General features: G+C 44.2%; 1 protein-coding gene across 1 annotated transcript; it reads left to right on the forward strand.

Annotated features, from left to right (window-relative positions):
• Positions 1-4,538: 4,538 nt before the first annotated feature.
• On the forward strand, positions 4,539-86,382 carry HSPA12B (heat shock protein family A (Hsp70) member 12B). The gene is made up of 13 exons (XM_077478111.1): positions 4,539-4,684; positions 13,817-13,862; positions 31,453-31,553; positions 32,547-32,671; positions 45,528-45,714; positions 51,475-51,579; positions 54,842-54,958; positions 57,395-57,575; positions 61,558-61,644; positions 66,087-66,191; positions 68,984-69,242; positions 76,716-76,819; positions 81,626-86,382. The coding sequence occupies exons 2-13, from the start codon at positions 13,820-13,822 to the stop codon at positions 82,258-82,260; spliced, it is 2,049 nt and encodes a 682-aa protein (XP_077334237.1). The 5' UTR covers positions 4,539-4,684; positions 13,817-13,819; the 3' UTR covers positions 82,261-86,382.
• The last annotated feature ends 26,118 nt before the right edge of the window (positions 86,383-112,500 follow it).

The following is a 112,500-nucleotide window of genomic DNA, read 5'->3' on the forward strand; positions in this document are numbered from 1 at the left end:
ATTACCCTCTTTGAAAAAAAGGCACCATGGCCTGATATCTACTTTTCTATGCCGGGGGTAGTTCTGTGCTCCAAATGTTCTGCAGATCTCACCACCCCTCTCCATGGGGGGGAACATCTACTTTCCAATACCCGGGGAGGGTTCTGTGCTCCAAATGTTCCTCAGAATCAGCCACCCTCTCCAACAAAAGGTACCATGGTGGTACTACTTAATTTACTCTCTTTGAAAAAAAAAAAAAGACACCATGGCCTGGTATCTACTTTCCTATACCTGGGGGGGGGGGGGGGGGGGGGTTCTGCGCTCCAAATGTTCTGCAGATCTCACCACCCTCTTCATGGGGGTAACATCTACTTTCCAATACCCAGGAGGGTTCTGTGCTCCAAATGTTCCTCATAATTGGTCTCCCTCTCCAACAAAAGGTACCATGGTGGTACTACTTCCATTACTCTCTTTGAAAAAAAAGGCTCCATGGCCTGATAACTACTTTTCTATGCCTGGGGGGTTCTGTGTGCCAATCGTTCTGCAGGATTTGCCACCCTCTCTCGACAAAAAGGTACTATGGGGGTACTATTTTCACTACCCTCTTTGAGAAAAACTGCATTATGGTCTGATATCAACTTTACTATACCTGGGGGGTTCTGTGCTCTAACCGTTCCACAGGATTCACCACCCTCTCCAACAAAAGGTACCATGGGGGTATCTACTTCTATACCTGGGGGGCTTCTGTGCTCCAGTTCAGTAGCTCTCGCCGGCCCTCTCCATGGGGGGGGGGATATCTACTTCCCTATAACTGGGGGGTTCTGTGTTCCAACCGTTCCACAGGATTCACCACCCTCTCCAACAAAAGGCACCATGGGGGTACTACATTCACTACCCTATTCGAAAAAAAGGGCACCATGACCTAATATCTACTTTACTATACCTGGGGGGGGTGGTCTGGGGGTCTGTGCCCCAATTGTTCTCCAGATTTCTCCACCCTCTGCATGGAGGGAATATCTACTTTCCTATACCTGGGGGGTTCTGTGCTCTAACCGTTCCACAGCATTCACCACCCTCTCCAACAAAAGGTACCATGGGGGTATTACTTTCACTACCCTCTTTGAAAAAAAAAAAGGCACTATGACCTGATATCTGCTTTTCTATACTTGGGATGTTCTGTGCTCCAATCATTATGCAAAATTCGCCACCCTCTCTGACAAAAAGGTAACACGGGGTACCATTATGGGTTTCTGCGTTCAAACTATTCTGCAGGGTGCACCACCATCCAAAATAAGGTGCCATAAAGAGATATCTGCTTGTCTATACCTGGAGGGGGGGTTCTGTACTCCAATCATTGGGCAGGGTTTCCACCCTCTCAGAGAAAAAGATACATTGTGGGGGCATCTATGTTTTCTATAGCTGGGGGTTGTCTGCTCCTGATTTTCTACTGGGTTTTGCCGCCCTCCAAAAGAAGGCGATTCCTAAAATTGAGTACTGTCCCTGGAAACTGAGGCGTCTGGTCACCCCATGCTATGAGAGGGTATCTGCTTCCTGTACCTGGCGGGGAGAAAACGGAGGGGGGGGGGTTCTTTGCTCAGTATGAGATACACCTTCAGAGATACGTTCCTTGTGATTGGTGGTAGCTGCTACCAACCACAAAGTGGCGTAAAAAACAAAAGATGGTGTACCTGATGGAGAGACCGGGTCCTATATGGAGGTAAAGTCTTTCTATGAGGCTCCGGACATAGACATGGGATGACCTCCATTCCAGGAGGCATCGGTTGTAGACAGATCTTAGGTGGGTTGAAGGATCTAGTCTGATCGGTCCCATCCCCTCCAAGATAAGAGCTCCATCTTTTCTCAGACTCCCCTTCACTTATGTTGGGGGGGGGGTGTTCAGCTTATTGGAGCTCCACTCAACGATTGCAGGATAGACTGAGCCTGGATGTCCTGGGAGGTCTCTGGTTGGTCCACTGTTGTCCACACACGATGCAACCTCAAGACAATTAGACAAATGTCAAGATTTTCTTATCTCTCTTGAATTCTTTTTTTTTTACAACCAAAATATTTCATTTGGACTTGAAAGCCGGCCGCACACTAAAGGGTCTATTTATAAATAAAATGCATAGCCATTCTTCCAACAATCCCGCATGTACAATCGTTCGGTGCTAATTGGGCAAAAACAAATGTTCTTTAGTCTATATTCTTTTTGAATGAATCTTCTTTTATTATGGAGATTAGTAAAATACCACACCATGGCCCCTAGATGGAGCTGAGGAGCTGAGGAAATACATACGTCTTTGTAACAAGTGATGGTTACATCTAACTGTACAATTTAAAAGGAAGGCCTCTACCCGTGCCACATCCAAATCTGTAATGGAAAAAAAAAGGGGGATTGCGGGGACTCACCCTGCTAGTGCCGGGCTTTAATGGCATCATATGAGATGGAGACAAATTCCATATAAAATATAAATGTTATTTTACATCATATTAAAATTCAAAAAATGTCAAGTGCATGGAAAAATATACAAACACGTCTAAATATGATACAAAGGGTCAGCCAACACCTTCTAATATACTTAATTGACAAAGCAATAAGCTTGAGGTGTATAAGTTGTTTGATCGTCCATGGACCAACGCGTTTTGCTAGCTGCATTGCTTCCTCAAGACCCCTTCATTAGTTATCATATTCTGCTACATATAACATAAATGCATATCAGTATTTATTAACATAGGTAGTATTTCATTAATGAATACATCGATCAATATATATCTATCTAGAGATATACAGTATATAGATATCTATATAGATATTAATATATTGAATATACAACTGCCAACACATATGAGCTGTGGCAAAGGGGTGTGCTTTAATGCCCACACACCACACATATACATCACTACGCTAACTGTGTGTTCTCAGCATAAAGACTGGGCTGTCAAAGACAAGTCTCAGATCATCTATTGTAGTATGTCCGCAGTCTCTGACCATCTCCTGCAATATATGCAGTCTCTGACCATCTCCTGTAGTATGTCTGCAGTCTCTGATCATCTCCTGTAGTATGTCCGCAGTCTCTGACCATCTCCTGCAATATATGCCAGTCTCTGACCTACTCCTGTAGTATGTCCGCAGTCTCTGACCATCTCCTGTAGTATGTCTGCAGTCTCTGACCATCTCCTGTAGTATGTCTGCAGTCTCTGACCATCTCCTGTAGTATGTCTGCAGTCTCTGACCATCTCCTGTACTATGTCTGCAGTCTCTGACCATCTCCTGTAGTATGTCCGCAGTCTCTGATCATCTCCTGTAGTATGTCTGCAGTCTCTGACCATCTCCTGTAGTATGTCTGCAGTCTCTGACCATCTCCTGTATCATGTCTGCAGTCTCTGACCATCTCCTGTATCATGTCTGCAGTCTCTGATCATCTCCTGTATCATGTCTGCAGTCTCTGATCATCTCCTGTAGTATGTCCGCAGTCTCTGACCATCTCCTGTAGTATGTCTGCAGTCTCTGACAATCTCCTGTAGTCTGTCTGCAGTCTCTGATCATCTCCTGTATCATGTCTGCAGTGTCTGACCATCTCCTGTAGTATGGTCTGCAGTCTCTGATCATCTCCTGTATCATGTCTGCAGTCTCTGATCATCTCCTGTATCATGTCTGCAGTCTCTGACCATCTCTTGTAATATGTCTGCAGTTTCTGATCATCTCCTGTAGTATGTCCGCAGTCTCTGACCATCTCCTGTAGTATGTCTAGAGTCTCTGACCATCTCCTGTATCATGTCTGCAGTCTCTGATCATCTCCTGTATCATGTCTGCAGTCTCTGATCATCTCCTGTATCATGTCTGCAGTCTCTGGCCATCTCCTGTAATATGTCCGCACTCTCTGACCATCTCCTTTAGTATGTCTGCAGTCTCTGACCATCTCTTGTAATATGTCTGCATTCTCTGATCATCTCCTATATCATGTCTGCAGTCTCTTATCATCTCCTGTATCATGTCTGCAGTCTCTGACCATCTCTTGTAATATGTCTGCAGTCTCTGATCATCTCCTGTATCATGTCTGCAGTCTCTGATTATCTCCTTATCATGTCTGCAGTGTCTGACCATCTCCTGTAGTATGTCTGCAGTCTCTGACCATCTGCTGTACCATGTCTGCAGTCTCTGACCATCTCCTGTATCGTGTCTGCAGTCTCTGACATCTCCTGTTGTATGTTTGAAGTCTCTCACTTACAGAATTTCATGTGTGGCCCTATAGTGATGTCAGGGCCACAGTTAAGGCCCCTTTATCAAAAAAGTTTACCACTTACTAAATGCACATCCACATAGGAAAGCCTTTCTACAAATGTAGCAAAAATGTAATCCATTGCGGAACACTCAAAAGGCACACTTCCACTATTGCTGCTCCTCTAAAAATAATTGGAAGGAAGTTTATAATAGTCAACTCCCCCCCCCCCCCTCATATTCCCCGACCACCACCCTCAGCCACAATATATAAGCGGTAATGTGGCGACAGAGGAAGGAAGGGGTGTACAGAGGCAGGAGAGGCGTTGGGCTCCGGACAGGAGCTGGAAGGGAGAGGCTGGGTGGTCCCGGGTCCCAGGTCTCTGCTTTATCAGATATAGAGAACCTTCAGATTCACCACAACACCCAATTACATTCCCTGGATGAGCTGAAATCCTCAAGGAGGGAACAGCAAAGGATTCGAAGGTATGGCGTATTTCTAATAATTGTCCATATTCAGCTATTATCAGACTTCCTATACATGAATGCTCCAACAGTGAGATCTCTGTGCAATAAGCCTTGCTTCCATCCCAAAATGTTGTATGTGTTTCCTGCAAAATCATTTTTGATCTTGGAGGGATGGTGGGAACCCATCATAATGGGCACAGCAGGTGTACAGACCTGTGAACTCAGCACAGGGATGGGTGGGAACCCCTCATAATGGGCACAGCAGGTGTACAGACCCGGGAACTCAGCACAGGGATAGTGGGAACCCCTCATAATGGGCACAGCAGGTGTACAGACCCGGGAACTCAGCACAGGATGGTGGGAGCCCCTATAATGGGCACAGCAGGCGTACAGACCCGGGAATTCAGCACAGGGATGGTGGGAGCCCCTCATAATAGGCACAGCAGGTGTACAGAACCGGGAACTCAGCCCAGGTATGGTGGGAGCCCCTCATAATGGGCACAGCAGGTGTACAGACCTGGGAACTCAGCACAAGGATGGTGGGAACCCGTCATAGTGGTGGAATCCATGGGTCACTTTCTACTTCAGTGCCCTTTTAATATAGAGGTGTACAAGAGGGTGGGGAGGGCTCTGAGTATACCCTTCCTCCCCCATATGAGTTATGCAGAGTGGGTGTATGGGGCTTTCCAGACTTGTCGGGATTAGGTTTGGAAACACTTTTATTTATTTTTTGTTAGTTTAGTAGTCCGTTATTTCACGTGGAGTGCACGGTGTCAGGTATCCTTACTCGGTAAAATGCTCCCTGTGGAAGTGGTGATGTAGAACATTCTGGGTGAGGTTGGGAAGATTCGAGGTCTTGAGAAATACAGGTGTTGGCGGGAGGCCTGGATAAAGGCGTGGAGGAATATCAGGACTCTGTAGCTGCTGCCTGTTGATCTCGGGGTGTGCGGCTTTCTTTGTATTCTTCTTTCACTCCCCTAGATTTTCAGATCCAATATAATTTTTGATAGAAGGCTACATGCATGGTGACGGTGACGTTCCTTAGTCTGGCTCTCCCGTAGGATTATGTTGTGCGCAATTTGGTTTGCACTGTTTATTTTGTTCTTGTTCTTTCTGGTTTGTATAGTCATATTCTATTATTTTGTAAATATGTTTTATTTATCTATTATGGTTTTATTGTATATAAGTTGTTGTTTTTAAGATTTTCAATAAACAAAATTAACCCTTCATAATGGGCACAGCGGGGTGTACAGGCCTGGGAATTCAGCACGGGATGGTGGGAACCCCTCATAATGGGCACAGCGGGTGTACAGACCCAGGAACTCAGTGAAGGGGGTGGTGGGAACCCATCCTAATGGGCACAGCAGGTGTGTAGACCCAGGAACTTAGCACAGGGATGGTGGGAGCCCCTCATAATGGGCACAGTGGGTGTACAGACCCAGGAACTCAGTGAAGGGTGGTGGGAACCCATCCTAATGGGCACAGCAGGTGTGTAGACCCAGGAACTTAGCACAGGGTGGTGGGAACCCCTCTAATGGGCACAGCGGGTGTACAGACCCAGGAACTCAGCACAGGGGTGGTGGGAACCCCTCCTAATGGGCACAGCAGGTGTACAGACCCGGGAACTCAGCACAGGGATGGTGGGAACCCCTCATAAGAGCACATCAGGTGTACAGACCAGGGAACTCAGCACAGGGATGGTGGGAAACCCCTCATAATGAGCACATCAGGTGTACAGACCATGGAACTCAGCACAGGGATGGTGGGAACCCCTTTTAATGGGCACAGAAGTTGCACGGACCTGGGAACTCAGCACAGAGATGGTGGGAACCCCTCATAATGGGCACATCAGAAGCAGGGACATGGGAACTCAATGTAGAGATCTCACCCAAGTTCTTCTTTATTGATAGAAGAGACTTTCCAGGGTCCAAACACAGAAATATAATTTTTGGGTGGACTGACTCTTTATTGTTACTTTTACATTTTCACATTCCATATTTCATATCTCATCTTTCATATACAGATTTGTGGATTCCTGGTAACACTAGCAATGCGGCCAGCATTATTGAAGAAAGGCTGCTGAGATAAAACCAGTCAGCCATATAATGCCTTGTTTTCAATCAGTTGGAGCAGACGTATGCCCTGTACACACGGTCGGACTTTCCGACGGAAAATGTGCGATCGGATCGTGTTGTCGGAAATTCCGATCCTGTGTGGGCTCCATCTGACTTTTTCCGTTTGAATGTCCGACACACAAAGTTTGAGATCTGGATCTAAAATTTTCCGACAACAAATTCGATCATTTAAAATCCGATCGTGTGTAGACAATTCCGACGGGCAAAGTGCCACGCATGCTCAGAATAAATTACCAGACGAAAGCTATTGGCTAATGGCCCGTTTATAGTCCCGTCGTAGGTGTTGTATGTCGCCGCGTTCTGAACGATCGGATTTTCCGACAACTTTGTGCGACCGTGTGTATGCAAGACGAGTTTGGCCCAAAATCCATCTGAAAAAAAGTGGATTTTATCGTTGGAATGTCTGACCCTGTGTATGGGGAATAAAAGGATTGCCATGTGAGAGAGAGAGAGAAATAGTATGGCGGAACCACTGGGCACCTAAGCAGAATGTAGAGGTTTCTACATAACTGAATGGGAGCCAAATGTATAAATGTGTCTTCTTCTTACATGTAGGTTGAGGAGAATCATGTTTAGCCGGTCACGTTTACACGTCTATTCTACATTAAAAAAAACGTTTAGAAGATGGAAAATGACCTATACGGGTGATTCTGGGGTCAGGGATGGGTGACGACGGGCTGAGTCATCTTTCGTCTGCTTGGGTCTCTTTGAAGCTCCAGTGGTAAAACCTTCATGCCGGAGTTCCATTTCTCAGCCCACATCAGCTAGTCTCCCTCCTAAAGTGAGATCCTATTCTAAGATTCTGCGCAGCAAGAAAAGTGAGACACCACGGCCTATGGGTTAGAACTGAGAACTCCAATAGGTTCTTTGACATTCACAGATTTTTATTTTTTTAAAGCTATAAAAAAAAAAAAAAATCTCATTGCAACATCACAGGTTATGGTCTCTCAAATATACTGATTTTCGACCGTCACTTTCTTTGGAGCAACATACACTTCTTCACGCATGCAGATATAGCTTAAAGTGGTTGTAAACCCTTACAAACCACTTTGGCCTACAGGTAAGCCTAGATTAAGGCTTACCTGTAGGTCAAAGCAATATCTCCTAAACCTATACAGTTTAGGAGATATTTACAAATAGACAGCGGCGTGCAGGCGCACTGAGCAGGCCGCAGAACGCGGCGATATGCCGCGCGTGTCGGCTCCCGTGCGCACGTCATCGTGGCTCCGGCGAATCACAGCACCGGAGCACCAAGACCCAGAAGTCACTCCGAGACACATGGCAGTGGTGAAGATGAAGATGGAGCTTTGGGGGCTTCGTTCTCAGGTAAGTTATTCATAATGAGCTAGTATGCTATGCATACTAGCTCATTATGCCTTTGCCTTGCAGGTTGCTTTTTCTTTTTTTTTTTTTTTAAATAGCCTTTACTTCCTCTTTAAATAATGAGAATAATCTCATGTAATAGATCTTTGCAGGTTTGTTTAAAGGATTGTGTTTTTAGGCATTTGTGTGCAGTGTTCACCTTAAACCAGGAATCTCAAACTGGCGGCCCTCCAGCTGTTGCAAAACTACAAGTCCCATGAGGCATTGCAAGGCTGACAGTTACAAGCATGACTCCCACAGGCAAAAGCATGATGGGACTTGTAGTTTTTGCGGCAGCTGGAGGGCCAAAAGTTTGAGACCCCTGCCTTAAACCAATGAAACACCAATACAAAGGCACCTGGAGTGATGGCTTTGTCTGGTGGATGGAGAACCAAGGAGTCCTTAGGCTGAGACTTTTCCACCAGGGGACTGTACCTTCTGAAACCAATCCTGATTAGGGTTGCCACCTGTCCAGGATTCACCCCAACAGTCCGGGTTTTGAATCATGTGTCCGGGTTTCAGTCTGCCTGAAACCCGGACACATTATTCAGACTGGGCTGAGGCTACCCAAATAACCAAGATAATCAGACACAAATTTAATGTCCGGAGGCAGGTTCGGCATCACTGGGGGGTGGGATGATGATGTCAGCAGGAGCAGTTTGGTTACAACCACTGTTCGCTGCAAAGTTACTACTCTTCTTGGGGCACCCAAAGGTGTCCCAGGTCTTTTATAATCCTACAGTGTATACCACAGAAAAAATTAATTGGCCCTGTGCCACTAAAGTGTTTGGGTTTGGCTTGAAAAAAAGGTGGCAACCCTACTCCTGATACAGAGGTGTTGCTAGGAGGTAAGGTCCTTTAGAAGGAGAGAGGGACCAGGAGGTAAGGTGCCATGAGACAGGAGTGGTGTCAGGAGATAGGATCCCCCTGAGGTCCCTCTCAAGCAGAGAGTGATCCTCAGGGAGACCATATCTCCTGGCACCACTCCTGTGTCGGAAGGTACAGTTGCCTTAGGAGACAGTAGTGCCCGGAGGTATGGTGCCATTAAACACAGGACTGTTCCCGGGAGGTACCATCCTCTTGAGAAACAGTGGTGCCTGATGGTACAGTAACATGGGCCAGGAGTGGTTCCAGGAGGTATGATCCCATTGAGATCCACCTCAGACCGATACTTCCCCACAAGGGGACTGTACCTCTTGGCACCACTCATGAAAGAGGTGTTACTGGGTGGTAAGGTCCTTTAGAAGGACAGTGATACCAGGAGATATGGTGCAACCAGGCAGTATAGGTGCCAGGAGATATGGCCCCCTTGAGGTCCCCCTCAAGCATAGACTGTTCCTCAAGAGGATTATACCTCCTGGCACCACTCCTGATACATCCTTTGGATCTTTATGTGCCAGACAAACCCATCACTCCAATGTTTGTGTTCCCCTAGTGTAAAGTGGATAATGCACACAAATAAACTACCCCCTCTGAGTGGTGCCAAGAGGTACAGTGTCAAGAAAAAGGAGTGGTGCCAGGAGGAATGATCCTCTTGAGGGACAGTGTTGCCAGAAGGTACGGCGCCCTGGGGCAAGAGTGGTTCCAAAAGGTATAGTCCCCTTGAAGTCTCTCTAAGGTTGAGGCTGTTGCTCAAGGGAACTGTACCTACTGGTACCATTCATGATGTAGGAGTGGTGTCAGGAGATGCAGGGAGGGACAGTTGTACCAGGAGGTAGGGATCCGTGGGACATGCAAAAAAAAATCTAATTTCCTAATAAATTTAAGCCAATATGCATTCTGCTACATATTTTTGGTAAAAAAAACAAAACAAAAAAAACCTCAATAAGCGTATATTGATTGGTTTGTGCAACAGTTATAGCGTCTACAAACTATGGCATATACACTGGAATTTGTATTTATTTATTTTGTATATACTAATAATGGTGGCAATCAGTGACGTATAGCGGGACTGCAATATTGCGGCAGACAATCTGGTACTAACTGACACTTTTGACACTTTGTGTGAACCAGTGACACTAATACAGTGATCAATGCTAAAAAAAAAAAAAAACACTTTAACTGTGCTAATGACACTGGCTGGAAAGGGATTAAACATCCAGGGTGATCAAAGGGTTAACCAGCGTGCCTAACCAGTGTTTATGTGTATACTGTGTACTGCTTTTACTAAGGGATGTACTGGATTGTATCCCCTGCTTTGCAGGGAAACAAAAGCCAACATATACCTGCTGCCAGGACAGAGCTCTGTCTTGTTTACAGCGGGTGCCGGTGGTCATCCATTGTCCGCCACCAGCTAATCAGCTTGTGCTGTGGCTAATCACAGCACAAGAGGTGTGTGCCCCCTACCCAGAAGTACCGGATCACCCAATCCTCAAACATACACACACATATATATAATTATAAAAAATATATATATATTTTAGCAGAGACCTTAGAGAATAAAATGGCGGTCGTTGCAATATTTTATGTCACACTGTATTTGCGCAGCGGTCTTTCAAATGCAATTCTTCTTTTTAAAAACAAAAAACACTTTAATGAATAAAAAAAAAAATAGTAAAGTTAGCTGAATTTGTTTTTATAATGTTAAAAGATGATGTTATGCCGAGTAAATAAATACCTAACATGTCACGCTTTAAAATTGCAATCGCTCATGGAATGGCAACAAACGACGGTACTTAAAAATCTCCACAGGCGATCCTCTAAAACATTCTTTATGGGTTACCTGTCTAGAGTTTCAGAGGAGGTCTAGTGCTAGAATTATTGCTGGTGAGCCTTGTTTCCCAGAAGGTGTGCGATTTGAACACTGTTTACATATGCGGACGTAACTCACATATTCGTTCGCTTCTGTGCGCAAGCACGGAGGGACGGGGGTGCTTTACTTTTTTTTATTATTATTTATGTTACTTTTTATCTTTTTTATTTTTACACTGTCCCTTTAATTTTATTGTTTTACTTTTATTCCTATTACAAGGAATGTAAACATAGAAATAAGCATTACAGGTCCTCTTTATTGAGAGATCTGGGGTCAAAAAGACCCCAGATCTCACATTCACCTTTAAAAGCCAAAAAAATTAAAAATCAGGGCTGACTAGTGCAAATATGTAGTAAATTGTTTAAAAATATATATATATATATATATATATATATATATATATATATGTGTGTGTGTGTGTGTGTGTGTATATGTATGTATGTATATATATATATATATATATATATATATATATATATGTGTGTGTGTATATATATATATATATATATATATATATATATATATATATATATATATATATATATATATATATAATTTTTAAAACAATTTTAACATATTTTTTTCTTTTTTTTTACAATTTTGTCACCAGAGTAGTATTATAGTGACAGCATACTGCTCTGAGAAAGTGATCAGGATTTTTTTTATTTTTATTTTTACACTATGGTTGCTTGCGATGATCCCTGTATAAGCAATCATTTTGACTTTGTGAAAGGCATCCATTCATGTGCCATTGTGTAATATTGTGATTGGCCACAGCTATCACATAGTACCATGCGATCACTGTGATTAATAACAAACATCACAATAGTACACAGTAAGTGACTATGAATGAAAGCCATTGGGGGTTATTTACTAAAGCTGGAGAGGGCAAAATCTGGTGCATCTGTACCCTGAAACCAATCAGCTTTCAGGTTTTATTGTCAAAGCTTAGTTGAATAAGCTAAAATTAGAAGCTGATTGGCTACCATGCACAGCTGCACCAGAATCTGAGCGCACCAGCTTTAATAAATCTCCCCCTTTATGTACAATTGATATTGTTCACAGCGATCACATGGTACCCGGGCTGGGTCGGTACAATGATCTGTGTTCTGCTACTTCTGGTGGTTGCAAAGGCATACATTCATGTGCCATTGTGTAATATTGTGATTGGCCACAGCTATCACATAGTACAGGTTCCTTGTAATTGGCCCTGTGCCATGCGATCACTGTGATTAATAACAAAAATCACAATTCATAGTTTCATAGTTAGTAAGGTTGAATAAAGACACCAGTCCATCCAGTTCAACCTGAGTGAGTGTCTACAATTGTCCCTATCCCTGTACATTGCACACTCACATTGGTCCCTACCCTCAATGAGCCCACAATCCAAGGTCCCCATTAATATACTAGGGCCAATTTTGGACAGAAGACAATTAACCTACCTGCATGTCTTTGGATTGTGGGAGGAAACTGGAGTACCCGGAGGGAGGAAACCCACGCAGGCACAGAGAGAACATGCAAACTCCAGGCAGGTAGTGTCGTGGTTGGGATTCGAACCAGTGACCAGCTGCATCAAATTCTGAGTGCACCGCCAGCAAGTCACAGATTGTGCCACTGTGCAGCAACGCCGAGTTGCCAGGGAAGGGCATTTGTGCAGGGAATTATCTTGAACCCTTAAAGCCTAACTGTAGGTTTCTTTTCACTTTATGAAGCTCATTTGGGCCAAGCTGGCCCAAACAAACTGTGATGTATACAGCTTTGTTCCGGCAGTGACATGGGGACTTCCCGCCCCGTTCCCAAAAAACAAAATCAGTTTGGGCTGAACGATGCTCAGGAAAGAATACAAGGCTTCTTCTAGTGCCACGTACACACGACCGGACTTTTAGACGGACTAGGTCTGACGGTCTTCCCGACGGACTTTCGGCAGAGGTCTGACGGACTTTCTGAACAAAACGGACTTGGCCACACATGACCAGACTAAGTCCGTTTGTTTTGATCGTGATGACGTAAGACAGGACTAAATAAGGAAGTTCAATAGCCAGTAGCCAATAGCTGCCCTTGCGTCGTATTGGGTCCGTCGGACCAGCACACAGACAAACGGTTTTCCCGATTTTTAGTCCGTCGAACAGATTTAAACCATGTTGTATTTCTAGGTCCGTCTGACTTTTGGGGGAAAATAAAATCCGCTGGAGCCCACACACAATCGAATTGTCTGCCGGACCAAGTCTGCCGGAAAGTCCGATCGTGTGTACGCGGCATAGATGGTAGAAATTGTGTTGCCTCTCCACCTCCAAAATCCAAAACGGAATGAGTGCCCAGAAAACAAATTTGTCTGAACAAAATGTAATTTGTGTATGGTCAGGATGATCAGAAGCTCTAAAGCCAATAAACATATCTAGGGGAGACGCAAAGGAGATCTGTAACATAGCGTGATCCTTTGTGCCTTCAGGAATGGACAACCTCCAAAGTGGGGCCACCTTGCCACCCTTGGGCCACCCATAGCGGCCACTTGGTTTGCAATGGGTATAGTTACATCACTGTACTGAAAATAAGATACACCTAAAATCTATCTGTTCAGCAACCTAATTAAAGAAGTATTATACCCAAAAGCAATCATTTACTATATTGCAACTTTCCACTTCTGAGATGGGATGGCCTTTTTGAGTATCCTCTATTGACAATGTATTATGCCAGAAGAAGTATATGTATTATAATCGTTGAGTAAACTGCAGACTTTAATGAGTATTTTAATTATTATGATTAAATTATTGTGTAATGATTATTATTTAATGATTAAATATATATTATTAATGATTAATAATGCTATTATTTAATAGTTAAATTGATTATAATTAATCTTTAATGACACTTGAAACAATCTTTACTGTCTTGTGTTTTTAGAACATGACGGCAATCCTGGACAACCGAATGCAAACGCTGAAAATAGGTGAGTGAAAATCTTACGTTAATAATAATAATAATAATAATAATAATAATAATAATAATAATACCAGTATTCCTGGTGATTATTGAGAGGAGGTTGCCAAGCAGAATCCAAATGGTGCCAATATTTCAATAACCACTCGTTAATTTACCTCATTCGTTATTGGGTGATCCAAGTGAACATGGGCAGACTTGCCTTACCCACTGATACCTCTCCAAGCTTCCCTGCCACTTCAGCCATCAAAAATACCTGGTGGTTCCATGTTTGGGGGAACATGTGGCCTCCTTCCACGTGAAGGTGCTCAGGTCGAGCAGCGAATTGCTAAGCCTGAGCGCTGTCACGCGGCTGAAAGAGAGATCTCACCGCCTCCCCTGAGAGTTCGACACTGGCAGACACTGGAGACTTTAGTGGTGGCTGCAATGGAGGAAGAAGCAATGGGGTGCAGAACCCCCCTAGCAGTGGTTGATAAGCCAGTTCTGCCACTAGGGGACCTACATGAATAGTGTCATCAGCTGGTGGGGGGGGGGGTTGTTGGAAACCTTCCCTGAGCTCTGGCTTGTACTGCATTGCCTGAAGATCTTTGGCAAGGGCACTCACAAATCAAAAGAGCTGTTGGGGGGGCTTCAGCATAGTGGTTCCAGGCCTGGTACCTCTGGTGCCATGCCACCAACCTGGTCAAATGCACCAGAAATACAGGTTTTCACAGCATGTGGTCCAGGCAGGACACCCTTTACCACTGCCAGGTGGGCCAACAGTTGTTCTTTCAATCACTACCAGTTCCCTGTCCGAGCCTATGTCCACATTTACTTCTTGTTCAACAGGTACAGGCCACTGAAATTACAAGGCTCAGTCTGTGCCTTGCTGGAACTTTTCTTTACTCCATACCAGTGAAAAACAGCATGGCATTTAGCAGTTCAAAGTAACTTACTCTTCAACAGTCCATTACTTCCATCTTCCACTTCCAAGATTCCATCAGACATGATTAGTTCTGTACAGCAATTTGCTCGCTCCAAGGTTCTCCTTCTTACAGAGTGCTTCAGCTTTCTGGGAAACCCACTAAGGGGGGAAAGACCATGACTTTCCCCCAAAGGAGAAAGCCCATGCAAGGTAGTCTACATAATTGAAGATGTAAGCCCTGGAACTCCAACAAGAGCCTAGACACTATCTATCCTCAGTTCTTGCTTCCTGCACTACAATCAACTAGAGGGGAAAAACTAATTGGCCCCCCCAGGCCCAACATGGACACCAAAGGGGGTCCTACAGGAGAATGCATGAGTATCAATAAGTTGGGGCACCCTTTGCATAGATGCACAGAGACCTTGTCTTGATAGCAGCACCAGAAGGATGTTCTGGCACTAGTTTCAGCCGGGGTGGGAGGGGGGTTGGAAACCTTCACTGTGCTATGGCTTGCATTGCACTGCCTGAGGATCTCTAGTGAGGGCACCACATAAGTACTTTTAAACAGAGTTGTTGGGGGCCTCAGCATAGTGGTTCCAGGCTGGGTCCATCTGAGGCGATGCCACCAACTTGGTCAAATGTAATAGGTTCACAGGTTTTCCTGGGGCAAAGTCCAGGCAGGAGACCCATCGCCACTGCTGGGTGGGCCAACACTTCTTCTTCCAAACACTACCATTACCAAAAGGGAAAGTCCAAGGTAATCGAAGATGCAGGCCTTGGAACTCCCACAAGAATCTAGAGACTAGTTCTTGCTTCCTGCATTACAACTGACTATAGTCCCCAGGGCTTCACCCCACTACTCTTTCATATTGACAACTAATGCCACGTACACCGAGTGGATTTTTAGTCGGAAAAATCTTGGATGGTTTCTAAGGCGGAATTCCTCTCAAGCTTGGCTTGCATACACACGGTCACACAAAAGTTTGCTGAACTTTCAACCGTCAAGAACGCAGTGACATACAACACTACGACGAGCCGAGAAAATTAAGTTCAATGCTTCTGAGCATGTGTCGAATTGTTTCCGAGCATGCGTAGGAATTTTGCGCGTTGGAATTGGTACAGACGATCGGAATTTCCGATTGGAACTTTTTCCAACCGAAAAATTGAGAACCTGCTCTCTATCTTTTGCTGGCTGGAATTCCGCTTGCAAAAGTCCAATGGAGCGTACACACGGTCCAAAAGCTCTCTTCGGACTTTTGCTGGCGGAGTTTCCGAGCGTGTGTACGCGGAATTAGGTGAAGAACCTTACAGAGGAAAAATGAAATGGCACCCCAGAACCGACATGGGCATCTGCAGGGGAATGCATGAGTATCAATGAGTTACGGGGCCCTTTTGGATAGATACTGTCATTTGACGGCAGAGCCAGAAGGGTGTTCTATTGTTATCCCAATTTTCCATCAAAAACCTGATGCCTGACGGAACCTTCTCTGGATATTTTCTGGTGCAGCAGGGGATCGGACAGTGAAGCAGCCCAGGAAAGAAAGTAAAGACTCTTTCCATTAAGCCCTTGTACACACGGTCGGAGATTCCAACAACCAGAACCGTCGGATTTTGTCCGTCGGATTTTGTCCGATGGATCTTGTCCGAAACTGTTGCATACACACGGTCGGACAAAGTTGTCGGAAAATCCGATCTTTCAGAACGTGATGACGTTATTGCGTTACAACGGGACTACCATCAGGCTAGTAGCCAATAGCTTTGATGTAGGAATTTGATCTGAGCATGCGTGGCACTTTGTCCGATCGGAATTCTCTACACATGATCGGAGTATGTCCGATCGGAGCATTTTGTCGGAAAATATTTCCGGCAAGTTGGAAAATTTGGTCTGACGGATATTCAGACGGAAACAGTCCAATGCAGACCACACACAGTCGGATTATCTGACAAAACGCTCCGATCGGACACATTCCGTTGGAATCTCTGATCGTGTGTACAAGGGCTTAGAGTGATCCAGTTACTTTGTCTAGTCCATTCAAAGTACAGGTCCTCTTTATTCCTGCAATGGCTGCAGTTTTTCAGCGCCATCAGGGCGTGCCATGCAATGTCCCCCGTCTTCCTATGTTAGAGGAAGTGTGTGAACAATTCTGTTGTCCTGTGCAGCCTTATTGTGTATAACAAAATGAAAGATCCATCTTGCACCGGTGACTTTTATAAAGACAGATGTTAGCTGTCAGGCAGCACTTCCTACCCTGCCAGTCCTTATTGGATGGGGGGGGAATGAGGAGAGCTGGGTGGGGGGCCGAGAAGCAATGGGTGGGGGGGCTGTGTTTACTTTGGAGGCTAAATAAAAAAAAGCTGGAGGGGGGGGGGGGGGGGGGATGCAGGGAGTTCAGATAACAGCCAGGGTAAGAGGAAACCTACACAAAGATATTTCCTCCCCATTCTACTTTCTCAGAGGATGTTTAGAATGGAACCAAAAAATCCTGGAAACGCCCAGTATGCAGAGTTATTGAAGGTTCTGCGTGAAAGCCTTGTAGGCTCCATCAAATCCTGCCTCACCTAAATACCAAAGCCGAGTGTGAGATGGCATAGAAATAAATTCCCCAAATTCTCCAAATAGTCTAAATTATGTTCTATGTAATAATCATCTCACTGAAGAGGGAGATAGCTGAAAATTGCAGTTTATTTCCCTGTCTTTTTACATGACCTTGCACACGTTACAAGTCAACCCTTGCTCTGCCCAACTTAAGTTTTGGCACTTTAATGCCCTGTAAACATGACCGGTTTTCCCGTTGGAATAAACTCTTATGCCGCGTATACACGACCGGACTTTTCAACATCAAAAGTCTGACGGAATGATTCCGGAAGACTATTCAATCGTGTGTGGGCTGCAGCGGACTTTTGATTCGCAAAAGTCTGACAGACTTTAGAGATGGAACATGTTTCAAATTTTTCCCGAAAGAACTCCGCCGGACCCAGTTCCTACCGAGAAATCCGCTCGTGTGTATGCTAGTACGACGGACAAAAAACAATGCCAGGGCAGCTATTGGCTACTGGCTATGAACTTCCTTATTCTAGTCCAGTCGTACGTCATCACGTTCAAATCCGTCGGACTTTGGTGTGATTGTGTGTGGCCAAGTCCGTTCATTCGTAAAGTCCGTCAGAACTCTGTCAGAACTCTGTCGAAAGTCTGTTGGACATAAGTCTGGTCGTGTGTACGCGGCATAAAGGTTTTTCTGACGGAATTCGGCTCAAGCTGACTTGCATACACACAGTCACACCAAATTCCGATGGTGAAGAAAGCGGTGACGTACGACGCCACTATAAAAAGGAAGTTCAATAGCCACTGCGTCGGAACAGCATACAGACAAGCATTTTTCCCACTAGAATTTTTTTCCAGTGAAAAAATTTAGAACATGTTCTCTATCTAAGTCCGTCTGAATTTTCGATGGGAAAAGTCTGATGGGGCATACACATGGTCGGAATATACGGTGAAAAGCTACAATCGTAATGTCCGACCGTGTGTACACGGCACAAGAGTCAGTCCACTCATTCTAGCTCTTAGAACTCTATTGGTGAGTTCCCAGATTTGTACACCAGCTGCACACCTTATGAGGGGTTCCCACCATCCCTGAGCTGAGTTCCCAGGTCTGTACACCTGCTATACCCATTATGGGGGGTCCCCACCATCCTTGTGCTTATTTTCTGGGTCTATAGACCTGTGTACCTGCACTGAGTTCCCAGGTCTGTGCACCTGCTGTGACCATTATAAGGGGTTCCCACCATCCCTGTGCTGATTTCTCAGGTCTGCATATCTGTTTTGCCCATTGTTAGAGGTTGCCACCATACCTCCACTATATTCCTGGGTCTGTATACCTGCTGTGCCCATTATGAGGGGATCCCACCATCCTTGTGCTTAGTGTCTTGGTCTCTACATCTCCTGTGCTCATTATGAGGGGTTCCCGCCACCCTTCCGCTCAATTCCCTGGTTTCAAACTTACTGTGCCCATTATGAGGGGTTCCCGCCACCCTTGCGCTCAACTCCCTGGTTTCACTTTTGCTGTGCCCATTATGAGGGTTCTCCACCATTCCTGTGTTAACTTCTAGGATCTGTACATCTGTTGTGCCCATTATGAGGGGTTCCCACCATCTTTGTGCTAAGTTTTGATCTGATCCAAAGGTCTGATACAATGCGGGAACCCACAAAGGAATCAAGGTGTGGGAACCACCACGATCCCTTTGCGAGCTCACACATCGCATCCAAATCGCAGGCAGTTCACACTGACATCTGCGAACCACTGCAGGTGTCAATATAAAGTTAAAGCGGAGGTCCACCCTAAAATGGACCTTCCGCTCATCGGATTCCTCCCCCCCTCCAGCGCCACAATTGGCACCTTTCAGGGGGGAGGGGGGTGTAGTTACCTGGATAATCCAGGTAACTGCACCCACTTCCGGGCTAGCTCTCTGCGGAAAGGGGCGTACATTACGCCCCTTTCCGCAAGTGCCCACCCCCTTCCGCAAGTGCCCCGCTGCCTGCTGGGAAACACACAGATCCCAGAGGCAGCGGGGACCGTCCTCATTGCGCAGCGTGGCTCGCGCATGCGCAGTAGGGAACCGGGAAATGAAGCCGAAAGGCTCCATTTCCTGATTCCCATACCCAAGATGGCGGCGGCAGCACTCGAGTGTCGATCTAGAGATCGGCTTCGGGTGCCGACATCGAGGGCGCGCTGGACAGGTAAGTGTCACTATTTTAAAAGTCAGCAGCTGCAGTATTTGTAGCTGCTGACTTTTAAAAAAAAAAAAAAAAAACGCGGAGTCCCGGCGGACTCCCGCTTTAATGACGCCCTCCAAATTGGTTCGCAGAACGCAGTGTGAACTGTGGTATCGGATCGCATGGGTCTGAACACCCATGCAACCTGATTCCAGTGTGGACCAACAAAAAAAAGGGTCCTGCGCCATTTCGGTGAAAATGTGATGCGATTTCAGGAATACAAACTGTATGGCTGAATTTGCATCGCATAGACATAGTATGGGATGTGCACAGCAATGCGGTGCGAATCACATTCAATGTCTGGCATCGCATAAGTGTGAACCCAGCCTTAAAGCAGACCTTCAGTCATTTTTTCAATGTTCCATCTATTAAATCCTCTGCCCTTGTTGTTTTAACTTTGGATAGTAATTTTTTTTTTCTGCCAGTAAATACCTTATACAGCCCACTTCCTGTTTCTTGTCTGGTCGTTAGCCTCGGCTTATGGCATCATGCACGGTTCTCTCTCTCCTTCTTGTGAGAGTTTACCAGGAGGGGGGGGGGAGTCATAAGAGGACCAATGAGAGCTGCAGAGCTGGAGGTGTACCTTTTGTGTGTCTGTGTAAATCCAAGTGAACAGGCAGCAGCTTCAGCTGCCCACATTTAAAATGGTTGCAGCCAGACTTAATGGAGGGAGATTTCTGCAGCATATTTGGCAAGTACAGAATTGCAGTATATACAGTTGTGCTCATAAGTTTACATACCCTGGCAGAATTTATTATTTCTTGGCCATTTTTCAGAGAATATGAATGATAACACAAAAACATTTCTTTCACTCATGGTTAGTGTTTGGCTGAAGCCATTTATTATCAGTCAATTGTGTTTACTCTTTTTAAATCATAATGATAACAGAAACTACCCAAATGACCCTGATCAAAAGTTTACATACCCTGGTGATTTTGGCCTGATAACATGCACACAAGTTGACACAAAGGGGTTTGAATGGCTATTAAAGGTAACCATCCTCACCTGTGATCTGTTTGCTTGTAATTAGTGTGTGTATAAAAGGTCAATGAGTTCTGGACTCCTGACAGACCCTTGCATCTTTCATCCAGTGCTGCACTGACGTTTCTGGATTCTGAACCATGGGGAAAGCAAAAGAATTGTCAAAGGATCTGTGGGAAAAGGTAGTTAAACTGTATAAAACAGGAAGGGGATATAAAAAGATATCCAAGGAATTGAGAATGCCAATCAGCAGTGTTCAAACTCTAATCAAAAAGTGGAAAATGAGGGGTTCTGTTGAAACCAAACCACGGTCAGGTAGACCAACTAAAATTTCAGCCACAACTGCCAGGAAAAATCTTCAGGATGCAAAGAAAAACCCACAAATAACTTCAGGTGAAATACAGGACTCTCTGAAAACATGCGGTGTGGCTGTTTCAAGATGCACAATAAGGAGGCACTTGAAGAAAGATGGGCTACATGGTCGAGTCGCCAGAAGAAAAACATTACTATGCAAATCCCACAAAGTATCCCCCTTACAATACACCAAATAGCACAGAGACAAGCTACAAACCTTCTGGCAAAAAGTCATTTGGAGTGATGAGACCACAACTGAGCTTTTTGGCCACAACCATAAACACTACATTTGGAGAGGATTCAACAAGGCCTATGATGAAAGGTCCACCATTCCTACTGTGAAACACGGAGGTGGATCGCTGATGTATCAGCCGGGAAGCTGTGCATGGGATGTACTTGGACATTCCAACATGACAATGACCCAAAACACAAGGCCAAGTTGACCTGTCATTGGCTACAGCAGAATAAAGTGAAGGTTCTGGAGTGGCCATCTCAGTCTCCTGACCTTGATATCATTGAGCCACTATGGGGAGATCTCACATATGCAGTTCATGCAAGACAGCCCAGGAATTTACAGGAACTGGAGGCTTTTTGCCAAGAGGAATGGGCAGCTTTACCATCTGAGAAGATAACAAATACCACAAAAGACTTCAAGCTGTCATTGATGTTAAAGGGGGCAATACACGGTATTAAGAACTGGGGTATGTAAACTTTTGATCAGGGTAATCTGGGTAGCTTCTGTTGTCATTATGATTTAAAAAGAATGAACACAGTTGATTGATATTTAATGGCTTCAGTCTAACACCAACCATGAGTGAAGTAAAAGTTTTTGTTATTATTCATATTCTCTGAAAAACGGCCAAGAAATCATAAATTCTGCCCGGTTATGTAAACTGTATAAAATAATATGGGAAGTGGTTGTAGGGAATCTTCAGAATGGCAAAGATGTTTTTATTACCGATTATGTGAGCAGACATCAGTTCCTCTTTAGCCCCCTTTCACACTTATACAACTTGTCCCACGATTTTGGACTGCAAAATCGCATGACAAGTCATTCTCCATGATTTTGAATGACAACCATTCATATTGGCACAACTTTAAGTCGTGCCAACTTCAAAGTAGTTCCTGCACTACTTTTTTTCTGAAGTCTGATCAAAGTCGGATTCCGTATTAACTGATCTGACTTTGGCAAGCAACTGCGTAAATGGGAACTCCACGCCAATTTTTTTTAAGAAAAAAAAACAGCATGGGTTCCCCCTTCATGAGCATACCGGGCCCTTCGGTCTGGTGTGGATTTTAAGGGGAACCCCCACGCCAAAAAAACGGCGTGGGGTCCCCCCCAAAATCCATACCAGACCCTTATCCGAGCACCAGCCTGGTCGGTCAGGAAAGGGGGTGGGGATGAGCGAGCACACTCCCCCTCCTGAGCCATACCAGGCCGCATGCCTTCAACAGGGGCCCTGCCCTCCCACCCCATAGCACCTTGCCCCCATGTTGATGAGGACAAGGGCCCCTTCCCGACAACCCTGGCCGTTGGTTGTCGGGGTCTGCGGGCGGGGGGCTTTGTGGAATGTGGGAGCCCCCTTTAATAAGGAGGCCCCCAGATCCCGGCTCTCCACCCTATGTGAATGAGTATGGGGTACATCGTACCCCTACCCTTTCACCTGGGGGAAAAAGTGTCAATAAAAAAAAACACACTACACAGGTTTTTAAAGTAATTTATTATGCAGCTCTGGACTTCGGTGGTCTCGTCCGACTTCTCTGCTCTCTTCTCCCGCTCTCTGGTGTCTTCTCCCGCTCTCTGTTGCCTTCTGCCAGGCTTCGCCGCTATCTTCTTCCAGCTCTTTTACTAGCGCTGGCCCGGTCTTCAAATGTTGGCACAATGCTTTCTCCCGCTGTAATGCAGTGTGCGCGGTGCGCAGCAATTTAGATAGGCATGGGGCGTGGTCACCGGTTGATGTCACATGGTGATCCCGCCCCCTTATGACATCACAGCCCGGGGCATAATGGGACTCTGACGTCATAAGGGGGTGGGGTCACCGGGTGACATCACCCGGTGACCACGCCCCATGCCTATATAAATCGTTGCGCACCGCTCACAATGTATTAAAGTGGGAGAGAGTGTCGTGTCAACATCAGAAGAAAGAAGAGAGAAAACGATGGACGATGGAGAAGACCGGGCCAACACTAGTAAAAGAGCTGAAAAAAGATAGCGGTGGAGCCCGGCAGAAGGCACTGGAGAGTGGGAGAAGACACCGGAGAGTGGGAGAAGAGAGCAGAGAAGTCGGAAGATGACCCCCGGAGCTGCCTAATAAATTACTTTAAAAACCTGTGTAGTGTGTTTTTTTTATTGACATATTCCCCCCCCCCCCCCAGGTGAATGGGTAGGGTTACGATGTACCCCATACTCATTCACATAGGGTGGAGGGCCGGGATCTGGGGGCCCCCTTAGTAAATTAGTAAGATTCCGATAAGCCCCCCCGCCCACAGACCCCGACAACCAACAGCCAGGGTTGTCGGGAAGGGGCCCTTGTCCTCATCAACATGGGGGCAAGGTGCTTTGTGGTGGGGGGGGCGCAGGACCCCCCTGCCCCAAGGCACCAACCTCCCCATGTTGAGGGCATGTGGCCTGGTATGGTTCAGGGGGGGGGGGGGGGCGCTCGCTCGTCCCAACCCCCTTTCCTGACCGGCCAGGCTGGTTCTCGGATTAGGGTCTGGTATGGATTTTGGGGGGGACCACGCAATTCCCCTTAAAATTCAGACCGAAGGGCCCGGTATGCTCATGAAGGGGGAACCCAAGCCGTTTTTTTTTTTTTTATTGGCGTAGAGTTCCCCTTAATATTTTGGTAACCAAAGTCACGTCCCTGCTCAGTGAAGTCCTACTTCAAGTCGTGGGGCAAAGTCGGATCCACAGTGGTATGACTGTCTTGTCAAAATTGCGGCAAAATCGCGTGACTTTAGAGTAGCACAAGTGTGAAAGGTGCCTTAAGAAGGATGATAGTTTCCTGCAGCTTTAGTGTCGGTTCACACTACAGTGACCTGGAAGTCAGCATGCAACTTCGAGGCAACTTCGAGGCAACTTCAGGGAATTCCTGGGTATTCTTCCTGTAATGTCGGATCCAAATCACATCAATTAAGATAAGGATCTGACTTGGAGGTAACTTCCATTGAAATCTATGGGTACAAGTCGGCTAGAAGTCGCCTTGAAGTAGTACACAAACCTTTTCTGTCTGTTTAAGTCGAAGCAACTTCAGTAGTGTACATTAAGACAGCTCTCATTCACTTCAATGGAATTTCTTATGTCTAGTGACTTGGGGCAACTTGTGGTCTGACAAGTCGGATCCCAGGTCGCTGTATTGTGAACCGGTACTAATGGTAATGAAAATGTTACAAATTACATACATACAAGTGTTCAGAAGATGTTTCCTAGATTTGTAACTTATGTAACTTTTTCTTTTATTGTATAACTTTGTAACTGATAATATATTCCCCCCCAAAATCCTGCAGTAGATTTGTTTCCTGCACCCTTCCATTGAACGGAGTCAGAGCCTTCCACCATGATCCTGGCACAGGTCTTCCCAGGCCTGGTCTATACGGATGTGGTTTGTTCGAGGAGCGCCACGCAGAAGGAATCCATTAGTGGTTTCTCTGACATCTTTACACGTCTCCCTATAAATAATCCCATTTGTCACAACGCAGTGATCTATCACTCTATATTATCTGGTGCAAATAATGTGAAATTGACCTGAACTCTTTAAAGTCAGGAGGAGGGAGGGAGAGGAGACTTATATAGCTGCCTGCCTGCTACTTTCCAGACTTAAAAACCATTAAAGCTGAAGTTTTACCTTCCCTGGTTCCTCTCCCCCCATCAACATGCTTTTTTTTTTATTGAATACCTTATTATAGACCCAGTAGTGGCCATGGTCATTTATTTTTTGGGTTGAGGCAAACAGTACTACTTGACCCCCCTGGTCAGCCGGCAGTCGATTGGTCGGGTGGGTCTGGTGCACATACTCCATCTATGGTGGGCAGCGCTTCTCCCGGGCTTCTCCCGGGCTTCACCAGCGGCTTCCCTTGCTCGGTGGCGGCTTTCCCTTTCCTCTGCTCTCCAGCGGCTTCCGTTTGCTCCCTCCTCCTCCTTAGCGGCCAGTTGGGACTCTTCTCTTTTCGGCCAATTGAAAAACAGGTCTCAGACCTGCTTCTGATTGGTCGGATTGAGGATCAGTATTTCAATAGTGATTATTCATTCGCTGTTGTAATGCCTGGGTAGGCTCCTGGCGCAATGCTCTATGCCACCCTATTTTGATGCGTATTAGAGCCTCTGGCTTTAATCACGTGCTTCGAAAAAACACCCCTCGCCACTGTAATTCACACGCCTGGGCATCCTAAAAGGGGGGTGGCGGTGTCCTGTCAAAATAGCGGCCGTGGATAGAGCATGGGGGTGGCGGCCATGGATAGAGGGTGCGGCGCTCCGGCGCCCCTAATGGACAGGCCGGCACTGTATAGACCAGGCATATGCAATTAGCGGACCTCCAGCTGTTGCAAAACTACAAGTCCCATCATGCCTCTGCCTCTGGACGTCATGCTTGTGGCTTTCGGAGTCTTGCTGTGCCTCATGGGACTTGTAGTTTTGCAACAGCTGGAGGTCCGCTAATTGCATATCCCTTGTATAGACCAATGATGGATCCACTAGGTCTCTGTGCTTCTCTATGCAATGCAGGCAGATCATGACTGGTGGGAGGAGCCAGCAGGGAATTGTAAATAGCTTCCTTTAAATATCACAGCACCCCTGCATCGGCACTCCTCCCACTGTCCCTCCGTCCCAGTGGGCTGGCTCTTGGGAGGAGTTATGCAAATATCTGAAGGGTGGGTGTCAGTCGGGGTCCCACATCTGACAAACACAGAAAAGTAGAGCTGAGCTACTCTGCTATTTTTTTTAACTGTGTTTTGCAGCCAGAGCCGGGACAAGGGGTGGGCAGGAGGGAAAGATGCCCTGGGCACAGAAGAGCAAGAGGCAAAGAACAGGCACAGGGTGGTTTGCCCATTCTATAATGGCATGTATTAACAGTGAGTGAGGGGGTGCAATTCTGGATCCTTGCCCTGGGCGCCGAAACGGCCCTGTCCTGGTACTGTTTGCAGCACTTTTTTTTTTTTGGCTTGCAAAAAAAAAATTGCGATTCGGCACTGCGTCGCTTTAACTGACAATTGCGCGGTCGTGCGACGTTGTACCCAAACAAAATTGATGTCCTTTTTTCCCACAAATAGAGATTTCTTTTGGTGGTATTTGATCACCTCTGTGGTTTTTATTTTTTGCGCTATGCGATCCAAATTCAGATGGCTCTTCAGAGGACACTTGCCAGGCGGTGAAGAGGCGTTGTATTGCCTCCCCCGTTGCCTGCTTTAACCCTATGAACCCTGCACTAGTGTGCCGCAACCAAGTGCATCGCAAGCAGTTGCACCGTGCTTGCAGAGCAGCCTCTATAACTTGAACAGGTTGTGCTTGACATGCTCTATTCCCACTTAAAGCGACAGGGGGGGTAAAACTCCCACCATGGCTGCAAAGCATAGAGGCCGTACATTGTGTACACTCCCAGCCCCTGCCTCTGCAGCTAATGGGGGAGCAGTTGGAGGGGGGGTTGTTTACAGGTCTATTTACCCGCCCCCCCCCCCACACACACACACACACACACACGCGAATGCACATTTTTTCATACAACACGCAATGGGCAGCCCATTGATGTGACACGCAACAAACATGCTAAAGAAGCTTCTGCACCTTTTTGGGCGTTAAGCTTCACTGGGTTCTTTGTTGCATGTTTTGCTGCACGAACGCATGCTTTTCCTTGTATTACCCAAAACAGGCAGATGTGAATGGAGTCCTGGCCCTTCAATGCCATGCCGTTTATAAACATCCCTTAGTAGACAAGGAGATAAAGCATCAGATTCCTTCTACACTATATTACCAAAAGTATTGGGACACCCGCCTTTACACGCACATAAACTTTAATGGTATCCCAGTCTTAGCCCCCGTACACACGGTCGGAGAATCCGTCGGAATGTGTCCTATCGGACCGTGTTGTCGGATAATCCGACTGTGTGTGGTCAGCATCGGACTGTTTCCGTCGGAATATCCATCGGACCAAATTTTCAAACTTGCTGGAAATATTTTCCGACAAACTGGTCCGATAGGACATACTCCGATCATGTGTAGAGAATTCCGATCGGACAAAGTGCCACGCATGCTCAGATCAAATTCCTACATCAAAGCTATTGGCTACTAGCCTGAACGTAGTCCCATCGTAACGAAATTATGTCATCACGTTCTGAAAGATCGGATTTTTCGACAACTTTGTCCGACCGTGTGTATGCAACAGTTTCAGACAAGATCCGACGGACAGAATCCGACGGACAAAATCGATTTGGTTGTCGAAATGTCCGACCGTGTACCTTGCTTTGTGCACTGGTGCGCAGTCATGTTGGAACAGGAAGGGGCCATCCCCAAACTGTTCCCACAAAGTTGGGAGCATGAAATTGTTCAAAATGTCTTGGTATGTTGATGCCTTAAGAGTTCCCTTCACTGGAACTAAGGGGCCAAGCCCAACCCCTGGAAAACAAGCCCCACACCATAATCTCCCCCTCCACCAAATTATTTGGACCAGAGCACAAAGCAAGGTCCATAAAGACATGGATGAGCGAGTTTGGGGTGGAGGAACTTGACTGGCCTGCACCTTAATCCGATAGAACACCTTTGAGATGAATTTGAGAGGAGACTGTGAGCCAGGCCTTCTTGTCCAACATCAGCACCTGACCTCACAAATGCGCTTCTGGAGGAATGGTCAAACATTCCCATAGACACACTCCTAAACCTTGTGGACGGCCTTCCCAGAAGAGTTGAAGCCAACTCAATATTGAACCCTACAGACCAAGCCCTTGTACACACGGTCGGACATTCTGACGGAAAATGTCAGATCAGACCGTGTTGTCGGATAATCCGACCGTGTGTGGGCTCCATTGGACTTTTTCCGTCGGAATGTACCACCAACAAAGTTTGAGAGCTGGATATAAAAAAATTTCCGACAACATGATCCGATCGGACTTTGTCCAATGGTTTGTAGAGAATTCCGATCGGACAAAGTGCCACGCATGCTCAGATCAAATTCCTAGACCAAAGCTATTGGCTACTAGCCTGAACGTAGTCCTGTCGTAACTAAATTATGTCATCACGTTACAAACAATCGCATTTTCAGACAACTTTGTCCGACCGTGTGTATGCAACACTAGTTTTGGACAAAATCCGTCGGACAAAATCTGATGGATTTTGTTGTCGGAGTCCGACCGTGTGTACAAGGGCTTTGACTGGCCAGGCCTTCTCGTCCCACATCAGCACCTGACCTCACAAATGCTCTTCTGGAAGAATGGTCAAACATTCCCATAGACACATCTCCTAAACCTTGTGGACGGCCTTCCCAGAAGAGTTGAAGGCAACTCAATATTGAACCCTACGGACTAAGACTTGGATGCCACGCTCATGTGCGTGTAAAGACAGGTGTCCCAATACTTTTGGTAATATAGCGTATCTGCTCACTTTTAAATATATTTTTTTCTTCTCCATCCAATCATCTGATTTCCATCCGTTCTATGTCTAGGACATATTTCCATTTTTATCACCTATCAGGTCAAAACATTCATTTGTCTGAATCCAGTTGATCTCCCGCCTCTCCAGTAATTGGCTGATTGGCTTTATTCTGGGATTTTAGGCGCTCCAGCTTTGTGACACGGCCTCCTATTTCCTAATTAAACGAGCGTCCTTTTTCATCGTTAAAATTCCTCTTTGAACTCGGTAATAATCCTTTTTTCCCTTTCTTTATAATGGCTGAAATGTAAATAAAATTTTGAACTTTCATGCTGAGCCAGACGGAAGCCTGATTTTCGGAAAATTAAGCCTCTTACGGGAGGCAGACGGCGGTTAACCCCTTCCTGGGGGGGCGCGTTGTGCGCACGTCGTCTTCAACAACAGCTTGATACTTGAACGGCTCTGTTTACGGTGGCCCCCTCATCTGATGACTGATATCGGGGGGCTGCCTCCGGGGTGGGCATGGAACAGTTTATAGGAGAAGGGGCCGGGAACGAAGAGGACGTCTGCTAAGTCCTTGGGGAAGGTTCTGGCCGCCTTTCATCGCAGGATTCGGAGTCTTTGCGCACATGTGTTATTAATCAAGGGGAGGGGGGGAGAAATTTCTGAAATCCCATGGCAGCGTAAGAGGGGGGCTTCGGATGAAATCATGGCACCACGCTCTGCGTCTCCGAGTCCTTTGTGCGGCAAAATTAAAACAGTCGCCGTTTGACACTGATTGAACTTGTCGGGAGGTTCAGGGTTTGAGGCTGAGCGTTGTTTGACCTTGAAATAGGAAAAGGAACCTTCGTCAAGGAGTTGAAGACTAAAGAGGATTTAAAGGGTATGTACACCCCAGACCATCCACTTGACTTATTTTCTACTTTTTATTCTGTTAAAGTTGAGCCTCCCTCAGATCCTCATGCATGGTCAGTATTGGGAGATACTTTACAGTCTGAGCCAGGGACACTTTAATCGGTCCATTAATGCCCAAATTGGTGTTTTGTGTGGGTTATTATGCGTAATTAGGGGAATTGGATTGGAGGTCAAACAGTTCCTGGGACAGGTCATCTTTAATACCCTAGTCATGAACCTGAGTAATAACTGTTATCTGATGTTTGTTGTCAGATGTTAAACTCATAGCTCCCAACTGTCCCTGATTTCGAGGGACTGTCCCTGATTTGGAGCAAAGTCCCTCTGTCCTTCTTTCTTCCTCATTTGTCCCTCATTTTGATCTGATCTTTATAGTTGTATGCTCTTTTTATCTTTCAAAAATTGTTTCTCAGTGCTAAACCTTTCATCCAATTTCTAAATTGCTGCATTTGTAAATTTCAAAAGCCAATAAAAAAGAATAGTAGTGGTAAAAAAATATAAAGCACTTGTGGGCTTAACTGATCTTTCCCCAGTCACCCCACTCCATTATGTCTAATCTGGGAAGCCCCAGTCACCCCAGTCCTTTATGTCTAATCTGGGAAGCCCCAGTCACCCCACTACTTTATGTCTAATCTGGGAAGCCCCAGTCACCACACTCCGTTATGTCTTATCTGGGGATCTGGGAACCCTCAGTCACCCTACTTCTTTTATGTCTAATCTGGGAACCCCCAACTGCCCTACTTTATTAAATCTAATCTGATGATTTGGGAACCCCCAGTCACCCCACTCCATTATGTCTAATCTGGGGATCTGGGAACCCTGGTTTATGGTGCAGTAGAGGAATACACAATGATGCCTACTGCAGGATCCATCTTACATAAACAAAGCCTGACCGGAAAAAAAAACTGCCTCTATTTAAATATTCACTGGAAAAAAAATATCCATTGGAAAATAAATCTGACTTGTCCTAGAAGTTGAATATGCCTGGAGATGTGGCAGGTACAGAGAGAGGAAGCTGCATGATCCCAACTTTAGGAAAGAGCACTCCCACTGACCCTTCAAGGTGTGGATCCTGGTTGCAGGAAATTACAGAGAAATGAATGTCAGTGAATTGAGTTGAGTTGCTGTCTTTTCCTGGATACCGTGAATCATTTCTTGACTTTTTTTTCCTGAAACTACTCTCAAAAACCTCAGATGATGTCCATTAACGGACGAAACGCGTCAGGGTAACGATACAAGGATGCACCACAAGAGAAGGTTAGAGGTACACATTCAGTTGTATGCCCGATGCAGTCCAGGGGGAAGGTGATCCAGTGGATTATTCTGTGGTGATAATCTGAATTTTCCTGATTTTGAATTATTGTTTGTGAGTGTATTCTTTGTTGTATTTAAATAAATTGGAGTGTTTTACGGTATCACACTATATATATATTTTTTGATTCTCCATTTACGTTACAATCATTGGGACGGTTGAAGTAACAGTCACAACCATGATCTAAGGGAGGATGATGGAAAGAGAGGACCCCGCTGAGTATATGTGAAGCGCTGATTTGACCTATATATTCCGGTAAGAGTTCTACCAAAAGGGGGTGTCTTTCCACCTGTCACTAAGAACCCCCCGTTTGTGGAAACCACGTGTGGAGGTGTGATAAGAAGAACGGTGGCGGTGATCAGTCTTTTCCAACACTAAAAGACTAGTCGTTCGAAATGTGTGGTTTTACTCTCCTGGAATGAACTGTGGCTTGTGCACACAGGCTACAGCGGTGCAGTGCCTCCTGTAGTGACATTGCGTTTGATCTTGGGAGAAGAGTAATAAAGGGGAAAGTAAAAATATCCTCATCCGGATTTTATAACAATATCGTAATGTGATTGCATAGTGTATGATATATGTGATGGTCATACAAATATCGCACATGTATACACATATTATTATTTGAATGTATTTACAGCAAAGGTTCACTGTTATATAGCGCTGCTTTCCAGTGTACCAGTGGAAAGCTGTGACTGTGTGGTCACAGATTGTCTCTTCTGGTATATGGTATAATAGTTACTCTCAAAAACAATTGTTAGAAAATCTTGACATTGTCCGACCTCTTCCTTTGCAGAGCCTGACATGGATCGCTCCTACACGCCATCGCCACCAAATTCACCGAGTCTCCACAATGACAGCTGTAATATTGCCCCGCTCACCCCATCACAGTCTCCGGTAAGTTGACAAAAAATTTTTACTGCACACTTATGCACACATATACACATTATATATTAACATGTAGGGACTCTGCCCTATGCTAGTGTGTCCCTCATTTAATGTACTATGTTTGTTGCTAGGCTGTGACCAGCCTGAGCATCGGTTTAGCTCTTTGGGATCTGCAGGTCTTTCTTAAACTCAGTGGATTGCTTCTGCCTGTTATTAAGGAGGTTCCAGTAATTAGCATGGGGAGGACAATCCCTCAGCTATGACTATGTGTTTGACCCAACCATTCCCAGAGGTCCTTGTTCAGAACTATAGTCTGGAAGATTATATATATTTAGGTCACTTTTACGGGTTGTTCTCTACCTCCTGGGATTTTGCCTGGAAGGATGTCTATTTGCATTCATATTGTGTTGTGCTAAGGTGTGTAAATATCTAGAAAAGATAAAAAGTCCCTCAAAAAACAGAATATTAGTCCAATCCACAGGTGAAAATAATCCACACTGTGACTCATTCAAAATTCCAAGTGTCTGAAAACGTTGGAGAAGATGTGTGTTTAGAGTGTCTCCCCACTTGCGCCGTTGGCTCAGCCTAGGGTGTGTGCCAAAGGCCCAAGGACGGGCCAGCTTGGCCCAAACCAACTATTTAAAGTGACCAGAAACATGCAATTCAGCCACCTGCTGGATTAGATATCTGGAGGTAGCTGGGCCTTCAAAGAATCTTCTTGCTACAAAGTGTTGAGAAGGAGCTAAATAGAAGCTACTGCTGGATATTGTAAGGGTAATGATTTTGCCCATCAATAAAGTTTTTTTTTGACCACTATCACAGGGGCAAGAGTAAGATTTACTAAAGAGAGATCCACTGCAACTTACGAAAGACCGTAACTGTTCCTACAGGGTCATAGATCCGTGTGGCTGCTCTCACAGCCGGGCAGATCTTTAATGCTATAGTAAAAATGCTCTTAAAAAAATCCTCCAATAAAGTCAGCTGGTTTGATTTCTCTTTCAGAGGAGCGAGTGCCGGAGTATACGAGCCCCTCAGTTCTACGTGGTGGTGGCCATTGACTTTGGGACAACATCCAGCGGCTATGCCTTCAGCTTTTGCAAAGACCCGGAAGCCATTCACATGATGAGGTGAGCTCTGAGACATTCTAAAAAAAATAGCGACGCTCATATGTGAAGTGTAATAACCTACAGAAACCAATCAGGAATAATCATTTACAGATCTGAGCACGATAAGCTAAAAATTTGATTGGATGCTGAGAGTCACTGATCACTTGTACAAAAGCCTGAATGTGAATCTGATATAGAGTTTATGAGATACCTAGGATAAAATTACACCTAGAAACAATAGAAAGTATGTATAAATACATCACACACTAGAGTAGCGTTGGTCAACTTTCTTGACCTAGAAGAGTCAAGTGCAGCTCCAGACATTGCCAAAGGGTCGTGCATAATATTCAACAATTGTAATAATACGGAAAGCTGTTAAAGTAGATGCGAAATGTGAGATGGCAGAGACTACAGGCATTCTATGAGAGATGCTCAGAAACTTCAGAAAAGGGACAGAAGAAGGGCAAAAACCAGCAATATTAGATGGTTAAAGACTAATGGACAGCAACAAGAGATTGCCATAGACTGCAGACAAGCAAAATGAGATGGACAAAGACGGAGACCACAACAAGAGATGGTCATAGACTGCAGACAAGTAACATGAGTTTGTCATATTATGGCACAGCAACAAGAGATGGTCAAAGACTATGGAATAGCAACAAGAGATGCTATAAGACTATGGGATAACAACAAGATATGGTCATAGACTAAAGACAAGGAACATGAGATGGCCAAAGACTAAGGGGCAGCAACAAGAGATGGTCATAGACTGAAGACAAGACACATGAGATGGCAAAAGACTAAGGGACAACAACAAGAGATAGTCAGAATGTAGACAAGCAACAAGAGATGGTCATAGACTGCAGACAAGCAACATGGGATTGTCATATACTATGAGACAGCAACAAGATATGGTCAAAGACTATGGAACAGTAACGAGAGATGGTCAAAGACTATGGGACAGCAACAAGAGATGGTCAAAGACTATGGGATAGCAACAAGAGATGGTCATAGACTGAAGACAAGCAACATGAGAAGGCAAAAGACTAAGGGACAACAACAAGAGATGGTCATAGGCTGCAGACAAGCAACAAGAGATGGTCATGGACTGCAGACAAGCAGCATGAGATGGCCATATACTATGGGACAGCAACAAGAGATTATCAAAGACTATGGGACAGAAACAAGGGATGGTCAAAGACTATGGGATAGCAACAAGAGATGGTCATGGACTGCAGACAAGCAACATGAGATTGTCATATACTATTGGACAGCAACTAAAGATGGTCATAGACTTAAGACAAGCAACATGAGATGGCAAAAGACTAAAGGACAACAACAAGAGATAGTCAGACTGCAGACAAGCAACATGAGATTGTCATATACTATGGGACAGCAACGAGAGATGATCAAAAACTATAGGACAGCAACGAGATATGATCAAAGACTATGGGACAGCAACAAGAGATGGTCAAAGACTATGGGACAGCAACGAGAGATGGTCAAAGACTATGGGACAGCAACGAGAAATGGTCAAAGACTATGGGACAGAAATGAGAGATGATCAAAGACTATGGGACAGCAACGAGAGATGGTCAAAGACTATGGGACAGCAATGAGAGATGATCAAAGACTATGGGACAGCAACAAGAGATGGTCAAAGACTGAAGACAAGCAACATGAGATGGTCAAAGACTAGGGGACAACAAAAGATGGTCATAGACTAAACATGAACTGAGATGAAAGAAGTGAGAAGTGAAGGAATTGCCCCCTTTGCCCCCAGAACAAGTGTCTCCACTGGAAGATTCCCCTTCTACTCCTCTTCAAATGGCAACTGAAAATTGTATATTTCCCTATGCTTTAGGCCAGGTGAGAATGGTCCTCAGGACCAACGGAGTGAATCTCTTTAGTGAGAACAGGGACAGCCATTAAAACACTAGAAAGTGCATAAGAGGTGCTGGAACTGTGAAACACCACATTGTATATATTCAAGTTCAAATATAAGCTTATCTAATGGTAAATTGTTTGCACCTCCAACGTGTCTTGTGGGAGTGTATATGGATTCAATAATAAAAATAGAGGTAGATGTTGCTGGAGCGTACTGTGTTTTGGGTTTACACAGAGATCATCAACAGCTGGTTGGATCAGCTCTGCTCCAATAGGAAGTGGGTGGAGTTACAGCCCCTGAACCGTGTCGGGTTTGTAACACTTTACCATTGGAATAAAGCTTGTATTTGTTTACGATGTGCATCTTCAACCTGACAGGGGTTCTATCTTCTCAACAATTTATCTAAATTTTATTTAAAAAATGTATAAACTTCAAGCTTGGAAAAGAAGGTCTACAGCAACAGCAGACCAAAGGTATCTATTATCATAAACTATACAGTATATCACATTCACATTTAGGCGATGGTTTCTTAACTACCAGCTGAGAACAGGAAGACAAGAGGACCGGTTGCATTAAACCAGGGATGACCACAACTGGTTGACTAAAAAACACTAGTGAGACAAATCTTAACCTCTGCTCTGGCATGCAGACAGATGTTCAGAATTTGACAAACACATCATAAATCTCTATGTCCATCTTGTCTTCTAGCGTGCTTCAGGCTGCTGGTGTCTACTATGTCCCATAAGTTGGTGGTCAGTGAGATGGAGAACGCCCTTCATGTTGGTGATCATTGGGAGAAAGAAAGTCCCTTACATTGGAGGACAGTGGGAGAAAGAATACTTCTCACATTAGTGGTCAGTGGGAGGAAGAATGTTTTTTAGTTTGGGGGTCAGTGGAAGAAAGAAGGCCTCTTACATTGGTGGTCAGTGGGAGGAAGAATATCCCTTACGTTGGTGATCAGTGGGAGGAAGAATATCCCTTACGTTGGTGATCAGTGGCAGGAAGAATGTCCCATGCGTTGGTGATCAGTGGGAGGAAGAAAGTCCCATACGTTGGTGATCAGTGGGAGGAAGAATGTCCCTTACGTTGGTGATCAGTGGGAGGAAGAATGTCCCTTACGTTGGTGATCAGTGGGAGGAAGAATGTCCCATAAGTTGGTGATCAGTGGGAGGAAGAATATCCCATGCATTGGTGGTCAGTGGGAGGAAGAATATCCCATACGTTGGTGATCAGTGGGAGGAAGAATGTCCCATGCGTTGGTGATCAGTGAGAGGAAGAAAGTCCCATACGTTGGTGATCAGTGGGAGGAAGAATGTCCCTTACGTTGGTGATCAGTGGGAGGAAGAATGTCCCTTACGTTGGTGATCAGTGGGAGGAAGAATGTCCCTTACGTTGGTGATCAGTGGGAGGAAGAATGTCCCATAAGTTGGTGATCAGTGGGAGGAAGAATATCCCATGCATTGGTGGTCAGTGGGAGGAAGAATATCCCATACGTTGGTGATCAGTGGCAGGAAGAATGTCCCATGCGTTGGTGATCAGTGGGAGGAAGAAAGTCCCATACGTTGGTGATCAGTGGGAGGAAGAATGTCCCTTACGTTGGTGATCAGTGGGAGGAAGAATGTCCCTTACGTTGGTGATCAGTGGGAGGAAGAATGTCCCATAAGTTGGTGATCAGTGGGAGGAAGAATATCCCATGCATTGGTGGTCAGTGGGAGGAAGAATATCCCATACGTTGGTGATCAGTGGGAGGAAGAATATCCCATGCATTGGTGGTCAGTGGGAGGAAGAATATCCCATACGTTGGTGATCAGTGGGAGGAAGAATATCCCATGCATTGGTGGTCAGTGGGAGGAAGAATATCCCATACGTTGGTGATCAGTGGGAGGAAGAATGTCCCATACGTTGGTGATCAGTGGGAGGAAGAATGTCCCATACGTTGGTGATCAGTGGGCGGAAGAATGTCCCATATGTTGGTGATCAGTGGGAGGAAGAAAGTCCCATACGTTGGTGATCAGTGGGAGGAAGAATGTCCCTTACGTTGGTGATCAGTGGGAGGAAGAATGTCCCTTACGTTGGTGATCAGTGGGAGGAAGAATGTCCCTTACGTTGGTGATCAGTGGGAGGAAGAATGTCCCATAAGTTGGTGATCAGTGGGAGGAAGAATATCCCATGCATTGGTGGTCAGTGGGAGGAAGAATATCCCATACGTTGGTGATCAGTGGGAGGAAGAATATCCCATGCATTGGTGGTCAGTGGGAGGAAGAATATCCCATACGTTGGTGATCAGTGGGAGGAAGAATGTCCCATATGTTGGTGATCAGTGGGAGGAAGAATGTCCCATACGGTGATCAGTGGGAGGAAGAATGTCCCATACGTTGGTGATCAGTGGGAGGAAGAATGTCCCATACGTTGGTGGTCAGTAGGAGGAAGAATGTCCCTTACGTTGCTGATCAGTGGGAGGAAGAATGTCCCATACGTTGGTGATCAGTGGGAGGAAGAATATCCCATACGTTGGTGATCAGTGGGAGGAAGAATGTCCCTTACGTTGCTGATCAGTGGGAGGAAGAATGTCCCATACATTGGTGATCAGTGGGAGGAAGAATGTCCCATACGTTGGTGATCAGTGGGAGGAAGAATGTCCCATACGGTGATCAGTGGGAGGAAGAATGTCCCATACGGTGATCAGTGGGAGGAAGAATGTCCCATACATTGGTGATCAGTGGGAGGAAGAATGTCCCATACGTTGGTGATCAGTAGGAGGAAGAATGTCCCATACGTTGGTGATCAGTGGGAGGAAGAATTTCCCATACATTGGTGATCAGTGGGAGGAAGAATATCCCATACGTTGGTGATCAGTGGGAGGAAGAATGTCCCATACGTTGGTGATCAGTGGGAGGAAGAATGTCCCATACGTTGCTGATCAGTGGGAGGAAGAATATCCCATACGTTGGTGGTCAGTGGGAGGAAGAATGTCCCCTTACATTGGTGATCAGTGGGAGGAAGAATGTCCCATACGTTGGTGATCAGTGGGAGGAAGAATGTCCCATACGGTGATCAGTGGGAGGAAGAATGTCCCATACGGTGATCAGTGGGAGGAAGAATGTCCCATACATTGGTGATCAGTGGGAGGAAGAATGTCCCATACGTTGGTGATCAGTAGGAGGAAGAATGTCCCATACGTTGGTGATCAGTGGGAGGAAGAATGTCCCATACATTGGTGATCAGTGGGAGGAAGAATGTCCCATACGGTGATCAGTGGGAGGAAGAATGTCCCATACATTGGTGATCAGTGGGAGGAAGAATGTCCCATACGTTGGTGATCAGTGGGAGGAAGAATGTCCCATACATTGGTGATCAGTGGGAGGAAGAATGTTCCATACGGTGATCAGTGGGAGGAAGAATGTCCCATACATTGGTGATCAGTGGGAGGAAGAATGTCCCTTACGTTGGTGGTCAGTGGGAGGAAGAATGTCCCATACGTTGGTGATCAGTGGGAGGAAGAATGTCCCCTTACATTGGTGATCAGTGGGAGGAAGAATGTCCCATACGTTGGTGATCAGTGGGAGGAAGAACGTCTCATATGTTGGTGATCAGTGGGAAGAAGAAGGTCCCATACGTTGGTGATCAGTGGGAGGAAGAATGTCTCATATGTTGGTGATCAGTGGGAGGAAGAATGTCTCATATGTTGGTGATCAGTGGGAGGAAGAATGTCCCATACGTTGGTGGTCAGTGGGAGGAAGAATATCCCATACGTTGGTGATCAGTGGGAGGAAGAATGTCTCATATGTTGGTGATCAGTGGGAGGAAGAATGTCCCATACGTTGGTGGTCAGTGGGAGGAAGAATATCCCATACGTTGGTGATCAGTGGGAGGAAGAATGTCCCCTTACATTGGTGATCAGTGGGAGGAAGAATATCCCATACGTTGGTGATCAGTGGGAGGAAGAATGTCCCCTTACATTGGTGATCAGTGGGAGGAAGAATGTCCCATACGTTGCTGATCAGTGGGAGGAAGAATATCCCATACGTTGGTGATCAGTGGGAGGAAGAATGCCCCTTACATTGGTGGTCAGTGGGAGGAAGAATGTCCCCTTACATTGGTGATCAGTGGGAGGAAGAATGTCCCATACGTTGGTGATCAGTGGGAGGAAGAATGTCCCATACGGTGATCAGTGGGAGGAAGAATGTCCCATACATTGGTGATCAGTGGGAGGAAGAATGTCCCATACGTTGGTGATCAGTAGGAGGAAGAATATCCCATACGTTGGTGATCAGTAGGAGGAAGAATATCCCATACGTTGGTGATCAGTGGGAGGAAGAATGTCCCCTTACATTGGTGATCAGTGGGAGGAAGAATGTCCCATACGTTGCTGATCAGTGGGAGGAAGAATATCCCATACGTTGGTGATCAGTGGGAGGAAGAATGTCCCTTACATTGGTGGTCAGTGGGAGGAAGAATGTCCCCTTACATTGGTGATCAGTGGGAGGAAGAATGTCCCATACGTTGGTGATCAGTGGGAGGAAGAATGTCCCATACGGTGATCAGTGGGAGGAAGAATGTCCCATACGGTGATCAGTGGGAGGAAGAATGTCCCATACATTGGTGATCAGTGGGAGGAAGAATGTCCCATACATTGGTGATCAGTAGGAGGAAGAATGTCCCATACGTTGGTGATCAGTGGGAGGAAGAATGTCCCATACATTGGTGATCAGTGGGAGGAAGAATGTCCCATACGGTGATCAGTGGGAGGAAGAATGTCCCATACATTGGTGATCAGTGGGAGGAAGAATGTCCCATACGTTGGTGATCAGTGGGAGGAAGAATGTCCCATACATTGGTGATCAGTGGGAGGAAGAATGTCCCATACGTTGGTGATCAGTGGGAGGAAGAATGTTCCATACGGTGATCAGTGGGAGGAAGAATGTCCCATACATTGGTGATCAGTGGGAGGAAGAATGTCCCTTACGTTGGTGGTCAGTGGGAGGAAGAATGTCCCATAAGTTGGTGGTCAGTGGGAGGAAGAAGGTCCCATAAGTTGGTGATCAGTGGGAGGAAGAATGTCCCATACATTGGTGATCAGTGGGAGGAAGAATGTCCCATACGTTGGTGATCAGTGGGAGGAAGAATGTCCCATACGTTGGTGATCAGTGGGAGGAAGAATGTCCCTTACATTGGTGATCAGTGGGAGGAAGAATGTCCCATACGTTGGTGATCAGTGGGAGGAAGAATGTCCCATACGTTGGTGATCAGTGGGAGGAAGAATGTCCCATACATTGGTGATCAGTGGGAGGAAGAATGTCCCATACGTTGGTGATCAGTGGGAGGAAGAACATCTCATATGTTGGTGATCAGTGGGAAGAAGAAGGTCCCATACGTTGGTGATCAGTGGGAGGAAGAATGTCCCATACGTTGGTGGTCAGTGGGAGGAAGAATGTCCCATAAGTTGGTGGTCAGTGGGAGGAAGAATGTCCCATAAGTTGGTGGTCAGTGGGATGGAGAATGTCCCATAAGTTGGTGGTCAGTGGGATGGAGAATGCCCTACACGTTGGTGGTCAATGGGAGAAAGAAAGGTCCTTTACGTCGGTAGACAGTGGGAGAAAGCATACTCCTCACATTGGCAGTCAGTGGGAGGAAGAATTCTGCTTACATTAGTGGTCAGTGGGAGGAGGGGTATTTCTTAGTTTTGGGGTCAGTGGAAGAAAGAATGCCTCTTACGTTGGTGGTCAGTGGAATGAAGAATGTCCCTATACATGGTGATCAGTGGGAGAAAGAATGTCCCTTACATTGGTGTTCAGTGCAAGGAAGATTGGCCCTTACGTTGGTGGTCAGTCAGTAGGATGAAGAATTCCCTTCACATTGTTGGTCAGTGGGAAGAATTATCCTTGCATTGATGGTCAGTTGGATGAAGAATGTCCCTCACATTGGTGGTCAATGGGAAGAATTCCCATCACATTGGTGATCAATGGTGCAAGGAAAAATCCCCTCTTTCACTGGACATAATGGGGGGTAAAGTGTCCTCTTACATTGGTGGTCAGTTGGGGGAAGAGTGCTGGTCACTGTGGGGGGGAGGATGCTCCCTTACATTGGTGGTCAGTGAGAGGAAAAATGTCTCCTTACTTGGTTGACCATAAGCAGAAAGAATACCCACAGCATGGGGGAAAAAAATATTTTCTTGAAAAGTCTAACATGCTTGGATGGACCTAGTATGTGCAGATTAATAATAGGAGCCTTATGTCATTGCAAAACGTCACCTTATTTCCCCTAATACATTTGTTTTCTAGGATCAATACTGCCATCTACTGGTCATAATGCAGTGTTACCTTGTTTAAGGTGTTTCAGAAAAAAAAAAAAACTGGCATTGTGGCCACTAGATGGAACTGATGATCCTAGGAAATCAGGAAAATGGTGAAAATTCATAATGAATGACGCATTTGCGTAGCAACATTTTTTTTTTGTAGACCCAGTGTGAATATTGGTTTGTATTGGAAGGGGAAAAGGCCCCCCCCCCAAAAAAAAATTCATCCCCTCTCAAAGCCCTGGCCGGTGCTGCTGGACTGTTCCAGGCTTAGCGGAGGCAGAAAAGAATTGCTGGAAACAAAATATTATTCATTCTCCATCTGCTTTCCAAGCCCGTGCACGTCCGGAGTGGAGTCCTCCAGGTTGAGGAGTCTGGTAGCAGCTCGGGGAATGTTGGAATTTGAGCTGCCCGTATCTCCATCCTCTCCATCACTCCACAGGATGCTTTTTTTTTTGGAAGTCCTGACACCGCCCAGCGCCGGGGAGCCACGCTAATCATGTGTGTGTGTGTGGAATGGGGACCCCCTTCCTGTGTGGATTGGGTTTCCAGACATTCATAGATCTTATCCAGCCAGGCCTGTAGATAGCTGTAGGCGCCGTCCTCCTCCTTCTAGTAGATGGAGTCATGGATCATGGCCACGGAACAGATAGACGAAACGCGTTCCCTGGTTCACATCAGCCACTCCGATTTACACAGATTCCATCCTCATCCAGACGGGTTTAATTAGAACCATGGAGGAGAGGGGATGATGTCACATCTCAGGTCGGAGTGGTGACTGGAAGCGATCAGTGTGGAGGTCCGGGAAGGGTCTCGTCTATCCAAGTCATGGAGGAGCTGCTTGGAGTTCTTCACATTCAGCTGGGAGGATGAGGAGGTTCCACCAGCACTCATTCCAATGTCAGCACCACCTCCAGTGACTTCTCTTTATATCCACGTTGGGCTACCCAGCTCCCTCCCTCTAAGTAGACGTAAACCCTAACCAAAGGATGTTACGGTGCTAACCTGTATCCAAAAATATTCACCGTTTTTGAATAAAATATTGTTTTCATCTCTTTTTTTTTTCCCCCCATTTGTGCATTTCAATGTTTCTAACTAATCTCCTGCGGGGCTCTTTGCAGCCACATCATGTCTGCATGTACTCCAGAGGTGCCTGCATGGCGTTATCCAGGGCAAGTCTCCTGGTGGTGACAACAGTAGACAATGACAGTGTTGTTGTGTGCTGAAGCCTGTGTGAGGGGGGTGACAATGCAGGAGCACAACTGGGAGACAGGAAGGAAGTGTTGTCACCGTCATGGCTGAAACACCAGGGATGATTATTATTATTAATAATCATAATAATAATAATAATAATAATAATAATAATAACATATAATGCTAATAATAAAAAAAATGCCAATAAATAATGGTATTATATTATTATTATTCATAAAAAATAATGCTAGAAATAATAATAATAATAATCATAATAATAATAGTATTATTATTATTATTATTATTATTATTATTAATAATAATAATAATAATAACAATAATGCTAATAATAACAGCAACAACAATAAATAATGCTAATAATAATATCATAAATAATGATAATAAATATTGCTATTAGTAGTAGTACCAGTATTTCATATTATTATTATTAATAGCATTATCGGCACTACTTATTATTATTAACATTATTTTTTATTATTATCATTAATATTATCATAATAATAATAATAATAATTATCATTAATAAAAAAATGCGAAAAAAAGTTAATAAATAATGGTATCATAATATTATTATTATTCATAAAAAATACTGCTAATACCAAAAATAATGCATAATAATATGAAATAATATTATTATGCATTATTAATAATAATCATAATAATAACATGAAATGCTAATAATAAAAAAAAAGATGCTAATAAACAGTGGTATTTTATTATTATTATTCATAATAAATAATGCTAGAAAAAATAATAATAATGCATAATAATATGAAATAATAATAATAGCAACAATAATACATAATGCTAATAATACAATAATAAATAACAATAATAAATAATGCTATTAGTAGTAGTACTAATATTTTATATTATTATTATTATTATTATTATTATTATTGTTATTAATAGCATTATCAGCATTACTTATTATTATCATTATGTTTTATTATTATCATTATTATTATTATCATAATAATAATCATTAATAAAAAAAAATGCGAATAAAAGCTAATTAAATAATGGTATCATAATATTATTATTATTATTCATAAAATAATAATGCTAATAATAATGCATAATAATATGAAATAATAATAATAATAATAATAATAACTAATATTTTATGCATTATTATGATTATTATTATTGATAATAATAATCATAATAACATATAATGCTGGTAATTAAAAATGTATGCTAATAAATAATGGTATTATATTATTATTCATAAAAAATAATGCTAGAAATAATAATAATGCATAATAATATGAAATAACAATATTAATAATAATAATATTAATAATAATGATGCTAATGATAATAGCAATTACAATAAATAATGATAATAATAAAATAATAAATAACGATGATAAATAATGCTATTAGATGCTATTAGACAATAGCATTGTCAGCATTACTTATTATTAGCATTATTATTTATTATTATCATTATAATAATAAAAATCCTTAATAAAAAAATAATGTGAAAAAAGGCTAATAAATAATGCTATCATAATATAATAATTTTTTATTATTATCATTATTATTATCATCATCATCATCATAATAATAATAATAATAATAATAATAATGGTTAATAAAAAGAAAAATAATGGGAAAAAAGATAATAAATAATGGTATCATAATATTATTATTATTATTCATAAAATAATAATGCTAATAATAATGCATAATAATATGAAATAATAATAATAATAATAATAATAACTAATATTTTATGCATTATTATGATTATTATTATTGATAATAATAATCATAATAACATATAATGCTGGTAATTAAAAATGTATGCTAATAAATAATGGTATTATATTATTATTCATAAAAAATAATGCTAGAAATAATAATAATGCATAATAATATGAAATAACAATATTAATAATAATAATATTAATAATAATGATGCTAATGATAATAGCAATTACAATAAATAATGATAATAATAAAATAATAAATAACGATGATAAATAATGCTATTAGATGCTATTAGACAATAGCATTGTCAGCATTACTTATTATTAGCATTATTATTTATTATTATCATTATAATAATAAAAATCCTTAATAAAAAAATAATGTGAAAAAAGGCTAATAAATAATGCTATCATAATATAATAATTTTTTATTATTATCATTATTATTATCATCATCATCATAATAATAATAATAATAATAATGGTTAATAAAAAGAAAAATAATGGGAAAAAAGATAATAAATAATGGTATCATATTATTATTATTATTATTCATAAAAAATGATGCGAATACTAATAATAATGCATAATATGAAATAATAATAATAATAATAATAATAATAATAATAACAATAATAATATTTAATATTATTATTCATTATTATTAGTATTAGCGTTATTTTTTTATGAATAATAATAGTATAATACCATTATTTATTAGCTTTTTTTGCATCATTTATTATTATTAGAGATAATGATTATTATTATGATAATAATAGTAAGGATAGTAATAAAAAATAATGATAATAATAAATAATGCTGCTAATGCTATTATTATTAATAATAATAATAATAATATGAAATACTAGTACTACTACTACTACTAATAGCATTATTTATCATCGTTATTTATTATTTTATTATTAGCATTATTTATTGTTGTTACTATTATTATTAGCATCAATACTATTATTATTATTATTATTATTATTATTATTATTAATATTATTATTATTTCATACTATTATGCATTATTATTATTAGCATTATTATTATTATTATTATTCATAAAAAATATTATAATAACATTATTTATTAGCATTTTTTATTATTATTTGCATTATAAATTATTATTATTACTACTACTAATAATAATACTAATAATAACAGCAACAATAAATAATACTAATAGTAAAATAATAAATAAAGATAATATAAAATAAAGCTATTATTATCAGTAGGAGTAGTAGTATTTCATTATTATTATCATAATTTTTTATTATGATGATATTATTATTAGTAATAATAATAAAAATAATGTAAATAAAGCTAATAATAATAATATTGCATAATAATAATAAAATACTACAGCGTCCCACGATTCCGTTTGCACGATTTTACGCCAGGTGAAAATTGCGGAAAAATCGATTTGGGTGCCATACAAAGTAAAGGGGATCGCCAGGGCATCCCACGATTTGCACTGTTTATGAATCGCGGGCAAAACAGAACACCATGGTGTGAATGGAGCCTAGGGTGTCCCGTATTGTAAAATACACCCCAATGATGGCAATAGCGGGGATCAATAAATGTAAAGGGGGTGTCGATATGCTTGTGTTTGGTCAGTTAGAAAAGTGTCTGTCCTTCCCCCAGACAGACGGCACCATATCTATTCCTGCCTTTTCCAGAAACCCCCATTCTTTTGCTCACAGTCGCCTCACCGGCATGGCGGCCTCTGACCAGCCTTGTCTTCTTCATCTCTAGGAAATGGGAAGGAGGTGACCCCGGGGTCGCCAACCAGAAGACGCCCACCAGCCTGCTCCTGACCCCCGACAAGACCTTCCACAGCTTCGGCTACACAGCCAGAGACTTCTACCACGATCTGGACCCAGAGGAGGCCCGAGACTGGCTGTACTTCGAGAAGTTCAAGATGAAGATCCACAGCACCAGCGTAAGAGCCGGCCGGGGGCCCGGGGGGGGTGGGGGGCAGGAGGGGTGGCTGCCCTGGGCGCAATGGTTTATTGCAGGGATTTTTGGGCACCCTTTGCCAGTTGCTTCTGTTATAAGGCTGCCAGGGGTAGTGACAGCGGCATCCTTGCTAACCCCAAGGGGAGGGGAGGGGGGTGGGTGAAGTTTGCCAACTTTGCACTGGATATTGGATAACCTGTCCCAGAACTCCAGCCGACCCAGGATCAGAGGGGAGGGGGAGGGGGGGTAGACTGACATAAAAGACCATCTCCTGTAATATGTCTGCAGTCTCTGATCATCTCCTATATTATGTCTGCAGTCTCTGATCATGTCCTGTAATATGTCTGCAGTCTCTGATCATCTCCTATATTATGTCTGCAGTCTCTGATCATGTCCTGTAATATGTCTGCAGTCTCCAATAATCTCTTGTAGTATGTCTGCAGTCTCTGATCATCTCCTGTATCATGTCTGCAGTCTCTGATCATCTCTTGTAGTATGTCTGCAGTCTCTGATCATCTCCTGTAGTATGTCTGCAGTCTCTGATCATCTCCTGTAATATGTCTGCAGTCTCTGATCATTTCCTATATCATATCTGCAGTCTTTGATCATCTCTTGTAGTATGTCTGCAGTCTCCGATCATCTCCTGTCTCTGATCATCTCCTGTAGTATGTCTGCAGTCCCTGATCATCTCCTGTAGTATGTCTGCAGTCTCTGATCATCTCCTGTACTATGTCTGCAGTCTCTGATCATCTCCTGTAGTATGTCTGCAGTCTCTGATCATCTCCTGTAGTATGTCTGCAGTCTCTGATCATCTCCTGTCTCTGATCATCTCCTGTAGTATGTCTGCAGTCTCTGATCATCTCCTGTAATATGTCTGCAGTCTCTGATCATCTCCTGTAGTATGTCTGCAGTCTCTGATCATCTCCTGTAGTATGTCTGTAGTCTCTGATCATCTCCTGTAATATGTCTGCAGTCTCTGATCATCTCCTATATTATGTCTGCAGTCTCTGATCATCTCCTGTAATATGTCTGCAGTCTCTGATCATTTCCTATATCATATCTGCAGTCTCTGATCATCTCTTGTAGTATGTCTGCAGTCTCTGATCATCTCCTGTCTCTGATCATCTCCTGTAGTATGTCTGCAGTCCCTGATCATCTCCTGTAGTATATCTGCAGTCTCTGATCATCTCCTGTAGTATGTCTGCAGTCCCTGATCATCTCCTGTACTATGTCTGCAGTCTCTGATCATCTCCTGTAGTGTGTCTGCAGTCTCTAAACATCTCCTGTAGTATGTCTGCAGTCTCTGATCATCTCCTGTCTCTGATCATCTCCTGTAATATGTCTGCAGTCTCTGATCATCTCCTGTATCATTTCTGCAGTCTCTGATCATCTCCTGTATCATTTCTGCAGTCTCTGATCATCTCTTGTAGACATGTGCAGAGTAAAATATTTTGTTTCGGAATTTAGTTTTCGTCCGAAAACTTAATTTATTTAGTTACTCCTGAAATTCGTTTTTATTTATTTAGTTTTTCGTTCAAAAATTGCATTCGTCCGAAAATCCACATGAATTACAGTCGAATCTGTCTTTGAAGGCTTATGGTGTCTGTCGAATGTATAAAGAAGATTCGACAGAGCTAGTATATAGCATACTTTAGAACCCCTGTTAAAGTCTATGGGACTCCAACGTTCACAATCTAAAGTGCTAATTTTAAAGACTAATTTGCAAGTTACTGTCCTAAAAAGTGTTTGGGGACCCGGGTCCTGCCCCAGGGGACATGTATCAATGCAAAAAAAAGTTTTGAAAACTGCAGTTTTTTCGGGAGCAGTGATTTTAATAATGATTAAAGTGAAACAATAAAAGTGTAATATTCCTTTAAATTTCGTAGAGGGGGGTTGTCTATAGTATGCCTGTGAAGGGGCGCATGTTTCCCGTGCTTAGAATTGTCCCTGCACAAAGTCTCATTTATGCAGGAAAAAAAGTCCTTTAAAATCACTCGCAGCTATAATGAATTGTCGGCTCCCGTAATACAGAGAACACTCATTGAAAGTCATTGATAAGAAAATAAATAAAAAAGTGTGTGGGTCCCCCAAATTCAATTACCAGGCCCTTCAGGTCTGGTATGGATATTAAGGGGAACCCCGCGTCAAATTTAAAAAGAAATTGACGTGGGGTTCCCCCTAAAAATCCATACCAGACCCTTTATCCGAGCACGCAACCTGGCAGGCCACAGGAAAAGAGGGGGGGGCAAGAAAGCGCCCCCCCTCCCTCCTGAACCGTACCAGGCCACATGCCCTAAACATTGGGAGGATGCTTTGGGGGTCTGTGACCCCTCAAAGCACCTTGTCCCCATGTTGATGAGGACAAGGGCCTGATCCCCACAACCCTGGCCAGTGGTTGTGGGGGTCTGCGGGCGGGGGGCTTATCAGAATCTGAAAGCCCCCTTTAACAAGGGGACCCCCAGATCCCGGCCCACCCCCCTGTTTGAAATGGTAAGGGGGTACAAAAGTACCCCTACCATTTCACAAAGAAAGTGTAAAAAATTGTTAAATAAGACAAACACACTTTTGAAAAATTCCTTTATTAAAAATAAAAAAAAAATTAAAAAAAGATTCCAGCGGTGGTAATCCACTCTTGCTATCCAGCGACGGACGGTCATCTCTCCAGCGATGTCTCATCTCATCCAGCGCAGCGAATCCATCCATCTTCTGTCTCCATGGAGGAGACACTTCAGGGATTCCGGTGGCCTGACGTTTCTTATATACGGAGGGCGGGGCCACCCGTCACCTGACCCCGCACCCCTCTGATGTAACACAGGCAGGTTTCTGTTACATCAGAGGGGGGTGGGGTCACCCATACGTCACAGGGAACCCCGGGTTTCCCCTTGCGTCAGAGGGGGGGCGGGGTCAGGTGACAGGTGGCCCCGCCCTCCGTATATAAGAAACGTCAGGCCACCGGAATCCCTGCAGTGTCTCCTCCATGGAGACAGAAGAAGGTTGGATTTGCTGTGCTGATTCAGATGAGCCATCGCTGGAGAGATGACTGTCCGTCGCTGGATAGCAAGAGTGGATTACCACCGCTGGAATCTTTTTTTTATTTATTTTTATTTTTAATAAAGGAATTTTTCAAAAGTGTGTTTGTCTTATTTAACTATTTTTTACACTTTCTTTGTGAAATGGTAGGCGTACTTTTGTACCCCCTTACCATTTCAAACAGGGGGGTGGGCCGGGATCTGGGGGTCCCCTTGTTAAAGGGGGCTTCCAGATTCTGATAAGCCCCCGCCCGCAGACCTTCACAACCACTGGCCAGGGTTGTGAGGATGAGGCCCTTGTCCTCATCAACATGGGGACAAGTTGCTTTGAGGGGTCTCAGACCCCCAAAGCATCCTCCCAAAGTTGAGGGTATGTGGCCTGGTACGGTTCAGGAGGGAGGGGGGGCCGCTCTCTCGTCCCCCCCTCTTTTCCTGCGGCCTCCCAGGTTGCGTGCTCGGATAAAGGGTCTGGTATGGATTTTTAGGGGGACCCCCACGTCAATGTTTCCCCTTAATATCCATACCAGACCTGAAGGGCCTGGTAGTTGAATTTGGGGGACCCCCACGCTTTTTTTTTTTAATTTATTTATTTATTTTTATATCAATGACTTTCAATGAGTGTTCTCTGTGTTACGGAGCCGACAATTCATAATAGCTGCGAGTGATTTTAAAGGACTTTTTTTCCTGCATAAATGACACTTTGTGCAGGGACAGTTCTAAGCACCAGAAACATGCGCCCCTTCACAGGCATACTATAGACACACCCCCCCCCCCCCCCCCCCTACGAAATTTAAAGGAATATTACACTTTTATTGTTTCACTTTAATCATTATTACAATCACTGCTCCCGAAAAAACGGCCGTTTTTAAAACTTTTTTTTGCATTGATCCATGTCCCCTGTGGCAGGACCCGGGTCCCCAAACACTTTTTAGGACAGTAACTTGCAGAATCTTTTTTCTCTGTCGAATATTTTCTCTATATAATCTTGGACTAATAATTTTCTCTATATAATCTAGGCACATTCGACCACAGGTTCTATAGACACAGATTGTTATTGTCAGAGTCACGTCGAATCTCCTATTCTATATCGAACTGTTGTAACAATGAAAAACGAAAATAAAGCATTTATTTATGTCGAATCTTTAGTTTTTCGGATTCTGTGCTTTCGTTATCGTTTGTCAAAACGAAAACGAAAATACCTGAAATTCGGACGAAAATGCATGCACATGTCTAATCTCCTGTACTATGTCTGCCGTCTCTGATCATCTCCTGTAGTATGTGTGCAGTCTCTGATCATCTCTTGTAGTATGTCTGCAGTCTCTGATCATCTCTTGTAGTATGTCTGCAGTCTCTGATCATCTCTTGTAGTATGTCTGCAGTCTCTGATCATCTCCTGTAGTATGTCTGCAGTCTCTGATCATCTCTTGTAGTATGTCTGCAGTCTCTGATCATCTCTTGTAGTATGTCTGCAGTCTCTGATCATCTCCTGTAGTATGTCTGCAGTCTCTGATCATCTCCTGTACTATGTCTGCAGTCTCTGATCATCTCCTGTAGTATGTCTGCAGTCGCTGATCATCTCCTGTAATATGTCTGCAGTCTCTGATCATCTCCTTTAGTATGTCTGCAGTCTCTGATCATCTCCTGTAGTATGTCTGCAGTCTCTGATCATCTCCTGTAGTATGTCTGCAGTCTCTGATCATCTCCTGTATCATGTCTGCAGTCTCTGATCATCTCCTGTAGTATGTCTGCAGTCTCTGATCATCTCCTGTACTATGTCTGCAGTCTCTGATCATCGCCGACCCAGGATCAGAGGGGAGGGGGAGGGGGGGTAGACTGACATAAAAGACCATCTCCTGTAGTATGTCTGCAGTCTCTGATCATCTCCTGTAGTATGTCTGCAGTCCCTGATCATCTCCTGTATCATGTCTGCAGTCTCTGATCATCTCCTGTAGTATGTCTGCAGTCTCTGATCATCTCCTGTACTATGTCTGCAGTCTCTGATCATCTCCTGTACTATGTCTGCAGTCTCTGATCATCTCTTGTACTATGTCTGCAGTCTCTGATCATCTCCTGTATCATTTCTGCAGTCTCTGATCATCTCCTGTAGTATGTCTGCAGTCTCTGATCATCTCCTGTAGTATGTCTGCAGTCTCTGATCATCTCCTGTAGTATGTCTGCAGTCTCTGATCATCTCCTGTAGTATGTCTGCAGTCCCTGATCATCTCCTGTATCATGTCTGCAGTCTCTGATCATCTCCTGTAGTATGTCTGCAGTCTCTGATCATCTCCTGTACTATGTCTGCAGTCTCTGATCATCTCCTGTACTATGTCTGCAGTCTCTGATCATCTCTTGTACTATGTCTGCAGTCTCTGATCATCTCCTGTATCATTTCTGCAGTCTCTGATCATCTCCTGTAGTATGTCTGCAGTCTCTGATCATCTCCTGTAGTATGTCTGCAGTCTCTGATCATCTCCTGTAGTATGTCTGCAGTCTCTGATCATCTCCTGTAGTATGTCTGCAGTCTCTGATCATCTCCTGTAGTATGTCTGCAGTCTCTGATCATCTCCTGTAGTATGTCTGCAGTCGCTGATCATCTCCTGTAGTATGTTTGCAGTCTCTGACCAGAAGCCTCGTATAGTAATAAAGTTGCCCAGTGCTGTACAGCCTCCCTCTCCTCAGTCTCCTCCGGTAGTAATGCAGATTTCCTCCCGCAGGACCTGACCATGAAGACGGAGCTGGAAGCTGTGAACGGGCGGAAGGTTCAGGCGCTGGAGGTCTTCGCACACGCCCTGCGATTCTTCAAGGAGCATGCCATAAAGGTAAGGAGGAGGCCACAAATGCCCGAGGTGATCGACTTCTGTCCCCCCAACCTCCCCATCACCCCGTGCTCAGGACCGACACATCGATCCCAAACAACCCAGACAATTATCCAAGGGTCTGAAATAAGAACTATCTGTGCCACCAGAATCTCTACTCTCTACTAATAGACATGTGTACTGCCGAAAAAATTTTTTTCTTTTTTTGTTTCTTTTTTTTTTTTTCGGATCATTCGTTATAATCAATATTCATTATTTCGAGTAAATTCGTAAATTCAGATAAATTCAAATTCGTTACTTTCACCAACAGACAAATTTGAAAAGAAATTCCAATATCTATAATTTAATAGTTTATAAATTTAAACTTATTTAACTCATTATTAATAAATAATAATAATAAAAATAAAAAAAACTATAATAATGGTTAATAAACTTAATAATTTAATTATAATAGAAATTATCCAAATGTTTTTCATTCTTTGTAATTTTTGGATTTTCGTATTTTTTGGGGGGGATTTTAGTTATTTCAAATTCTCGGATTTTCGTTCTTATTTTTGGATTTTTGTTCTTATTTTCGTATTTTTATCCTTTTTTTTCAGATTTAGTATTTTAGTTATTTAAAATTTTCGAATTTTCATTCTTATTTTTGGATTTTCATTTTTTGGGATTTTCATTTTTTGGGATTTTCATTTTTTTGGGGATTTTCGCTCTGATTTTCGAATTTCTGATTTCCATTGTTTTGAAGTTTTGGATTTTCATTCTTATTTTTGGATTTGTGTTCTTATTTTCAGATTTTCGTCTTTTTTTTGGATTTTGGTTAATTTAAATTTTCGGATTTTCATTCTTTTTTTAGGATTTTTGTTCTTTTATTTTGAAATTGGGATTTATGTTATTTAAAATTTTTATTCTTTTTTTTGGATTTTCGTTCTTATTTTTGGATTTGTGTTCTTATTTTCGGTTTTTCATCCTTTTTTTTTTTTTTTGGGGGAATTTTGGTTAATTCAAATTTTCAGATTCTCGTTCTTATTTTTGGATTTTTCTTCCTATTTTCGGATTTTCGTTCTTTTAGTTTGGATTTTCATTATTTAAAATTTTCATTCTTATTTTTGGATTTACCTTCCTATTTTCGGAGTGCCGTTCCTTTTTTTTCGGATTTTGGTTCATTTGAGTTTTTGCATTTTTGTTCTTTTTTTTCCGGATTTTCGTTCTTATTTTTGGAATTTTGTTCTTATTTTTGGATTTTCGGTCTTTTTTTCAGATTTTCCTTCTTTCTGACTTTTGAATTTCTGATTTTCATTGTTTCAAATTTTTGGATTTTTGTTCTTATTTTTGGAATTTTTGTTCTTATTTTTGGATTTTTCTTCTTATTTTTGGATTTTCAGTCTTTTTTTTCGGATTTTCCTTCTTTCTGATTTTCGAATATCTGATTTTCATTGTTTCGAATTTTTGGATTTGTTTTCTTATTTTTGGAATTTTGTTCTTATTTTTCATTCTTTTTTCGGATTTTCGTTTCTTTCGAATTTCGTTCTTTTTAGAAAATTAGTTTTTCGGAAAAATTTTCAAATGAACAAATATTTCCCGAATTTTGACGAAAAATGTAAAACGGAAACGGAACGAATGGTACGTGTCTATTAGCCAATCCATTACACGGTGTGACTGTTATATCTGACCCCAATCCTTCCCTTCGGGCTCCTCTCCTTGGACGGAAACGGCTGATTCTTCTTACACCGCACACTGTGAGCTTATCACAAGACGCATTAAAAACTGCAGCAAGTCAAAACCCGCCTCATTTCCTGGCTGGAGGACATGCAGAATCATCTAGCTCTTTCCTCCCCATCCTGACTGTCCCTGGTCCGCCGCCTTTATTAATTGGATTTCAATTCTTTCAATCATGGCATTTGCATAACTCCTTCCAAAAGCCAGAACATTGCTTGCATCAGGACTGAGGATTTGTCATCTCTATGACCTCCGGAGGCCCGAGCGCGACGTTATGACATCACAGGGCTGCAGATGTAAACAAAGCCGCGATCGCGGTTGGCAAGCATAAGATCGTGGATTTTTTTTTCTCTCAATCTCATGCTTCCCAGCCTGGAGGAGAGATTTGGGGGGGGGGGGGTCTTATTGACTCCGCATCTCTCCATAAAGAGGACCTGTCACAAACGATTCTCTGGCTGTCTCCTGTACTAGTCCTAGTGATAAAAAAAAATGTAAAAGAAAGTGTAAAAAAAAAAAAAAAAATGAAATAATAATTTAACACTCCCCTGTTTCCGGTAGCTCGCGCTCAGAAGCAAAGGCACAGGTAAGTCCCGCCCACATATATAAACGCTGTTTAAACCACACATGTGAGGTATCGCCGTGTGTGTTAGACCGCGAGCAACAGACCTCCTCTGTAACTCTAAACTGGTAACCTGTAAAAAAAAAATTGAAAGCGTCGCCTATGGAGATTTTTAAGTCCCGCACTTTGGTGCCATTCCACGAGCGTGCGTAATTTTTAAAGCGTGACCTGTTGGGTATCTATTTACTCGGCGTAACATCATCTTTCACATTATACAAAGAAATTGGGCTACCTGTTATTTTTTTAAATTGTGAAAGTTTTTTATTTTTTCCCCGAAAAAACGCGTTTGAAAAATTTTTGCGCAAATACCGTGCCAGATCAAAAGTTGCAACGACCGCCATTTTATTCCCTAGGGTGTCTGCAAATATATATATATATATATATATATATATATATATATAATATATATATATATATATATATATATATATATGATATGTATATATATATATATAAATATATAATATGTTTGGGGGTTCTGAGTATTTTTCTTGCAAAGAAAATAATGGTCTTTACATGTAGGGGAGAAGTGCCAGAATTGGCCTGGGTGGCAAGTGGTTAATGTCACTGGATCTAAAATAAGGTGTGTAAGGAAAATGGAAAGACTTAATTTATACCAACCTACCACAGACCAGAGAAATGTGAATTGTCCCTTATTAATATTATTATTATTGAATTATTATTATTATTATTAATATTATTAAAATATTATTCAATTATTAATTATATATTATTATTATTATTATTGTTAAAATATTATTCAATTATTAATTATATATTATTATTATTAGTATTATTATTAGTGTTAAAATATTATTAAATTATTAATTATATAATATTATTATTATTATTATTATTATTATTATTATTATTATTATTAATAATTTTCATTCGGTACCTGCAGATTGTTAACGATTGTCTTTGTCTCAGGAACTGCGGGATCAATGCCCCTCCCTGGATGAGAAGGAGGCCATCCGATGGGTCATCACCGTGCCCGCCATCTGGAAGCAGCCAGCCAAGCAGTTCATGAGGGAGGCCGCTTACCTGGTAACAATTCACTGCTGAATTCTAAGGGGTGACCCCCCCCCCCCCCCCAACTAGACACGTGTGATTCGTTTCGTTCCAAATTAGTTTTCTAACGAATTCCGACAAATTTGTTCATTCGGAAACATTCGAATTAACGAAAACCCATTTGACAAACTTTTCCTGAATATTCGTAAATTCGAACATTCGAAAAATTTGTAAATTTTAAAGAAATTGTAAATTCATCAATTCGAAAAAAAATGTGTAAATTAAAAAAAAAATTGTAAATGCGTCAATTCGAAAAAATGTGTCAATTCGAAAAAAATTGTAAATTCGTCAATTCAAAAAAATTTGAAAATTCATCAATTTGAAAAAAAAATGTAAATTCAAAAAAAATTCAGAAATTTGGAAAGTCAGAAAATTCAAAAATCTGACAACCTGAAACTCTGAAACAACAATAATTACAACAATAATTACTTAAATATTACTAACTTCCTAACTAACTAAATTGTAATTTCTTTTCAAATTTGGCTGTTGGTGAACGTAACAAATACAAATCTAAACAAATAGAACGGAACGAATAATATTTATTATTTATTATTAATAATTCATTCAGTTCCATTTGTTTAGATGCGGCATTCGTTATTTCGGATAATTCTTAACTTCGGATAAATTCGTATTCATTCACTAACAGGCCAAATTTTAAAGGAAATTCCAATATCAACAATAGTTAATAGTTTAATAATTAGTAAATTTGAAAAAAAAAACTTGTAAATTCATCAATTCGAAAATTCGTGAATTTGAAAAAGTTTGTAAAATCATCAATTCGAAAAAATATGGTAAATTCGAAAAAATTTGTAAATGCGTCAAGTCGAAAAAAATGTGTAAATTCATCAATTCAAAAAAGGAAATTCCAATATCTACAATAGTTAATAGATTAATAGTTGGTTATTTCAAATTTTTCGAATTTTCGTGTTTTCAAATTTACGAATTAGCGAATATTCGAATTTAAAAATAGAATAAAATTAGTTAAACGGGTTTTCGTTAATTCGGATGTTTGCGAATTAAGGAATTAGTTGAAGTTCGTTAAAAAATTTACGGTCGCAACACAAGTTTCGACGGATTCTGTTGTCGGAATGTCTGACCGTGTGTACAAAGGCTAAGAAGGTAGTGATCTTGTGTTTCTTCTAAGCAGGAACACGGATCTCTGCCTTCCAGGGGCGGACTGACCATTTGGCCACTCGGGCACTGCCCGAGGGCCCCATGCCACTAGGGGGGCCCCATCAGGGTTGCCAGCCTCAGTAAAACCAGGGACAGTATGTAAAAATCTGTGTTTTCTTTACATCTGTCTCTGAAATGTCCCTTACCGACATCCTTTTGATCTAAAAATCCTGAGATTAGAGCTGCCCCACCTCTCCAGTACCTTCTCAGCCAATAGAAACATGTCTGTGTATACTGTGTTATTGTATACTGTGTGTGTGTGTGTGTTTTTGTATACTGTGTGTACATGTATTTGTATACTGTGTGATTGTATACCGTGTGTGTATACTGTGTGGCCCCATAATATCTGATTGCCTGGGGGCCCCATAATCTCCTATTGCCCAGGGGCCCCATGAATTGTCAGTCCGCCCCTGCTGCCTTCCTACAGTACAAGCACATCCCCCACACAGTTAGGCACACAGTTAACCCTGTGATCGCCCCTGATGTTAACCCCTTTCCCTGCCAGTGTCATTAGTACAGTGGCAGTGCATTTTTTTTTTTTAGCACTGATCACTCGATTACTGTCCCTGGTCCCCAAAAAGTGTCAAAAGTGTCACTTAGTGTCCAATCTGTCCGCCGCGATGTTGCAGTCCCGCTAAAAACCGCTGATCTCCACCATTACAAGTAAAAAAATAAAAATAAAATTTCATAAACAAATCGCGTAGTTTGTAGATGCTATAACTTTTGCGCAAACCAATCAATATTCACTTATTGGGATATTTTTTTTTTACCATAAATATGTAGCAGAATACATATTGGCCTAAATTGATGAAAAAATTTTATTTTTTTTACTGGATATGTTTTATAGCAGAAAGTAAAAAATAAATAGTTTCTTTTTTTTTTAAATCCTCGCTCTTGTATTATTTGTAGCGCAAAAATAAAAAAACGCAGAGGTGATCAAACACTACCAAAAGAAAGTTCTATTTGTGGGAGAAATTCACATTTATTTTATATGTGTACAGCGTTGCACGACCGCACAATTGTCAGTTAAAGCGACACAATGCCATATCGCTAATTAAATATCCTGGTCATGAATGGGGGGGGGTAAAACTTTCCAGAGCTAAAGTGGTTAATACTTGATTCAGGCATGTCTCCATCACCCCCCCCCCCCCCCCCCCCCAGTGATCCAACTCTCAGACTGTACATTGTAACTTTGTTCTCTGTGTTGTACTCACTGACTCTATCCTCTGTCCTTTCTAGGCCGGTCTGGTGTCTCCAGAAAACCCGGAGCAGCTCCTGATCGCTCTGGAGCCGGAAGCCGCCTCTATCTACTGCAGGAAGCTCCGCCTACACCAGCTGATCGACCTCAGCAGCAAGTCCCTGTTCAACGGCGGCTTCCCCACTGACCGCACCCGCAGCATCGACTCCAGCTTCAGGATAGGTGAGCTCACCATCGGGCCGGTACCACGCGGCCGGGTCAGGACCACCCAGTATTTAGGTGTTCTGCCAGGTCAGGACCACCCAGTATTGAAGTGTTCTGCCGGGTCAGGACTGTCCCAGTATTGAAGGGTTCTGCTGGGCCAGGACCGCCCAGTATTGAAGTGTTCTGCCGGGTCAGGACTGTCCCAGTATTGAAGGGTTCTGCTGGGCCAGGACCACCCAGTATTGATGGGTTCTGCTGGGTCAGGACCACGCAGTATTGAAGGGTTCTGCTGGGTCAGGACCACTCAGTATTGAAGGGTTCTTCCGGGTCAGGACCACCCAGTATTGAAGTGTTCTGTCAGGCCAGGACCTCCCAGTATTGAAGTGTTCTGCTGGGTCAGGACCACCCAGTATTAAAGTGTTCTGCTGGGTCAGGACCACCCAGTATTGAAGTGTCCTGCCAGGTCAGGACCACCTAGTATTGAAGTGTTCTGCCGGGCCAGGACCACCCAGTATTGAAGTGTTCAGTCGGGTCAGGACCACCCAGTATTGACATGTTCAGCCGGGTCAGGACCGCCCAGTATTGAAGTGTTCTGACGGGTCAGGACCGCTCAGTATTGAAGTGTTCTGACGGGTCAGGACCGCCCAGTATTGAAGTGTTCTGCCGGGTCAGGAACACCCAGTATTGAGGTGTTCTGCCGGGTCAGGAACACCCAGTATTGAAGTGTTCTGCGGGGTCAGGACCACTCAGCATTGAAGTGTTCTGCGGGGTCAGAACCACCCAGTATTGAAGGGTTCTGTTGGGTCAGGACCACCCAGTATTGAAGTCTTCTGCTGGTTCAGGACCACCCAGTATTGATGGAGAAAATAAATGTAGAGTTGGTAATTAAGGGCCAGATAGGCTTCTCTAAAGAGATGAGTTTCCCGAGATTGTGTAAAAGTGGACAGAGAAGGAGATAGTTGAAAAGATTGGGGTAGAGAGTTCCAGAGAATGGGAGAGGCTCTGGAGAAGTCCTGGAGGCGAGCGTGGGAGGAGGAGACGGGGGAGCTATGCATTGACATGCCTCCTAATACCCAATCTGTCTGAACACTATGGTCACTAGACATGAGCAATTCGTTTCGTTCTGAATTCGTTTTTTTTAACAAATTTCGACAAATTTGTTAATTCGTAAATATCTGAACTAACGAAAAACCATTTCACAAATTTTTCCGAATATTTGAAAATGCGGAAATTCGAAAATCCAAAAATAAGAATGAAAACCTGAAAATTCAAAAGAACAAAAATCCGAAAATAAGAACGGAAACCCCGAAAATTCGAAAACCGGAAAATTTGAGAATCTATAATAATAACTAACTAATAATAACGTAACTATTAATAAACTATTAAATTATAGGTATTGGAATTTCCTTTCGAATTTGGCTGTTAGTGAACGACGTAACGAATACAAATTTATCCCAAGTTCGGAATTATCTTAAATAACGAATGGAACGTAACAAATTACTTTTTATTATTTTTATTATTATTATTATTTATTATTATTAATTTGTTCCATTCATTTAGATGCGGCATGAGTTATTTTGGATAATTCATAACTTCGGATAAATTCGTATTCATTCACTAACAGCCAAATTTGAAAGGAAATTCCAATACCTATAATTTAATAGTTATTATTAGCTAATTATTCGAAAATAAGAAAGAAAATCCAAAAATCTCAAAATGTGAAATAATAACTAATTTGTTTTTTCTTTTTTTTTTTTTTTTTTTTTTTTTTTTAGGAAATTCAGAATTCAGAATTAGTAAAATCGGAAATTCGGAATTTCGGGAACTCAAAGATTCGAGAAAGTTAAAATCCAAAATTCGTATTTCCGAATTCTCTAATCTTTGAATTTTCTGAAATTCCCAATTTCCAATTTTACGAATTCTGAATTTCCTAAAAAAAAAAAAAACGAATAAAACGAAAACTAACTAATTTTTCGGCAGTGCACCTGTCTAATGGTCACATGCTGACTAGGTTACCGTCCACAGGCAGCTTAACTCTCCAAAAAGACAAAGAAGTTGAATCCAACCCAATTTTATTTCACCTAATTGTAATACAGAGGAGGTTTCTCCAGTCTTTGGAAGCGTAAGAAGACAATGACTTTCCCAGGACCTGTCTCTGCAAAGTACCAACACTGGCTGAAGGAACATTAAAGAAATAGGGAGTGTCTAGCGAGTATTTAAAGTGTTACTAAACCCACAACAGTAAAATCAGTCTGTATATGCATGTTATACTCACTGTGGGACCTAAGGGGTTAATCCTGCGCATTGTGTAAAAAGGATGTTTGATCCTGTCTTCTCTGATCCTCCCCTTCTTACACAGTCCCCAATCCATCTCCAGATAGTACAGAGCTTTGGGGGCACTCTGCATATGCTCAGTTTGGAGTGTATTGCAAGAGAGTTTTTTGGGGGGAGGCGGGAGAGGCCTTAGCACTATCTTGAAGAACAGTGGTCTCATTCCCACATCTGTTGCCCCAAGAAGATGGGGAGGCTTTAGAACCATCTTGAAGAACAAGGGTATCATCCCCACATCTGTTGCCCCAAGAAGAAGGTGGGGGAGGCTTTAGCACCATCTTGGAAAACAGTGGTCTCATCCTCACATCTGTTGCCCCAAGAAGAAGATGGGGGAGGCTTTAGAACCATCTTGAGGAACAAGGGTCTCATCCCCACATCTTTTGCTCCAAGAAGGTGGTGGGGGAGGCTTTAGCACCATCTTGAAGAACAGTGGTCTCATCCCCACATCTGTTGCCCCAAGAAGAAGGTAGGGGAGGCTTTAGTACCATCTTGGAAAACAGTGGTCTCATCCTCACATCTGTTGCCCCAAGAAGAAGTTGGGGGAGGCTTTAGAGCCAACTTGAGGAACAAGGGACTCACCCCCACATCTGTTACCCCAAGAAGAAGGTGGGGGAAGCTTTAGCAACATCTTGGGGAGCAAGGGTCTCATCCCCACATCTGTTGCCCCAAGAAGAAGGTGGGAGAGGCTTTAGCACCACTTTGAAGAACAAGGGTCTCATTCCCGCATATGTTGCCCCAAGAAGAAGTTGGGGGAGGCTTTAGAGCCAACTTGAGGAACAAGGGACTCACCCCCACATCTGTTGCCCCAAGAAGAAGGTGGGGGATGCTTTAGCACCATCTTGGGGAACAGTGGTCTCATCCTCACATCTGTTGCCCCAAGAAGAAGGTGGGGGAGGCTTTAGCACCGCTTTGAAGAACAAGGGTCTCATTCCCACATCTATTGCCCCAAGAAGAAGGTGGGGGAGGCTTTAGCACCGCTTTGAAGAACAAGGGTCTCATTCCCACATATGTTTCCCCAAGAAGAAGTTGGTGGGGGGCTTTAGAGCCATCTTGAGGAACAAGGGTCTCCTCCCCACATCTGTTGCCCTAAGAATGTAGTGGGGGAGGCTTTAGCACCATCTTGAGGAACAAGGGTCTCATCCCCACATCTGTTGCCCCAAAGAAGAAGGTAGGGAAGGCTTTAGCACCATCTTGGAAAACAATGGTCTCATCCTCACATCTGTTGCCCGGAAAAGAAGATGGGGAAGGCTTTAGCACCATCTTGGGGAACAAGGTTCTCATCCCCACATCTATTTCCCCAAGGGACTCATCCCCACATCTGTTGCCCCAAGAAGAAGGTAGGGGAAGCTTTAGCACCATCTTGAGGAACAGTGGTCTTATCCTCACATCTGTTGCCCCAAGAAGAAGGTGGGGGAAGCTTTAGCACCATCTTGAGGAACAGTGGTCTTATCCTCACATCTGTTGCCCCAAGAAAAAGATGGATGTTACAGTATATGGGAATTCTCTTCCCAACAGTGACAATAAAAAAACAAGACAGAGGTTCTAATCCACATACTTTCCAAAAATGTAAATACAAGGTATGGCTGGAGCTGATTGTTATTAAAAAAAAAAAAAGTGTTATTGCTACAAATTCTAAAAATACATAAAAAAAAATTCTTCTTCTCCCCAGCGAGAGAGCAGCTGCGGAGATCTCGGCACAGTCGGACATTCCTGGTGGAGACGGGCATGGGGGAGCTGTGGTCGGAGATGCAGGCAGGTAGGAGTTTCATTTTTTTTTTTTCACTTTTGAAGCTTTCAGGATTTACTTTTGGAAATAAAGAACTTGAAGAGATCAAATGTTCTGCTGCCATCTAGTGGCCAACATTGGATAGTGAATGCTATCAAAGATGCCCTCTAGATGGCAGCAGATAGTACATGATGGGGGGAGGGGGGACAAAATATTGAAAATTGTATCAAATACTTACCGTAATTTGCCTTTTTTGGCACCATTTATGCCGCCATGTTGGCGCCAGGAAAAGACATTTTGAAAGAAAGGAGAAAACAGGTCAAAGCAATATTAAATCCAAATCCAAAATTGTAATATCTTGCAGCTTACCAACCATTCCATGTGGTGGCTGCATTTGTTTTCTTTCTTTAGGCTTTTTTTTCTTTTGTATTCACCTGGTGCTCTGGCCAGTAACACACCTCCTCTATTAGAGCGCCCCCACTCTGGATGAAGGAGCACTTTTGCACAGCAGCAGCAATGTGAATGTGGAGGGGAGGGGAGTGTTAGATGTATTATCAGATTTAAATATACTAACAAACTGAAGCCAAGCTCCAGCCAATACTATAGTGTGGTTACAGCAAACTGTTTTTTTTTTCCTTGTGGGTTTCATATGAATTAATAAAACTGATCATTGTAAGCACCCCCTGTCAGTGGTAAATGGTTTGTCTCATCCATGTAAACTGATACATTCTATATATCTATCTCTCTCTCTATAGAGATATATATATATATATATAGATAGATATATAGATAGATAGATAGATAGATAGATAGATAGATAGATAGATAGATAGATAGATAGATAGATACACACAATATATACACGATATTACCAAAAGTATTGGGACACCTGCCTTTACACGCACATGAACTGTAATGGCATCCCAGTCTTCGTCCATAGGGTTCAATATTGAGTTGGCTCACCCTTTGCAGCTATAACAGCTTCAACTCTTCTAGGAAGGCCGTCCACAAGGTTTAGTAGTGTGTCTATGGGAGTGTTTTACCATTCTTCCAGAAGCACAATTGTCAGGTCGGGCACTGATGTTGGACGAGAAGGCCTGGCTCGCAGTCTATGCTCTATTTTATCCCAAAGGTGTTCTATTGGGTTGAGGTCAGGTTTCTGTGCAGGCCAGTCAAGTTCCTCCACCCCAAACTCACTCATCCATGTCTTTATGGACATAATGAAACTGATAATGAAACTGACATGGCTCAGATAAAACATGGAGCTCGGAGTCCGCGGGGAGGGGAAATCAGACATCAATTTCTTTATGGCTTGTGATCCTCTGAGAAAATGTACTCTGATGTAAGAGGGGGATCTGATGTAAGAGGGGGATCTGATGGGTACCCTGATGTAAGGGGGACTCTGATGTAAGAGGGGGCTCTGATGTAAGAGGGGGCTCTGATGTAAGAGGGGGCTCTGAAGGGTACCCTGATGTAAGGAGGACTTTGATGTAAGAGGGGGCTCTGAAGGGTACCCTGATGTAAGGAGGACTTTGATGTAAGAGGGGGCTCTTGATGGGCACCCTGATGTAAGGGGGGCTCTTGATGGGCACCCTGATGTAAGGGGGGCTCTGATGTAAGAGGGGGCTTTGATGGGTACCCTAATGTAAGGGGGGCTCTGATGTAAGAGGGGGTTCTGATGGGTACCCTGATGTAAGGGGGACTTTGATGTAAGAGGGGGCTCTGAAGGGTACCCTGATGTAAGGAGGACTTTGATGTAAGAGGGGGCTCTTGATGGGCACCCTGATGTAAGGGGGGATCTGATGGGTACCCTGATGTAAGGGGGACTTTGATGTAAGAGGGGGCTCTGAAGGGTACCCTGATGTAAGGAGGACTTTGATGTAAGAGGGGGCTCTTGATGGGCACCCTGATGTAAGGGGGGCTCTGATGTAAGAGGGGGCTTTGATGGGTACCCTAATGTAAGGGGGGCTCTGATGTAAGAGGGGGTTCTGATGGGTACCCTGATGTAAGGGGGACTTTGATGTAAGAGGGGGCTCTGAAGGGTACCCTGATGTAAGGAGGACTTTGATGTAAGAGGGGGCTCTTGATGGGCACCCTGATGTAAGGGGGGCTCTGATGTAAGAGGGGGCTTTGATGGGTACCCTGATGTAAGGGGGGCTCTGATGTAAGAGGGGGTTCTGATGGGTACCCTGATGTAAGGGGGACTTTGATGTAAGAGGAGGCTCTGATGGGCACCCTGATGTAAGGGGGACTTTGATGTAAGAGAGGGCTCTGATGGGCGCCCTGATGTAAGGGGGACTTTGATGTACGAGAGGGGGTTCTGATGGTTACCCTGATGTAAGGGGGGCTCTGATGTAAGAGGGGGTTCTGATGGGTACCCTGATGTAAGGGGGACTTTGATGTAAGAGGGGGCTCTGATGGGTACCCTGATGTAAGGGGGTCTCTGATGTAAGAGGGGGCTCTGATGGGTACCCTGATGTAAGGGGGACTCTGATGTAAGAGGGGGTTCTGATGGGTACCCTGATGTAAGGGGGACATTGATGTTAGAGGGGGCTCTGATGTGTGCCCTGATGTAAGGGGGGCTCTGATGTAAGAGGGGGCTCTGATGGGTACCCTGATGTAAGGGGGACTCTGATGTAAGAGGGGGTTCTGATGGGTACCCTGATGTAAGGGGGACATTGATGTTAGAGGGGGCTCTGATGTGTGCCCTGATGTAAGGGGGGCTCTGATGTAAGAGGGGGCTCTGATGGGTACCCTGATGTAAGGGGGACTTTGATGTAAGAGGGGGCTCTGAAGGGTACCCTGATGTAAGGGGGACTTTGATGTAAGAGGGGGTTCTTATGGGTACCCTGATGTAAGGGGGACTCTGAAGTAAGAGGGGGTTTTGATGGGTACCCTGATATAAGGGGGACTTTGATGTAAGAGGGTGTTTTGATGGGTACCCTGATATAAGGGGGACTTTGATGTAAGAGGGTGTTTTGATGGGTACCCTGATGTAAGGGGGACTTTGATGTAAGAGGGGGTTCTTATGGGTACCCTGATGTAAGGGGGACTCTGATGTAAGAGGGGGTTCTGATGGGTACCCTGATGTAAGGGGGACTTTGATGTAAGAGGGGGCTCTGATGGGTACTCTGATGTAAGGGGGACTTTGATGTAAGAGGGGGCTCTGAAGGGTACCCTGATGTAGGGGGGACTTTGATGTAAGAGGGGGCTCTGATGGGTACCCTGGTGTAAGGGGGACTTTGATGTAAGTGGGGTCACTGATGGGTTCAGGTTTATGTGGAATTTCTCTGGTTTACTAGTCAGTTGTTATAACTCACACCATACCAAAACACTTCATGTAAAACGTATTAATTAATTTCACTTGTATTCACTGAATTTCTAAAAACAAATTTTTTTTTGGCCGGTGATGAAAAGTCTGGAGCCCCCCCCCCACTTTATAGACCTTTATAAAATACCCGTCTCTCTGGCATTGGCAGTTGGAGGAACCCCCCTGGCAGGTCGGATGAGGTTGGACGAGGAGAAGTTGGCCGTGTTCTCAGTCCTGTAAAGTGTTTTATGACTCCCGGGTGGGACGCGGTGAGGTCACTATTGGACTGTCGGTGGATGAGCGGGTGGAGCAGGATACTGAGCTGAGGGTTTCAGAGCTAAAATTAAAAGTTTGTATTTCCTGTGCAGGGGAGGGGATCGCGCTGTCCAGGTCCCCTCATGACCGGCACACTAGAGAGCATGGAGGACCTAAACACATTGCACAACGTTTAAAGTGACCTTGTTACCAGACCGTTCATTTCAACTAAAATCCTAAATCCTTGAACCCTCCAAACCCCCCCCCATCCCATCTTCAGAGCCACCATTCTTGACTAGACAAGAATGACATCTCTAGTGCTTTGAAGCCCCCTTCACAAATCCCAGCAAGCTTACTTCTCCTCCAGACCTCTACTGGAGCTCCAATAGACCAGCATGAAGTTTTGGAGAGTCTGTGGTCCCTTTTTAAGGTAACAGACAGAACCTTGAGAAAGGAGACCAAGGTGCCCTACAAACGTCAAGTTGGTCCAATGGGACTCCAGCAGAGGTCTGGAGTGGAACTTGGTGTGCTGGTTCCATCTCTCTAGTTCAGTGATTCTCAACCAGGGTTCCTCCAGTGGTTGCTAGGGGTTCCTTCACCATTGGGCAATTTCTGCCTCTCGGATAACTTCCCACTCACACCAGCTATCTGTAAGGAGGTAATTCTTCCCAATGGCCACAAATGTAAGGACCATTCTTCCCACTGACCATCACACTAATGTATCATGAGTTGTAGATTTCAAATTTTCAGCAGGGGTTCCCCGAGACCAGAGAAGTATTTCAAGGGTTCCTCTGTGTTGAAAAGGTTGAGAAAGGCTGATCTAGTTGGTCATGGTACCACCATTTGAGGAGTTATTGTAGGTTCTCTTTATCATCAGCCCAGACTTTTCTCTCTGTTTCCTGCCTAGGAGATCGCTACATTGTTGTGGACTGCGGTGGAGGTACGGTGGACCTCACAGTACATCAGATCGAGCAGCCAGAGGGGACATTGAAGGAGCTCTACAAAGCATCAGGTGAGACCGGTTTATAACAACAGAGGGAAGATGGGAGAATGTGGCTTCCTATAGCACAGGGATCTCCAAACTACGACCCTCCAGCTGTTGCGGAACTACACATCCCATGAGGCATTGTAAAACTCTGACATTCACAGACATGAATAGGCATGATGGGAATTGTAGTTCCTGAACAACTGGAGGGCCATAGTTTGGAGACCCCTGCTATAGCAGCTTCCACTGTCCAACCCACTCTGGAAAACTGGAACCCAGAGAGGCCACTAACAGAAACAAATCCATCAATCTTTTCACAAAATTGTAAGAACAGTCACCAACAGACATTTGTAATGAACCGAATCTCCACACATGGTTATAATAATGCAGTCTTAACTGTCAGCGATCACCGTTTTTGTCATTATTTACTTGTATTCTCTCCCCGCCCTGGCAGAATGGTTAGGCTGTAAGGCCTCCCATTGAGGATGTCTTCTGTCCTGCCTGTAAAAAAAAAGTTGAAATTGAAGTGCTACACTACTGCTAAGAGGTCCAAATACAACTTTATTCCATTGAAGATCAAGGTGTACAATTAAAAAAGTAGCCAATAAAAACAAATATATAATAATATTATATTATTAATTATTAATATATTATTAATATTATTAATATATTAATAACAATATATCATAATAATAACAACAATAATCATCACTAATATTGAAATCATACATTGTGGATGATAAGGTAACCTAATGAGAATAACAAAAAAAAAAAAAAATGTGTATGTGTATAAATTGAGCCATACATTATACAATATGATTGTGCAAATCGCAAAAATAATAAAATAAATAAATAATAATAATAGTATTATTTTCGCTAGTGAACCATAACCATATACTGTAACAAGCAACCTAACTATGTAACAAAAATCCCACCCAACGAACTAACTATATACAAAACATACAAAATGAGATACACTAATAAACAGGGCAATACCAGAGATGGACGGAGGAGGGAGGAACCAGGCCTGGGATCAGGAACAAGAGGAGCAGAAATAAGGCAGGAGAGTACAGGATGCAAGTTAAGAGCAAGATCTGGAGCGGAATAAAACGGCACACAGTAGCTGGCTAGCAAAGCAAAACACTGATGCAAAGTGTAATAATAGAGAAGGGCCTAAATACCCTCCCAGCAGCCAACATCAGGTGGAGACTGATTACTGGAAACTGCTTGGAGACACCCGCTGGTGGACACCAGAACTACAACCTATTCTTCTGAGAAGCACAGTGCCACCAGCGGGTGATCCAGGTTCGGACGCATTTATAGAACAGTCACATGACTAAACAATATCAGGATTATATGAGTAAAAAATGAATACTTTGTTCACAGACTGTTTCCCCTCTCCTCCAGTATCCTAGACAGTGTCAGTTATCAGTCTTGAGCTCAGGCAGCAGACAGGGCAGGGCTCCCCTAACCATGGGGGCCATGGGCACCTCTGACAGGGAGAGGATAAAGGTGAATAAATGCACACACTCATTCCTGAGAGGTATGGCTGCACTGTAATAACAGATTAAGGGTGAAGAATGAGATTCTTATCATTCTTGATTTTATCTTCTCACATCCCCCTACTTCCTGTCTATTATATAGAACAGGAAGTTAGGGGAAGTTGCCCCAGCATGGAGACAGGGAACAGCAAAAAACATATTTTCTAGACGAGCGAGGAAATTAACTATAGAAGGATGCTATCTGTGTTCCTATGATGGAAATTTCCCCTTACTAGCTGTGCAGGTGACAGTTGTCAGAACAGGAAGAGAAGAGAAATTTCCTTTGTAGGGACACAGATAGCATTTCAGATTTAAGAGAGAAACCCTAAAGGAGGAAAGAGATATTTCATTTAATTTAAAGCCAAACTTTAGCCAAATCGTTGTTCTGAATAGACCTCGTCAGGTCTCTGTTGCCACCTCACTTCCTCTCAGGACAGGAAGTAATATAAAATATCTCCAATGGGGACACAGACAAACAAAAAAGATGTTTTTAGTAGAATAGGGAAGAGCTTCCAACCAGTGGAGGAACCAGCAGGGTCACAAAGGTTCTGCCACCATGGGGGGCCCCAAGACAGCAGGAAGGGGGCCTTCTGAGGAGCATGTAAAAGGGCCCTGTGACGGGTGTCAAGGGTGGGTGGGAAAAACCCCGGCCCAGAGAGACAGGCCCCAGGCTTGGCGAGACGGGCCCTGGGACCAGAGGAAAAGGCCCTGGGAATGATGGAAAGGACCTTGGTCCAATGGAAAGTGCTCTGGCGGCTAGGGGGGCCCTTCATGGCTCCTTACACTGAAGCCCTGAAGGTTCTAGTTACGCCTCTTCTTCCAACTTTTGCTTTTACCTTCCTGTCCCCATGACAACTGCTCCTCCCAGTCCTTAGATAGGTGTCACATGGACAGGAAGTGAAGAAAATCTGTTCAATGGGGGGGTTACAGACAGAAGCTAAAACCTGACAGAGATTCCAACCCTTCCATTCAATATCCAAACTTAAAAAAACAAAATGTTTTGGATAGAGTTGGACTTGTATATCTAGTAAATATGGCCATGGGCTAAGCATGGCTGGATTTAGTCTATATCAGTGATGGTGAACCTCGGCACCCCAGATGTTTTGGAACTACATTTCCCATGATGCTCATGCACTCTGCAATGTAGTGGAGCATCATGGGAAATGTAGTTCCAAAACATCTGGGGTGCCAAGGTTCGCCATCACTGGTCTAGAGGTATTAGATATAGTTCTCTAAATAATGACCTCCTGGCCTTTTGGCCATGTTCTGTCCTTGAAGGGGGTCCATACGGATCTGTTGGGGTTGACCTCGCCTTTGAGAAGATGTTGTGCAAGATATTCAGCGAAGATTTCATCCAGACCTTCATGATGAAGCGCCCAGCTGCCTGGGTGGATCTGATGATCGCATTTGAGGCCCGGAAAAGGACAGCCGCCCCACAGAGGTCCAACCACTTGAACATCTCTCTCCCCTTCTCCTTCATCGACTTCTACCGCAGACACAAGGGGCATAACGTGGAGACGGCTCTCCGGAAGAGCAGGTAATTCAGAAAGATAAGCTTGTGTCATTTCAAAGGGTTGGCTCCAAAAAAACTTCTTTATTTAGTATGGAAAAGCTCAATGACTGATGAAAGGGGGGGGGGGGGGGTGTTTTATCCAGTCATAGCATGGCTGAACTCTTGGCTTTTCAGTTGGACTATTTTTGTCCCTAGAGGTATCAAGACACAAATCTACTATGTTGAGCGCCCTCTAGTGGACTCTTCATGGGAATATGTAGAAACTTGGATTGGTGACAACAGTAGCTTTCACTGCTGTGCAAGGGTGCAAGGGTCCTAAACAGCAGCAGTGGATCAAACCACGCCTCATTCCCCCCCAAACCTCAGAAAATATATTGTAGTTTAGCAGTTGAAGTTATGGCTTTCTGTGCAATTCAAGTTGATTACCACTAGGTGGTGCTCAGCTCACCTTTTAACAGGAAAGCATGCTTAAAAACTTCAGCTGCCTGATATTTCTGGATTTATTTACAGTTTAAATAATGAGCAATAAATATACATTTTGGAATTCTCTAAAACTCCTATATACATGCAGATCGGCCAGTAGAATAATGTGTAAACATGTTTGTGGCCGCCTGACCATCACATATGAGCTTATTTGACATTCCATTCAAAAACCATAACCATTAATTTGTAGTTTCCCCGAGCTTGATGGATATAACTTCCCATCGGGGAAGGCTATTAAAAAGAGTTTGAAAGGTATCTGAGGGAATTTTATTTCTGGCCTAAAAAAACATTTGTGAGGTCAGGTACTGATGTTGGATGAGAAGACCTGGCTCCAAGTTGGCATTTTAGTTCATCCGAAAAGTGTCCAGTGGGGATGAGGTCAGGGCTCTGTGTTCAGTAGGGTTGAGGTCAGGGCTCTGTGTCCAGTAGGGTTGAGGTCAGGGCTCTGTGTACAGTAGGGTTGAGGTCAGGGCTCTGTGTACAGTAGGGTTGAGGTCAGGGCTCCTGTGTTCAGTAGGGTTGAGGTCAGGGCTCTGTGTTCAGTAGGGTCGAGCTCAGGGCTCTCTGTCCAGTAGAGTTGAGGTCATGGCTCTATGTTCAGTAGAGGTGAGGTCAGGGCTCTGTGTTCAGTAGGGTTGAGGTCAGCGCTCTGTGTTCAGTAGGGTGGAGGTCAGGGCACTGTGTTCAGTAGGGTGGAGGTCAGGGCTCTGTGTTCAGTAGGGTTGAGGTCAGCGCTCTGTGTCCAGTAGGGTGGAGGTCATGGCTCTGTGTTCAGTAGGGTTGAGTTCAGGGCTCTATGTTCAGTGCGGTTTAGGTTAGGGCTCTGTGTCCAGTAGGGTGGAGGTCAGGGCTCTGTGTTCCTTCGGGTTGAGGTCAGGGCTCTGTGTCAAGTAGGGTTGAGGTCAGGGCTCTGTGTCCAGTAGGGTTGAGGTCAGGGCTCTGTGTTCAGTAGAGGTGAGGTCAGGGCTATGTGTTCAGTAGGGTTGAGGTCAGGGCTCTGTGTCCAGTAGGGTTGAGGTCAGGGCTCTGTGTCCAGTAGGGTTGAGGTCAGGGCTCTGTGTCCAGTAGGGTTGAGGTCAGGGCTCTGTGTCCAGTAGGGTTGAGGTCAGGGCTCTGTGTCCAGTAGGGTTGAGGTCAGGGCTCTGTGTCCAGTAGGGTTGAGGTCAGGGCTCTGTGTCCAGTAGGGTTGAGCTCAGGGCTCTGTGTCCAGTAGGGTTGAGCTCAGGGCTCTATGTTCAGTAGGGTTGAGGTTAGGGCTCTGTGTCCAGTAGGGTTGAGCTCAGGGCTCTATGTTCAGTGCGGTTTAGGTTAGGGCTCTGTGTCCAGTAGGGTGGAGGTCAGGGCTCTGTGTTCCTTCGGGTTGAGGTCAGGGCTCTGTGTCAAGTAGGGTTGAGGTCAGGGCTCTGTGTCCAGTAGGGTTGAGGTCAGGGCTCTGTGTTCAGTAGAGGTGAGGTCAGGGCTCTGTGTTCAGTAGGGTTGAGGTCAGGGCTCTGTGTCCAGTAGGGTTGAGGTCAGGGCTCTGTGTCCAGTAGGGTTGAGGTCAGGGCTCTGTGTCCAGTAGGGTTGAGGTCAGGGCTCTGTGTCCAGTAGGGTTGAGGTCAGGGCTCTGTGTCCAGTAGGGTTGAGGTCAGGGCTCTGTGTCCAGTAGGGTTGAGGTCAGGGCTCTGTGTCCAGTAGGGTTGAGCTCAGGGCTCTGTGTCCAGTAGGGTTGAGCTCAGGGCTCTATGTTCAGTAGGGTTGAGGTTAGGGCTCTGTGTCCAGTAGGGTTGAGCTCAGGGCTCTATGTTCAGTAGGGTTGAGATCAGGGTTCTGAGTTTGGTAGGTTCAAGATCAGGGTTCTGTGTTCACTAGGGTTGAGGTCAGGGCTCTTTGTCCAGTAGGATTGAGGTCAGGGCTCTGTGTTCAGTAGGGTTGAGGTCAGGGCTCTGTGTACAGTAGGGTTGAGGTCAGGGCTCTATGTTCAGTGGGGTTTAGGTCAGGGCTCTGTGTCCAGTAGGGTTGAGATCAGGGTTCTGCGTTTGGTAGGTTCAAGATCAGGGTTCTGTGTTCACTAGGGTTGAGGTCAGGGCTCTCTGTCCAGTAGGGTTGAAGTCAGGGCTCTGTGTTCAGTAGGGTTGAGGTCAGGGCTCTGTGTACAGTAGGGTTGAGGTCAGGGCTCTGTGTTTGGTAGGTTCAAGATCAGGGTTCTGTGTTCAATAGGGTCGAGGTCAGGGCTCTCTGTCCAGTAGGGTTGAGGTCAGGGCTCTGTGTTCAGTAGGGATGAGGTCAGGGCTCTTTTTTTCAGTAGGGCTGAGGTCAGATTTCTATGTTCAGTAGGATTGAGGTCATGGCTCTATGTCCAGTAGGGTTGATGTCAGGGCTATGTGTTCAGTAGAATTGAGGTAAGGGCTCCAAGTTGGCATTTTAGTTCATCCGAAAGCAGTTCAGTAGAGTTGAGATCCTGACTCTGTGTCCAGTAGGGCTGAGGTCAGGACTCTGAGGAATCAAGACACAAATCTACTATGTTGAGCGCCCTCCAGTAGGGTTGAGGTCAGGACTCTGTGTTCAGTAGGGTGAAGGTCAGGACTCTGTGTCCAGTAGGGTTGAGTCTCTGGTTAATCCCCACACACACTCAGGTGCTTGCCCAGCTCGCATGCTGTGTAACATAAGGAAATGATTCTGGACAGCTGTGCTTCTAAAAATCCTTTTATTGAAGCTTCATATGACAGATGGAGCAGGGGACAAAGAGGTAGACGTGTTTCGTGCAAGCATTAGCGCTTAGCCATTACCAATTGGAACTAGTCACCATGATCACCTATATACTGCTCTAATGTGTCATCATTAGGTTATTTGATTATCACAAATTAAAGATACTTCACTGAAAACACTTGAACTCAAACATTTGGAGAGCTGGTCATATAATTGGTGTGATGGTCAGATGTCCACAAACAGTTTGAAGTCAGCAATTTCACCAGCTCCTCTTTTTAATGCTGCATGCACAGTACGATGGCGCTCTTCCCTAATCAAGTATCTTGTTTGCCTCTGTGGAAATGTAGCCCTATCACATTGGTGAAGTGAACTATCCTCATAGAGTGCATCCCTTACAAAAATGTTTTACCTATAATGGCTGACGCCCAGCATCTCTTGTAAATAGATCGCTCTAATTATCGATCTACGGGTAATGAGTGTTCAGCTCCTACCTCTTCGGCAATCACTCAGTGCTGGCGGTGTGTCCACAGGGAGCGGTCGTTTTTCACTCTCACCGTGTCCGATGACCGCGCATCAATCCTGCAGTTGCTATTGACAAGGTGATTTCTGAGTCGTCTGTGATGACTTCACCATGGATTCAGGAGCCCATCTGTCACAGCGTTATATCCCATGGGCCCCGTAACCAGACTTAGAGCGGTTCTGTATGTGCGTATCACATATTTGTATTAATGGAAATGCTAATCAAATTCCATGTAAACAGGGCCTACACTTATAAGTGAAAAACCTACACAGTGCATCTCTGAAATCATTGCCTATTTCCTAGATTTTGATCTGCAATTACAGATAAATACCCGTTGATCTGGTGGAAATGAACTAAGCTCACAAGTCTTGTTGTGGGCTGGCATCACCAGGGGCGTACCTAGAGCATTTGGCACCCAGGGCCCATCCTATATCTGGCACCCCCCTAACTGTAAAATCACCCAAAAACAACACCTTCTGCCAAGATCATGGTTTTTGAATTCTGAATTCTTTTTTAAAAATGGCGCTGTCAGATGCCTAGTAAACTGGAAGTGACACTGTCGCTTCCGGGTTTCTACATCAAAGACCCGATCAAAGGCAGATCTGGCTTTGTTCGGGTCTCTGGCCAGCCGGCTGGTTGTTCAGGTCTCCGGGTGGGATGGGAGACCTGGGCGCAGCTGTGGGGGGATGGGGACACCCCCTCCAACTCCTTGTAATAACAGGTGACGCTGTTCATCCATGGCAGCCAGTGACAATAGATGGGACAGGACGGAGGTGTCAGTCACTCAGGTGTGAGCAGATCCCAGATCGTGCCACGGTCAGGGCATTAAACTGGCAGTAACGCACAAAACTATATGGCGTTAATCTGGCATTAACACACAGAAGTAAATGGCGTTAAACTGACAGTAACGCACAAAACTATATGATGTTAAACTGGCAGTAACGCACACATAACAATATGGTGTTAAACTGGCAGTAAGGCACACTGAACTATACAGCATTAAACTGGTAGTAACACACATATAACAATATGGTGTTAAACTGGCAGTAACGCACACAGAACTATATGGCGTTAAACTGGCAGTAATGAACACAGAACTATATGGTGTTAAACTGGCAATAATGCACACAGACGTAAATGGCATTAAACTGGCAGTAAAGCAATGTATATATGAATGACACGGTCTCACTACACTACAGTAAAACTATCTGAGATGTCCCTACTCTAGCTGCACACTATGCAAAGCTGAATGATGGTCCTCCTCATTACACTAAGGCCGCGTACACACGCGCGGACTGTTCGCCCAACTTTGTCCGTCCAACAGTTTCAGCAAACAGTCCGCTCAAAATTAGCATGGACGGACATGCCCACACACGACGAACGAACAGTTTGCTGAAACCGTGCGCGATGACGTGAACAGCACGTACGACGGGACGAAAAATACGACGTCCTATACACTGCATTATAGCTTTCGGCGTGAAAATCCTTTCTGAGCATGCGCGCAACTTTGTTTGACGAACAAGCCTACACACGAGCGGGCTGTTCGCTGAAACAAGGTTTCAGCGGACAGTTTTTCGGAATTTCCGAAAAACCTTGTCCGTCCAACTGTCCGCTGAAACTGTCCGCTGAAGCCCACACACGAGCGGACTGTCCGCCCAAACACTGTTCAGCGGACAAAGTTGGGCGAACAGTCCGCCCGTGTGTACGCGGCCTCACACTATACCTAGACTGACACTAAACTAATATTCTACACTGATAATTGACATTAAATAGCACAGTATAGCACACTAACTAACTAATAGCACTGGAAATAGAGCCCTGTTCTATCTCTCTCCATGCCGAAATCATACTGAAAATGCCTGCCATTGAAAGAATACTTTTATACTGTGGGGCGGGAATGAGCCATGATTGGATAAAGTCATGATGGCAGTGTCCAATCATGACTCTGACAGTGCTCTGAGCCCTGATTGTTTGAAGCTTTCACTGCTTCAGCCAATCAGGGCTTGCAATGCACTGTTTATTCATTCATGCATTGTGTTCGGTTCGGGGGGGCCAAACAAACCGGTCGGACTGACCCGTTTGTTCAGCTGTGCAACGAACCTCCGAACATCGAAAGTTGGGCCCGATCTTATGCTCGGGCTGAACCATTAGCTCATCCCTAGTTAGGAGGAGCTAGGTGGAGGTCTGTGGAATAGTGGATTGGTTACAAATGTGGGTGCCCGTCTGGTGGTACGGTGCTTCCCCTTTTGGTATTGATTGCCTCGATCTCTCGAGAAGGCAGAAAATAGTCAGTTTGGAACTGTCCTTGAGCTAGTGGGGACTCACTGGATCACTGTCAATTCTTTAAGCCTTCTTAATTTATGCGGTGGCCTCTTAGACACATTAGGACCTCTGAGTGAACCTGAAATCGGAATATTACAGATCTTGCCAGATGATGTACTAATACTGTGCATTCTAAGCAATTTGGGCTCCTCCGCTTTCCCATGATATGAGAGCCACTAGAACATGGGGTGTAGGGTATTTTTTTCATTTTCTTTGATTATATATATATATATATATATATCCTGTTTACAAGAATATATAGTATGTATGCAATCTTTGATATCTAAACATTTAATACATGACAAAGGATTCCAGGAGCACTATGGGTTATCTAAGGGTTGTCTGGAAGAGACATAAAACGTGGGGATGCAAAATCTCTAGGTAAAAGTAAATAAAAGATCATAAATAAATATATAAAAATAAAATATATAAAAAATAAATAAAATTAAGTTTAGTCAATAGGAAAGTAAGGTGTTTCTTGTGGGTTTAACAGGCACAATGGGCAGCAAGTTGACCTGTCCTTGTGCCAAGCACAGCCCCTAATTAGCTGGAATCATATTGAGGAACCCATAAACGTAAGTTTATACCAATAAAGTCATATGATCACAATGTTTCTGCTGACATAGCGTGGCGATCACATGGCTTTGTTGATAAAAAAAATGTTTATTGCCTGGTTTGTTAGCCAATAAAACCACTGATTACATCAGCAATTTTGCTTTGTCACCCGCTTCCTTGCTGGTTGGTTGCTTAAGCACTAGACACACAAGTACAGTAATCATTATCAATGACAATGTAGCCTCCTACGGATAGCTACTAAACTCTGTTCCTTGATACACCATCAATGCACCTCTTTAATAAATTCAGTCCAGGCAGCTAAATGGAACAACAAAGTTATTTTACTAAAGTAGTTGCAAGTAACACAGAAGCAGTTCTCCACCACGTCTCCAACACACATTCCTGAAAAAGTCCTCTAAGTGCCCTTGTTGCAGTGCCCCGTGAAGTAGACATAACTTAATTGATTAATAAAGTCCATTAAAAAGACTTTGCAAGAGTCCATTATTGGTAGTGAATTGGTAGCAATAGTCCATACCCCTTGGGACCCCCGACTAGGCTCCCACAAGGAGTGTTAGCTTAGATCTTAGCAGTTCAGTTGCCGCCAGAAAGCTCTTGATCTAGATTCAGTTCCCTTTTTATATGTTATGCCCAGCAGAGGGCGGTACTATTCAGAAAAGCCCAGGAAAGCCTGGCTAGCAGAGTTAACCCTTACCAACCTTACAGCACCACTTCTGCTGGGAAACCTCAACTAAACAGTGAAATTTGAACAGCAGAAAATACAGTTAACCCCCAAAAGTACTAAACACAACCAACACAGAAATACCTCGGTAAGCACCTGCTTACAAACCAGTCCTCCTAATTCCAGAATACAACAATTTCATGTTTAATCCCTGCCGTGCAATAATCAGATATTTGTGTCTTTGCCATAGCGTGAATTTCGTGACGTGGTCATCACAGGGGATGCTGCGAATGTCCTCCGAAGCTATGAACGAACTCTTCCAGCCCACCATCCAGCAGATCGTCCAGCACATAGGTATGGTCACACTGGAAGCTTTGTAGCAAAGGCATTGCAGGGTTCCTATTCCAATTTGTAGCTTGCTGCTACAGCTGACTAAAATGCAGGAAAGGGTGATGGGACAAACATAACCAAATGGCCCCTTTGACCATAGGAATGTTTCCTGTGGGTCAGAAAAAGTATGTCACACTAGGGGGGTCTCTTTTTTTTAAAAAGAAAAAAATAATAATAATAATTTGGTGAATGCCTCAGCATTCGCACAAACATCATGAATAATCCTCCTAATGTGTCTAATATGTGTATTTTCTGTAGTTATCAGCTTCATCTGGTGGCCATCATGTGAAATGTTCCTGATTTTGGTATTCCAGGAATATACTGCATTGTGACCACCAGATGGAGCTGTGATTGCGATATTTCAGGAATATACTACATTATGGCCACTAGATGGAGCTGTCAATCATAGGAAATACACGTATTAGATACATTACAGGGATTATTTCCAATGGCTGTACAAATGCTGAGGCATTAAGCAGTAAATGAATAGATCACAAGTGTGGTATGATACTGCAGAGATTTGTAGCCATGGTGGGGGATGGGTGTTGTCTTCAAGTGCAAGTACAGCCAAATCTGTATTTTTTCATATTGGGTAAAGTGGGAAATATTACACAAGGGAGAAGGGATCCCCCAAAGTGGGGTTTTTAGGCAGCAGAGTGAAAGAATTAGTCAATATTATATAAAAAAAGAGTCGTTTGTTAGTAGTACCAAAGGGCATAATATGATGGTTAAAAAATGAGCTCCAGTAGGAAAATTAAAACTAAACCAAATATACACTTGCAGACAGGAGTTTCATAGCATCATTAATAATGAAATGTCGACAAAATGAAAGTTTATACTGACGCGTTTCAAGCAGACGATCCTCTGAAGAAGGCCCTTGGTATATGGGTTGAAACGCGTCAGCCCTTATCTTTCATATTGTTGACATTCCATTATTAATGTTGCCCAGCCGCGCCTTTCTGCCGACGTATATGTACATGCGGCGGTCGGCAAGTGGTTAAAGACGGCCCTGCGGCTGCTCCTGCATTGTATGTGAGAACTATAGAGGTGCACCTGATGGACCTCAGAGAGCCAAAGAGAAGAGGCTTCAGGGACCCGGTCATGTGGAAGGAGGAGCCCACAGGAGCAAAGAATGAATGAATGAATGACTTGTATAGCGCTGCAAATGCGAACTGAATCGCCTCAAGGCACTTGATCCAACCTGCGTTGACTTCCTTCTTAAAAGAGGTGGGTCTTGAGTTTTTTCCTGAAGGCCCGATGATTTCCTTCCAAGCGGATGTTCGTGGGTGGAGCGTTCCATAGCCGTGGTCCTTGGACTGCGAATCTTGGTTCTCCCCTTGATTTGTACCGGGACTTGGGGATGAGGAGGAGGAGAATAAGGTAAGTAAATGTACTAGGCCTCAAAATTTTCTGGAAAGCCTTCCCAGAAGAGTGGAGGCCACTATAACTACAAAGGGGTTTCATGGCCATGGTTTTGGAATGGGATGTCCAACAAGTTCATATAGGTGTCCAAACTTTTGGCCATTGTATCTCCAGGGACAGTACCATGCGAATTCAGGGAGGTGGAGATTGAAGTTTCCAGGCTTAGGGTTTATAGACCTTTCCCATCCCCAGTCCAGTTTATCTACATGCTTCATGTGCCTTCTTGCAGTATTTGAACGGTTGGGATTTTTTTTTTTCTCTTTTGCCCGTCTTTCTTCTCTATTTTTTTCCATCAGCGGCCCAGACAGTCATTTTATCTGCCTGCACAGCATATAAATAGTGTTTTACTATTGTGTCCTGAGAGATATCCCAGCATGATTCATCACTGAGACATGATTCACCCGCAGGAGATGTAACAGATACGGATTATTTACAGACAGACGGTCTAAGCGATATTAATAATGTATGGGGCAACCCCGAGAACAGGAGAAAAACATCTGCAAGGATTATAGAACAGCTCCGATGGGATCTTCTGCAAGGCGAGAGCGCCAGTCCGTTCTGAAAAATAAAAGGGACAGTCCATCCAAAACTGATGTTTTCACGGTTGGGTAGAAGAAGCTGGGGGGAGTTAAAGGTTTCTCGGGGACACCATCGGGGACACCATCGGGGACACCATCGGGGACACCATTGATGAGATCTTGAGCTCTGCGCTTAGTTTTTAGGTCTGCAAACCATTATCAAGAGGGTCTTAATATCTGTTGAATTTTTCATTTATTTTATATTGTGAAAAAATATAACCAAAGATGGAAAAGAACCTTTGGAATTGGTGGGAAAAGAACCAGGGTCAAGAGTCTCTAAGCAATACTCTATGGGGTACCTTTTAAAAAAGCAGCAATATGACAGTACCACCGATTTCCGATGTCCGAAGCTGGTGGAGCCTAATAAAAATCAATAGGAGTCTTGCCAAATGAATGGGGGAATCTGTCAAAATCACATGACAATCATAGAGCTCTCTCTGCTGCACCAAGCAAAGAATATTCCATGGAGCACCACTGGCTCCCCACCACGACCCGCATTTCATGAATTGGCTGTAAAATGCATGCCATTGTGTGATATCCTGGGGGTGTATAACGGAGACTGGATAGTGATATCTGCTCTCCGTTATAAATTGCCCCCTATATAGGTACAAAGTATGTGGACACCTGACCATCACACCTATATGAACTTGTTGGGCATCTCATTTCAAAAGCATGGCCAGTAATATTGAGTTGCCCCTTTCCCCATACCTTTTGTAGCAATAGCAACTAGGGGCATGACTACAGGGGTTGAAATTGCGACCCAGCCCCATGCTCCAGGGGGTCCGTGTGGCCCTCCCTGTACACATGAATAGGAGGGGCAGAGAGAGTGGCCTCCTCACCCTCCCGCGGGCATTCAGCAGCTGCAGGAGGAAAATGGAGGGGATTGGTTCCATCACACCTATATGAACTTGTTGGGCATCTCATTTTGAAAGCATGGCCAGTAATATTGAGTTGCCCCTTTCCCCTATACATTTGTATCAATAACAACCAGAGGCACAACTACAGGGGTTGAAATTGCGACCCAGCTCCATGCTCCAGGGGGTCCGTGTGGCCCTCCCTGTACACATTGATAGGAGGGGCGCAGAGGTTGGCCTCCCGCGGGCATTCAGCAGCTGCAGGAGGAAAATGGAGGGGATTGGCTCCTCTATATGCCACACCCACCGCTCCTCCTATTCAGGTTTCTTGTCTCCTGCTGCCCCCAGGCCCCTGTGTGCTCCCCTGAACTTCCCCCCAGCGGTGCCGACTTCTCCCCTCCCCTCTCCCACCAGCTGCTGCAGGGGAGGTATCAGGATGGAGAGCAGGGAAGGGGCTGGTGAATATGTAATTTACCAGTCCCTTCCTTTTCTGAATAGACAGAGTCAGTGATCCGTACCGACCACTGACTCTGTTCATTTATATATGAAACGTAGTAAACTGTGTTTACCATGTTATGGTTTGTGAATGAACTGGAAGTTCCGTATAGAGCTTTTCCTGTCCATTCATTCCATGCTGCTGAGACTGCAGAGATGGAAATTGAGGGCTCTGTCTTTAATTTCCTTTCTCTGTCTCCAAGGTGAAGCAACAGAGGTCTCTGCAAACCTTTTCAGCAAATCCCTCCAACGGGGCTCCAAAAAAATTGCAAAAAAAGTAAAAAATGAATAATTGGTAAAAAACTAAATAACCAAAAAACAAACTGCTGACACCACCAGTGTTAGAACTACCAGGGTTGCAAAGGTGGCACTTGCGACTGGGCCCTGGCATTCCACTACTGTGGGGGGCCCAAGATGGCAGGATAGGGGCCCACTGCAGAACATGTGAAAGGGTCTCACTGCGGGATAATAGTAAAAGGCCCAGCAATGGGAGTAATGGGCCTCGGGTTCAGTGGGAAGGGCCCAGGGCTCAAAGGGAAGTGCCATTCATGGTTTATCGCTTCCTGAAGGTTCTAGTTACCCCTCTCTGATAACAACCATCATCCAACACAAGATTTTGGAGTGTATCTGGGGGAATCTGTGTCCCTTTAGCTAAAAGAGCATTTGTGAGGTCAGGTATTGATGTTGGATGAGAAGACCTGGATCTCAATTGATGTTCCAATTCATCCCAGATGTGTTCAGGTCAAGGCTCTTTGCAGGTCACTCACTCCTCAGGAAAGACTTTCCACAAGAATTTTGAGCGTGTCTGTGGGAAATTGTGCCTATGCAGCCAAAACAACGCTTGTGGGGTCAGGTAGTTGGACTAGAAGATCTGGCTCACAGCTGGTATTCCAATTCATCCCAGAGGCAGGGGCGGACTGACCATTCGGCCACTCGGGCACTGCCCGAGGGCCCCGGGCCACTAAGGGGGGCCCATCAGGGTTGCCAGCCTCACTAAAACCAGGGATAGTATGTAAAAATCAGTGTTTTATTTACATCTGTCTCTGAAATGTCCCTTACGGACATCGTTTTGGCCTAAAAATCCAGAGATTCTAGCTGCCCCACCTCTCCAGTACCTTCTCAACCAATAGAAACATGTCTGTGTATACTGTGTGATTGTATACTGTGTGTGTTTGTGTATACTGTGTGGCCCCATAATCTCTGATTGCCTGGGGGTCCCATAATCTCCTATTGCCCGGGGGCCCCATGAGTTGTCAGTCCGCCCCTGCCCAGAGGTGTTTAGTAGGGTTGAGGTCAGGGCTTTGTGCAGGAGACTCAATTTCCTTTACACCAAACTTTTCAAACCATGTATTTATCATAAGAGGGACAATCTGTTTGTATGTATGCGATCATTATGTCATTCTTATGCTTCATTCCTGCAGGTGACCTCATGAACAAGCCAGAGGTGAAAGGAATCAAGTACCTGTTCCTGGTGGGTGGTTTCGCAGAGTCAACAATGCTTCAGAATGCAGTCCAGACTGCTTTCAGCGAGATCTGCCGGGTCATCATCCCCCAAGACGTTGGTTTGACCATCCTCAAAGGCGCAGTCCTGTTTGGCCTAGACCCGACCATCGTGAGGGTGCGACGCTCACCACTAACCTACGGGGTCGGAGTCCTCAATAAGTACGTTGAGGGGAAGCATCCGAAGGAGAAACTCCTGGTGAAAGATGGGAAGAACTGGTGCACGGACATCTTCGACAAGTTTGTCTCCGTGGACCAATCAGTGGCCCTCGGTGACATCGTTCAGAGGAGCTACTGTCCGGCACGCCTCGGGCAACGCAAGATTATCATCAACATCTACTGCTCCTCCACCGATGACGTGGTCTACATCACCGACCCGGGAGTCAGGAAATGTGGCACCATCAACCTGGACTTACCAGACATCAACGACGCCAAAACATTTCGGCGAGAGATTAAAGCCAGTATGCAGTTTGGAGACACGGAGATCAAAGTCACCGCCATGGATGTGAAAACCTCAAAAATTGTCAGAGCCGCCATTGACTTCCTGTCCAACTGATGGACAAGGACCCATCACATTTGGACAATAACTCCAAGCACTTAATGATATAGTTCTGGACTGTGGAATTCATAAATGCAGCGTATGACTGTTTCCGACGTACACGCTTTTTTATTGTACTGTATGTGGCATTTTGGAAACACTACATGGATTGGCTCAGCCATCAATCAGTTCACCCAAAAACTGATCTTTCCATTGTGGAACTATGCTACCTGGTTGATCTGCCCAGGCCAGTCCACCGAAAACTGATTTTCTCATTATAGAATGATGCCACCTGGTTGATTCAACCAAGTCAGTCCACCCAAAACTGATATTTCTATTGCAGATTGATGCCACCTGGTTGATTTTCTGCTTTTTTTTTTAAAGACTCTGGTATTGAGATTTCTCTTTTTATACTTTATGGTGGAGCTGGAAAGCCAAGGGTAGGGTAATGCCACATACACACGACCGGAACTTTCCAGCAGACTAGGTCCGACAGTCTTCCTGATAGACCTTGGGTGGAGTTCCGATGGACTTTCCAAACTAACGGACTTGGCCACACATGAATGGACTAAGTCCGTTCGTTTTGACGTAAGACGGGACTAAAAAAGGAAGTTCAAAAGCCCGTAGCCAATAGCTTCCCTTGCGTCGTGTTTGGTCCATTGGACCAGCACACAGACTAATGGTTTTCCCGATAGGAATTGAGTCCATCGGACAGATTTGAAACATGTTCTATTTCTAGGTCAGTTTGATTTTTTTTTTTTTATGAAAAACAATCGGATTAGCCCACACACGATCAGATTGTCTGACGGACTGATCCCGTCGGACCTAGTCTGCCGGAAAGTCCGGTCATGTGTACGCGGCATAAGAGTGAGCAGGTGATGTTGAATTAGCGGCTGAAAAACACATATTAAGTTCTCTGAAATTTCATCAAAAGGACCCTCTAGTCCAGTGATGGGGAACCTTGGCACCCCAGATGTTCTGGAACTACATTGCCCATGATGCTCATGCACTCTGCAGTGTAGTTGAACATCATGGGAAATGTAACATCCGGGGGTGCCAAGGTTCACCATCACTGCTCTAGTCTATTTCATGATGCACACCTCCCAACTTTTTGAGATGGGAATGAGGGACACCTATCAGGAAAAGTATGCAGGCATAGGACACACCCCTGGCCACGCCCCCTTTAAAAGGAGAATTGCACAAAAAAACAAGATTGGTTAAACACACAAGTGCTTTTTTACCACTACTATTCCTTTATATTGGGTTTTGGAATTTACAAATGCAGCAATCAGATGAAAGGTTTAGCACTGGGAAACACTTTTTGATAGATAAATAGTGCATTTTATATACATCTATATAGATCAGACCGAAATGAGGGACAAATGCGGAGGAATGAGGGACAGAGGGACATTGCTCCAAATCAGGGACAGTCCCTCGGAATCAGGGACAGTTGGGAGCTATACATGATGTGGCGCAACAAAAATAGTTCCCCACGGTGACGTGGCATGGTCCACCTCGGAAGCCATCATTGTCTGACATTGCTTTGTGGATAAACAAAGCCATGTGATCACCATGTCAACACTAAGGTTGTGATCGGTGGCTTTCTTGGCAGTTGCTGTTTTAAAGAGGACAGGTTAAGGTTACACTCCCCCGCCACAAAGATACCAGCAAACCAAGCTTGCAGTATGGCATAGCAAGAGGGCACAAGCATACCTACTACTCTCCCTTTCCAGCACATACTTACTGTGAGAGTGGCAGCCTGGATTTCTTGTGTTCTAGCCAGGCTGGTAAAACATCAGCGAGGGGAAGGCTGAAGTCGTATTGATTCCTTTTGGTTTTGGATTGGATTCGGGAGAACGGGCTGCGTGATTATTTTTATACATTTTGGGAAAGGTGGTCTAAAATAAAACAGTGGGTTGGCCATTTTGGGACAATGCAAGGAGCTTGTTATTAGCACTTTGGATCTTCTGCCATCCACATAGATGGCAAATATAGATTTCTCTGGCCTACTCTTCAGTCTTGCAGTTGTACAGGCGCCTCTCCTGGACTGAAATTGGTTACTCCTGATTTTGCTGCACACTGTGAGCTTCGAACACCGTACATTAGAAACTTCAGTAACAGTGCATTCACTCATTGAACAGCCCAGGGGTCTGTCTTTTTGTTTTTTATGTAGTTTATTTGCCGGTAAAACTTGGGAGGGATTTAGGGGTGAGGTGAGATACAGTGGAACCTTGGATTATGAGCATAATCCGTTCCAGGAGAATGCTTGTAATCCAAAGCACTCACATATCAAAGCGACTTTCCCCATAGAAGTCAATGGAAACTAGGATAATTCATTCCGCATTGACTTCTATTGCGTGCAATACCGCATGTGGCCAGAGGTGGGGGGCGCCAGAGAGCCTCAGAAATACTCTGAGATGGCTCGGCTGAACTTGGAAAGGTTCAGAAACATGCAAACTGAATATTTCACAGTGTCACCACCGCCCCCGCACCTCTGGCCAAATGCGGTACTGCACACCTTAAATTCTGCTAGTTTTGCGAGACAACACTCACAAACCAGGTCAGAATAAAAAAAATAAAAGTTGCTCGTCTTTCAAAACGCTCGTTAACCGCGTTACTCGTAAACCAAGGTTCCACTGTACTCCAAGACGATTGACAAATAGCAGAACGAGGACAATCAAGGGCCTGATAAAAGCAAGCAAAGGGCCATATCTGGCCCCCGGGCCCACAGTTTTGGAGACCACTGCCGTATTGTTATAAATATAAGCAGCAGTGTTCTCAAATGTCAATGTATGCATTGACTTAACGCTATAGTCCCAGTTCTGTCCAGACAGTATGTTCACCTGCTAACTTGGCACAATTCACAGGCAGCTTAACTCTTCAATAGGACACAGAAGCTGGATCCAGAACAATTGTATTTCAGGTAATTTCAGTACAGAAGAAGTTTTTTTTTTTCCAGTCTTTGGGAGTGCAGGAATAAAATGTCCTAAACCTTGTCTCTACAAAGAACGAACACTGATAAAGGGAACATGGGAAGAGCAGGGAGGATCTAGTTAAGACTGAACTAACCAGCATTAATTAGGAGGGGAGGGCAGCGGGAAATATCAAATCACATAAGCAGGAGTTCCAGTCATAAAACAAATTTTACATTATTGAGCTATGCAATAAATACATATAAATATTTTTTTTTTTTACTCACCTTTTCAGGTCTGTTGCTAGGGGGTCCCTTGTAATCTGCCTCTTCCTCTCCCTGGCGCCTGACGTCGTTTCCCTCGGCGCCCGTGCTCGCTAGAGCTCCTGGGAGATGTCTGTCATCATTTCCCAGGAGTCAGTGGGCAGCGCCGAGGGCTTTGTTGCCTTCTGACATTGCACTTCCGACAACGCCGCCCGTTGTGACGGCAACTGCAGAAGTGAACGGCGGTGCGCCGTACATGCTGCGCATACGCAACGTAGACACGGCGCATGCGCAAGAACGGATGGTGCATGCTGGTCGCTCCAGCTGCACCAGAACCCGAAAGATTAGTGTTTGTGGGCTTCACATGCCCACAAGCAAGATGGTAATATATAAGGAATAAAAGAGATCTTTCTAAATGAAATCGGCAATTGAGCGCCGTTTAAAGGGGTGTTCCGGCCAATACGTTTTTTTTTTTTCTTAAAAGTCAGCAGCTACAAACACTGTAGCTGCTGACTTTTAATAAGGACACTCACCTGTCCAGCAATCCCGCGATGTCGGCCGTCCCGTCCATCGGATCGGCTGCCGGCGCCTCCATCTTAACGAAGGGAAACAGGCAGTGGAGCCTTGCGGCTTCACTGCCCCGTTTCCTACTGCGCATGCGCGAGTCGCGCGGCGCTTTGCGAGTGGCCCCTGTTTGTTTTCTGGAACACACACATGTCCCAGAAGGCAACGGGGCCTCTCACCGAAGAAGAGGAAGCGCCGCGGAATAGGAAGAGGCAGATTAGGAAGACTGCCTAGCAACAGGGGTTTCAAGTAAGTGAATTCTTTTTTTTTATGATTATTAATACATTTTTTTTTTTTTTGTGGGGTGGCCCTCTACTTTAAACAGAGACACTTGAGTGCTATTACCAACTTTTTAATCATTAAGATATTCATCCTAAAAAAATAAAATCATTTTTTTCACAGTTCCGGAAATCCACTTTAACTCTGCAGATGATGAATCTGGATACATTTTATTTCAGATAATTGCAGCACAGAGGATGTGTGTTTTTTTTTTTTTTTTAACCTTTTGAAGTGTAAGAAGACAATGACTGCCTAAAGCCCACCTCTGCAAAGAACTAACACTGAGAGAGGGAACATGGAAGAAACAGGGGAGGGTGCAGCTAGAACTGAACGGAGTAGTGCTAAACAGGAGGGGAGAACAGATGGAAATACTAAATGACATAAGTAAACAAACTGTAGTGGCCCTAAACCACCACTAGATGTCAGAATACCCAGAAGAATAGTAACTTGATACAACAGAGACCTCTGTGTTTTATTTAAATGTCAGATGCAGGCTTTAATGAGATCTACAGTGCCTTGCAAAAGTATTCGGCCCCCTTGAACTTTTCAGCCTTTTGCCACATTTCAGGCTTCAAACATAAAGATATAAAATTTTTATTTTTTGTGAAGAATCACCAACAAGTGGGACACAATTGTGAAGTGGAACGAAATCTATTGGATTTTTGAAACTTTTTTAACTAATAAAAAAATGAAAAGTGGGGCGTGCAAAATTATTTGGCCCCCTTGCGGGGGGGGGGGGGGCGAATACTTTGTAGAGCCACCTTTTGCTGTGATTACAGCTGCAAGTCGCTTGGGGTATGTCTCTATCAGTTTTGCACATTGAGAGACTGAAATTCTTGCCCATTCTTCCTTGCAAAACAGCTGGAGCTCAGTGAGGTTGGATGGAGAGCGTTTGTGAACAGCAGTTTTCAGCTCTTTCCACAGATTCTCGATTGGATTCAGGTCTGGACTTTGACTTGGCCATTCTAACACCTGGATACGTTTATTTGTGAACCATTCCTTTGTAGATTTTGCTGTATGTTTGGGATCATTGTCTTGTTGGAAGATAAATCTCCGTCCCAGTTTCAGGTCTTTTGCAGACTCCAACAGGTTTTCATCCAGAATGGTCCTGTATTTGGCTGCATCCATCTTCCCCCCAATTTTAGCCATCTTCCCTGTCCCTGCTGAAGAAAAGCAGGCCCAAACCATGATGCTGCCACCACCATATGTGACAGTGGGGATGGTGTGTTGAGGGTGATGAGCTGTGTTGCTTTTACGCCAAACATATCGTTTTGCATTGTGGGCAAAAAGTTGGATTTTGGTTTCATCTGACCAGAGCACCTTCTTCCACATGTTTGGTGTGTCTCCCAGGTGGCTTGTGGCAAACTTTAGACGAGACTTTTTATGGATATCTTTGAGAAATGGCTTTCTTCTTGCCACTCTTCCATAAAGGGCAGATTTGTGCAGTGTACGACTGATTGTTGTCCTATGGACAGACTCTCCCACCTCAGCTGTAGTTCTCTGCAGTTCATCCAGAGTGATCATGGGCCTCTTGGCTGCATCTCTGATCAGTCTTCTCCTTGTCTGAGCTGAAAGTTTAGAGGGACGGCCAGGTCTTGGTAGATTTGCAGTGGTCTGATACTCCTTCCATTTCAAAATGATCGCTTGCACAGTGCTCCTTGAGATGTTTAAAGCTTGGGAAATCTTTTTGTATCCAAATCCGGCTTTAAACTTCTCCACAACAGTATTACGGACCTGCCTGGTGTGTTCCTTGGTCTTCATGATGCTCTCTGCGCTTTCAACAGAACCCTGAGACTATCACAGAGCAGGTGCATTTATACAGAGACTTGATTACACACAGGCGGATTCTATTTATCACCATCAGTCATTTAGGACAACATTAGATCATTCAGAGATCCTCGCTGAACTTCTGGAGTGAGTTTGCTGCACTGAAAGTAAAGGGGCCAAATAATTTTGCACGCACCACTTTTCAGTTTTTTATTTGCTAAAAAAGTTTAAAATATCCAATAGATTTCGTTCCACTTCACAATTATGTCCCACTTGTTGGTGATTCTTCACAAAAAATGTAAATTTTATATCTTTATGTTTGAAGCCTGAAATGTGGCAAAAGGTTGAAAAGTTCAAGGGGGCCGAATACTTTCGCAAGGCACTGTATGTGCTGAGTAGGTAGAGGTCAGTGTTCACATGTCCGCCCTCCATTGCACAACTTCTCTATGTAGGACCGGATGTCTCCTGGTTGTGTACAGAGCGTCCCTCTGTGATAAAACAAAAAACAAAGCTAATATGTACAAACACAAGCCGGATAGAAAAAGCAATAATCGCCTTTTTCATGATGTCCCTCCACCATCAATGGAGCAGAGAGGCAAACATGAACATGCCATTGCTTATCACTTCCCACAGGGGGAGCCAGAGCTGTGTCCGGAGAATATCAGAGAATGTACCCAAAAGTTTATTTTTGTACTCGTATTCACATATTTCTGTGTTCTTATATTGTGTAGAATTGGTTCTCCTGTGTATGAAGTGTATGACTCAACCTCAATAAACCACTATGGAATGTACAGATGCCTCCAACATATACCGCGGTGTTGTCCAAGAATCTACACCATGTGGGAGGACTCTTCTCCTTCCTCTATAACTCTCCTCTCCTGAAAAACTCTGCTCTACTGGAGGACTCTGCTTCTTCCTCTATCTAACTCTCCTCTATTGAAATACTCTGCTCCGCTGGAGGACTCTGCTTCTTCCTCTATCTAACTCTCCTCTCCTGAAATACTCTGCTACTTCTTGAATAATTCTCCTCTCCTGAAATACTCTGCTCTCCTGGAGGGTTCTGCTCCTTCCTCTAACTCTCCTCTCCTGAAATACTCTGCACTGCTAGAGGACTCTGCTCCTCCTTTAACACTCCTCTCCTGTAATACTCTGCACTGCTGGAGGACTCTGCTCCTCCTTTAAAGCGGGAGTCCACCGGGACTCCGCGTTTTTTTTTTTTTTAAAAGCCAGCAGCTACAAATACTGCAGCTGCTGACTTTTAAAATAGTGACACTTACCCGCCCAGCGCGCCCGCGATGTCGGCAGCCGAAGCCGATCTCTAGGTCGTCTGTCGGGTGCTGCCGCCGCCATCTTGGGTATGGGAATCAGGAAATGGAGCCTTTCGGCTTCATTTCCCGGTTCCCTACTGCGCATGCGCGAGTCGCGCTGCACAATAAGGACGGTCCCCGCTGCCTCTGGGATCTGTGTGTTTCCCAGCAGGCAGCGGGGCACTTGCGGGAAGGGGCGGGCACTTGCGGAAAGGGGCGTAAGTTACGCCCCTTTCCGCAGAGAGCTATCCCGGAAGTGGGTGCAGTTACCTGGATTATCCAGGTAACTGCACCCCCCTCCCCCCTGAAAGGTGCCGATTGTGGCACCGGAGGGGGTGGGGGGGTTCCGATGAGCGGAAGGTCCACTTTAGGGTGGACCTCCGCTTTAACACTCCTCTCCTGCAATACTCTGCACTGTTGAAGGGCTCTGCTCCTTCCTCTATAACTCTCCTCTCCTGAAATACTCTGCTCTCCTGGAGGACTCTCCCCCTTCCTCTATCTAACTCTCCTCTCTTGAAATACTCTGCACAGCTGGAGGACTCTTCTCCTTCCTCTATATAACTCTCCTCTCCTGAAATACTCTGCTCTCCTGGAGGACTCTGCTCCTTCCTCTATAACTCTCTTCTGAAATACTCTGCACTGCTGGAGGGCTCTGCTCCTTCCTCTATAACTCTCCTCTCCTGAAATACTCTGCTACTTCTTGAATAACTCTCTTCTCCTGAAATACTCTGCTCTGCTGAAGAACTCTTCTCCTTCCTCTATAATTCTCCTCTCCTGAAATATTGTGCATTGCTGGATGACTCTGCTCCTTCCTTTAACTCTCCTCTCCTGAAATGCTCTGCACTGCTGGAGGACTCTGCTCCTTCCTCTATAACTCTCCTCTCCTGAAATACTCTGCTTCCGGTGAAGGACTCTGCTCCTTCCTCTATAACTCTCCTCTCCTGAAATTCTCTGCTCCTTTCTCTATAACTCTCTTCTCCTGAAATACTCTGCTCTGCTGAAGAACTCTTCTCCTTCCTCTATAATTCTCCTCTCCTGAAATATTGTGCATTGCTGGATGACTCTGCTCCTTCCTTTAACTCTCCTCTCCTGAAATGCTCTGCACTGCTGGAGGACTCTGCTCCTTCCTCTATAACTCTCCTCTCCCGAAGGACTCTGCCCTGTTGGAAGTCTCTGCTCCTCTTAATAGCGCTGCCTTTACTGATATAAGAATGAAGCACAATAATCATGAACGGACCCATTTTAATGAATTCCTGTGGGAACTCGTCGGCTCGATATCCCGGTAGTAGGAGGTAAAGGCGGCAGGCAGGGTTCAGGCAGAGTTCAGGCAAGTGTCGGGAGGCAGCTCACACACAGATTGTACGGGGGGTCGGGAATTATTATGACTGCAGGCGCTTTCCCTTTATCCTCGCCCAGTGCGGAGCGCTGCGTTCTCTCTGATCCATGGACTCTGTGTCTGATTACTGGGAATGACAGAGAACAATGTAACAACACTGCGTTCTGCTGTCATGTCTGAGAATTCTGCATCACTTGTGGAAAATCTCTCCGCCAATTAAACTCCTAATTAGATCTCCTGAGTGCCGCGCCGACTGTCACTCCTCAACGTTTCCTAAATACTCCATCATCATCGTCCTCATCATCATCGTCCTCATTAAAGGTCATCTCCACTCCCCACTCAGCACATCTCTATCATTCCCCGTAGCAGTAAACTAGGCCTGGAGGGGAGCTGCACATGCAGGCCTTAGAGTGCCACCTGCTGGCTGCAAGTTGTAATTATGAAACACAGTGCCTTGAAAAAGTATTCATACCCCTTGAAATTTTCCACATAAAGCAGGAATAGGTTATACATAAATCTCCCAAGCTTTGAACATCTCACGGAGCTCTGTTCAATCCATCATCCGAATATGGAAAGAGTATGGCACAACCGCAAACCTACCAAGACATGGCCGTCCACCTAAACTGACCGGCCGGGCAAGGAGAGCATTCATCAGAGAAGAGCCAAGAGGCCCATGGTAATTCTGGAGGAGCTGCAGAGATCCACAGCTCAGGTGGGAGAATCTGTCCACAGGACAACTATTAGTCGTGCTCTCCACAAATCTGCCCTTTATGGAAGAGTGACAAGAAGAAAGACATTGGGGAAAGAAAGACATAAGAAGTCCTGTTTGCAGTTTGTGAGAAGCCATGAGGTGCTCTGGTCAGACGGGACCAAAAATGTACTTTTTGATCTAAAAATAATATGCTATGTGTGGTGGAAAACTAACATCACCCTAAACACACCATCCCCACCGTGAAACATGGTGGTGGCAGCATCATGGTGTGGGGATTCTTTTCTTCAGCAGGGACAGGGAAGCTGGTCAGAGTTGATGGGAAGATGGATGGAGTCAAATACAGGGCAATCTTAGAAGAAAACCTGTTAGAGGCTGCAAAAGACTTGAGACCGGGGCGGAGGTTCACCTTCCAGCAGGACAACGACTCGAAACATACAGCCAGAGCTACAATGGAATGGTTTAGATCAAAGCATATTCATGTGTTAGAATGGCCCAGTCACAGTCCAGACCTAAATCACATTGAGAATCTGTGGCAAGACATGAAAATTGCTGCTCACAGACGCTCTCCATCCAATCTGACAGAGTTTGAGATATTTTGCAAAGAAGAATGAGCAGAAATCCCCCTCTCTAGATGTGCAAAGCTGGTAGAGACATCCCCAAAAAGACTTGCAGCTGTAATTGCAGAGAAAGGAGGTTCTACAAAGTATTGACTCCGGGGGGCGCCATACAAATGTACCCCCCACACTTTTCACATATTTATTTGTAAAACATTTTGAAAACCATTTATCATTTTCCTTCCACTTCACAATTATGCGCCACTTTGTGTTGGTCTATCACATAAAATCCCAATAAAATACATTTACTTTTTTGGTTGCAACATGATAAAATGTGGGAAATATCAAGGGGTATGAATACTTTTTCAAGGCGCTGTATTTGCAGTGCTGTGCAAAAGTTTTAGGTGGCTGTGTGAATGCTGTAAAGTAAGAATGCTTTCAAAAATATATTTTTTTAATTTATTTTGATCAATTTACAAAATGCAAAGCGAACAACCAGAAGAAAAATCTAAATTAAGTTAATATTTGGTGTGACTATCCCTTTCAGCTTCAAACCAGCATCACTCCTTACTAGGGATGAGCCGAACACCCCCCGGTTCGGTTCGCACCAGAACTTTCAAACGGACCCCAAATTCGAACAAACTTTAGAACCCCATTGAAGTCTATGGGACTCGAACGTTCGAAATGAAAAGTGCTAATTATAACGGCTAATATGCAAGATACTGTCCTAAAAAGGGTTTGGGGACCTGGCTCCTGCCCCAGGGGACATGGGTCAATGCATAAAATGTTTTTAAAAATGGCCGTTTTGGGGGGAGCACTGATTTTAATGACGATTAAAGTGAAAAAAAAGTGAAATATTCCTTTAAATATGGTGCCTGCGGGGTGTCTATAGTATGCCTGTGAAGTGCCACGTGTTTCCCGTGTTTAGAACAGTCCCTGCACAAAATGACATTAAACGGAAATAACACCATTTAAAACTGCTTGCGGTTTTAATGTTATATCTGGTTCCTGCAATATGGTTGAAAATCCTTGAGAAAAATGGCATGGGTAGCCCTCCCTGCCCATTACCAGCCCCTTTGGGTCTTGTACGAATATTAAGGGGAACCCCGTACCCATATTAAAAAAAGGAAATGCGTGTGGCCCCCAGGCCCTATATACTCAGAACAGCAGTATACAGGCGGTGCAAACAAGACAGGGACTGTGTAGGTTTGTTGTGTTAAGTTGAATCTGTTTGTAATTTTCAACTGGTACATTTTTAAAGTGTAGCTCCAGTCAAAAAAACTATTTTTAAGCTTTTGGAAAAAATAGGGAAGGGTTATCACCCCTGTATAATTTGTTTTGTCGTCCATCTTCTTTCATCTCACTTGCTGCTGTCTCCTTCCGTTTGCAAGTAGGAGATGTTTGTAAATTGGATGTTTGAAAGTAGGGGCCTGCCCTATATGCTCTGCAGAAATGGCGGAACAAGGTGTTGGTTTTGCCACAACATTGTAAGCCCTCAAAGTGACTCTTGGTGGGCACTGGAGCGCCCTGCTGTGAACGATTATATCAAGAATTGTAATTACATGCCATTGTTGAACAGTGGTAGAAAAATTGACCTTTGGTGGTTGTGGTGCTGGTGCCACAACACTATAAGTCCTCACAGTTACTCTGGGTGGGCACAGGAAGGGGCCCTCCTGTGAAATATTATATCAAGAATTGTAATTACCATATTTATTGGTGTATAACACGCACCTTTTCCCCTTAAAATCACAGGTGTGTGGTATACGCCAATCCCCCGCCGTTGTGACCCTCTGGGCAGCTTTCAGCTGCCTCCGGCAGCTATCACCCACCGGCGGCCATTCTTCAGCAGCTTTCAGCCATTCTCTGCGGCCAAGTGCACCCAAAAGCAGCCAAAAGCTGCCGCAGGCGGCCTTATATAGCGTGGTGCGTGTACTAAACCCCCTGAGCCATAATTGGCCACAGGCATCCTGCCTGTGGCCAATTATGGCTCTCCTCCCTGACGGCGCTGTGATTGGCCAAGCATGCGGGTCATAGTGCGTGCTTGGCCAATCATCAGCTAGCAATGTACTGCGATGCCGCAGTGCATCATGGGCCGTGAGTGGCACACGAATATGGCGCGAACGGCCCATAAAGTACAGGTTTCGCTGAACGGGCAAACAGCTGGTGTTCAAGTCAAACATGTGTTCGACTCCAACACCCAGCTCACCCCTACTCCTTACACTTGCACACTTTGCTTTGTACACTTGCACAAAGTGAGGGATTTCATAGGATAAGGCAGCAGTAGGATTAATCAATTCGAGAAAGAAGGTGCCAATGATCATCGATTTCATATGTAGGTTGAAACAGTCATTAACAGAAACAGCTGTGTAGGAAGCTTAAAACTGGGTGAGGAACAGCCAAACTCTGCTACTAAAGTGAGGTTGCGGAAGACAGTTTGATGTCCCAGGTCACACACCATGGCAGGACACAAGGTCTTGGATCACACCAACAAGACACAAGGTAGTTGTGCTGCATCAACAAGGTCTCTCCCAGGCAAAGATTTCAAAGCAGACCAGGGTTTCAAGATGTGCTGGTCAAGGTCTTTTGAAGAAGCACAAAGAAACGGACAACGTTGAGGACAATAGACTCAGAGATCAGCCAAGAAAACTTAATGCAGCAGATGAGACCCATCATGCTCACTTCCCTTCCACACCGGAAGATGTCCAGCAGTGCCGCCAGCACAGAACTGGTGGGAACCAGTGGGACCACCCGGGTACACCCATCCACTATCCAGAGTAGTCTGACCAGAAGTGGTCTTCATGCCAGAACTGCAGCAAAAAGCCACCATACCTCCGATGTGGAAACAAGGCTAAGGGACTCAGCTATGCAGGAAAACATAGGAACCTGGGCACAGAAAAATGACGGCCGGTGGTCTGGACTGATGAGCCAAATGTTGAAATATTTGGCTGTAGCAGGAGGCAGTTTGTTCACCGAAAGACTGGGGAGCGGTGCAATAAGGAGTGTCTGCAGACAACTGTGAAGCATGGTGGAGGTTCCTTGCGAGTTTGGGGCCTGTGTTTCTGCAAATGGAGATTGAAATTTGGTCTGGATCAATGCTGAGAAATACAGGCAGATACTTATCCGTCATGTCCTACTATCAGGGAGGGGTATGATTGGCACCACGTGTAATCTGCAGCAGGACAACGACCACCGAGCATACAACCAATGTCATGAAGAACTATCTTCAAGGTTAAGGAGAGGAGTCAAGGAGTCCTGAAAATGAAAATCTCATCACTATTGAGTCTGTCTGGGATTGCAGACAGGACGATTTAAGGCAGCCGACATCCACAGAATATCTGTGGTTACAACATTGCTGTGGTTAAACAATATTACTTTGTATCTCTCCCTCTCCCATCTTTACAACGTTTATAAACAATGTTACTTTGTATCTCTCTATTGCCTCTCTGATCAATGTATATAAATAATGTTACTTTGTATCTCTCTATTGCCTCTCTGATCAATGTATATAAACAATGTTACTTTGTATCTTTCTATCTCCAGTCTGCACAACATTTATAAAGTAACATTGTTTATATACATTGATCAGACAGTAGATGGATACAAAGTAAGGTTGTTTAGGAACACTGATCAGACAGGAGACAGACAGATAGAAAGTAACATTTATAAACATTGATCAGACGGGAGATACATGCAAAGTCACATTGTTTATAAACATTGATCAGATGGGAAATAGAGAGATACAAATTAACATTGTTTATAAACATTGATCAGACTGGAGATACAAAGTAACATTGTTTATAAACACTGATCGGACAGGAGACAGACAGATATAAAGTAACATTGCTTATAAACATTGATCAGACGGGAGATAGTGAGATACAAAGTAACATTGTTTATAAACATTGATCAGACGGGAGTTAGAGGGAAACAAAGTAACATTGTTTATAAACATTTTTCAGACATAAGATGGAGAGATACAAAATAACGATGTTTATAAAACATTGATAAGACAGAAGATAGAGAGCTCAAAGTAACATTGTTTATAAATGTTGTACAGACTGGAGATAGAAAGATACAAACAATGTTACTTTGAGCTCTCTATCTTCTGTCTTATCAATGTTTTATAAACATCGTTATTTTGTATCTCTCCATCTTATGTCTGAAAAATGTTTATAAACAATGTTACTTTGTTTCCCTCTAACTCCCGTCTGATCAATGTTTATAAACAATGTTACTTTCTATATGTCTGTCTCCAGTCTGATCAGTGTTTCTAAACAATGTTACTTTGTATCTATCTACCATCTGATCAGTGTTTATAAACAATGTTACTTTGTATCTCCAGTCTGATCAATGTTTATAAAAATTGTTACTTTGTATCTCTCTATTTCCCATCTGATCAATGTTTATAAACAATGTTACTTTGTATCTCTCTATTGCCTGTCTGATCTATATAAACAATGTTACTTTATATCTTTCTATCTCCAGTCTGTACAACATTTATAAACAATGTTACTTTGAGCTCTCTATCTTCTGTCTTATCAATGTTTTATAAACATTCTTATTTTGTATCTCTCTATCTTATGTCTGAAAAATGTTTATAAACAATGTTACTTTGTTTCCCTCTAACTCCCGTCTGATTAATGTTTATAAACAATGTTACTTTGTATCTCACTATCTCCCGTCTGATCAATGTTTATAAACAATGTTACTTTATATCTGTCTGTCTCCTGTCCGATCAGTGTTTATAAACAATGTTACTTTGTACCTATCTACCCTCTGATCAATGTTTATAAACAATGTTACTTTGTATCTCCCATCTGATCAATGTTTATAAACAATGTTACTTTCTATCTGTCTGATCAGTGTTTCTAAACAACCTTACTTAGTATCTCTCTATCTCCTGTCTGTTCAATGTTTATAAACAATCTTAATTTGTATCTATCTCCCATCTGATCAATATTTATAAACAATATTACCTTGTATCTTTCTATCTCAAGTCTGTACAACGTTTATAAACAATGTTACTTTGAGCTCTCTTATCTTCTGTCTTATCAATGTTTTATAAACATTGTTATTTTGTATCTATCTATCGTCTGATCAAGGTTTATTAGCAATGTTACTTTGTATCTCTCCATCTCCCATCTGTGCAATGTTTAGAAACAATGTTACTTTGTATCTCTCTATCTCCTGTCTGATCAATGTTTATAAACAATGTATCGGATGGTCATTTTTTGTCAGAAGAAGCTTCTACAGCTGTGTAATTCCTGGTTGTCACTTTGACAGTTGGGAATTGCCGACAAATGGGAGGGGGAGAGCAGCAGAAGGACGGAACGCACGACATGTTTCTGTGTATTTTAAAAACATTTTTGGGCATCCAGTGTCTATAAATGGTTACTTTGCGTTTTCCACTGCTGATATTTTTTTCACAACGCCGCTCACACTAATGAAATGGCGGTGTTGTGCCGCTCTCCCTGGGTGACGGACAGCTGGTGTCAGGGGGAACCTGGGAACAAGATGTTACCGGAGAGATGTGCCAATCACATCGATCTTCTGTGTGCCGCATCCCCCGCCATAGGAGGGGCGGACATCCAACACATCATTACTGTATAGAAAAAAGGCAACTCGTGAGCTGCAAGGTGAATTATAGCTATCCCGCCTCTCCAGTACCTTCAGTGTGTGTATGTGTATTCTGTGTATGTATATCGTGTGTCTGTGTATGTATACTGTATGTGTGGGTTTGTATACTGTGTGGCCCCATAATCTGCTATTGCCTGGGGGCCCCCATAATCTGCTATTGCCCAGGGCCCCTATAATATTCTCCTATTGCCCGGGGGGCCCCATGAGTTGTCAGCCTGCCCCTGATCATGACTATTTAGCTCCAATATTTCTCTAAAAGGTCATGACACTATTCAACAGTAGGGGGCAGACATTCAACACATCATCAGATGGAAACCGAACCCAAAACCAGAGGCAGCGGCATGGCGTCAGCACGCTCCCCTGAAGACGCGCTATCGCACGAAACGTGTAGGGGCGGAGCTAGAGGTGCTGATGTCATGCCACGAAAAAAAAAAAAAAAGTGCTTAAAACACCCCCAACAAAAGTTTGAGCCCCACAGCCCTCGATTGCCCTACACATAGCACTGGAATGGGATTAATAATTCTAGGCCTGTTTTTTTATGGTAAGCTCACAACTGATGGCCTGTAGAGGCTTTTAAAATGTCAGCAAGGGAAGTAGGATATTGAAGTTTGTTGCCTTTGCTGCGGGAGCTCCAGGAGAATAATCCAGATGATTTTTGGAATTATCTCCGGATGACAGACCCCTGCTTTCACCAACTCTTGGCATTGTTGACCCCCTATATCAGTGATGGTGAACCTTGGCACCCCAGATGTTTTGTAACTACAATTCCCATGATGCTCATGCACTCTGCAGTGTAGTTGAGCATCATGGGAAATGTATTTCCAAAACATCTGGGGGTGCCAAGGTTCTCCATCACTGCCCTACATTAAGATGCAGTTTTAAGGCTTGACATGTTGGGTATCTAGTTACTCGGTGCAGCCTCATCTTTTAAAACCTTAGCAATTGCGTGCTTTAAATTAAGATAACATTTTATTTTCCTGAAATTTTGCTTTTGAGAAACTGTTGCTCCCCTATCATGTGATCAAGTATCAAGTGGCGGCTGTTTTGTTTTTAGGGGGGGGGGAGACAAACACTATACCCACTGCCACCCCCCCTCGGTTGTGTCACAGACACAAACACCCCCCCCCCCACCATGGTCGGTCACCAGTCCTGCTCTACATCGCGGGCACCCCTTCCTCCTCGGTGGCACTAGGATCGCTTCTTCTATCGGCCAATCGGGTGACGGGTGTCAGGACCTGCTTCCTGATTGGTTGGGAGGAGAATCAGGAAGAGTATATTGAATGTTCATTCGCTATTGTTGTGCAACTGGGTGGGCTCAGGGCGCAGTGCTCCGCGCCCCCGAACCCACCCCTTTTTCAAGCCAATTAGAGCCTCAGGTTCTAATCACGTGCTTAAAAAAAATAAAAAAAACCCCATTGGAATCCATGCGTCCGGTGCCCTGCATGTAGATTAGGGGCCGGGTGCCCCGAAAATGGACAGGCCGCCGATGCATGTGACATAACAAACAGCAACTGCCACCATTTTATTCTAAACTTGCAGAAAATATAATGTTTTTTTTTTTTTATGTAATCTTCAGTCCTAAAATTTCTTTTTTAACCGCTTGCAGACCAGCGCACGACGATATACGTCGGCACGGCTGAGCAAATGGGCCTAAAGGTACATCCCCTTTAAAACGCGGCCTTGTGGGCGTGCGTGCCCACGCACCCGCCGCATGTTCCGTGACCATGCCCGCGGACTCGATGTCCCCCGGTGTTCCACAATCGCGTCACGGAGCGGCAGAACTGGGAGATGCCAAATGTAAGCGAGGCATCGGGAGCAGTGATCGCTGTCATGTTCTAGGTAGCCCACCCCGCCTACAGTTAGAATCACTCCCTAGGACACACTTAAACCCTTGATCGCCCCCTAGTGTTTAACCCCTTCCCAGCCAGTGACATTTATACAGTAATCAGTGCATTTTTATAGCACTGATCGCTGTACAAATGACAATAGTCCCAAAATAGTGTCAAACGTGTCTGATGTGTCCACCATAATGTCACGATAAAAAACGCTGATCGCCGCCATTAATAATAAAAAAATTCAATAAATAAAATGCCATAAATCTATCCCCTATTTTGTAGATGCGATAACTTTTGCGCAAACCAATCAATATACGATTATTGCGATTTTTTTTTTTACCAAAAATATGTAGAAGAAGAATACATATCGGCCTAAACTGAGGAAAAATTATTTTTTTATATATATTTTTGGGGGGATATTTGTTATAGCAAAAAGTAAAAAATAATGCGTTTTTTTTTTTAAATTGTCGCTCTTTTTTTGTTTATAGTGCAAAAAAAAAAAAATCGCAGGGGCGATCAAATACCACCAAAAGGAAGCTCTATTTGTATTTTTGCGTTCTCGCGGACTTCCTGTTGCTGGTCGCTGCGGCCTGGTGTGCGATAATAATACGGTAAGCAGACAAATCATTTTTATGTTAAGATCTCTTCCCAACGATGACACTTGAGGACAGATGAATATTTTAAAGCCGCTCATCCCGGTATTTACACTAAATATTTCAGTAGTATTGAACGGCGGTAATCACCGGCCCGGCTCGCTCTGAAACTCAATGCAAACACCGGCAAAAGCGCGAGGACGTCTATCGAGCTGCGGGCTGAGGCTCACACCCAAGGTAAAAGCGGATATTTTATCTGCCATTGGCTGTAATTTATCCCAAACAGACATGATATATCCGTCTTCACAGGAAATGAAGACCTCTTCGTTTAAACTTTTCAATTATTTATGAATGATGTATAAAGTTAGCAACACTCTTTACAATCCAGACTACTGACATTTTTAAAGAAACCCTTTCCATTTCCATTACATTCCTGTTTTTGGACCTTGTGATGTCATCACTGGGTCTCTGTGCTTCTCTACGCAATGCAGATCACTGCTGGTTGGAGGGGCTAGCAGGGCGCTGTACTTGGCTTCCCTTTACACATCACAGCCCCCCCCCCCCCCCCGCCCCCGCCCGCCCGCCTCAGTACTCCTCTCAAGAGTAACGTAGAAAAAACATTTTTGCTTTGCTTTGGTTGTTGCTGTTAAAATGTCTTCATTTTATTGAATAGCCACAGTGAGCAAACGCAGATTAAATCAGTTGACGTGTTTCAGCCTATAGGGCCTTAGTCATATGGTTAGGACTAAGGCCTTATAGGCTGAAACGCGTCAACTGATTTAATCTGCTTTTGCTCACTGTGGCTATTCAATAAAATGAAGACATTTTAAGAGCAACAAAAGGAGTGCGGATCATTTTTTCTATATTTCTCAGCCGGCGACTGTGGATCGAGCACCTGAGAGCTCTGCTACCAATGTGGTGTATGAGCAGTAGCACTGACTTTTCTGTTTATACTCTTCTCAAGAGCCCTCAGGCCTGACACAGGCAGTGGGGCCATTAGAGGTCTTTGTCCCCAGAAAATAAACCTCCCTGGTGGCAAATGATGTGGAGCAATCGAAACGGAAACCTCATTTGGTGGAGGGGGGGATTATGGTGTGGGGGTTGTTTTTCAGGGGTTGGGTTTGGCCCCTTAGTTCCAGTGAAGGGAACTCTTAAGGCGTCAGCATACCAAGACATTTTGGACAATTTCATGCTCCTAACTTTGTGGGAACAGTTTGGGGATGGCCGCTTTCTGTTCCAACATGACTGCACACCAGTGCACAAAGCAAGGTCCATAAAGACATGGATGAGCGAGTTTGGGATGGAGGAACTTGACTGGCCTGCACAGGTGATTTTTTTTTTGCCGCAAATTTTTTTTTTTACATTCAGCTGTCAGCGGGAAAGCCTTTATGGACTTTGCTTTGTGCACTGGTGTGCAGTCATGTTGAAATAGGAAGGGGCCATCCCCAAACTGTTCCCACAAAGTTGGGAGCATAAAATTGCCTAAAATGTCTTGGTATGCTGACCTCTGAAGAGGTCCCTTCACTGGAACTAAGGGGCCAAGTCCAACCCCTGAAAAACCCCCACACCATAATCCCCCTTCCAACAAGTGATTTGGGTTACGGTATAGACCAGTTAAGTTCCTCTACCCCAAACTCGCTCATCATGCCTTTATGGACCTTGCTTTGTGCACTGGTCCAAATCATTTGGTGGAGGGGGGATTATGGTGTGGGGTTGTTTTTCAGGGGTTGGGTTTGGCCCCTTAGTTCCAGTGAAGGGAACTCTCAAGGCGTCAGCATACCAAGACATTTTGGACAATTTCATGCTCCCAACTTTGTGGGAACAGTTTGGGGACGGCCCCTTCCTGTTCCAACATGACTGCAAACCAGTGCACAAAGCAAGGTCCATAAAGTTCCTCCACTCCAAACTCGCTCATCCGTGTCTTTATGGACCTTGCTTTGTGCACTGGTGCCCAGTCATGTTGGAACAGGAAGGGGCCATCCCCAAACTGTTCCCACAAAGTTGGGAGCATGAAAGCAAGGTCAATAAAGACACGAATGAGGAATTTGTGGTGGAGGAACTTGACCGGCTTGCATAGAGTCCTGACCTCAACCCGATAGAACGAAAGGGGAAGACGCAGGAAGCGCCACCTGAGTGTAGTATTTAGGTAGTTTAAGTAATGCATATACAGTATACACAATAAAATAAGGGTCATCAGTATATAGATGTGAAGTGTAGCTCTCCCGGCATCTAAGACAGGCCTCAATGAATATGGCGAGATGTCAGGGGGACCGCAATTCGTCCTGCAGGCCTGTAGAAGGAGCTGATGCTCCGAGCGCGTAGCCTTGCCCGTCTAGCCGTTCTCATCCAGATGTTCCTCCGCTTCCGGTGACGCCATTTCCGTGCACTCCATGCTGGTTCTAATTCCTGGTGGCCACAGGACGGATTGCAGTCCCCCTAACATCTCACTATATTTGTGGAGGCCTGCCTCAGATGCCCGGAAAGCTACACTTCACATACTATGCAATTAAACTGAACCTAAATACTACACTCAGGTGGCGCTGCAGGAGGATCAGTCATTGCTGGGAGGGATCTACATTTTTTGTTGCGGCGGTGCCCCTTTCTAATCTGTTGCGGAGGCGAAGATTGAATGAAGGGATTCCGAGCCTCACCTCGGGTCAGTGGCATCTTAATAGCATCATGGGCTCCTGGGCAAAGCAATGTACTGGGGCCCCTACTAGGGAGATGGTGACCAAAAAAAGTGGGCGTGGCTAAAAATTATACTACACATTGGGCGCGACTTTTTAATCTGATTAGAAACAACAAATAAACAAAACAAGGGAATTATCCCAAACAGTGCCTTGATAAAGTATTCATACCCCTTGAAATCTTCCACATTTTGTCACATTACAACCAAAAAACGTAAATGTATTTTATTGGGATTTTATGTGATAGACCAACACAAAATGGAAGGAAAATGATAAATGTTTTTCAAAATTCTTTACAAAGATTTTTGCCACAGATTCTCAATTGGATTTAGGTCTGGACTGTGACTGGGCCATTCTAACACATGAATATGCTTTGATATAAACCATTCCATTGTAGCTCTGGCTGTATGTTTGGGGTCGTTGTCCTGCTGGAAGGTGAACCTCCGCCCCGGTCTCAAGTCTTTTGCAGCCTCTAACAGGTTTTCTTCTAAGATTGTCCTCTTATTTAGCTCCATCCATCTTCCCATCAACTCTGAGCAGCTTCCCTGTCCCTGCTGAAGAAAAGCATCTCCACAACATGATGCTGCCACCACCATGTTTCACGGTGGGGATGGTGTGTTCAGGGTGATGTGCAGTGTTAGTTTTCCGCCACACATAGCATTTTGCTTTTAGGCCAAATAGTTCAATTTTGGTGTCATCTGACCAGAGCACCTTCTTCTTCCTCATGTTTGCTGTGTCCCCCCACATGGCTTCTCACAAACTGCAAACCAGACTTCTTATGACTTTTTTTCAGCAATGTCTTTCTTCAGCCATAAAGGGCAGATTTGTGGAGAGCACGACTAATAGTTGTCCTGTGGACAGATTCTCCCACCTGAGCTGTGGATCTCTGCAGCTCCTCCAGAGTTACCATGGACCTCTTGGCTGCTTCTCCGATGAATGCTCTCCTCGCCCGGCTGGTCAGTTTAGGTGGACGGCCATGTCTTGGTGGGTTTGCAGTTGGGCCATACTCTTTCCATTTTCGGATGATGGATTGAACAGAGCTCTGTGAGATGTTCAAAGCTTGGGAGATTTTTCTATAACCTAGCCCTTCTTTATACTTCTCCACAACTTTATCCCTGACCTGTCTGGTGTGTTCCTTGGCCTTCATGATGCTGTTTATTCACTAAGATTCTCTAACAAACTTCTGAGGGCTTCACAGAACAGCTGTGTTTATGCTGAGATTAAATTACATACAGGTGGACTCTATTTACTAATTAAGTGACTTGTGAAGGCAATTAGTTAAATTTTAGTTAGGGGTATCAGGGTAAAGGGGGGTGAATACAAATGCCCCCCACACTTTGCAGATATTTATTTGTAAAAAATTTCCTTCCACCTCCCAATTATGTGCCATTTTGTGTTGTTCTATAACATAAAATCTCAATAAAATACATTTTTGGTTGTAACATGGCAAAATGTGGAAAATTTCAAGGAGGTATGAATACTTTTTCAAGGCACTGTAAAATTGACCCCTACACACACTGCCTCACCCTCTCTACACACTGTAAACTCTAGTCCCAGAACTTACCTGAGAGGCAGAAATTGACCATTGCTCAGGGAACCCCTAACAACCTCTAGGAACCCAACGGTTCCACAGAACCCTGGTTGAGAAACCCTGATCTACAACATCAGCTGCACTGGAGATGAATGAATAGGAAGCGCTCCGAGGCTTCCTGTTCATTCACAAATTGAAGGATAGTGTAAAACGCACGTTACAATGGGAAGGGGGAGCACATTGCATGTCAGGCACATGGCATGGGGAATGCAGCAAGGGAAAGCGCATGTGGACGGAGTAGCTAAAAGCTGGCCGGAGGGAGGAGGAGATGCTGGCTTTCAGCTGCTGCAGGGAGAGCCACATAGAAGATCGGTTCCAGTTCTTTCCCCGCACCCACTGCACTGCAGTGCCCCTCTCAATGTGGCACACGTCCCTCCCAACCCCCAGCACATTTGTAATGGCGGGAGAAGTAAATTGCATGGAAGGCACATGGCAGGAGTCTGGGCAGAAGTGGGAAACGCACATGGGCAGAACAGGTGATCAGTTTGGTAGGTTGGGGAAATGTATTTTAATTGATCTTCTGTGTGGCTCTCCCTGCAGCAGCTGTAAGCTGGGAGGAGGAGATGCAGGCTTTCAGCTGCTGCAGGGACATAGAAGATCAGTTCCAGTTCTTTCCCCCACCCACCATACAGATCGCCAGCGCCCATCTTAATGGGGTACCCAGGGCACAAGGCCCCCCTCCCCACAATCACCATGGTGGGGGGGGGGGGAGAGTACATTGCATGCATGGCAGGCACGTGGTAGTGAGCTGGACAGCAGGGAGAAATTGCTTATGGATAGAGCAGATGAAGAGTGCGGTGGGTTGGAGAAATTATTGAAATTGATGTGCTGTGTGGCTCTCGCTGCAGCAGCTGAAAGCAGGCAAAAGGGAGGAGGAGGAGATGCTGGCTTTCAGTTGCAGCAGGGAGAGCCACATAGAAGATCGGTTCCAGTTCTTTTCCCCATCCACCACACTTATCGGCAGCACCCCTCTAAATATGGCACGTGATCCCCCACCCCACCCCACCCCCCCAGTTTCAACCTTGGCTCTGAGTATTTCCAGGTTCAGGACTGTCAAAGGAGGATTCTGCATGTGAACATGCTTCACGTTATGCCCTAAAAATGAGCGCAACAAGTAACATAGTCTAAATAAAGGTGAACTAAGCCTTTAAGGCTCGGTTCACAGCATACAGGTGAAACAAAGGGCACATATGTGCCCGCACGTTGCGCATAGGGCAGCCCTTGAATTACAGAGGGTTGCTGTACATGAAAACAAGTCCTTCTTTTCCAAAAACTGCATGGTGGCACCGCCGCACGCAGGCTAAAGGGCAGCGCGTTTCTGTATGAATGTCAGGAAATTGCGAGCGTCTCCGATGCGCACAAGGCTTCAACTGCAGCCCAAGACAAAAAAATTAAAAAAAACATTGCCTGGAGTTCAGCTTTAATTTCTTTTTTTTGCATTAAAAGCAGCTTAACCTGTTGTCAGAAGCTGAAAATCAACACACCTACAAGTCCGCGGGCGGCTCCTAAACACGGTCGGGTCTCCAGCGGTAAGCTAAATTCGGCATGCACACAATGGCCTCGTTAGTCGCAGAAATCAGCTTCTCTGTGCTAATTCCAACCACGCTATAAAAGAAATAGCAGCACTTGATTGTCAACATAGCATTGCCGGATCGTTTTCAGCTTCTGATAATCAACCGACTGCATGCCGTTCATTGTTCCGACATTCAGGTCTATAGATACCACACACGGCTCTTATTATAGACGGGTTACAATCCTACTCTGGAAGTCTTGTTCGAGATGGAGTTGTGTGTACAGCAAGCCTGGGACACTAAAGTCAATGTAAACCCAAGAACATTTCTTTATATTTTACTACATTACAGCTCATCATACTGTCTACAGTGGGGAAAAATAATTATTTGATCCCCTGCAAATTTTGTAAGTTTACCCACTTACATAGAAATTAAGGGTCTATAATTTTTTTTTTATCATAGGTGTATTTTAAAATGAGAGAGACTAAATATCAACCAAAAATACTGAAAAAACACAGAATACAAATTGAGTTGCGGTTCAGTGAGTAAAATAAGTATTTGATCTCCAAGCAAAACATGACTTAGTACTTGGTGGAGAAACCCTTGTTGGCAGGCACAGAGGTCAGATGTTTCTTGTAGTTGGTGACCAGGTTTGCACACATCTCAGGAGGGATTTTGGCCCACTCTTCTTTACAGATCTTCTCTAAATCCTTAGCCCTTGTACACACGGTCGGAGATTCCGACGGAATGGGTCCGATCGGACCCTATTGGCGGATAATCCGACCGTGTGGTGGTCTCCAGACTGTTTTCGTCAGAATATCCGACGGACCAAGTTTTCCAACTTGTCTATAAAATTTTCCGACAAAATGCTCCGATCGGACATACTCCGATCATGTGTAGCCTACTCCGACGGACAAAGTGCCACGCATGCTCAGATCAAATTCCTATACCAAAGCTATTGGCTACTAGCCTGAACGTAGTCCCGTCGGAACTAAATAACGTCATCACGTTATGTACAATCGGATTTTCCGAAAACTTTGTCCGACCGTGTGTATGCAACACCAGTTTCGGACAAAATCCAACGGATTTGGTTGTCAGAATGTCCGAGTGTATGTACAAGGGCTTAAGGTTTCTTGGCTGTCGCTTGGCAACTGGAAGTTTCAGCTACCTCCATACATTTTCTATGGGATTAGGGTTGACTGGCTAAAGCAGTGTTTCTCAACTCCAGTCCTCAAGGCGCCCCAACAGGTCATGTTTTCAGCATTTCCCTCAAATGAAACATCTGTAGTAATTACTAAGGCAGTGAAACTGATCAAATCACCTGTGCAAAATAATGGAAAACCTGAAAACATGAGCTGTTGGGGCACCTTGAGGACTGGAGTTGAGAAACACTGGGCTAAGGCCACTCGATGACCTTAATGTGCTTCTTCTTGAGCCACTTCTTTGTTGCCAAATCGGTATGTTCTGCGTCATTGTCATGCCGGAACACCCATCCACAACTCCTCTTCAGTGTTCTGGCTGAGGAAGGAAGGTTCTCATGCAAGATTTTACAATACATGGTCCCGTCCATTGGCCTCTCAATGCGGCAAAAGTTGGCTTGTACCTTTAGTAGAGAAATGGCCCCAAAGCATAATGTTTCTACCTCTGTGCTTGACTGTAGGGATGGCGTTTCCTAGGGTCATAGTCAGAATTTTTCTTCCTACAAAACATGGCGAGTTGAGTTAATGCCAAAGCGCTCAATTTTGGTCTTCATCGGACCACAGCACTTTCTCCCAATCCTTCTCTGAATCATTTAGATGTTCATTGGCAAACCGCAGATGGGCCTGTACATGTGCCTTCTTGAGGAGGGGGACCTTTGCGGGCACTGCAGGCTTTTTAATCCATTGCGGCGTACCGACTCACCCCTAGAGTGTCTAAGAGATAAAACACAGTATGAAACTCCTCTGGGTCCACTAAACACTGAAACGTCAGTTGTAGGTGGAATGACCCTTTAATTTAGCTGAACCATGTGATGATTGACCCTCTGGAATGCCCGGCATGTGCCATATGTTTTATGAATGGGAATAATAAATACATTTATAGATATTTTCCAGTGGCAATTAACAAAAGGGGAGCATGGAGGAGAGCAAGGTCCAGTGCCGCTTAGGCAGTTGACTAAATGACCTTCTCAGATTTTATCAAACAGTTTAACTTCTAATGATATACACCAATGGGGAAGCCAGAGTACAACTGTTATTTTAGCTTGGACGTGCAATACAGGGATTGTAGGTTTCGTCTCACAGGACAAATCTGTCTGTCAGACCAACACCATGCATAGCTATTGTATGTGATCTCACCACAATACATAAGCTACGGGTTACACCTAGAAAGAACTTCTAAAAACCCGTACATAAAATACACTCATAATATTGAGCGGGGGTCTCCAAACTTTAACAAAGGGCCAATTTACAGTCCTTGAGGCTTTAGATGGTCCGGCATAGGGCCAGTGTGTTTTGAAAACACACTGGAGTAAACCGTGGCCCATAATGTTGGTAGGTTGGGAGGAATTGTGTTCCATCATTGGTGTCTGCGGGAGGAATGGTGTCCCATGACAAAGCACAGAGGGGTGGAGTGAAACATGTTGGGGGGCGTGGTCTGGTGGGAGCTCAGGCCGAGGTGGTCTCCAACATACCACCATAGGACTCCGTGGATGTGCGGTACCAGGGATCTTTCCTTTCTTTGTCCCATCATTGGTGTCTGTAGGAGGAAAGGTGTCCCATCGTTGGTACCCTATGACTAAGCTTCGAGGGGTGGAGTGAAACGCGTTGATGACATGGCCTGGTGGGCACCCAGGTTGAGGTGGTCTTTCCCATACCAATATAGGACTTCGTGGATGTGCGGCACCAGGGATCTTTCCTCTCTTCGTCCCATCGTTGGAGTCTGTGGGAGGAACGGTGCCCTCATCATTGGTGTCACTGAATAGAATGGTGCCCCAAGGGCCAGATAACGGCAAGCAAAGGGGCCACATGGGCCGCAGTTTGGAGATCACTGCACTATATCATACAAAAGGTCTTTGCTTAACTTAAAGAGGGATTCCACCAAAAAAATATAATATTAAAAGCCAGCAACTATAAATACTACAGCTGCTGACTTTTAATAAATGGACACTCACCTGTCCCGGGTTCCAGCGATGCCGGCAGCCGAGGCCGATCGATCGCTCGGCTCTCGGCTGCTGCCGCCACCATTCTAGGTGAGGGAATCAGGAAGTGAAGCAAATCGGCTTCACTTCCCAGTTCCCTACTGTGCATGCGCGAGTCGCGCAGCGCAATAGGAAATCTCCGCACTGTCTCTGAGACCCGTGTGTGTCCCAGCAGACAGCGCGGCAGGGCAGGAAATGGCGTAGACTCCCACGGAAGTCTATGCCCGGAAGTGGGTGTAAATACCTGTCTTTGACAGGTATCTCCACCCCCCTCCCCCCTGAAAGGTGTCAATTGTGACACCGGAGGGGGGGGGAGGGATCCGATCAGCGGAGGTTCCACTTTAGGATGGAATCCCGCTTTAAGTGTTTGGATTTAATGACCTCTGTGACTGTTTTTTTGTTCGATTTTTTTTTCCTTGTATAGCGGCATATTTTTATATATTTATTTGTTTTTGTAAAAACCACCTTAATGCAGATTTTTGCTGCAGTAATGACAGAATTCATGAATATTTAAAATTCTCTAATTAAATGACACAAAATCACTAAGCAAACAGTACAATATACAACCATCATAAATATATTCCTCACTGGTTGTTATTACAACTGCTCAGTGTGTATTGTTTTTTTAAAAAAATGCCTAAAATTACCTTTTTTTGAGAATATAATGGATTTGATTTAAATTACAAGAGGCAAAGAGAACATTCCAAAAAAATAAATAAAATCACATATTTTCATTGATTTTTCTTTTTAGGCAATTACGTGTATTTCAAGTGTATCTTCTAGCCCAGGGGTCTCCAAACTTTCTAAACAAAGGGGCCACTTTTCTGTCCTTCGGGTTGTAGAGGGACCAGAGTAGAAAATGGCATTCCATCAATGAGAGTAAGCAATACCCCATTGTCGGTTTTAATGAGGGGTATTGTGCCTCATTGTTGGTATCAGTGGGAAAAATCGTTCCCCATTGTTGGTGTCATTAAGAAGAATGGTTCCCCATCATTGGCATCAGCGGGAGTAATAGTACCCCCAAGGGCCAGATAAAGGCAAGCAAAAGGCCTCATCCGGCCCTCGGACCACAGTTTGGAGACCACTGATATAGAGCACCGCAGTAACTCAGATCAATTTAAACCGAATAAAGGGAATGTGGGCTGGGAAATAAACAAAGCAGTACAAATATAAGGCCAACATGGGGCAGAGGGCCCCTTTGGAATTGGTAGGCGTAAAACCCTTGAAACCATTCTGCCACCAGAACTGGGTGAGTGACACCTGGCACGATCTGTTTATCTGTACGGTGACACAGAAAGGTCGGAGGTAAGAGAAAGAGACACGTGACGAGGACGAGGGACATTACAGTGGCTCTGCACTAGGAAATCACTTTCAGTGGCTGACTTGTTACCAAAACACCATCTGGAAAGAGCCATAAGTGGAACCCAAGTGCCTTAAGATCACTTCCAAGCTATTCCTACAGCGTCCATTCCAGCGAGGTCTGGAAGCGTTACTCCAAAAGCCAGGCTGAGGACAGCTGCCCACTGAAGCCCAGGGCTGTGGAGGGGGGCAGAAGCAGCTGGCTCAGGCTCTCAGCAGTGCATTGAGAGGCTGAACCAGCTGCCGGTCAGGTATATGGGTGGATCCCAACATTATCATCGGGATACCTGCTGAACCTGGACCGGCTCTGTGATGAGAATCTGGGACATAGGCGTGCAGAACTACACATAACCAAAAAAAAAAAAAAAAAAAACTAAAACATATTTCTCCTTGAAATCTTGCATATACAGGGCTGAATGGAGACAGGCTGGAGTTAAGGTGATATTAAAGGTTCAACTTTTTTTTTTTTTCTTTTCTTTTAAACATGTTCTACTTATCTGCTATGTGCACTGGATTTGCACAGAGCAGCCCCGATCCTCCTCTTCTGGAGGTTCCCAGCTGGCACTCCTGGCACTTGCTCGCTCCTGAGCCCTGCTCTATGCGTCCATAAGAGACAGAGCATCTGCTTGGCTCGCCCCCCCTCTCTCATCTCATTGGCTATGACTAGGGGTGCAACGGATCAAAAAATTCATGGATCAGATCGTTCCTCGGATCAGAGTCACGGATCGGATAATTTTTCGGATCAGCAAATAGTAATTGAATTTGCAAAAACCTGTGAAAATTCCACCACCATATAGTTCCCACTGTAATGGCCAATATTACAGTGGGGAAGATTGTGGATGAGTATGGCTGGGTACAGCTGAGCATGGCTGGGTATCGCCGAGTATGGCAGGGTGGCTGTGACTGCAATTGTCACAGAGCAGCGCTGTGAGCACTACAGATGCAGCCCACAGAGCTGCTGTCATTCGATATCTGTACAGTGGAGGGGAGAGAAGTACACAGAGGGGAGAGAGGAACTGGCGTCATCATGACGCCGGTTTGTTTATAAGTGTTCGTCATTTGACGGAGCAATCACATTGTAAATGGCCGACAGGTGCACCAAGATGGCCGCCACTCCGGAGCTAGGTCGAAGCCGCGGCCTTTCCTAAGGCCGAGGCTGCAGAGCTCCCTGCGGATCGTGGCATGTGCCGATCCGAACAGGGTGACCCGTTCGGATCACAGATCGGTGACGATCTGTTGCACCCCTAGTTGTGACTGACATCAGTGGGAGCCAATGGCTGCTGTTAAAAAAAAATCACAGGGGGCCTGTACAGCCTTCCTGACAGGCCTCCCCCGAGGTGCAGCAGAATAACGGCACTGACTATCGGCCTATGCTCCGAAAAAAAAAGTCCCTACTCTGCTCCCACCTCCTGGGCCCCACTGTTGACACGATGGAGTCGAGAAAAATGCAATTTAAGGCCAGGTAAGCAAGTAGAAGCAGCAGTGTGATCTAGTAATATCGATTTATTAATTTAGGCGAAAATTCAACAAAAAAAGCTGCCCCGGGCCCCCCTGTTTAGCCGATTGGGCCTGGGCCCAGTACAACAGAGCCAGTTGTACTGACTTATCGGCGGTCCTGTCTCCCGATGCGGTCTCAGCCAATGAAGAGAGGGAGTCCTGAGACAGCCGAGGCTCTCATGCACCTCGCTGGATTGGGCTCGGGGTTAGGTAAGTATTAGAGGGATGTAGCACACAGAAGGTTTGGTTTTACCTCCATGCATGGAATACATGTAGGTAAAAAAAAAAAAAAAAATAATAAAAAAATTCAACCTTTACAAACACTTTAAGTTTTAAACTAGTTTTTTTTGTGCAGAACAGCTTTAGAGTGCGAAGCCATCTTCGGACTGCATAATATGGAACAAAAAGGTGGTCCAGGTCCCACCCAACAGATCTAGTCCATGGAAGCTCCAGCCCCTTCTTCACTTGAGATGTAAAGAAAACCGACGCTGATGTTTCTTCAGCATCATTATCCTTACCAGCCAGCCATAGACATGCCGTTTAATCCATCTGAGGCCCTCTCTGTATTACACAGATCTAGAGTAATAAAGCCAGAAGACATCTGGAGGGTCTACAAGAATTTATGGATTGACAAAACAGCTAAAGTAGACAAATTGGGCCAACCATTTGGGCTTAA

This window comes from Lithobates pipiens, unplaced genomic scaffold (assembly GCF_037356315.1).
Source record: "Lithobates pipiens isolate NorthernLeopardFrog02 unplaced genomic scaffold, aLitPip1_a1.2 Scaffold_13, whole genome shotgun sequence".
Lineage (NCBI taxonomy): Eukaryota > Metazoa > Chordata > Amphibia > Anura > Ranidae > Lithobates > Lithobates pipiens.

Bases quoted from the DNA above. Each gene is read 5' to 3' on its own strand.
- HSPA12B (XM_077478111.1), top strand. From the start codon at position 13,820: ATGACGGCAATCCTGGACAACCGAATGCAAACGCTGAAAATAG. The intron at 66,192-68,983 runs GTGAGACCGGTT...CTGTCCTTGAAG, and splicing joins GGAGCTCTACAAAGCATCAG to GGGGTCCATACGGATCTGTT. The intron at 69,243-76,715 runs GTAATTCAGAAA...TCTTTGCCATAG, and splicing joins ACGGCTCTCCGGAAGAGCAG to CGTGAATTTCGTGACGTGGT.